The sequence below is a fragment of the Pseudophryne corroboree genome, chromosome 3 (genome assembly GCF_028390025.1).
Source record: "Pseudophryne corroboree isolate aPseCor3 chromosome 3, aPseCor3.hap2, whole genome shotgun sequence".
Classification (NCBI taxonomy): Eukaryota; Metazoa; Chordata; class Amphibia; order Anura; family Myobatrachidae; genus Pseudophryne; species Pseudophryne corroboree.
This window is the reverse complement of record NC_086446.1, coordinates 489,649,382-489,793,560: the sequence shown is the minus strand read 5'-3', so window position 1 is coordinate 489,793,560 and position 144,179 is coordinate 489,649,382. Positions and strand designations below refer to the sequence as shown.

At 46.1% G+C, this 144,179-nt stretch overlaps 2 protein-coding genes across 2 annotated transcripts; one reads left to right on the top strand and one right to left on the bottom strand.

The window, feature by feature from the left end:
* Positions 1–24,481: 24,481 nt before the first annotated feature.
* Positions 24,482–30,113, top strand: LOC135056136 (nuclear factor 7, ovary-like). Its single transcript, XM_063960939.1, has one exon. The coding sequence runs from the start codon at positions 24,716–24,718 to the stop codon at positions 26,297–26,299; it is 1,584 nt and encodes a 527-aa protein (XP_063817009.1). The 5' UTR covers positions 24,482–24,715; the 3' UTR covers positions 26,300–30,113.
* A 30,457-nt stretch (positions 30,114–60,570) lies between these two features.
* LOC135056135 (manganese-dependent ADP-ribose/CDP-alcohol diphosphatase-like) lies at positions 60,571–105,684 on the bottom strand. The gene is made up of 4 exons (XM_063960938.1): positions 105,590–105,684; positions 95,214–95,837; positions 74,490–74,606; positions 60,571–62,957 (listed from the first exon to the last, which is right to left on the bottom strand). The coding sequence occupies exons 2-4, from the start codon at positions 95,782–95,784 to the stop codon at positions 62,602–62,604; spliced, it is 1,044 nt and encodes a 347-aa protein (XP_063817008.1). The 5' UTR covers positions 95,785–95,837; positions 105,590–105,684; the 3' UTR covers positions 60,571–62,601.
* Positions 105,685–144,179: the final 38,495 nt, after the last annotated feature.

The window sequence follows — 144,179 nt, the reverse complement described above, 5'->3', positions numbered from 1 at the left end:
ATAGACTGGATGATAATGAGATAAAATTAAAATATATATATATATATCACACTAGTACTGCAGCCGGACAGGTATATATTATGTAATGACGGACCTGCTGGACACTGTCAGCACTGCAGACTCCTAAAGTAAGCTACTAGTATCAAGAAGATAGAAAAATAAAATAAACCACGGGTAGGTGGTATACAATTATGGATGGACGAGCGACTGCCGAGTCCCGACACAGAGGTAGCTACAGCCGTGGACTACCGTACTGTGTCTGCTGCTAATATAGACTGGATGATAATGAGATAAAATTAAAATATATATATATATATATATATATCACACTAATACTGCAGCCGGACAGGTATATATTATGTAATGACGGACCTGCTGGACACTGTCTGTCAGCACTGCAGACTCCTAAAGTAAGCTACTAGTATCAAGAAGATAGAAAAAATAAATAAACCACGGGTAGGTGGTATACAATTATGGATGGACGAGCGACTGCCGACACAGAGGTAGCTACAGCCGTGGACTACCATACTGTGTCTGCTGCTAATATAGACTGGATGATAATGAGATAAAATTAAAATATATATATATATATATATCACACTAGTACTGCAGCCGGACAGGTATATATTATGTAATGACGGACCTGCTGGACACTGTCTGTCAGCACTGCAGACTCCTAAAGTAAGCTACTAGTATCAAGAAGATAGAAAAAATAAATAAACCACGGGTAGGTGGTATACAATTATGGATGGACGAGCGACTGCCGACACAGAGGTAGCTACAGCCGTGGACTACCGTACTGTGTCTGCTGCTAATATAGACTGGATGATAATGAGATAAAATTAAAATATATATATATATATATCACACTAGTACTGCAGCCGGACAGGTATATATTATGTAATGACGGACCTGCTGGACACTGTCTGTCAGCACTGCACACTCCTAAAGTAAGCTACTAGTATCAATAAGATAGAAAAAAAAAATAAACCACGGGTAGGTGGTATACAATTATGGATGGACGAGCGACTGCCGAGTCCCGACACAGAGGTAGCTACAGCCGTGGACTACCGTACTGTGTCTGCTGCTAATATAGACTGGATGATAATGAGATAAAATTAAAATATATATATATATATATCACACTAGTACTGCAGCCGTACAGGTATATATTATGTAATGACGGACCTGCTGGACACTGTCTGTCAGCACTGCAGACTCCTAAAGTAAGCTACTAGTATCAAGAAGATAGAAAAAAAAAAATAAACCACGGGTAGGTGGTATACAATTATGGATGCACGAGCGACTGCCGACACAGAGGTAGCTACAGCCGTGGACTACCGTACTGTGTCTGCTGCTAATATAGACTGGATGATAATGAGATAAAATTAAAATATATATATATATATCACACTAGTACTGCAGCCGGACAGGTATATATTATGTAATGACGGACCTGCTGGACACTGTCTGTCAGCACTGCAGACTCCTAAAGTAAGCTACTAGTATCAAGAAGATAGAAAAAATAAATAAACCACGGGTAGGTGGTATACAATTATGGATGGACGAGCGACTGCCGACACAGAGGTAGCTACAGCCGTGGACTACCGTACTGTGTCTGCTGCTAATATAGACTGGATGATAATGAGATAAAATTAAAATATATATATATATATATATATCACACTAGTACTGCAGCCGGACAGGTATATATTATGTAATGACGGACCTGCTGGACACTGTCTGTCAGCACTGCAGACTCCTAAAGTAAGCTACTAGTATCAAGAAGATCAGAAAAAAAAATAAACCACGGGTAGGTGGTATACAATTATGGATGGACGAGCGACTGCCGAGTCCCGACACAGAGGTAGCTACAGCCGTGGACTACCGTACTGTGTCTGCTGCTAATATAGACTGGATGATAATGAGATAAAATTAAAATATATATATATATATATATATATCACACTAGTACTGCAGCCGGACAGGTATATATTATGTAATGACGGACCTGCTGGACACTGTCTGTCAGCACTGCAGACTCCTAAAGTAAGCTACTAGTATCAAGAAGATAGAAAAAAAAAATAAACCACGGGTAGGTGGTATACAATTATGGATGGACGAGCGACTGCCGACACAGAGGTAGCTACAGCCGTGGACTACCGTACTGTGTCTGCTGCTAATATAGACTGGATGATAATGAGATAAAATTAAAATATATATATATATCACACTAGTACTGCAGCCGGACAGGTATATATTATGTAATGACGGACCTGCTGGACACTGTCTGCAGAATGCATTTATAAAAACACCACACGACGAGTGTTTAACTTTTTTCAGGCAGACAATCACAATATACTGGTGGTCAGCAGACAATCACAATACTGGTGGTCAGTGGTCACTGGTCAGTCACACTGGCAGTGGCACTCTGGCAGCAAAAGTGTGCACTGTACTTAAAATATGTACTCCTGCTATAACTGCTCCCCAGTCTCCCCCACAATTAAGCTGTGTGAGCACTGCAGTGAGCACTCAGCAGTCAGATAATGATATACAGTATATGATGCAGCACACTGGGCTGAGCACAGATATGGTATGTGTGACTGTGTCACACTGTGTATCGTTTTTTTTCAGGCAGAGAACGGATTCATTAAACTGGTGGCACTGGTCACTGCCACTGGTCACACTATCAGCAGCAAGTAGTACTCCTCCTATATTATGCTCCCCAAAATTTGTGTCTCTCTCTCTCTAGTACTATTAGTCACTCTAAACGGAGAGGACACCAGCCACGTCCTCTCCCTATCAATCTCAATGCACGTGTGAAAAATGGCGGCGACGCGCGGCTCCTTATATAGAATCCGAGTCTCGCGATAGAATCCGAGCCTCGCGAGAATCCGACAGCGGGATGATGACGTTCGGGCGCGCTCGGGTTAACCGAGCAAGGCGGGAGGATCCGAGCCTGCTCGGCCCCGTGTAAAAAAAGCTGAAGTTCGGCGGGTTCGGATTCAGAGAAACCGAACCCGCTCATCTCTAATGACAATTGCTAATACTTAACATGTGACTGACTGCTAGTGTGATTGCTGACTTTTATATGTTTGTCGGTATTGTTTCTGAACCTTAATTCGAGTGCTCGGGTTGTGGTCAGATTGATATCACTTTTATATTTATATAAGTGATCTCAGTCATACAGAGTGTAGTATATTGTATAAACAGATTATTTACCATGTCTATGAGCGGCAAAAATGACGAGGAAACTTTATCAGGAACTCCTACACCTTTAACATGTCTATCTTGTAAAGTAGGGGTGTTAGCCCAGTATCTAACTTATGACGGGTTATGTGCAAACTGTTGTGCGTATCAGCAAAATAAAAGACAGGTTCAGCAACCAGTAGACCCACCATGGGGTGTGTTTGCACAGACTTTGTCTACAATAGCTGACAGATTAGCACCTGTGGTGCCACACCCAGGAGTAGGATACACTATTAACCCTTACATGCAGCTCCCTTCTTGTGAGTTAATCCCAGCAGCTTCAACAAGCAGGGTAGTGATGCCAGGGTAGATACATCTATGTTACAGACTACACAAGACGATACAACAGATGAGGATACTGTGTATTCAAATTCCCCATATGACGACCAGTCGGAGGGTTTCAGCTCAGAGGATATAGCTGAGCTTATTGATGCCATGAAGGCTGTTCTGTCTCTGGAAGAATCAGCCAAAGCAATAACAAAATCTAAAGCACCTGTGTTTAAACGTCCAAAAGCAGTTAGGATTGAGTTTCCAGGGTCAGAAGATCTGACGGAAATCATGGAAGAACCTTGGGCTACACCCAATAAGAATTATAGAATTCCGAAAAAGTGGGATTCTTACTATCCTTTTCCGGCCGAGAACTGTTCTAAAAGAGAACTTCCTCCTAAAGTAGATGCACATGTCGTGCGACTTGTGCGAAAATCTATTTTACCATTGCCATCTACCTCATTGAATGATGTCACAGACAGAAGAGTAGATGGTTTCTTGAAAAACATTTTTTCTCTGTCAGGGGCTGTTGTAAGGCCAGCTATGGCTTCAGCCTGGATGGCAAAAGCAATGGTAGAATGGGCGGAAGAACTAGAGAGTGGCCTCTCCGCACCTACCAGGGAACAGGAGTCTCATCTAGGCCATATAAAACAAGCTGCGCAATATTTGGAAGAAGCAGCAATTGATATGGGTACGATTGCTTCTAATGCATCAGCCTCAATGGTAGCCACTCGTAGAGCAATTTGGCTACGTACTTGGAAAGCGGATGCAGAATCCAAGAAGGCTCTGGAAGCATTGCCTTTCACTGGTAATATTCTGTTCGGAATGCAATTGACAGATATTCTGGAATCGGAAGCTAAATCCAAAAAGGTCAGGTTTCCTGCTAGTTATAACCCTAAACCGAGGGGTTCGAAATTTCGGCCGTTTCGATGGCAAGGTAGAGCAAAAGGAAAGGATGATTCTAACCAACCCCAGTACAATAAATCAGCTAGGGATAGGAAGCAATGGGCCAATAGACGGCCAGCTTCCAAACAAGAGCAGAAGCCATCAGTTTGAGGGTGCGGGCCTCCGCCTGGAGGATTCCAGGGTTGGGGGCCGACTCCTTCATTTTGCACACATATGTCAGCAGTCGACGACAGATGCTTGGGTGCAGAAGGTGGTATCTCTCGGTTATGGTTTCCCTTTCAAGAAGCAACCTCCTCAAAGTTTTTTTTGCACCAGCCCGTCTTGTATAGAGTCGTAGGCCAGAGCTCTGCAGGAAGCAGTTCAGAAATTGCTTCAGTCTGGGGTAATTATCCCAGTACCCCTGACACAAAGGGGATGGGGGTTTTACTCCAACTATTTTTGATTCAGAAGCCAAATGGATCATTCCGACCAATTCTCAATCTCAAGAAGTTAAACGAATACGTTTGGGTTCCGAAGTTTCACATGGAGACATTATGCTCCATAGTTTTGGCCATGGAAACACGAGATTACATGGTATCTCTGTATGTACAGGATGCTTACCTGCACGTGCCCATAGCACGGTCCTATCAGTGTTACCTCAGGTTTGCCATCCTCCAGCAACATTTTTAGTTCCAGGCTTTGCCCTTTGGGCTAGCAACAGCCCCCAGGGTGTTTACCAAAATTATGGTGGTTAGGGCAGCTTATCTCCGCAAGCAGGGGATAAGATTTTTTCATACCTCGATGATCTTTTAATCCTGGCAAAGTCCCAGGAATTACTCTTGGGCCATCTCCAACAGACAATAGCTTGTCTACAAAGACACGGATGGCTCATAAATTGGGAAAAGTCGTCTCTGAGTCCATCACAACAGATGGTTCACTTGGGGGCCATATTGGATTAAAGTCTACAAAGGATAATCTTACCTGGGAAAAAGATATCCAAGGTACAGTTAATGATTCAGGAATTGTTGCACAGTCAGACAGTATCAGTCCATGCAGCAGTGCGAGTGATGGGTATGATGGTGTCAACATTCGACATGGTGGAATATGCACAATTCCACTCCAGACCCCTACAGCACCTCATCCTAACCAGATGGAATGGAAAACATCAGACAATAAAAAGACAGATGATAAAGCTTCCAGTAAACATAAAAAGGTTGCTAGCCTGGTGGCTACAGACGGACCTTCTAGACAAGGGGAGACCCCTTTGGATAGCAGATTGGCAAGTACTGACAACGGATGCCAGTCTTCAAGGCTGGGGAGCAGTGTTCGAAAATTTCTGGTTCCAGGGAAAATGGACCACAAGGGAAAGTTGCCTGCCAATAGATCTGTTGGAAATAAGGGCCATATATATGGCTCTGGTTCTGGCAAAGGACATTCTGCAAGGAAGACCAGTCCAGATCCGTTCAGACAATGCAACAGCAGTAGCGTACCTCAACCATCAGGGAGGAACTCACAGCAAAAGATTGATGGAGGAAGTAACTCACATACTAAGATGGGCAGAACTCCATCTTCCGGCATTGTCCGCGGTGTTTGTGCTAGGAGTGCTGAACTGGGAAGCGGACTTTCTCAGTCGACACACCATTCAGGAGACCGAATGGGCGTTACACCCGGAAGTATTTAAAACTCTAGTAAACAGATGGGGTCTGCCAGAAACAGATCTCATGGCGTCCCATATGAACAACAAAGTTCCGGCATACGGGTCAAGAACAAAGGATCCTGGGGCGATCCTTGTAGATGCACTATCAGTGTAACGGGAATTTCATCTGGCATATCTGTTTCTTCCAATCTCCCTGTTACCCAGGGTGGTGAGGAAAATAAAGCAAGCAAAGGGAGCCATAATTCTAATAGCTCCAGATTGGCCCAGAAGGCATTGGTACATAGATCTACTAAGGATGTCCGTGGAAGCTCCAATTCTGCTTCCTCAACGTCCAGATCTACTAATGCAGGCAGGGCCGTAACTAGGTGTGTGCTAGCGGTGCCTGGCACACAGTGCATTTGCACTGTGGGCGCAGGACCGCCGGCAACACCCGCATGGCCGATATTACCATTTAAGGCAGCTTTAACACCACTGCCGCTGGCTACAGCGCTGCCCGAAGTGAGGTGCACCCAGCTCAATCCTGCACCTCACATAGTTATTGACTACATTACATCAGGCAGCGCTGCAGCTGCCCGTCTGCAGGCTCCGCCCCCCCTTGGTCCCCCTCTCCTGCCGCCGCTCTGTTTGTCCCAGTGAGTGGGCAGCCGAAGCCCCACCCACTCACTTCCTTATGCCCCGCATCTAGCGTCTGCAGGCTCTGTCCCCTTCCTGGTCCCTCTCACTGGCCGCTGCTCCGCTTGTCACAGTGAGTGTGCAGACGAAGCCCCACCCACTCATTCACTAATGCCCTGCCTCCATGCCTGCATTATGGAGTGTCCGCAGGCTCCCCTGCCTCTCTGGTCCCCATATCCAGCCGTACCTCCACTGAGTGGGCGGCCGAAGCCCCACCCACTTACTCCCCCATGCCCCGCATCCATGCCTGAAGCTGCAGCATTGAGAGAGTGCACTACCGACCCCCCTCCCCTGCGCCTCCAGTACTGTGTGGAGAGGGACAGTACCGAGGAACAGGCTGGCAGCTGAGTGTCAGTGAAGATGTGATATGAGTAGTGTGGTGTAATATGAGTAACATGCGTTACTGTGCGGTGTAATGTGACTAACGTGCCCTACTGTGTGGTGTAATGTGACTAACGTGCCCTACTGTGCTGTGTAATGTGAGTAACGTGCACTACTGTGCTGTGTAATGTGACTAACGTGTCCTACTGTGCGGTGTAATGTGACGAATGTGCACTACTGTGTGGTGTAATGTGACTAACAAGCCCTACTGTGCGGTGTAATGTGACTAACTTGCACTACTGTGCAGTGTAATGTGACTAACGTGCCCTACTGTGTGGTGTAATGTGACTAACGTGCCCTACTGTGCAGTGTAATGTGACTAACGTGCACTACTTTGAGAGGCAGAAACCGCCCATGGACAGATGATTTTTTTTTACAACGGCCATGGCCCGTTATCGGAACCCTGTTTCTGCAGATAGCCAGGTGGGTCTGCAGATGGCAGGGCCGTAACTAGGTGTGTGCCGATGGTGCCTTGCCCACAGCACAAATGCAGTGAAGGCGCACCATCGGCAACACTCTCCCCCCCTCCCCCGCACGGGCATTTTTGCCAGGCAGTCACTCACTACGACTTGAAGTCCTGCCGCCACCACTGCTTGTGTCCCACCTCCAAAAGGAGTGGGAGCGCTGTTGTAGGCACCATCTGGCAGTACACCTTCCCCCTGTACCACTGCCGCCATCTCTAAGTCCCGCTGTGTCTGCAAGGGACAGGGCAGTGTGCCGCAGCCGCCATGCCCCCACTCCGTGGCTGAGTCCCGCTGGCGCTGGCGGCTGTCTCCCGCTCCCGCTGGCAAGGGCTGCGGAGCGTCGCCGCTTTCCCCCCACTCCCTGAGCCCTGCTTGTGCCGGCTGTCTTCTGCTGAGGACTCTGTATTGTGGCTGCAGCTGCCGGACCCGAGGAGCATTCTGTGGATGCTGGATCATGGATCGTGGCCTCCCCCCAGGCAAGTAGACACACACACACACACACACACACACACACAATCATCTCTGCCTGCTTAATGTGTAAAAAGGAGGACTCTGTTACTGTAATGTGTAAAAAAGGGGACTATGTTATTGTAACGTGTAAAAAGGGGACGCTGTCTTCTGTAATGTGTAAAAAGGGGATGCTGTCTGCCATAATGCGTATAAAGGGGACGCTGTCTGCCGTAATGTGTAAAAAGGGGAAGCTGTCTGCCGTAATGCGTAAAAAGGGGGATGCTGTCTTCCGTAATGTGTAAAAAGGGGACGCTGTCTGCCGTAATGTGTAAAAAGGGGATGCTATCTGCCGTAATGTGTAAAAAGGGGACACGGTCTGCCGTAATGTGTAAAAAGGGGACGCTGTCTGCAGTAATGTGTAAAGAGGGGACGCTGTCTGCCGTAATGTGTAAAAAAGGGACGCTGTCTGCCGTAATGTGTAAAAAGGGGACGCTGTCTGCCGTAATGTGTAAAAAGGGGATGCTGTCTGCCATAATGTGTAAAAAGGGGACGCGGTCTGCCGTAATGTGTAAAAAGGGGACGCTGTGTTCCGTAATGTGTAAAAAGGGGACGCTGTCTGCCATAATGTGTAAAAAGGGGGACGCTGCCTTCCGTAATGTGTAAAAAGGGGACGCTGTCTGCCGTAATGTGTAAAAGGAGATGCTGTCTGCCATAATGTGTAAAAAGGGGTCGCTGTCTGTCATAATGTGTAAAAGGGGCTCTACCTGGTGTAGTGGCACTACTGTAATTTGAATAATGGAGACTACTGTGCACCGTAGTATGAATTGGTATTATTTTGTGGCCACACCCCTTCCCTATGAAGCCACGCCCCTAATTTTTGGGGTGGGGGCGCCAATGCCATTTCTTGCACACAGCGCTAAAATGCCTAGTTACGGCACTGAATGCAGGGGCCTTGTTATCACAGCCACCTGGAACGGCTGTCTTTGACGGCGTGGCTGTTGAAACCTCTATCCTAAAATCAAGAGTATTTTCACAACAGGTGATTCAAACCATGCTTAGAGCAAGAAAGCCTTCTTCAGCTCGTATTTATCATCGAATATGGCAGGCCTATATTTATTGGTGTAGCGAAAGAGGTACGGATCCAAGATCTTTTAAAGCATCCAGGATTTGGGATTTCCTCCAAGCAGGAATGGATAAGGGTTTAAAAGTGGTTTCCTTGAGAGTTCAGGTATCAGGCAGCATTAACTGTATGGTTTCAGAAGAAGATTGCTAACCTACAGGATGTTCGTACTTTTTTTCAGGGAATGTTGCACATTCAACCACCGTTTGTTCCTCCTGAGATTTAAATCTAGGATTAAATCTGGAATCCTAGGATTTAAATCTGGTTCTTAAAATCATTCAGGGGTCTCCGTTTGAACCACTTAAGAGAGCAGATCTTAAATGGTTGATGGCTAAAGTTCTCTTTTTACTGACGATGGCGTCAGGTAGAAGAGTGTCAGATTTAGGAGCACTGTCGTGTAAGTCTCCTTTTCTGATCTTTCATCCAGATAAAGCAGTTCTCAGAACTAAATCTGGTTATCTTCCGAAGGTGGTTTAAAAGTGTCACCTGAACGAAGAAATTGTATTCCCGGCTTTTCAGGTATCGGGACTTTCTGCGGGAGAAGCGTCGCTGGACGTAGTCCGTACATTAAGAATTTATGTAGATCATACTAGTGCCATCAGAAAGACAGATTCTCTCTTCATTCTCTACGCGGATTTCACAAAAGAGGATGGCCTGCTACTAAACAGACTCTAGCAAGATGGCTTCGAATGACAATTTCAGAAGCATATTCTCGTGCTGATCTCCCTGCTCCGGCTAATGTCTCTGCGCACTCTACACGTTGGGTAGGTCCTTCATGGGCAGCACAACATGGTGCTTCAGCAGAACAGATTTGTAAGGCAGCCACATGGTCTTCCATTAACACATTCATTAGACATTATGCCTTGGATACTTTTGCCTCTCATGACGCGGAATTCGGGCGAAAGGTTCTCCAGGAGTGTCCCCACCACTAATAATGGCTTTGGGAATCCCAATGTTATCCTGTGGATAACCTGTGGACCCAGCCGGAGAAATATACTGTTATGGTAAGAACTTACCGTTGATAACGGAATTTATCCTATGTCCACAGGTATCCACAGGGATCCCTCCCTGACGCACCTGATTTGAGGATCTTTACAATCACTAAACCTCTTCCCTCTTGTATGGAAGGGTGTGCATGTGTGTTCTTATCGCCTGAATAGGGTTCTACATGATGCTCCTGCCTAATTGCTGTGAAAACAACTGATTTGACTGAGTCGGTGGGCGGGATTATATGGAGGAGCCCGATGCATCCTGGGAGGCCAGAGAGCGCGTGACTATTTGGTGCCATTTCCGCTGTAGCTCCGGCATATCCCAATGTTATCCGTGGATACCTGTGGACATAGGAGAAATTCCGTTATCAATGGTAAGTTCTTACCATAACGGTATATATTATTATTATTATTATTATTATTCTTGCACCACCACATTGCCTGTTCTGTTAGCAGCACCATCTCAGGATCGCATCGACAATTTAAAACAGTTTTTTGTAAAAAAATATATTTTAATACTTAAAGACTTTTTTGAGATTTTTTTCAATAATTTGAAATATATATTTTTTTGACTATTTAAAAATGTATTTTTATTTTTAAATTAAAAAGTAAAACTGAGAGCCCAACCCGGCTCATGCATGAATGAACATCTGCAAAGCATTAATTTAAAGCTTACCGCCCTGGTGCAGTATTGCCATTGTAGCTATTTATTTTTTATTTTTTTAAAGTAGCAGCTAAGGAGTTCATTTTAAAATTTACTGCAGTGGCTAGAAATGTGGGATGAACATTTAAATAAATATGGCAATATCAGGGAACAATTTTGGATTTTTTTATTTATTTAAACTATTTTAGCACTCAAGAAAAGGCAGACAGTACAGTTTTCACACTTACAAACACACACACACACACACACACACACACACACACACACACACACACACACACACACACACACACACACACCGTTATTCTTGTTAAAGCTACACTATAAAATGGTTGAAGGTAGGAACCAGGGTGGTCATTCTGAGTTGTTCGCTCGCAAGCTGCTTTTAGCAGCTTTGCACACGCTAAGCCGCCGTCTACTGGGAGTGAATCTTAGCTTATCAAAATTGCGAACGAAAGATTCGCAATATTGCGATAAGACATCTCTGTGCAGTTTCTGAGTAACTCGAGACTTACTCGGCATCTGCGATCAGTTCAGTGCTTGTCGTTCCTGGTTTGACGTCATAAACACACCCAGCGTTCGCCCAGACACTCCTCCGTTTCTCCAGCCACTCCCGCGTTTTTCCCAGAAACGGTAGCGTTTTTTCACACACTCCCATAAAACGGCCAGTTTCCGCCCAGAAACACCCACTCCTATCAATCACATTACGATCACCAGAACGAAGAAAAAACCGTGAGTAAAATTCCTAACTGCATAGCAAATTTACTTGGCGCAGTCGCAGTGCGAACATTGCGCATGCGCACTAAGCGGAAAATCGCTGCGATGCGAAGAAATTTACCGAGCTAACAACTCGGAATGACCCCCCATATATGCTTTCCATAGAGATAGCCACATCCACAGCACAGGCCATACCCTCTACAAAGACCACACCCCCACAGCACTGGACACACACCCACATTAGTCACTCTGCTTGTCACACACCCTGCAGCGGCACACAATAGGCCCTTCATAAATTTCAGCTCCTGGCCCATGTGGGCATTAAAAGAAGGCACTCAAAATGGACTTTAAAATAAAAGTTATCTAATGGAAAATACATTTTGGCCCAGGACAGGTTCGGGAACCCAGTTCCTGATTATGTCATACTTAATGAGAGGTGCGTTAAAGAGTTCAGATCCTGGGAGAGGCAAGTATTTTTGTTGTGCAGCTGCACAGAAAGCCCAAGTGATTGTGAAGTCTGGGTGTATAAAGCCTTGCACCCACACTCCCAGCTCTCCTTGTGAAAACCTCATTGTTACTACATAGTTGGCCACACGTGGACAAAGTGTAGCTCTGACACTGCTGGTGGTGTCTTGCTTTGGACCAGCGGGAAAATAGTCTATAGCTGTGTTCGTGCTGGTTCATTACGTGCAGAGTGCATAAGCCATTGTGTCATACTTACCGACTTTATGGCTGCTCTCTCCGGGAGAGAGCAGCCAGGTCGGCTCAGCAGGTAGCGGGGCAAGGTAGTGATGAGCAGAGGGGGCGGGGTAGAGGCAGAATGGGGGTGGGTTGGGGCCGTGGCTGTTGCATCGTGTCATTTAAGCCATGCCCCCCGCTGTGTAATGCCGCCATGGCATGATGACGCGATTCAACTTTACTCACTAAGTGGGCGGTCGGGCAGGGGGGACCACAGAAATTGGGAGACTTGCCTGCTTTTCCGGGGGATGGGAGGGTCCCCCGATTTTTGTGAGCCTCCCGCCCATTCTGGGAGAGTAGGCAAATATGCATTGTGTGCACGTGCTATTCAGTGCATGAGTAGGCCGCGCATTGCATACAATACAGCCATTACAGGAAGTCCCAAATTTCCTGGTCTAACCATGCCCCCTGTGATGACATCAACACAGGGCAGCACCTCAGGAGCTCTCATTCCTTCACAGGGCCACTAACTATTGACACAGCATACAATTCTCCCACAAGGGTTTTACCTGCCTGAAGGTTTAGTGAGCTTGTGCTGCGATGATGCAAATCACGTCAAGGCACACCTACCTGCATAAGCAGGGATATGATGGTGAATGATATGGCAGTTAGCATATTGTCAAATTGCCCAACCCACTTGATAAAATAGATGACCTCATCAAGCCACACCCACATCATTTTTTTACACTCCCTCTGCATGTCCCAAGGAAGGTATGAAAAGTAGACAAGCATGGCTACCAGGGCTGCATTAAGTGCCATATGGGCCTGGGGCTAAAAATGATCAGGGGCCTTTTAGGAGAAATGGAGGAGGTGTGACTAGTGCTGTGTGGGTGTGGCCAGTATAATGTTGGTGAGTACACTTTCAGCCTCAATGGGCGGTATTCCATTCTTTGCACCCCCTTCCACACCCGTTCTGTTTCTGCTGATGGGCGTGGTATCATCATTTCAGCTCGCTACCCCTGGGGTAGCGAGCGCCCAACCCTTTATGCAGCTAAACCTGATTACTATGGGCGCGATATGCGCAATAACGGGGGATCACTTTAGAAAGGAAATTGGGCAGGATATATCTCATTTGACTACCATCCAATGTCTCCCTAAATACTTAACCAATTCGCTGCGGAGGATGAGTGGGGCTTGTCATCCACATATATTGTACCTTCAAACTGCAGGTGATGAGACTCATCCCTACACTTCCGAAAAATCATGAAGTCCAGGGATGGGAGAAGGTCTCCCCTCAACCTGACAGCCATGTAATTACAGCCCCGTTTTATAAAGGTGGGGTGGGGGTATTCACTTTCACATTATGGGGCCCCTTAGTACTTATTGGCCCTCATTCTGAGTTGTTCGCTCGCAAGCTGCTTTTAGCAGCTTTACACACGCTAAGCCGCCGCCTACTGGGAGTGAATCTTAGCTTCTTAAAATAAGAATTTACTTACCGATAATTCTATTTCTCGTAGTCCGTAGTGGATGCTGGGGACTCCGTCAGGACCATGGGGAACAGCGGGCTCCGCAGGAGACAGGGCACATCTAAAAAGCTTTTTAGGTCACATGGTGTGTACTGGCTCCTCCCCCCATGACCCTCCTCCAAGCCTCAGTTAGGTACTGTGCCCGGACGAGCGTACACAATAAGGAAGGATCTTGAATCCCGGGTAAGACTCATACCAGCCACACCAATCACACCGTACAACTTGTGATCTGAACCCAGTTAACAGTATGATAACAAAACGAAGTAGCCTCCGAAAAAATGGCTCACAACAAGCATTGCAGACAATCCGCACTTGGGATGGGCGCCCAGCATCCACTACGGACTACGAGAAATAGAATTATCGGTAAGTAAATTCTTATTTTCTCTAACGTCCTAGTGGATGCTGGGGACTCCGTCAGGACCATGGGGATTATACCAAAGCTCCCAAACGGGCGGGAGAGTGCGGATGACTCTGCAGCACCGAATGAGAGAACTCCAGGTCCTCCTTAGCCAGAGTATCAAAATTTGTAAAATTTTACAAACGTGTTCTCCCCTGACCACGTAGCTGCTCGGCAAAGTTGTAATGCCGAGACTCCTCGGGCAGCCGCCCAGGATGAGCCCACCTTCCTTGTGGAATGGGCATCTACATATTTCGTCTGTGGCAGGCCTGCCACAGAATGTGCAAGCTGAATTGTACTACAAATCCAGCGTGCAATAGACTGCTTAGAAGCATGAGCACCCAGCTTGTTGGGTGTATACAGTATAAACAGCAAGTCAGACTTTCTGACTCCAGCCGTCCTAACTATATATATATATATATATATTTTTTTAGGGCCCTGACCACGTCTAGTAACTTGGAGTCCTCCAAGTCCCTAGTAGCCGCAGGCACCACAAGAGGTTGTTTCAGGTGAAAACGCTGACACCCCTTTATGAAGAAACTGGAGACGAGTCCCAGTTCTGTCCTGTTCAAATGGAAAATTTTAATATGGGCTTTTGTAAGACAAAGCCGCCCATTCTGACAATCGCCTGGCCGAGGCCAGGGCTAACAACATGGTCACTTCCCATGTGAGATATTTGTCAACAGCATGGTCACTTTCCATGTGAGATATTTCAAATCCACAGATTTGAGCGGTTCAAACCAATATGATTTTAAGAAATCCCAACACTATGTTGAGATCTCACGGTGCCCCTAGGGGCACAAAAAAGCTGTATATGCAATACATCCTTTACAATCTGGACTTCAGGAACTGAAGTCAATTCTTTCTGGAAGAAAATCTACAGGGCCGAAATTTAAATGTTAATGAACCCCAATTTGAGGTCCAAAACACTCCTGTTTTCAGGAAGTGTAGAAATCGACCTAGTTGAATTTCCGTCGTGGAGCCTTCCTGGCCTCACCCACGCAACATATTTTCACCACATGTGGTGATGACGTTGTGCGGTCACCTCCTTCCTGGCTTTGACCAGGGTAGGTATGACCTCTTATGGAATGCCTTTTCCCCTCAGGATCCGGCATTCAACCGCCATGCCGTCAAACGCAGCCGCGGTAAGTCTTGGAATAGACATGGTACTTGCTGAATCAAGTCCCTTCTTAGCTCCCCAGGCCCTTAGTCCTCTGTGAGCATTTCTTGAAGTTCCGGGTACCAAGTCCCTCTTGGCCAATCCGGAGCCACTAGTATAGTTCATACTCCTCTATGTCTTATAATTCTCAATACCCTGGTTATGAGAAACAGAGGAGGGAACACATACACAGACTGGTACACCCACGGTGTTACCAGAACATCCACAGCTATCGCCTGAAGGTCTCATGACCTGGCGGAATACCTGTCCCGTTTTTTGTTCGGGCGGGACGCCATCATGTCCACCTTTGGTCTTTGCCAACGGTCCACAATCATGTTGAAAAACTTCCCTATGAAGTTTCCACTCTCCCGGGTGGAGGTCATGCCTGCTGAGGAAGTCTGCTTCCCAGTCGTCCACTCCCGGAAAGAACACTGCTGACAGTGCTATCACATGATTTTCCGCCTAGCGAAAAATCCTTGCAGTTTTCACTGCCCTCCTGCTTCTTGTGCCGCCCTTCTGTTTACGTGGGCGACTGCCGTGATGTTATCCCACTGGATCAATACCGGCTGACCTTGAAGCAGAGGTCTAGCTAAGTTTAGAGCATTATAAATTTGCTCTAAGCTTATTTATGCGGAGAGAATTCTCCAGACTTAATCACACTTCCCTGGAAATTTTTTCCCTGTGTGACTGTTCCCCAGCCTCTCAGGCTGGCCTCCGTGGTCACCGGCATCCAATCCTGAATGCCGAATCTGCGGCCCTCTAGAAGATGAGCACTCTGTAATCACCACAGGAGAGACACCCTTTTCCTTGGATATAGGGTTATCCGCTGATGCATCTGAGGATGCGATCCGGACCATTTGTCCAGCAGATCCCACTGAAGAGTTCTTGCGGGAAATCTGCCGAATGGAATTGCTTCGTAATAAGCCACCATTTTTACCAGGACTCTTGTGCAATGATGCACTGACACTTTTCCTGGTTTTAGGAGGATCCCGATTAGCTCGGATAACTCCCTGGTTTTCTCCACTGGGAGAAACACGTTTTTCTGGACTGTGTCCAGAATCTTCCCTAGGAACAGTAGACGTGTCGTCGGAAAAAGCTGCGATTTTGGAATATTTAGAATCCACTCGTGCTGTCGTAGAACTACTTAAGATAGTGCTACTCCGACCTCCAACTGTTCTCTGGACCTTGCCCTTATCAGGAAAGCGTCCATGTTTCTTTTAAGAAAAATCCTCATTCCGGCCATTACCTTGGTAAAGACCCGGGGCGCCGTGGACAATCCAAACGGCAGCGTCTGAACTGATAGTGACAGTTCTGTACCAGGAACCTGAAGTACCCTTGGTGAGAAGGGCAAATTTGGACCTGTAGGTAAACGTCCCTGATATCCAGTGACATCATATCGTCCCCTTCTTCCTGGTTCGCTATCACTGCTCCGAGTGACTCCATCTTGATTTGAACGCTTGTATGTAAGTGTTCAAATATTTCAGATCTCACCGAGCCGGTTGGCTTCAGTACCACAATATAGTGTGGAATACTACCCCCTTCCTTGTTGTAAGAAGGGTACTTTGATTATCACCTGCTGGGAATACAGCCTGTGAATTGTGTGAGGGGGAGACGTCTCGAATTTCCAATGTACACCTGGGATATTACATGTAGGATCCCGGAGTTCCCTTGCGAGTGTTGCTGAAACTCTTGAGATGACCCCCTACCGCACCTGAGTCCGCTTGTACGGCCCCAGCGTTATGCTGCGGACTTGGCAGAAGCCGTGAGGAGCTTCTGTTCCTGGGAATGAGCTGCTTGCTGCAGTCTTCTTCCCTTTCCTCTCCCCCTGGGCAGATATGACTGGCCTTCGCCCGCCTGCCCGTATGGGGACGAAAGGACTGAGACTGAAAAGACTGTGTCCTTTTCTGCCAATATGTGACTCGGGGTAACAAAAGGTGGATTTTTCAGCTGTTGCCATGGCCACCAGGTCCAATGGACCGCCCCTTTATACGGCAATACTTCCATATGCCGTCTGGAATCTGCCTCACCTGACCACTGTCGTGTCTTCGTCTGGCAGATATGTACATCACATTTACTCTTGATGCCAGAATGCAAATATGCCTCTGCGCATCACACATATATAGAAATGCATCCTTAAAATGCTCTATAGACAATAAAATCCTGTCCCTGTCAAGGGTATCAAAATTTTCAGTCAGGAAATCCGACCAAGCCCCCTCAGCGCTGCACATCCAGGCTGAGGCGATTGCTGGTCGTAGTATAACACCAGTATGTGTGTATATACTGTTATGATATTTTCCAGCTTCCTATCAGCTGGCTCCTTGAGGGCGGCCGTATCTGGAAACGGTAACGCCATGTTTTTTATAAGCGTGTGAGCGCCTTGTCCACCCTAAGGTGTGTTTTCCAACTCGCCCTTACTACTGGCGGGAAAAAGGGTATACCGCCCATAACTTTCTGTCGGAGGAACCCCACGTATCATCACACACTTCATTTAATTTATCTGATTCAGGCAAAACTACAAGTAGTTTATTCCCACCCTACAAAATACCCTTATTTGTGGTACTTGTGGTATCAGAAATACGTAACACCTCCTTCATTGCCCTTAACATGTAACTTGTGGCCCTAAAGGAAAAATACGTTTGTTTCTTCACCGTCGACACTGGGGTCAGTGTCCGTGTCAGTGTCTGTCGACCGACTGAGGTAAATGGGCATTTTTACAAGCCCCTGACGGTGTCTGAGACGCCTGGACCGATACTAATTTGTCCGCCGGCTGTCTCATGTCGTCAACCGGCTTGCAGCGTGTTGACATCATCACGTAATTCCATAAGTAAGCCATCCATTCTGGTGTCGACTCCCTAGAGAGTGACATCACCATTACAGGCAATTTTCTCCGTCTCCTCACCAACATTTTCCTCATACATGTCGACACACACGTACCGACCTACAGCACACACATACAGGGAATGCTCTGATAGAGGACAGGACCCACTAGCCCTTTGGGGAGACAGAGGGAGAGTTTGCCAGCACACACCAAAAGCGCCATAATGTATATAACAACCCTAGAAGGTGTTGTTTCTATATATGGGCTCTTAATATATATTTATATCGCCAATTTATGCCCCCCTTCTCGTTAACCCTGTTTCTGTAGTGCAGGGGAGAGTGGGAGCCTTCCTCACCAGCGGAGCTGGTCAGGAAAATGGCGCTGAGTGCTGAGGAGAATAAGCTCCGCCCCTTTCACGGCGGGCTTTTCTCCCGGTTATTAGGAAAACTGGCCTGGGTTAAATACATACATATAGCCTTAATGGCTATATGTGATGTATTTATTTGCCAAATAGGTATTTATATTGCTGCCCAGGGCGCCCCCAGCAGCGCCCTGCACCCTCCGTGACCGTGTCAGTGAGCCGTGTAGCAACAATGGCGCACAGCTGCAGTGCTGTGCGCTACCTCTCTGAAGACTGTGAAGTCTTCTGCCGCCTGTTTCCGGACCTCCGTTCCGCCGTCTTTCTTCAGCGTCTGTAAGGGGGATCGGCGGCGCGGCTCCGGGACGAACCCCAGGCTGACCTGTGTTCCGACTCCCTCTGGAGCTCAGTGTCCAGTAGCCTAAAACTTCAATCCTCCTGCACGCAGGTGAGTTGCAAGTCTCTCCCCTAAGTCCCTCGTTGCAGTGATCCTGTCGCCAGCAGGAATCACTGATTAGAAACCTAAAAAAAAACTTTACTAAACAGCTCCTTAAGAGAGCCATCCAGTTTGCACCCTTCTCGGACGGGCACAAAAACCTAACTGAGGCTTGGAGGAGGGTTATGGGGGGAGGAGCCAGTACACACCATGTGACCTAAAAAGCTTTTTAGATGTGCCCTGTCTCCTGCGGAGCCCGCTGTTCCCCATGGTCCTGACGGAGTCCCCAGCATCCACTAGGACGTTAGAGAAAATTGCGAACGAAAGATTCGCAATATTGCGAAAAGACATCTCTGTGCAGTTTCTGAGTAGCTCGAGACTTACTCTGCCAGTGCGATCAGTTCAGTGCTTGTCGTTCCTGGTTTGACGTCACAAACACACCCAGCGTTCGCCCAGACACTCCTCCGTTTCTCCAGCCACTCCCGCGTTTTTCCCTGAAACTGCAGCGTTTTTTCACACACTCCCATAAAACGGCCAGTTTCCGCCCAGAAACACCCACTTCCTGTCAATCACATTACGATCACCAGAACGAAGAAAAAAACGTGAGTAAAATACCTAACTGCATAGCAAATTTACTTGGCGCAGTCGCACTGCGGACATTGCGCATGCGCACTAAGCGGAAAATCGCTGTGATGCGAAAAAAATTACGGAGCGAACAACTCGGAATGACCACCATTGTTTGGTGATCACCTTGCAATGTTACACTGTGCTATGTATGTTGTTATTATTATTATTATTATTATTATTATTATCTTTTATTTATATGGCGCCACAAGGGAACCGCAGCGCCCATTGGGGGTAATTCCAAGTTGATCGCAGCAGGAATTTTTTTTAGCAGTTGGGCAAAACCAAACCAAACCAAAAACACTGCAGGTGTGGCAGATATAACATTTGCAGAGAGAGTTAGATTTGCGTGGGTTATTTTATTTCTGTGCAGGGTAAATACTGTCTGCTTTATTTTTACACTGCAATTTAGATTTCAGATTGAATTTACCACACCCAAATCTAATTCTCTGTGCACATGTTATATCTTCCCTGCCCTGCAGTGCACATGGGTGGTCATTCCGAGTTGTTCGCTCGCTAAATTTCATCGCATCGCAGCGATTTTCCGCTTAGTGCGCATGCGCAATGTTCGCACTGCGACTGCGCCAAGTAAATCTGCTATGAAGTTAGGAATTTTACTCACGGCTTTTTCTTCGTTCAGACTATCGTAATGTGATTGACAGGAAGTGGGTGTTTCTGGGCGGAAACTGGCCGTTTTATGGGCGTGTGGGAAAAAACGCTACCGTTTCTGGGAAAAACGCGGGAGTGGCTGGAGAAACGGATGAGTGTCTGGGCGAACGCTGGGTGTGTTTGTGACGTCAAACCAGGAACGACAAGCTCTGAACTGATCGCAGATGCCGAGTAAGTCTGGAGCTACTCAGAAACTGCACAGAGATGTCTTTTCGCAATATTGCAAATCTTTCGTTCGCAATTTTAAGAAGCTAAGATTCACTCCCAGTAGGCGTAGGCTTAGCGTGTACAAAGCTGCTAAAAGCGGCTTGCGAGCGAACAACTCGGAATGAGGGCCATGGCTTTGCCTAACTGCTAACAAAGATCCTGCTGCTATCAACTCAGAATTACCCCCTACACAGTACATAATCAAATGAGCAAACAAGAAAACAGCCCTTACAGTTACAGACAATATAGGACAGGTGCAGAAAACCTGGGGTTAGGTGCCATCAAGGGGAGTAAGGAGTATAAGATAGTGTAAGTAAGAAAAGGAAAGGCACATGAGGAAATTCTCATTATGACATCAACAACTTTATGAGCACCAATATTTGAAAGAGGGGAGTGCACCCTATCATATTATGGCCCTCATTCCGAGTTGTTCGCTCGTTCTTTTTCATCGCATCGCAGCGATTTTCCGCAAACTGCGCATGCGCAATGTTCGCACTGCGACTGCGCCAAGTAAATTTGCTATGCAGTTAGGTATTTTACTCACGGCATTACGAGGTTTTTTCTTCGTTCTGGTGATCGTTGTGTGATTGACAGGAAGTGGGTGTTTCTGGGCGGAAACTGGCCATTTTATGGGAGTGTGTGAAAAAACGCTGCCGTTTCTGGGAAAAACGCGGGAGTGGCTGGAGAAACGGGGGAGTGTCTGGGCGAACGCTGGGTGTGTTTGTGACGTCAAACCAGGAACGAAACTGACTGAACTGATCGCAGTGGCAGAGTAAGTCTCGAGCTACTCAGAAACTGCTTAAAAATTTCTATTCGCAATTTTGAGAATCTTTCGTTCGCAATTTTGCTAAGCTAAGATTCACTCCCAGTAGGCGGCGGCTTAGCGTGTGCAATGCTGCTAAAAGCAGCTTGCGAGCGAACAACTCGAAATGAGGGCCTATGTGGCCCAAGAGTAACTGTTGTCTGGTGAGCACCTGTGAAAAATGGATGTTTTCAGTTTATGGGTAGAGGGCAATATGGGGGTCATTCCGAGTTGATCGCTCGCTGATGATTTTTGCAGCGTAGCGATCAGGTGAAAAAACAGCATTTTTGCACATGCGTATGCCCCGCAATGCGCACGAGCGACGTACGGGTACAAAGCTCTTTGTGGTTGTGCTCAGGTTCTAGCAAAGTTTTCCTTCGCACTGGCGGACGCAAGAAGATTGACAGGAAGGGGGTGTTACTGGGTGTCAACTGACCGTTTTCAGGGAGTGTTTGCAAAAACGCAGGCATGTCTGAATAAACGCAGGCATGGCTGGGCATTCGCTGGGCGGATGTATGACGTCAAATCCGGACACGAATAGGCTGAAGTGATCGCAAGCGCTGAGTAGTTTCAGAGCTACTCTGAAACTGCACAAACTGTTTTTGTAGAGCTCGGCTGCACATGCGTTCGCACATTTGCTAAGCTAAAATACACTCCCCAGTGTGCGGCGGCATAGCGTTTGCACGGCTGCTAAAACTAGCTAGCGAGCTATCAACTCGGAATGACCCCCTATGTGTCCGATCACGCCCATAATGACACGTTTCAAATGATCTGATTCCTTAGCAGCTATTGTCTGGTGACGGCCGGTGCTAGGGTGTTCGGCGCCCCCCTGCAAACTATAAATTTGCACCCTCCCATATTCCTTTGGCGCGTGCCGGGAAAAGGGGTGTGGTCTCACAAGTAAGGGGCATGGCCACACAATAGTACCCCTATTTAAAATTACGCCACAATGTAGCACAATCTTATTCATCTTATACGTAATGCCCCACACATAGTAGTAGCGTCCTTATATGTAATGCACCCCGTAGTAGCATCCTTATACATAATGCCCCCCCATTAGTAGTAGCATCCTTATACATAATGCCCCCCCAGTAGTAGTAGCATCCTTATACATAATGCCCCCCAGTAGTAGTAGTATCTTTATACATAATGCACCCACAGTAGTAGTAGCGTCCTTATACGTAATGCCCCCCCCCCAGTAGTAGTAGCGTCCTTATACGTAGTGCACCCCCAGTAGTAGTAGCGTCCTTATACGTAGTGCGCCCCCAGTAGTAGAAGCGTCCTTATACGTAGTGCCCCCCCAGTAGTAGTAGCGTCCTTATACATAGTGCACCCTCAGTAGTAGTAGCGTCCTTATACGTAGTGCACCCTCAGTAGTAGAAGCGTCCTTATACGTAGTGCACCCTCAGTAGTAGAAGCGTCCTTATACGTAATTCCCCCCTAGTAGTAGTATAGTCCTTATATGTAATGCGCCCCCAGTAGTAGTACAATCCTTATACATAATGGCCCCACCAGGAGTAGCATCCTTATACGTAATGTCCTCCCCCCAGTAGTAGTAGCATTGTTATACGTAATGCCCCCCCCCCAGTAATAGTAGCGTCCTTATACGTAATGGCCCCCCTAGTAGTAGTGTCGTTATACGAAATGCCCCCCCAGTAGTAGCGTCCATAAAGCGCGCGCACACAGACATACCTCACACACACACAATTCACACATATATATACACACACATACACACACACACAATTCACACAAATATATACACACACACACTTCTCTCTCACCCTCCACTTACCTAAGCCAGTCTCCCTCAGTACAGCAGCCTGGTCCGTGTAGCCCCGCCCCTTCCATTCAGTGTAGCTCCGCCCCCTTCAGTCCCGTACACAGCGCTTTCACACAGGTGAGGGGAAGGAGGAGGCTTTTCATGTTGCAGGCGCCGCTGCCAATGCCTGTCATACAGTGACAGGCACAGCAGCAGCAGGGGGGACAGGACGGCAACAGGGAAGGGATGCAGAGCAGGGAGAGCGCTTATCCATCCCAGCGCCTCCCTGCACTGCATCCCTTCGCTGAGCGGGTAGCGCCGGGCCTGTCTGGTGATCACACAAAAATAAAATTTTCCACGGATGGGGGATCTATTCTAAGCCCATTCTTGTGCCAAATAACAAAAAGTGCCCCCTCATGTAATGTGGTAGTTTGTCTAGTTTTTAAACTGGTAAGTCTTGTTGGGCTACCGTATTTTTCCTACACATAATAAGCAATTACATCCAGACAGCAAAAATTTGAAGAAAAAAAATACATTTCAATTAAAGTGCAGGGTTGTTGTTTTTTTGGCAGAACCTACACATAGGGGGGAATTCAATTGTTTTCTCGTGCCTGATCTCCTGTCTAAAGTGACAGGATATTCAATTGATCCCCCTTATTGCGCTGATCGCACCCATATCAGTTGGGTTTAGCTGCGTAAAGTGACAAAACCCAACTAAACAAAAGGGCACGACGTGAAAAGTCCTGTTTGGGTGCCCAAACATGTGACTTTTCACGCATTTCAGCTCGCCACCCCCCGGGGGTAGCGAGCTGAAATGAAGTTCTCGTGCCTGTCAGCAGAAACATTAGAAATAGCTGCCAGTGGACGTGCGCGGGTGTGAGGATCAGCAATCACAATTGAATTCCACCCCTTAGAATCCTGCTATTTACTATTTTGAAAAGGTGGATTATTGATGAAACAAGTACCACAAAGACTTATTTCTTTGTGGTACTTATAAGTGTGAGCACCGCACAAACACCCCCCCCCCCCCCACCCCACCCCCAGTAATATTGATGTTGGAATGTGACGAGCGCTAACGTCAGTAAACGGCCTCAGCACAAGGGTGAGAAAGGACTCAGCAGTGAAGGGGTTAAGAGTAGATACACTGCATAAGGAAGCAAATAGAAATAGAAATGCATTTGTGACACTTATGATTTATGGCCGACCGTGAGGACAGCTGGTCAAAATCACAGTATCCTGCTGTCATTATGATGGGCCTGTTTTTATGTGGATGTTTAGGGCTGCAGCCTAATACACCCCATTCTGGCCCCAGATGGCTACTCGAATAAACATGAAAAAATCTGTCCTGAGCTGAGAGATTCTATAAAGTACATTCACAATGAATATCTTGCAGATGCCTCTTGTAAATTTGTTTGGCTTTTCTCATTTATTTCCTCCTCAATCATGCCAATGCCTGGATACATGGTTGCTGCGCAGCAAATCTCTACTCCTATTTCTCAATCTCTGTAATTACAGGCCAGACCTTATCTGGTCACATCACTGCGTCAGCAAAGGGAGGATCGCACTATGCTGCTGCAGCTCGGTACATCTGCTACTGTTAATAACGGCACCACAACTATATAGTGTTGTTAACAGCTTGGAAGTCTGAATATAAATGACAAAATCTACACTCCCTCTATAGTTCTTTGAGGAACAGATACGGAGAACTGTCTTTTTGTAAAGGACAGACTTTCTTATTTTACTGTCTTCTTCCTGAGACTGGTGATGGCGACTACAGATCCGAGGGATGGGCTGATGTGCTCCATCTGCCTGGGCATTTCTACAGATCCTGTAAAACTGGGATGTGGACATAACTTCTGCCAAGTCTGTGTTGATCGTGTTCTGGATACACAGGAGGGATCTGGACTTTATGCTTGTCCTGAGTGCAGACCAGAGTTTCAGAAGCACCCTGCATGGTACAGAAATAAAATTCTATGTAACATACCAGAGTATATCCTGTGTACTAACCCAGAGCTGGAGGAGACTGGGATCTTCTGTACTTATTGTATTAACTCTTCTGTATATGCTGATAAATTCTGTCTGATGTGCGAAGCTTTTCTGTGTGAGAGTCACCTGAGAGTACACAGCAAGTCAGAGGAACACATCTTATCTGATCCCAGAACTACCTTGGAGAACAGGCAGTGCTCCATCCACAAAAAGGCTCTTAGATATTATTGTACTGATGATGATGCATATATCTGTGTTTACTGCACATCCACACAACATAGTGGGCACCAGGTGGAGTCACTGATTGATGCTTCGGTGAAGAAGAAGGAGAAGCTAAGACATATTCACAAGGAACTGGCCTCAAATAAATCAGAGGTTGACGAAAGAGTCCAAAGTCTGCAGAAACAAAATATAGTACTTCAAGAAAAAGCAGGTTGCCTTACTGAGAGAGTTAATTCCCTGTTTACAGACATTAGGAAACAAGTGGATGGTCTTGAGGAGAGAGTACGGAGTGAGATCTCCAGACAGGTAGACCAGGCTTCACTACCACTGCGTGATCTAATCCAGCAGCTGGAAATAAAGAAGGATGAGCTGTCTAGTAAGTTGCATCACATTGAGGAGCTGTGTGACTTAACTGATCCACTAACTGTCTTACGAGAAGAAGTATCAGAGAGAGACAATTGTTTTTACAGTGAATGCCAAGAGATAAATCATAAATGTTCAGCAGCTGTGTGTAACCTGGATGAGGAGCTAATATCACATACTTTACAAACAGGTTTATCTGAAATTGTGATTGCTGCTTATAAAGGAATCCTCCTAAAGGAGAGGTCAGAAATATTACTGGATGAGAACACCGCTGGGAATAATTTAGTTGTCTTAACTGATTTAAAATCAGTCTACTGGACAGAAATACACCAGCATCGCCCCAAAACACCACAACGATTCAAAGATCATCAAGTCTTAAGCAGCACTAGTTTTTCTACAGGCCGACACTTCTGGGTGGTAGAGACCAGTAAGTCAGGAAACTGGAGGCTAGGAATGTCATATCCCAGTATAGCCAGAAAAGGATTTCGGTCATACATTGGATGTAATAGGAAGTCCTGGGGTTTCTGCAAATGGAACAGTCAATACTCAGTGATGCATGGCTGTAAAGAAATCAAGTTGTCTAACAAGTTTTCCTGTAACCGATTTGGCGTATATCTGGACTATGAGGCTGGGCAGCTGTACTTTTATGAGCTGTGTGACCCAATCAGACACTTACACACCTTCACCACCACCTTCACTGAGCCCCTTCATGCTGTCTTTAGAGTCTGGCTGGATTCCTATGGTGGAGCTTGGATAATATTGAGGAGTAATGATTAGTGATCACTAGCAACTCTCTGTTTTAGATAACATTCTGGGGGGAATTTATCAAACTGCGGTTTTGTGGGAGGTTCTAAACCCACCACACATTGCATTTACTTTCTAGCTGGGCGATTCTCTGTGATACACAAATTCAAGCGACATACTTCTCCAAAATACCAAGATTTTAGTGGGTCTTAAGTTATAGGGTAAGGCATTGCTACTAAGCAATTAAGAGTTCATATAACAACAATATCTCAACAGACCAGTTTAAAAGACAAATAAATTAAAAGCGTGTGATGCATGGGACTTTATGTTCACTTTCTGGAGACTCACCCAGCTGCACACCCTAAGGTTTCTTACCTTGCAGATGGAGGCTGAAACCTGAACTGCGGGGGGGAAATATTTTTTTTTGTGAATGGCAAGATAGCTGAAACTACATTCAAATCATAAGAGGGGGCACAATAGAAATATCAATAAGAAGGCCAATCATAATTTAGTGACTATTAATGTCTACTGGACAACTTTTATGTTCTGAATAGCGCAACAGCTTAAACCCCATGCACGTTGAGCTATCTTACCTACCAGAAGCAGTTCTAAAGTATAACCTGCTTTTTTTTTTGGTGTACCTTTGCCTATGATGGGTGAAATGTTACAGTTTTTTTTAAAAACGTCAATAATTTAAAATGCAAAACAAATCTGGTTTTGCCTTTTAAATTATTGACATTTTAATAAATTGAGCAGACTCACTGGAATTGCACATTACCTGTATTACCTCTCTGTGGGGGCAGGTTAATACATAGGGGTCTATTCATGAAGCAGCGAAAACAGTTGAGAAACAGACCAGTGGAGAAGTTGCCCAATCAGCATCTCTCTTACATTTCATAAAATGTGTTTGAGAAAGACTACATTCAAAGCTGATTGGTTGTCATAGGCAACTTCTCCACTGGTGATTTTCGCCACTCTTTTCACTGCTTCATGAATAGACCCCATAATCCTTATACTACCTTGGGACGCAGCACTCGGCTTAAATTCTCCTCCCTGTATAAGCATGTCCCCAACCTCCCATTGGCTTTTAAGACTGGAGTCTGGGAGCGGACTTATACAGGAAGGAGATTTGTAGCTGAGTTCTGAATCCTGAGTACTGCAACTATGATCCACAGCGCTGCTTATACCCGGGGACAGGCAGCCATCACATGTTTTAAAAAGACATTTAAAGTACTTAAAGCTTATGTAAGGCAGCCGAAGACCAACAGTGGAAACCTGATGGCCAGAATCCGGATGGATCCCAGTATGTATTCTCACCGTACCCCTAACCCTAACTCTCTCCTCCCACAGCCTAACCATAACCCTCCCCCTAGTGCTTACCACAAACCTGCCGTACTTGCCCCCGGTATCTTTAGGGGATTCTATCGATATCCCACGGTCGATCCTCTGACTTTGTCCCGACTGCTGGGATTTTTACTGCATCCCCTTGAAACTATACAAATGATTTTTAGATTATACTCATGTATCATGCTCAATATCTGTAGTACCAATGAAGGTATTGCAGCTTCTGTGGTTAGCATAAGGTAAGTCCGGACCAGTATAATTGGGAAACGTATGATTTATAATGCAGTATCTTTACGGCAGTTTATATATGTATTAATATCACTTGTATAATATATATTGATTATATTCAACTGAATTTTTACTTTATTTAGGTGGTGCTTTGATTAATTGTATTACTGTGTAGTTATTGTAAGTATACTAATAATATACATGACATGTCTAAAAGTATGTGGACACTTGAACATCATAGCCATATGTGCTTGTTGAACATCTCATGCCAAAACCATGGAGATTAATACGAAATTTGTCTCTGCAATTCTGTTACACCGACCTCCACTATTCTGTGAGCTTCCCACTAGATTTTGGATCATGGCTATGGTGATTTGCATCCATTACATTGCTAGCAGTTGGGATCCCTGTGGTCAGGATACTGATGCTGGAATCCTGACCACTGACAATGCCGCCAGCCGGAATCCCAGCTAAGAGTGGCTATTCCCACTCGTGGATGTTCACGACACCCATAGAGTGGGGAATAGAACCTGTGGCGAGAGCAGCGAGCCACCGAGCCCGCAAGGGGCTTCGTTGCGCTCGCCCCCTGCCAGCATTCTAGCAGCCGGGATCCTTGCATCAGTATGCTGACCGCTGGGATCCCAGCCGCCGGCATCCCATACCCAACGCGGTAGGAAAACCCAAGAAAACCAGCAACATACCATTATTCCTCCATCACAGTAACACCATTTACAGTTGGACGGAAGCTTTAGCAGGAAAGGAATTGACAAATTGACCGTTGGAAAGGTGACATTCTATAACCGGTGCCATGGAGAATAGCACCACTCTCTAAATCTACTGCTAATGTGTGTCTATAGAGAACTGCTTGGCTGTATGCTTGAGTTTATGCATCCACGTACTTTTAGTCAGCACATGAAAATTGTATCTACAAAATATGTTATGATTACTATGCTTCAGTGCCGTAACTAGGCATTTTAGTGCTGTGTGCAAGAAATGGCATTAACCCCCCCCCCCCCACCACCACCACCTTATGTGAAACATGGGCATGTGCGCGCCAAAAAATAGGGTCGTGGCTTCATGGGAAAAGGGTGTGGACACAAAAATAATACCAATTCATACTACAGTGCACAGTAGTCTCCATTATTCAAATTACACCACACAGTAGCGCCACTACACCGGGTAGACCCCCTTTTACACATTACGGCAGTCAGCGTCCCCTTTTTACCACATTACGGCAGTCAGCGTCCCCTTTTTACACATTACGGCAGACAGCGTCCCCTTTTTTACACATTACGGCAGACAGCGTCCCCCTTTTCACACATTACGGCAGAGTCCCCCCCCCCAGTAAATCCTGCGTTTGCCCCTGCATTTACTAACCAGACAGGCAGCATAGGCTCTTCCAAGTTCCAAATTTGCGGAAGGGGGGCCGGGCTGCCGCTGGGCCAGAGAGAGCAGCATCCCTGTCACACAGATGCCGCTCATCCGCAGCAGCAGCTGGTTCAGTGGGACACAGGCGGGCGAGCGGCAGCGGCGACTTCAGAGGAAGTTGGGCGGGCGGGCGAGCGGGCGGGCGGCGGCTTCAGAGGAAGTCAGGTGAGCGCTCGGCCGGCACCTTCAGAGGAAGTTGGGGCAGGTGGGCGGCACTGCTATGCTTATATATTGAGCATACATACTGTATGGAAAAATATGTAGTCAATTTATTAATCGAATGTGTGGCTTTATGTTAGCTGAATATTAACCATAATACTAGTAAGTGGTGGATGGTGGATGGGGGAAACCACAAATCCTATAGAAGGTAAAAGGCATTATGGGGGAGATTCAAATGTTTTGAATAGTCAGTTGGGAGTCTGTTTTTTTTCATATCTAAAAGACAGGAAAAAACAGGACACCCAACCGATGTTTCAAACATTTGAATTCCACCCTATGGGGGAGATTCAAATGTTTGAAAAGTCGGTTGGGTGTCTGTTTTTTCCTGTCTATTAGATAGGAAAAACAGACTCCCAACTGGCTTTTCAAACATTTGAATCTCCCCCTATGAATGTTATATGCATATATATTGATTATATTCAAATTACTTTATCCTTACATAGTTATATTGAGATTATAGAATTACTCTCTGATAATTGCACGTATATAATTCATATAAAGTAACACCTGAAACTACTGTATACAGAAGTGGTTCCCAAACGTTTTTTGAATTAAGGCGCCCTAGAGTATCAGAATTATTTTCACGACACCCTTAGAGCAAAAGTTTTTTTTTATTGCAAAAGTTATAAAGAAAAAAGTTATAAAGAAATATTCAATTAAGTAAATTGTGTTTGTGTCACCCTTAGGTTCAATTGTGTGGTGAGGGACAAGATTTGCTTTGTTTATCCACATATTTTATGACTGACAGCCAACAGCACTGGTTTTGCCTATTACATAGACCATAAATAAATTTAGTTGGTCCTGGACCACCAACTCAGGGCACCCCTGCAAGTGTCACAGCACACAGTTTGAGAACCCCTGGTATACAGTGTTACCATAGCCATTGACATCTTTACTCGAATGACTATATTGTTTAAAAAAAATAAAATTTTGTTCATTTACTACATTTAATGCCATAGGCATAGGCAAACTAGGCAATTGCCTAGGGCATTTGATATGCCTAGGGGCATCAGCAGCTTCTGCTGATTAAAATGATATGCAGCAAGCCTATATTCTGTGTGTAGCATTTCATATGCAGATACAGCCACAGTCTCACACAGTATACTGTATAGGCATGCTGCATATCCTTTTAATCAGCAGAAGCTGATTGTGCATCCTAGCCACATAGCAATGCAAATAAGATGCATTTTCATTAAAAAATGTGCCCGACGTCCGACGTTAGCATTGAGACAAGATTTATGAGGACACTTCTGTACGCAAGCAGTGGCAGAGGTCACGGTGTTAGTGGCAGTGTGAGTGATGTGTGCATGTGAGTGGGTTGGTTGTGCAGTAGTGTTCAGAATATGTGTAAGTAGCATTATGTGTGTCATGTAAAAATGCATTAATAATGTGCAACATATGTGTAAGGGGCACTATGTGTGTCATTATGTGTATAAGGGCATTAATAATGTGCGGCATATGTGTAACAGGGTACTACTGTATGTGTATCATCATTATGTGTGTATAGGTGCACTAATAATGTGCAGCAAATCTGTAGAAGGCACTATGTGTGTCATGTGTATATAAGCATTAATAATGTGCGGCATATGTGTAAGGGACATTATGTGTAAAACGGCATTAATAAAGGTTGTCATTATGTGTAAGGCCTATTATGTTTATAAGGACATTAATAATGTGTCTCATGTGTAAGGGGCATTACTGTGTGGCATTATGTGTATAAGGTGCTCTACTATGTGGCGTTGCGTATAGAAAGGGCACTACTGTGTCATCTAATGTGAATAAAGAGCAATAGGATGTGGTGTAATGTGAATAAGGCGCAATTCAGTGTGACGTAATGTGAATAAGGGGCTCTACTGTGAGGCGTAACGTTTATAAGGTAAAGTGATACTACTGTGGATGTAATATGAATTATGGACACTATCGCATGATCAAATGTGAATAAAGTTGCAGTACTGTGTGGCGTAATTGGATTTGGGGTTACTATTGTGTGGCCATGCCCCTTGCCAGCAAAAACACATCCCTTTTTGGGCTGTGCGCCAAATGTGCAAATTGTTCCTATTTAAAATATAGGGGGTACAAACACCAAAATAAGGACTGCTATGGATGAGGGGTGGTGGTGCTGGGAAAGAGGAGCAAGGTCAGAGGCGGAACCAGTGGTGGTGCTAGGCGGCACCAGCCAAAATCTTGCCTAGGGCATCATATTGGGTAGGGCCGGCTCTGGTTAGGTGCCATCAAGGGGAGTAAGGAGTATAAGATAGTGTAAGTAAGAAAAGGAAAGGCACATGAGGAAATTCTCATTATGACATCAACAACTTTATGGGCACCAATATTTGAAAGAGGGGAGTGCACCCTATCCTATTATGGCCCTCATTCCGAGTTGTTCGCTTGTTCTTTTTCATCACATCGCAGCGATTTTCCGCAAACTGCGCATGCGCAAAGTTCGCACTGCGACTGCGCCAAGTAAATTTGCTAAGAAGTTTGGTATTTTACTCACGGCATTACGAGGTTTTTTCTTCGTTCTGGTGATCGTTGTGTGATTGACAGGAAGTGGGTGTTTCTGGGCGGAAACTGGCCGTTTTATGGGAGTGTGTGAAAAAACACTGCAGTTTCAGGGAAAAACGCGGGAGTGGCTGGAGAAACGGGGGAGTGTCTGGGCGAACGCTGGGTGTGTTTGTGACGTATAACCAGGAACGAAACTGACTGAACTGATCGCAGTGGCAGAGTAAGTCTCGAGCTACTCAGAAACTGCTTAGAAATTTCTATTCACAATTTTGAGAATCTTTCGTTCGCAATTTTGCTAAGCTAAGATTCACTCCCAGTAGGCGGCGGCTTAGCGTGTGCAATGCTGCTAAAAGCAGCTTGCGAGCGAACAACTCGAAATGAGGGCCTATGTGGCCCAAGAGTAACTGTTGTCTGGTGAGCACCTGTGAAAAATGGATGTTTTCAGTTTATGGTTAGAGGGCACTATGGGGGTCATTCCGAGTTGATCGCTCGCTGCCGATTTTTGCAGCGTAGCGATCAGGTGAAAAAACAGCATTTTTGCACATGCGTATGCCCCGCAATGCGCATGAGCGACGTACGGGTACAAAGCTCTTTGTGGTTTTGCTCAGGTTCTAGCAAAGTTTTCCTTCGCACTGGCGGACGCAAGAAGATTGACAGGAAGGGGGTGTTACTGAGTGTCAACTGACAGTTTTCAGGGAGTGTTTGCAAAAACGCAGGCGTGTCTGAAAAAACGCAGGCATGGCTGGGCATTCGCTGGGCGGATGTATGACGTCAAATCCGGACACGAATAGGCTGAAGTGATCGCAAGCGCTGAGTAGTTTCAGAGCTACTCTGAAACTGCACAAACTGTTTTTGTAGAGCTCGGCTGCACATGCGTTCACACATTTGCTAAGCTAAAATACACTCCCCAGTGGGCGGCGGCATAGCGTTTGCACGGCTGCTAAAACTAGCTAGCGAGCTATCAACTCGGAATGACCCCCTATGTGTCCTATCACGCCCATAATGAAACCTTTCAAATGATCTGATTCCTTAGCAGCTATTGTCTGGTGACAGGGCCGGTGCTAGGGTGTTCAGCGCCCCCCCTGCAAACTATAAATTTGCACCCTCCCATATTCCTTTGGCGCGTGCCGGGAAAAGGGGTGTGGTCTCACAAGTAAGGGGCATGGCCACACAATAGTACCCCTATTTAAAATTACGCCACAATGTAGCACAATCTTATTCATCTTATACGTAATGCCCCACCCATAGTAGTAGCGTCATTATATGCAATGCACCCCGTAGTAGCATCCTTATACATAATGCCCCCCCATTAGTAGTAGCATCCTTATACATAATGCCCCCCCAGTAGTAGTAGCATCCTTATACATAATGCCCCCCCAGTAGTAGTAGCATCCTTATACATAATGCACCCACAGTAGTAGTAGCGTCCTTATACGTAATGCCCCCCCAGTAGTAGTAGCGTCCTTAAACGTAGTGCACCCCCAGTAGTAGTAGCGTCCTTATACGTAGTGCGCCCCCAGTAGTAGAAGCGTCCTTATACGTAGTGCCCCCCCAGTAGTAGTAGCGTCCTTATACATAGTGCACCCTCAGTAGTAGTAGCGTCCTTATACGTAGTGCACCTTCAGTAGTAGAAGCGTCCTTATACGTAATTCCCCCCTAGTAGTAGTATCGTCCTTATATGTAATGCGCCCCCAGTAGTAGTACAATCCTTATACATAATGGCCCCGCCAGGAGTAGCATCCTTATACGTAATGCCCTCCCCCCAGTAGTAGTAGCATTGTTATACGTAATGCCCCCCCCCCAGTAATAGTAGCGTCCTTATACGTAATGGCCACCCTAGTAGTACTGTCGTTATACGTAATGCCCCCCCAGTAGTAGCATCCATTAAGCGCGCGCACACAGACATACCTCACACACACAATTCACACATATAATTATATACACACACATACACACACACAATTCACACAAATATATACACACACACACTTCTCTCTCACCCTCCACTTACCTAAGCCAGTCTCCCTCAGTACAGCAGCCTGGTCCGTGTAGCCCTGCCCCCTTCTGTCACGTTTAGCCCCGCCCCTTCCATCCAGTGTAGCTCCGCCCCCTTCAGTCCCGTACACAGCGCTTTCACACAGGTGAGGGGAAGGAGGAGGCTTTTCATGCTGCAGGCGCCGCTGCCAATGCCTGTCATACAGTGACAGGCACAGCAGCAGCAGGGGGGACAGGACGGCAGCAGGGAAGGGATGCAGAGCAGGGAGAGTGCTTATCCATCCCAGCGCCTCCCTGCACTGCATCCCTTCGCTGAGCGGGTAGCCCCGGGCCTGTCTGGTGATCACACAAAAATAAAATTTTCCACGGATGGGGGATCTATTCTAAGCCCATTCTTGTGCCAAATAACAAAAGTGCCCCCTCATCTAATGTGGTAGTTTGTCTAGTTTTTAAACTGGTAAGCCTTGTTGGGCTACCGTATTTTTCCTACACATAATAAGCAATTACATCCAGACAGCAAAAATTAGAAGAAAAAAAATACATTTCAATTAAAGTGCAGGGTTGTTGTTTTTTTGCCAGAACCTACACATAGGGGGGAATTCAATTGTTTTCTCGTGCCTGATCTCCTGTCTAAAGTGACAGGATATTCAATTGATCCCCCTTATCGCGCTGATCGCACCCATATCAGTTGGGTTTAGCTGCGTAAAGTGACAAAACCCAACTAAACAAAAGGGCACGACGTGAAAAGTCCCGTTTGGGTGCCCAAACATGTGACTTTTCACGCATTTCAGCTCGCCACCCCCGGGGTAGCGAGCTGAAATGAAGTTCTCGTGCCTGTCAGCAGAAACATTAGAAATAGCTGCCAGTGGACGTACGCGGGTGTGAGGATCAGCAATCACAATTGAATTCCACCCCTTAGAATCCTGCTATTTACTAGAGATGAGCGCCGGAAATTTTTCGGGTTTTGTGTTTTGGTTTTGGGTTCGGTTCTGCGGCCGTGTTTTGGGTTCGACCGCGTTTTGGCAAAACCTCACCGAATTTTTTTTGTCGGATTCGGGTGTGTTTTGGATTCGGGTGTTTTTTTCAAAAAACCCTAAAAAACAGCTTAAATCATAGAATTTGGGGGTCATTTTGATCCCAAAGTATTATTAACCTCAAAAACCATAATTTACACTCATTTTCAGTCTATTCTGAATACCTCACACCTCACAATATTATTTTTAGTCCTAAAATTTGCACCGAGGTCGCTGTGTGAGTAAGATAAGCGACCCTAGTGGCCGACACAAACACCGGGCCCATCTAGGAGTGGCACTGCAGTGTCACGCAGGATGTCCCTTCCAAAAAACCCTCCCCAAACAGCACATGACGCAAAGAAAAAAAGAGGCGCAATGAGGTAGCTGACTGTGTGAGTAAGATAAGCGACCCTAGTGGCCGACACAAACACCGGGCCCATCTAGGAGTGGCACTGCAGTGTCACGCAGGATGGCCCTTCCAAAAAACCCTCCCCAAACAGCACATGACGCAAAGAAAAAAAGAGGCGCAATGAGGTAGCTGACTGTGTGAGTAAGATAAGCGACCCTAGTGGCCGACACAAACACCGGGCCCATCTAGGAGTGGCACTGCAGTGTCACGCAGGATGTCCCTTCCAAAAAACCCTCCCCAAACAGCACATGACGCAAAGAAAAAAAGAGGCGCAATGAGGTAGCTGACTGTGTGAGTAAGATAAGCGACCCTAGTGGCCGACACAAACACCGGGCCCATCTAGGAGTGGCACTGCAGTGTCACGCAGGATGTCCCTTCCAAAAAACCCTCCCCAAACAGCACATGACGCAAAGAAAAAAAGAGGCGCAATGAGGTAGCTGACTGTGTGAGTAAGATAAGCGACCCTAGTGGCCGACACAAACACCGGGCCCATCTAGGAGTGGCACTGCAGTGTCACGCAGGATGTCCCTTCCAAAAAACCCTCCCCAAACAGCACATGACGCAAAGAAAAAAAGAGGCGCAATGAGGTAGCTGACTGTGTGAGTAAGATAAGCGACCCTAGTGGCCGACACAAACACCGGGCCCATCTAGGAGTGGCACTGCAGTGTCACGCAGGATGTCCCTTCCAAAAAACCCTCCCCAAACAGCACATGACGCAAAGAAAAAAAGAGGCGCAATGAGGTAGCTGACTGTGTGAGTAAGATAAGCGACCCTAGTGGCCGACACAAACACCGGGCCCATCTAGGAGTGGCACTGCAGTGTCACGCAGGATGGCCCTTCCAAAAAACCCTCCCCAAACAGCACATGACGCAAAGAAAAATAAAAGAAAAAAGAGGTGCAAGATGGAATTGTCCTTGGGCCCTCCCACCCACCCTTATGTTGTATAAACAGGACATGCACACTTTAACCAACCCATCATTTCAGTGACAGGGTCTGCCATACGACTGTGACTGATATGACGGGTTGGTTTGGACCCCCCCAAAAAAAGAAGCAATTAATCTCTCCTTGCACAAACTGGCTCTACAGAGGCAAGATGTCCACCTCATCATCATCCTCCGATATATCACCGTGTACATCCCCCTCCTCACAGATTATCAATTCGTCCCCACTGGAATCCACCATCTCAGCTCCCTGTGTACTTTGTGGAGGCAATTGCTGCTGGTCAATGTCTCCGCGGAGGAATTGATTATAATTCATTTTAATGAACATCATCTTCTCCACATTTTCTGGATGTAACCTCGTACGCCGATTGCTGACAAGGTGAGCGGCGGCACTAAACACTCTTTCGGAGTACACACTTGTGGGAGGGCAACTTAGGTAGAATAAAGCCAGTTTGTGCAAGGGCCTCCAAATTGCCTCTTTTTCCTGCCAGTATAAGTACGGACTGTGTGACGTGCCTACTTGGATGCGGTCACTCATATAATCCTCCACCATTCTTTCAATGTTGAGAGAATCATATGCAGTGACAGTAGACGACATGTCCGTAATCGTTGTCAGGTCCTTCAGTCCGGACCAGATGTCAGCATCAGCAGTCGCTCCAGACTGCCCTGCATCACCGCCAGCGGGTGGGCTCGGAATTCTGAGCCTTTTCCTCGCACCCCCAGTTGCGGGAGAATGTGAAGGAGGAGATGTTGACAGGTCGCGTTCCGCTTGACTTGACAATTTTCTCACCAGCAGGTCTTTCAACCCCAGCAGACTTGTGTCTGCCGGAAAGAGAGATCCAAGGTAGGTTTTAAATCTAGGATCGAGCACGGTGGCCAAAATGTAGTGCTCTGATTTCAACAGATTGACCACCCGTGAATCCTTGTTAAGCGAATTAAGGGCTCCATCCACAAGTCCCACATGCCTAGCGGAATCGCTCCGTGTTAGCTCCTCCTTCAATGTCTCCAGCTTCTTCTGCAAAAGCCTGATGAGGGGAATGACCTGACTCAGGCTGGCAGTGTCTGAACTGACTTCACGTGTGGCAAGTTCAAAGGGCATCAGAACCTTGCACAACGTTGAAATCATTCTCCACTGCACTTGAGACAGGTGCATTCCACCTCCTATATCGTGCTCAATTGTATAGGCTTGAATGGCCTTTTGCTGCTCCTCCAACCTCTGAAGCATATAGAGGGTTGAATTCCACCTCGTTACCACTTCTTGCTTCAGATGATGGCAGGGCAGGTTCAGTAGTTTTTGGTGGTGCTCCAGTCTTCTGTACGTGGTGCCTGTACGCCGAAAGTGTCCCGCAATTCTTCTGGCCACCGACAGCATCTCTTGCACGCCCCTGTCGTTTTTTAAAAAATTCTGCACCACCAAATTCAAGGTATGTGCAAAACATGGGACGTGCTGGAATTTGCCCATATTTAATGCACACACAATATTGCTGGCGTTGTCCGATGCCACAAATCCACAGGAGAGTCCAATTGGGGTAAGCCATTCCGCGATGATCTTCCTCAGTTGCCGTAAGAGGTTTTCAGCTGTGTGCGTATTCTGGAAAGCGGTGATACAAAGCGTAGCCTGCCTAGGAAAGAGTTGGCGTTTGCGAGATGCTGCTACTGGTGCCGCCGCTGCTGTTCTTGCGGCGGGAGTCCATACATCTACCCAGTGGGCTGTCACAGTCATATAGTCCTGACCCTGCCCTGCTCCACTTGTCCACATGTCCGTGGTTAAGTGGACATTGGGTACAACTGCATTTTTTAGGACACTGGTGAGTCTTTTTCTGACGTCCGTGTACATTCTCGGTATCGCCTGCCTAGAGAAGTGGAACCTAGATGGTATTTGGTAACGGGGGCACACTGCCTCAATAAATTGTCTAGTTCCCTGTGAACTAACGGCGGATACCGGACGCACGTCTAACACCAACATAGTTGTCAAGGCCTCAGTTATCCGCTTTGCAGCAGGATGACTGCTGTGATATTTCATCTTCCTCGCAAAGGACTGTTGGACAGTCAATTGCTTACTGGAAGTAGTACAAGTGGGCTTACGACTTCCCCTCTGGGATGACCATCGACTCCCAGCAGCAACAACAGCAGCGCCAGCAGCAGTAGGCGTTACACGCAAGGATGCATCGGAGGAATCCCAGGCAGGAGAGGACTCGTCAGAATTGCCAGTGACATTGCCTGCAGGACTATTGGCATTCCTGGGGAAGGAGGAAATTGACACTGAGGGAGTTGGTGGGGTGGTTTGCGTGAGCTTGGTTACAAGAGGAAGGGATTTACTGGTCAGTGGACTGCTTCCGCTGTCGGCCAAAGTTTTTGAACTTGTCACTGACTTATTATGAATGCGCTGCAGGTGACGTATAAGGGAGGATGTTCCGAGGTGGTTAACGTCCTTACCCCTACTTATTACAGCTTGACAAAGGGAACACACGGCTTGACAAATGTTGTCCGCATTTCTGGTGAAATACTTCCACACCGAAGAGCTGATTTTTTTGGTATTTTCACCAGGCATGTCAACGGCCATATTCCTCCCACGGACAACAGGTGTCTCCCCGGGTGCCTGACTTAAACAAACCACCTCACCATCAGAATCCTCCTGGTCAATTTCCTCCCCAGCGCCAGCAACACCCATATCCTCCTCATCCTGGTGTACTTCAACACTGACATCTTCAATCTGACTATCAGGAACTGGACTGCGGGTGCTCCTTCCAGCACTTGCAGGGGGCGTGCAAATGGTGGAAGGCGCATGCTCTTCACGTCCAGTGTTGGGAAGGTCAGGCATCGCAACCGACACAATTGGACTCTCCTTGTGGATTTGGGATTTCGAAGAACGCACAGTTCTTTGCGGTGCTACTGCTTTTGCCAGCTTGAGTCTTTTCATTTTTCTAGCGAGAGGCTGAGTGCCTCCATCCTCATGTGAAGCTGAACCACTAGCCATGAACATAGGCCAGGGCCTCAGCCGTTCCTTGCCACTCCGTGTGGTAAATGGCATATTGGCAAGTTTACGCTTCTCCTCCGACAATTTTATTTTAGGTTTTGGGGTCCTTTTTTTACTGATATTTGGTGTTTTGGATTTGACATGCTCTGTACTATGCCATTGGGCATCGGCCTTGGCAGACGACGTTGCTGGCATTTCATCGTCTCGGCCATGACTAGTGGCAGCAGCTTCAGCACGAGGTGGAAGTGGATCTTGATCTTTCCCTAATTTTGGAACCTCAACATTTTTGTTCTCCATATTTTAATAGGCACAACTAAAAGGCACCTCAGGTAAACAATGGAGATGGATGGATACTAGTATACAATTATGGATGGACTGCCGAGTGCCGACACAGAGGTAGCTACAGCCGTGGACTACCGTACTGTACTGTGTCTGCTGCTAATATAGACTGGATGATAATGAGATGTAGTATGTATAAAGAAGAAAGAAAAAAAAACCACGGGTAGGTGGTATACAATTATGGATGGACTGCCGAGTGCCGACACAGAGGTAGCTACAGCCGTGGACTACCGTACTGTGTCTGCTGCTAATATAGACTGGTTGATAAAGAGATGTAGTATGTATGTATAAAGAAGAAAGAAAAAAAAAACACGGGTAGGTGGTATACAATTATGGATGGACTGCCGAGTGCCGACACAGAGGTAGCTACAGCCGTGGACTACCGTACTGTACTGTGTCTGCTGCTAATATAGACTGGATGATAATGAGATGTAGTATGTATAAAGAAGAAAGAAAAAAAAACCACGGGTAGGTGGTATACAATTATGGATGGACTGCCGAGTGCCGACACAGAGGTAGCTACAGCCGTGGACTACCGTACTGTACTGTGTCTGCTGCTAATATAGACTGGATGATAATGAGATGTAGTATGTATAAAGAAGAAAGAAAAAAAAAACCACGGGTAGGTGGTATACAATTATGGATGGACTGCCGAGTGCCGACACAGAGGTAGCTACAGCCGTGGACTACCGTACTGTGTCTGCTGCTAATATAGACTGGTTGATAAAGAGATGTAGTATGTATGTATAAAGAAGAAAGAAAAAAAAACCACGGGTAGGTGGTATACAATTATGGATGGACTGCCGAGTGCCGACACAGAGGTAGCTACAGCCGTGGACTACCGTACTGTACTGTGTCTGCTGCTAATATAGACTGGATGATAATGAGATGTAGTATGTATAAAGAAGAAAGGAAAAAAAAACCACGGGTAGGTAGTATACAATTATGGATGGACTGCCGAGTGCCGACACAGAGGTAGCTACAGCCATGGACTACCGTACTGTGTCTGCTGCTAATATAGACTGGTTGATAAAGAGATGTAGTATGTATGTATAAAGAAGAAAGAAAAAAAAACCACGGGTAGGTGGTATACAATTATGGACGGACTGCCGAGTGCCGACACAGAGGTAGCTACAGCCGTGGACTACCGTACTGTGTCTGCTGCTAATATAGACTGGTTGATAAAGAGATGTAGTATGTATGTATAAAGAAGAAAGAAAAAAAAACCACGGGTAGGTGGTATACAATTATGGATGGACTGCCGAGTGCCGACACAGAGGTAGCTACAGCCGTGGACTACCGTACTGTGTCTGCTGCTAATATAGACTGGTTGATAAAGAGATGTAGTATGTATGTATAAAGAAGAAAGAAAAAAAAACCACGGGTAGGTGGTATACAATTATGGATGGACTGCCGAGTGCCGACACAGAGGTAGCTACAGCCGTGGACTACCGTACTGTACTGTGTCTGCTGCTAATATAGACTGGATGATAATGAGATGTAGTATGTATAAAGAAGAAAGAAAAAAAAACCACGGGTAGGTGGTATACAATTATGGATGGACTGCCGAGTGCCGACACAGAGGTAGCTACAGCCGTGGACTACCGTACTGTGTCTGCTGCTAATATAGACTGGTTGATAATGAGATGTAGTATGTATAAAGAAGAAAGAAAGAAAAAACCACGGGTAGGTGGTATACAATTATGGACGGACTGCCGAGTGCCGACACAGAGGTAGCTACAGCCGTGGACTACCGTACTGTACTGTGTCTGCTGCTAATATAGACTGGATGATAATGAGATGTAGTATGTATAAAGAAGAAAGAAAAAAAAAACCACGGGTAGGTGGTATACAATTATGGATGGACTGCCGAGTGCCGACACAGAGGTAGCTACAGCCGTGAACTACCGTACTGTGTCTGCTGCGACTGGATGATAAATAATGATATAAAAAATATATATATATCACTACTGCAGCCGGACAGGTATATATTATATAATGACGGACCTGCTGGACACTGTCTGTCAGCAGAATGAGTTTTTTATTTTATAGAATAAAAAAACACCACACAAGTCACACGACGTGTGTTTAACTTTTACAGGCAGACATTCACAATACAATATAGTATACTATATACTGGTGGTCAGGTCACTGGTCAGTCACACTGGCAGTGGCAGTCCTGCAGAAAAAAAGTGTGCACTGTTTAATTTTAATATGTACTCCTGGCTCCTGCTATAACCTAACTGCTCCCCAGTCTCCCCCACAATTAAGCTGTGTGAGCACAGTCAGATATTATACATAGATGATGCAGCAGCACACTGGGCTGAGCACAGATATGGTATGTGACTGAGTCACTGTGTATCGTTTTTTCAGGCAGAGAACGGATTATATTAAATAATATAAAACTGCACTGGTGGTCACTGGTCAGTCACTAGTATAACTAACTAATACTATCAGCAAAATTCTGCACTCTCTGTCTGAGTACTCCTCCTAAGCTCCAGTAAATGAAGTGTCACTGTCTCACTCTGTCACTAGTATAACTAACTAATACTATCAGCAAAATTCTGCACTCTCTGTCTGAGTACTCCTCCTAAGCTCCAGTAAATGAAGTGTCACTGTCTCACTCTCACTCTCCTATCTATTTCTTCTCTAAACGGAGAGGACGCCAGCCACTTCCTCTCACTATCAATCTCAATGCACGTGTAAAATGGCGGCGACGCGCGGCTCCTTATATAGAATCCGAGTCTCGCGATAGAATCCGAGCCTCGCGAGAATCCGACAGCGTCATGATGACGTTCGGGCGCGCTCGGGTTAACCGAGCAAGGCGGGAAGATCCGAGTCGCTCGGATCCGTGTAAAAAAAGCTGAAGTTCGGGCGGGTTCGGATTCCGAGGAACCGAACCCGCTCATCACTACTATTTACTATTTTGAAAAGGTGGATTATTGATGAAACAAGTACCACAAACACTTATTTCTTTGTGGTACTTATAAGTGTGAGCACCGCACAAACACCCCCCCCCCACCCCCCCCCACCCCCCCAGTAATATTGATGTTGGAATGTGACGAGCGCTAACGTCAGTAAATGGCCTCAGCACAAGGGTGAGAAAGGGCTCAGCAGTGAAGGGGTTAAGAGTAGATAGACTGCATAAGGAGGCAAATAGAAATAGAAATGCATTTGTGACACTTATGATTTATGGCCGACCGTGAGGACAGCTGGTCAAAATCACAGTATCCTGCTGACATTATGATGGGCCTGTTTTTATGTGGATGTTTAGGGCTGCAGCCTAATACACCCCATTCTGGCCCCAGATGGCTACTCGAATAAACATGAAAAAATCTGTCCTGAGCTGAGAGATTCTATAAAGTACATGTAACCCCTCTCTCACCACCCAGGGGTACTTAATACATATGTGCCTCCACCCAAGCTATATTCTATTTGGCTTGCTTGGGTAAGCCTGATGGGTAGGCAATCTGTGTCCTATGTATAGGCATGTGAGATTACAATTGTACTAGTTTAAACAATAACATGACATTTACACCTGAAATTGTTGCTGTATAAGAATACCTGTATTCTTTATCTGCTTTCACAAAGAATATTACACTAGAATGTTATGCAACAGACAAGTACATAGGTTTTAATGTTAGCACATAGGTATAATAACATTGCCAACATTAACATTTATCTAATAGTTGCACCGTATGTAGTTGTAGAACACATAGATATGCCCTATTAAATACAAATAACAAAACAAAACAAAAATCATAACTATAAACCCGGGTTCAAATTTGTCTCACTGTGTACTGCAGTAACGTCGGTGCACTTACGTTGGGGCCCTTTAAGGAAGATCTTAAGTTTCGTTAACGGTGAGAAAGTATTTCACTAGTTCCACTGTGAAGGATTAGTCAGCACTATATGTGCTGTACTGTATGTTGTCGCTTCTCCTTGTAAGCCTAAACTGAGTTTGAAGTTATATTTCTCTGTTTAACAAACTCTTTAGTTGAATGTAGAAATGTTTTTGATAGAGATGAGCGGGTTCGGTTTCTCTGAATCCGAACCCGCACGAACTTCATGTTTTTTTTCACGGGTCCGAGCGACTCGGATCTTCCCGCCTTGCTCGGTTAACCCGAGCGCGCCCGAACGTCATCATGACGCTGTCGGATTCTCGCGAGACTCGGATTCTATATAAGGAGCCGCGCGTCGCCGCCATTTTCACACGTGCATTGAGATTGATAGGGAGAGGACGTGGCTGGCGTCCTCTCCATTTAGATTAGGAGAGAGAGAGAGAGATTGACCTGAGGCTGATACTGTAGAAGAGAGTGCAGAGTTTAGTGACTGACCACAGTGACCACCAGCAGTGCAGTTGTTTTATTTAATATATCCGTTCTCTGCCTGAAAAAAACGGTACACACAGTGACTCAGTCACATACCATATCTGTGTGCACTGCTCAGCCCAGTGTGCTGCATGCCTGCATCATCTATGTATATATTATATATCTGACTGTGCTCAGCTCACACAGCTTATAATTGTGGGGGAGACTGGGGAGCACTGCAGTGCCAGTTATAGGTTATAGCAGGAGCCAGGAGTACAAGACAGTCACATACCATATCTGTGTGCACTGCTCAGCCCAGTGTGCTGCATCATCTATGTATATATTATATATCTGACTGTGCTCAGCTCACACAGCTTATAATTGTGGGGGAGACTGGGGAGCACTGCAGTGCCAGTTATAGGTTATAGCAGGAGCCAGGAGTACATATTATATTAAAATTAAACAGTGCACACTTTTGCTGCAGGAGTGCCACTGCCAGTGTGACTGACGAGTGACCTGACCACACTGACCACCAGTATAGTTAGTAGTATACTATATTGTGATTGCCTGAAAAAGTTAAACACTCGTCGTGTGACTTCACTTGTGTGGTGTTTTTTTTTTTATTCTATAAAAAACTCATTCTGCTGACAGACAGTGTCCAGCAGGTCCGTCATTATATAATATATATACCTGTCCGGCTGCAGTAGTGATATATATATATATTTTATATCATTATTTATCATCCAGTCGCAGCAGACACAGTACGGTAGTTCACGGCTGTAGCTACCTCTGTGTCGGCACTCGGCAGTCCATCCATAATTGTATACCACCTACCCGTGTTTTTTTTTTCTTTCTTCTTTATACATACATACTACTACATCTCTTTATCAACCAGTCTATATTAGCAGCAGACACAGTACAGTACGGTAGTTCACGGCTGTGGCTACCTCTGTGTCGGCACTCGGCAGTCCGTCCATAATTGTATACCACCTAACCGTGGTTTTTTTTTCTTTCTTCTTTATACATACATACTACGACATCTCTTTATCAACCAGTCTATATTAGCAGCAGACACAGTACAGTACGGTAGTTCACGGCTGTGGCTACCTCTGTGTCGGCACTCGGCAGTCCGTCCATAATTGTATACCACCTACCCGTGGTTTTTTTTTCTTTCTTCTTCATACATACATACTACGACATCTCTTTATCAACCAGTCTATATTAGCAGCAGACACAGTACAGTACGGTAGTTCACGGCTGTGGCTACCTCTGTGTCGGCACTCGGCAGTCCGTCCATAATTGTATACCACCTAACCGTGGTTTTTTTTTCTTTCTTCTTCATACATACATACTACGACATCTCTTTATCAACCAGTCTATATTAGCAGCAGACACAGTACGGTAGTTCACGGCTGTAGCTACCTCTGTGTCGGCACTCGGCAGTCCATCCATAATTGTATACTAGTATCCATCCATCTCCATTGTTTACCTGAGGTGCCTTTTAGTTGTGCCTATTAAAATATGGAGAACAAAAATGTTGAGGTTCCAAAATTAGGGAAAGATCAAGATCCACTTCTACCTCGTGCTGAAGCTGCTGCCACTAGTCATGGCCGAGACGATGAAATGCCAGCAACGTCGTCTGCCAAGGCCGATGCCCAATGTCATAGTACAGAGCATGTCAAATCCAAAACACCAAATATCAGTAAAAAAAAGGACTCCAAAACCTAAAATAAAATTGTCGGAGGAGAAGCGTAAACTTGCCAATATGCCATTTACCACACGGAGTGGCAAGGAACGGCTGAGGCCCTGGCCTATGTTCATGGCTAGTGGTTCAGCTTCACATGAGGATGGAGGCACTCAGCCTCTCGCTAGAAAAATGAAAAGACTCAAGCTGGCAAAAGCAGTAGCACCGCAAAGAACTGTGCGTTCTTCGAAATCCCAAATCCACAAGGAGAGTCCAATTGTGTCGGTTGCGATGCCTGACCTTCCCAACACTGGACGTGAAGAGCATGCGCCTTCCACCATTTGCACGCCCCCTGCAAGTGCTGGAAGGAGCACCCGCAGTCCAGTTCCTGATAGTCAGATTGAAGATGTCAGTGTTGAAGTACACCAGGATGAGGAGGATATGGGTGTTGCTGGCGCTGGGGAGGAAATTGACCAGGAGGATTCTGATGGTGAGGTGGTTTGTTTAAGTCAGGCACCCGGGGAGACACCTGTTGTCCGTGGGAGGAATATGGCCGTTGACATGCCTGGTGAAAATACCAAAAAAATCAGCTCTTCGGTGTGGAACTATTTCAACAGAAATGCGGACAACAGGTGTCAAGCCGTGTGTTCCCTTTGTCAAGCTGTAATAAGTAGGGGTAAGGACGTTAACCACCTCGGAACATCCTCCCTTATACGTCACCTGCAGCGCATTCATAATAAGTCAGTGACAAGTTCAAAAACTTTGGGTGACAGAGGAAGCAGTCCACTGACCAGTAAATCCCTTCCTCTTGTAACCAAGCTCACGCAAACCACCCCACCAACTCCCTCAGTGTCAATTTCCTCCTTCCCCAGGAATGCCAATAGTCCTGCAGGCAATGTCACTGGCAATTCTGACGAGTCCTCTCCTGCCTGGGATTCCTCCGATGCATCCTTGCGTGTAACGCCTACTGCTGCTGGCGCTGCTGTTGTTGCTGCTGGGAGTCGATGGTCATCCCAGAGGGGAAGTCGTAAGACCACTTTTACTACTTCCACCAAGCAATTGACTGTCCAACAGTCCTTTGCGAGGAAGATGAAATATCACAGCAGTCATCCTACTGCAAAGCGGATAACTGAGGCCTTGGCATCCTGGGTGGTGAGAACCGTGGTTCCGGTATCCATCATTACTGCAGAGCCAACTAGAGACTTGTTGGAGGTACTGTGTCCCCGGTACCAAATACCATCTAGGTTCCATTTCTCTAGGCAGGCGATACCGAAAATTTACACAGACCTCAGAAAAAGAGTCACCAGTGTCCTAAAAAATGCAGCTGTACCCAATGTCCACTTAACCACGGACATGTGGACAAGTGGAGCAGGGCAGGGTCAGGACTATATGACTGTGACAGCCCACTGGGTAGATGTATGGACTCCCGCCGCAAGAACAGCAGCGGCGGCACCAGTAGCAGCATCTCGCAAACGCCAACTCTTTCCTAGGCAGGCTACGCTTTGTATCACCGGTTTCCAGAATACGCACACAGCTGAAAACCTCTTACGGCAACTGAGGAAGATCATCGCGGAATGGCTTACCCCAATTGGACTCTCCTGTGGATTTGTGGCATCGGACAACGCCAGCAATATTGTGTGTGCATTAAATATGGGCAAATTCCAGCACGTCCCATGTTTTGCACATACCTTGAATTTGGTGGTGCAGAATTATTTAAAAAACGACAGGGGCGTGCAAGAGATGCTGTCGGTGGCCAGAAAAATTGCGGGACACTTTCGGCGTACAGGCACCACGTACAGAAGACTGGAGCACCACCAAAAACTACTGAACCTGCCCTGCCATCATCTGAAGCAAGAAGTGGTAACGAGGTGGAATTCAACCCTCTATATGCTTCAGAGGTTGGAGGAGCAGCAAAAGGCCATTCAAGCCTATACAATTGAGCACGATATAGGAGGTGGAATGCACCTGTCTCAAGCGCAGTGGAGAATGATTTCAACGTTGTGCAAGGTTCTGATGCCCTTTGAACTTGCCACACGTGAAGTCAGTTCAGACACTGCCAGCCTGAGTCAGGTCATTCCCCTCATCAGGCTTTTGCAGAAGAAGCTGGAGACATTGAAGGAGGAGCTAACACGGAGCGATTCCGCTAGGCATGTGGGACTTGTGGATGGAGCCCTTAATTCGCTTAACAAGGATTCACGGGTGGTCAATCTGTTGAAATCAGAGCACTACATTTTGGCCACCGTGCTCGATCCTAGATTTAAAGCCTACCTTGGATCTCTCTTTCTGGCAGACACAAGTCTGCTGGGGTTGAAAGACCTGCTGGTGAGAAAATTGTCAAGTCAAGCGGAACGCGACCTGTCAACATCTCCTCCTTCACATTCTCCCGCAACTGGGGGTGCGAGGAAAAGGCTCAGAATTCCGAGCCCACCCGCTGGCGGTGATGCAGGGCAGTCTGGAGCGACTGCTGATGCTGACATCTGGTCCGGACTGAAGGACCTGACAACGATTACGGACATGTCGTCTACTGTCACTGCATATGATTCTCTCACCATTGAAAGAATGGTGGAGGATTATATGAGTGACCGCATCCAAGTAGGCACGTCACACAGTCCATACTTATACTGGCAGGAAAAAGAGGCAATTTGGAGGCCATTGCACAAACTGGCTTTATTCTACCTAAGTTGCCCTCCCACAAGTGTGTACTCCGAAAGAGTGTTTAGTGCCGCCGCTCACCTTGTCAGCAATCGGCGTACGAGGTTACATCCAGAAAATGTGGAGAAGATGATGTTCATTAAAATGAATTATAATCAATTCCTCCGCGGAGACATTGACCAGCAGCAATTGCCTCCACAAAGTACACAGGGAGCTGAGATGGTGGATTCCAGTGGGGACGAATTGATAATCTGTGAGGAGGGGGATGTACACGGTGATATATCGGAGGGTGATGATGAGGTGGACATCTTGCCTCTGTAGAGCCAGTTTGTGCAAGGAGAGATTAATTGCTTCTTTTTTGGGGGGGGTCCAAACCAACCCGTCATATCAGTCACAGTCGTGTGGCAGACCCTGTCACTGAAATGATGGGTTGGTTAAAGTGTGCATGTCCTGTTTTGTTTATACAACATAAGGGTGGGTGGGAGGGCCCAAGGACAATTCCATCTTGCACCTCTTTTTTCTTTTATTTTTCTTTGCGTCATGTGCTGTTTGGGGAGGGTTTTTTGGAAGGGACATCCTGCGTGACACTGCAGTGCCACTCCTAAATGGGCCCGGTGTTTGTGTCGGCCACTAGGGTCGCTAATCTTACTCACACAGTCAGCTACCTCATTGCGCCTCTTTTTTTCTTTGCGTCATGTGCTGATTGGGGAGGGTTTTTTGGAAGGGACATCCTGCGTGACACTGCAGTGCCACTCCTAAATGGGCCCGGTGTTTGTGTCGGCCACTAGGGTCGCTAATCTTACTCACACAGTCAGCTACCTCATTGCGCCTCTTTTTTTCTTTGCGTCATGTGCTGATTGGGGAGGGTTTTTTGGAAGGGACATCCTGCGTGACACTGCAGTGCCACTCCTAAATGGGCCCGGTGTTTGTGTCGGCCACTAGGGTCGCTAATCTTACTCACACAGTCAGCTACCTCATTGCGCCTCTTTTTTTCTTTGCGTCATGTGCTGATTGGGGAGGGTTTTTTGGAAGGGACATCCTGCGTGACACTGCAGTGCCACTCCTAAATGGGCCCGGTGTTTGTGTCGGCCACTAGGGTCGCTAATCTTACTCACACAGTCAGCTACCTCATTGCGCCTCTTTTTTTCTTTGCGTCATGTGCTGATTGGGGAGGGTTTTTTGGAAGGGACATCCTGCGTGACACTGCAGTGCCACTCCTAAATGGGCCCGGTGTTTGTGTCGGCCACTAGGGTCGCTAATCTTACTCACACAGTCAGCTACCTCATTGCGCCTCTTTTTTTCTTTGCGTCATGTGCTGATTGGGGAGGGTTTTTTGGAAGGGACATCCTGCGTGACACTGCAGTGCCACTCCTAAATGGGCCCGGTGTTTGTGTCGGCCACTAGGGTCGCTTATCTTACTCACACAGTCAGCTACCTCATTGCGCCTCTTTTTTTCTTTGCGTCATGTGCTGATTGGGGAGGGTTTTTTGGAAGGGACATCCTGCGTGACACTGCAGTGCCACTCCTAGATGGGCCAGGTGTTTGTGTCGGCCACTAGTGTCGCTTAGCTTAGTCATCCAGCGACCTTGGTGCAAATTTTAGGACTAAAAATAATATTGTGAGGTGTGAGGTATTCAGAATAGACTGAAAATGAGTGGAAATTATGGTTTTTGAGGTTAATAATAATATGGGATCAAAATGACCCCCAAATTCTATGATTTAAGCTGTTTTTTAGTGTTTTTTTAAAAAAACACCCGAATCCAAAACACACCCGAATCCGACAAAAAAAATTCGGTGAGGTTTTGCCAAAACGCGGTCGAACCCAAAACACGGCCGCGGAACCGAACCCAAAACCAAAACACAAAACCCGAAAAATTTCAGGCGCTCATCTCTAGTTTTTGATTCACGCAGAAAATTACAATTCACCTACTCAATATAGCTGCGTTTAATCCCCTTCAGGAAAGAGTTCAGTCATTTTATATTTAATTCACTCCTCCGTAAAACTCAACTGTAACCATCCAATAAAAATTTCCTTTCCAGTTTTTAACTTTGCTTTATATATTAGTAGCTACATTTGTTTAAAATCCAGAAAGGCAGCATATGTCTCTTCATCTGCCTCCGTTAGAACTTAGTTATGAACCTCTCATTTACTATATGGAGTCACACATGCAGCCACTCTACGGTCCTGCCACTCTTCTACTAACTTGTGTGTAGTTCTGACAGCTACTCTTCCCTCTGCAACTGTTATGGAGTTGGCGCAATAGGTAGCAATGTCACAGATGGTGCTGCTTATTATGTGAGCTGAGTAATGTAGCTACCTCTACAATGTTTATGAACCTCCGTAGATGAGATCCATTATATTTTATGCAGCTATACTGTACTTTATCTTCTTGGATTAACTGTCACTTAGCTGCTGTAATAGCTACAAAGTATTAGTCTAAGATATTTACTCCTTTGAAGTTACAAGTGCATGCAATATTAGCTGCAGTGCAGGGGCTGTCACTTTGCCTTGGTGTAGCTGGGGTGAGTATAGTATTACACTTACAAATGCCTCACTGCTGCTCAGTCTCCGCCTCCTGCCGACACTCCCCCAACTTCTCCCTTACACTTACAGCCACACAGAATGGAGCCTCTGCTGCTTCTGTGTTGTGACTGTCAGAGTCTGTGTCTGTAGTAGGTAGAGCTGTCATAACTCGGGGTACAGGAAGGAACCCTCTCTGCCTCCCTGTCACAGACGCGCCCTTCTAATACTGCTGGTTGATTTGACTAGCACTGATGCCGGGTTCTGTGAACAGTGCTGAGCCTCAATGCCGTTGACGCCACCTTTACTGCCAGGAAGCTCTGCTCTGGCTTCACACACTAAGCCCCCTCCGGCCGCCGCAATGTATACCACTCAGCTCTAATGTGGGCGACGGCCGGAGCAGCAATGAGGTGTGTGCTCTCACCAGAGGATCTGCAGTCTCCTTGTCAGCTACACTGACAGCACCTATCCACCCCTCTCTAGTAGTCACATGACCCACTCTGAGGTGATGCCCCGCCCACTGGCAATCACCCCACTAGGTGATTGACAGTTAGGAGCACAAGGACATTAACCATTTAGATGAACTGTGAAACCATAAAATAAGCTTTAATTGTATTTACCACTACATTTACATCAATGTACATACAATTACATATATGTGAACTATATTATTTACCTCAGAAAATGCATATAAAAACATTAGTTAACTTCAATATGCTTATACTTAAATTTTATTAAAATATTTGAACTACCTCAGTATAAGTGTTGTATAAACCCTTAATCAGGGTTACATACATTCACAATGAATATCTTGCAGATGCCTCTTGTAAATTTGTTTGGCTTTTCTCATTTATTTCCTCCTCAATCATGCCAATGCCTGGATACATGGTTGCTGCGCAGCAAATCTCTACTCCTATTTCTCAATCTCTGTAATTACAGGCCAGGCCTTATCTGGTCACATCACTGTGCGTCAGCAAAGGGAGGATCCCACTATGCTGCTGCAGCTCGGTACATCTGCTACTGTTAATAACGGCACCACAACTATATAGTGTTGTTAACAGCTTGGAAGTCTGAATATAAGTGACAAAATCTACACTCCCTCTATAGTTCTTTGAGGAACAGATATAGAGAACTGTCTTTTTGTAAAGGACAGACTTTCTTATTTTACTGTCTTCTGTGGCGTGTTCTTGGAGACCTGCGCATGTGCAGTAGACTCTGGCACAATGCCAGAGTCTTCTTCACCGACAGAGAGGAGGGTGCCCGATCGGACCTTGCACATTGGCCCCCTCCTCTCTCATAGCACCTCTGACACACAGTCAGGTATGTTAAAGGGTTGATTTAATAAGGAAAGCAGTGATATAAATGAAGGTAAATGTTCACTATATGGGATTTGTCCATTATATTAATGTCCAGCAAGATATATGAATCCACTGACATTCCCCGAGAGGGTTTGTGTCCAGACCCCTTATTCTATTTCTGAGGCACCATGTACTCCTTAGTGGCCCTAAAAAAACTATACCATAAAACACAAAAAGTTCAATATTATATCAAGTACAATGTTATTGCTAAGGATTGAACTACCACCCAGGACTCGAGAAGGGTTCTTTTCTAACAGAAGCAAATGTGATACCAGTCAGATATCATTTGCATCTGATTAGAAAATACAAATGACCCAGAACGAGATTATATAACAGTCAAAAAATCAGGTGCGTATAATCTTTATTATTGTCTGGAGGAGAATTGTCATGGACATAGTCACCAGTTTCTGTAATGCTTCTGATCTCTATTCTATAGGTTAAATACAAAATCTGTATGAGGAGCTGGTTAATATTGCTAAATACATTTATTAATCATGTTACTACATTCCAGAAAATGATTTGTTCCAAGAATAAAACATTTTTTTAAATGGTTCTGTTCTGGTAATGCCATTGGAGGATGATGTTACCTGGAATTAAGCCCAGTACACACTGGCAGAGATGTGTGCTGAGCGATCTATCACAGACCGCTCAGCACACATCTCTCCCCCTGCTCAGCACAGCAGGTGAAATGAGCGATGTGCTAGATTGTGGCCAATCTAGCACTGGCGATAGCGACGTGCGGGGCCACGCATTGCTATCGCTGGGGGGCATACACACGAGAGATCCGGGCTTAAATTCTAAGCAATCTAGTTAGATTGGTTAGATTTTAAGCACATATCTCTCCGTGTGTGCCCCCCTTTAAGGCCAGTACTCACTGGCCGATGCGGAAGAGATGTGTGCTGAGCGAACCCCTCAGCACACATCTCTCCCGCCGCTCAGCACAGCGCGATGTGTGCTGAGCTTGCGGGGGGAGACGGGTGGGGGCGCTCATTTCACCCAGCGGATTAAATGAACGACCCGCTAGATTGGCCTGCATTTATACATTCAAACAGAGGTGTAGCAAGGTGTCATGGTGCCTGGAGCAAGGTATGTTTCGGCGCCCCCCTGCCCTGTACTGAATTGGGGGCGTGGCCACCTGGGCTGGTTCTAGACCTTGTGGCACTCAGAGCGAAAGTTTCCTTTGGCGCCCCCCCACACACACACCCATAGCGTAGCTTCATAGGGAAGGGGCATGGCCACAGTTATGCCGCCTGTAGTTATGGACCCAGTAGTTGTACCCCCTGTAGCTGTGCCAGCTGTAGATTTGCCTCCTGTAGTTGTGCCCTCAGTAGATTTGCCACCTGTAGTTGTGCCCCCTGTAGCTGTGCCCCTGTAGATTTGCCCCCAGTAGTTGTGCCCCTGTAGCTGAGACCCCTGTAGATTTGCCCCCAGTAGTTGTGCCGCCCATTGTTGTGCCCCCAGTAGCTGTGCCCCTGTAGCTGAGACCCCAGTAGCTGGCCCCCAGTAGTTGTGCCCCTGTAGCTGAGACCCCTGTAGATTTGCCCTCAGTAGCTGTGCCCCCTGTAGCTGTACCCTCAGTAGATTTGCCCCGAGTAGTTGTGCCCCCAGTAGATTTGCCCACAGTAGTTGTGCCCCCAGTAGATTTGCCCACAGTAGTTGTGCCCCTTGTAGATTTGCCCACAGTAGTAGTGCCCCCTGTAGATTTGCCCCCAGTAGTTGTGCCCCCTGTAGATTTGCCTCCAGTAGTTGTGCCCCCTGGTTTGTGACCCCTGGTAGCGCCGCTTACACACACAAAAATAAATAAATAATACTCACCTCCTGCTGCTCCGTCTCCGCAATCCTGTGTCTGGCTGCGGCGCGTCTCCACCCGTCTGACGTCATGACGTCAGACGCCGTGCATCACGGAGCACGGAGGGGTGGAGGGGAGGGAGAGAGAGAGCTGACGCTGCTCAGGCTTGCAGCTGTTAGTGACTGACAGCTGCGAGCTCCGTGAGTCGAGCTGTGACTCCCTGTACTGTCTTGGGCGCCTGGAGCTCGAGCTCCACCGGAACCACCCTCCCTACGCCCCTGCATTCAAAGTGTTAATCTGAACAAGCCCTAAAGGTTATTGCTACACTGTACAAAAACCACAAAGTCACATAACTGTTGACATTTTGAATAAGATAAATAATATCTTTATTATGTACAAAATTGAAATAAGATATATAGAGAATCACTTAAACACAATTTAATAAATGCTCTGTGTGGTGATAAGCTAGAATTGTGTTTATTGGGGGTCATTCCGAGTTGTTCGCTCGCTGCCGATTTTCGCAACAGAGCGATTAAGCCAAAAATGCGCATGCGCATGGTACGCAGTGCGCATGCGCTAAGTATTTTAGCACAAAACTTAGTAGATTTACTCACGTCCGAATGAAGAATTTTCATCGTTGAAGTGATCGAGTGTGATTGACAGGAAGTGGGTGTTTCTGGGCAGAAACTGACCATTTTCTGAGAGTGTGCGGAAAAACGCAGGCGTGCCAGGATAAAACGCGGGAGTGTCTGGAGAAACGGGGGAGTGGCTGGCCGAACGCAGGGCGTGTTTGTGACATCAAACCAGGAACGAAACGGGCTGAGCTGATCGCAGTGCAGGAGTAAGTCTCGAGCTACTCAGAAACTGCTAAGACTTTTCTATTCGCAATTCTGCTAATCTTTCGTTCGCAATTCTGCTATGCTAAGATACACTCCCAGAGGGTGGCGGCCTAGCGTGTGCAATGCTGCTAAAAGCAGCCAGCGAGCGAACAACTTGGAATGAGGGCCATTATGTAGTAAAATGCTTATTCTATATAGCAACAAAAGACATTTAAGCAACAAAGAGTAAATTTAGCTTTATCTCACTAACTATGCTAATTAACCTGTATTAGCTGCTGTGAAACTACAAGCAGGTCCACCCGAACCATTATGCTGGGTACTCAAGAGGGCGCATCCACTCCACCGCCCAACATCCTCTGTCACAGTGAGTCACTTTCACTCACTGTGCACAGGAGCAGCTCAAGGATATATTGACGTGTCAGCGGCACAAAAACACCAACATCCCTGGCAGGTCATACCCTTTTCAGACCGGCCGCTTTTAACACGGGTTATTGCTAGTGATGTGCACCAGAAATTTTTCGGGTTTTGTGTTTTGGTTTTGGATTCGGTTCCGCGGCCGTGTTTTGGATTCGGACGCGTTTTGCCAAAACCTCCCTGAAATTTTTTTGTCGGATTCGGGTGTGTTTTGGATTCGGGTGTTTTTTTACAAAAAACCCTCAAAAACAGCTTAAATCATAGAATTTGGGGGTCATTTTGATCCCATAGTATTATTAACCTCAATAACCATAATTTCCACTCATTTTCAGTCTATTCTGAACACCTCACACCTCACAATGGGGGTAATTCCAAGTTGATCGCAGCAGGACAATTTTTAGCAACTGGGCAAAACCATGTGCACTGCAGTTGGAGGCAGATTTAACATGTGCAGAGAGAGTTAGATTTGGGTGTGGTGTGTTCAATCTGCAATCTAATTTGCAGTGTAAAAATAAAGCAGCCAGTATTTACCCTGAACAGAAACAAAATAACCCACCCAAATCTAACTCTCTCTGCACATGTTATATCTGCCTCCCCTGCAGTGCACATGGTTTTGCCCAACTGCTAAAAAATTTCCTGCTGCGATCAACTTGGAATTACCCCCAATATTATTTTTAGTCCTAAAATGTGCACCGAGGTCGCTGGATGGCTAAGCTAAGCGACACAAGTGGCCGACACAAACACCTGGCCCATCTAGGAGTGGCACTGCAATGTCAGACAGGATGGCACTTCAAAAAAATTGTCCCCAAACAGCACATGATGCAAAGAAAAAAAGAGGCGCACCAAGGTCGCTGTGTGACTAAGCTAAGCGACACAAGTGGCCGACACAAAAACCTGGCCCATCTAGGAGTGGCACTGCAGTGTCAGACAGGATGGCACTTCAAAAAAATTGTCCCCAAACAGCACATGATGCAAAGAAAAAAAGAGGCGCACCAAGGTCGCTGTGTGACTAAGCTAAGCGACACAAGTGGCCGACACAAACACCTGGCCCATCTAGGAGTGGCACTGCAGTTTTCTAGCGAGAGGATGAGTGCTTCCATCCTCATGTGAAGCTGAACCACTAGCCATGAACATAGGCCAGGGCCTCAGCCGTTCCTTGCCACTCCGTGTCGTAAATGGCATATTGGTAAGTTTACGCTTCTCCTCAGACGCTTTTAATTTTGATTTTTGGGTCATTTTACTGAACTTTTGTTTTTTGGATTTTACATGCTCTCTACTATGACATTGGGCATCGGCCTTGGCAGACGACGTTGATGGCATTTCATCGTCTCGGCCATGACTAGTGGCAGCAGCTTCAGCACGAGTGGATCTTGATCTTTCCCTATTTTACCCTCCACATTTTTGTTCTCCATTTTTTAATGTGTGGAATTATATGCCAGTATCAATAGCAATGGCCTACTACTATATATACTGCGCACAACTGAAATGCACCACAGGTATGGATGGATAGTATACTTGACGACACAGAGGTAGGTAGAGCAGTGGCCTTCCGTACCGTACTGCTATATATACTGGTGGTCACTGTCAGCAAACTGCAAAACTAAAATGCACCACAGGTATAGAATCTAGATGGATAGTATACTTGACGACACAGAGGTAGGTAGAGCAGTGGCCTTCCGTACCGTACTGCTATATATACTGGTGGTCACTGTCAGCAAACTGCAAAACTAAAATGCACCACAGGTATAGAATCTAGATGGATAGTATACTTGACGACACAGAGGTAGGTAGAGCAGTGGCCTTCCGTACCGTACTGCTATATATACTGGTGGTCACTGTCAGCAAACTGCAAAACTAAAATGCACCACAGGTATAGAATCTAGATGGATAGTATACTTGACGACACAGAGGTAGGTAGAGCAGTGGCCTTCCGTACCGTACTGCTATATATACTGGTGGTCACTGTCAGCAAACTGCAAAACTAAAATGCACCACAGGTATAGAATCTAGATGGATAGTATACTTGACGACACAGAGGTAGGTAGAGCAGTGGCCTTCCGTACCGTACTGCTATATATACTGGTGGTGACTGTCAGCAAACTGCACAACTAAAATGCACCACAGGTATAGAATCTAGATGGATAGTATACTTGACGACACAGAGGTAGGTAGAGCAGTGGCCTTCCGTACCGTACTGCTATATATACTGGTGGTCACTGTCAGCAAACTGCAAAACTAAAATGCACCACAGGTATAGAATCTAGATGGATAGTATACTTGACGACACAGAGGTAGGTAGAGCAGTGGCCTTCCGTACCGTACTGCTATATATACTGGTGGTCACTGGTCAGCAAAACTCTGCACTGTACTCCTCCTATATAATATACTGGTGGTCCCCAGTACCCACAATAAAGCAGTGTGAGCACAGATATATGCAGCACACTGAGCACAGATATGGAGCGTTTTTCAGGCAGACAACGTATACTGGTGGTCACTGGTCAGCAAAACTCTGCACTGTACTCCTCCTATATAATATACTGGTGGTCCCCAGTCCCCACAATAAAGCAGCACACTGAGCACAGATATGGAGCGTTTTTCAGGCAGACAACGTATACTGGTGGTCACTGGTCAGCAAAACTCTGCACTGTACTCCTCCTATATAATACTGCTGGTCCCCAGTCCCCACAATAAAGCAGTGTGAGCACAGATATATGCAGCACACTGAGCACAGATATGGAGCGTTTTTCAGGCAGAGAACGGATTAAACTGGTGGTCACTGATCAGCAAAACTCTGCACTATACTCCTCCTATATAATACAGCTGCTCCCCACTCCCCACAATTAAGCAATAAGCACAAACGGAGAGGACGGCAGCCACGTCCTCTCCCTAACATTTCCAATGCACGAGTGAAAATGGCGGCGACGCGCGGCTCCTTATATAGAATCCGAATCTCGCGAGAATCCGACAGCGGGATGATGATGTTCGGGCGCGCTCGGATTAATCGAGCCATACGGAAGAATCCGAGTATGCCTCGGACCCGTGTAAAATGGGTGAAGTTAAGGGGGGGGTTCGGTTTCCGAGGAACCGAACCCGCTCATCACTAGTTATTACACATGAGCGTGCATAACCCGTGTTGCTGTACGGTCTGAAAGAGCCCATTTGGAATAATCTGGGTCGAGCGACCCGGTATTCCAGCTCAGGTAGCGAGCAGGGTTGTACACGTGTTCAACCCGGTTCACTGTGCTATGTGAACGGGAAGCCGGGTCAATGCGACCCGTTTCCTGTTCACTTTGTGTGGACGGTCGGCGCCTGGAGAGGACTGACGGGGGTTGCACGTGGGAAGCACCCATGTCAGGCTCCCAGTTGCGACCAGCCTCAGGCAGTGTGAAAGGGGTATAAGTTGCGGGAACTGGCAGGGAGGAGAGAGGGATTCTGTGAGGGGAGAGGTATGCTGTGCTAAGAGGGGTACTGTGTTGTGAGGGTGCTGTGAGGGGAGAGGAATGCTGTACTGTACGGGGTACAGTGAGAGGAGAGGGGTGCTGAGCTGTGAAGAGTGCTGTACTGAGAGGGGTGCTGTGGAGTAAGGGGAAAGGGCCATAGTGCTGTGCTGTGAGGGTAAAGTGGTGCTGTGCTGTGAGGGGAGCTTTACTGTTAGGAGAGAGCGGTGCGCTGCTGTAAAGGGTGCTGTGCTGAGACAGGTAGTGAAGGGGACAGAATGTGGTGCTGTGAGGTGGACAGTGAAGGGGAAAGTATGGTACTGCTAGGAGGGCAGTAAGTGGTGCTGTGGGTAGGGTCAGTGAGTGCTCTGACCTGGACATTAACTGGGTCAGTGTGCGTGCTGTGAGGAGCTCCGTGTGCTGTGGGGAAGGAGTAGCAATGCATTAGATGAGATGGATGTCCACTAAGGAGCACTAAAATCCAGAGGCAGATTGGCCATAGGGTTTACAGTGAAGATTCCCGGTGGGCCGACGCACCGGTGGGGCCTGTTTTGTTTGAGGACATGTGGTCCTTTTTATAGACATAATAAATAAGATGCCAAACAATTTGCATATATGAAAATGACTTTGCCACTTAGCCTGTGATTGCAGATGATCTAGTGTTTGCTCTGCCTGCTTGGCTGACATATAAGATTGAGTGAATAGTGATTGGGATACGGTTGGAGTAATAAGCAAGAAAATATATCTTTCTAAAGAATTATATAGTTTCCTAAATTCTGAAGGTGTATCATATAATGTGCTCATAATATTTAATTTTATTTCTTTTTAACTTCCCCCTTGATGCAGGACATCCCCACTATCTGGAAAGTCATGGGGAGAGGGTGCTGCTGCCATGGCCCATGGCTAGACCTTACACCTCTGGTGCTGCCCATGTGGGGCCACTAGTACTAATTTTTCCAGGGCCGCATTTTGTTCCCAATCCGCCCATGCTAAATCTATATACGCTTACCCAAAAAATTAGACTTGGGCCGGCCCTGACTACAAGTCCCACCGTGACCAGTCAGATAGTTACTTGCAGAGCATGAGACTTGTAGTTCCACAACAGCTGCACAGTCACATGTTGTCTAAGCCTTGACCACAGGGTACGTTTTTGGCAGAACCAAGGTGATACAGTCAGTTTCATAAGGGACAATACATGAAATTCTTGACAGAGGAGTGTAATCTTTCACATAAAATTGCAGGCATATTTCTATCTTCTCTCTTGACTAAAGCTGGGTACACACTGTCTAATAATTGTGCCACACAGCCTACTCATGATCGTTTGGCCCAAGAATATGACAGTGTGTATGGAGCACCCCATCTAATCTGGGCTGCATGGAGGACATTTTCCAAAACAGTAAGATGTTTCTATAGCAATAAATTATGTGTTATCCTATGATCATTCCAGGTACAGTAATTGAACAATCCAACTGATCGTTGGTGCATCACTGAGGTGTACTTAGCTTAAGGCCCAAATCCGGATGTAGTATGTTATGTCGGCGGCCGGGCTCCCTGGGCCAGCATACCGGCACCGGAATCCCAACCACCGGCATACAGACAGCTGGGCGAGCGCAAATGAGCCCCTTGCCACGCTATCTATTCTCCCTCCAGGGGAGTTGTGGACGCTCAAGAGGGAGAAAAGCTGTCGGTATGCCGTCGGTCGTCAGGAGCCTATCTCCCGGCAAACTGAAGACCACCCCCCAAATTGGTTTCTAAGCAGTACAGAAAATGTGTAGTTCTACCAATGTGATTTCTTATCTGTGACCATTTCCTGTTTCACTTACTGGATAGTGACCAGGCGATCTTCCACCACCATTCTCCTTTGTTATAATAATCTACTGTGACAAGGATCACACACACGGGGACTCCGATGAACACTTTCGATGTTTATTTTGCACAGCAGGTCACCACATAGCAAGTTGATTCCATACAGTCAGTATTACAGGCAGTAGCATACAGGTACTCATAGCATAGCAGACTCTTGATAAGCTCCAGTGGTCCCTAGTCTAACCCACACAATCCGGCCTATCACTTGGGTAGCTATTCCACCATCAAGAGCAAGGTGATTCTGTCCTGGAAACCCTTATATCAGGAAATCCCAGGTGCTGCTGATCACACACCTGGGAGTCTGCTACTGCTTCTAAAACCTGGTCTGGATCCTCCACATTACTTTCACATGGAAAATTGCTGTCTCTGCCACACTACATTTAAGTAATATTTAGAGTAGTTGTTGATAATATATACAGGAACGCTTTAGAGCCATAATTTGTAGTATATCAGGAGGAAAAACACTAGACTTTGGTTTTAATAAACATATTTACCCATGCATATTTACCTTAAGTACCTCAAGAATATAACGTTTTTATGGGTGTTGTTAATACTGTTGTTGTTGTTGTTGTTGTTGTTGTTGTTGTTGTTGTTATTATTATTTTCAACATTTAGTAATATAGCACCAGAATATTCCACTGAAATACAGTGATAAACAAAATTGGGGGGTATTTATCAAAGCTTGGAGAGAGATAAAGTAACAACCAATCAGCTCCTGTCATTTTTTGAACACTGCCTGTAAAGAAGTGGATTAGTTAATACTTTATCTCTCTCCACTTTATCTCTCCAAACTTTGATAAATACCTCCCTGGGTATTAACAATCAAACAAAGAGGTAAGCTTACAATCCTACAAGAGTATATAAATCTAAAGACATATGCTATAAATAATGACTATACAGCAGGGCTGGCCAAACCGGTCCTCGAGATCTACCAACAGTTCATGTTTTCCAGGCCTCCTGGAGACCTGTAGAATTGTCAGTTAGGAATGAATGCAGCACATTAATTATTAATGACTACACCTGTGCACCAGCTAGGTGGGCTGGAAAATGTGAACTGTTGGTAGATCTCGAGGACTGGTTTGGCCAGCTCTGCTATACAGTATGTAATTGTTGTTATTGTGGAATATCATATACAAGACAAAGCATGATGAAAAGATGCATATTGTGTCTGTGGTGATACATACAGTAGATGAAAGGTCTTTTACTGTTTAATATGCTATGTACTGTTTTGGTTACTATTTTGCAATGCATTAGTTGTTACATCTTACCTTTACAGATTATGTAGATACTTTTGGAATACTAACATAAGTGACTTTACAACAATGTATAATGAATAATCACTGATGTCACCACTTATAATGGCTGGGTATGTCCAGGAATAGCCGGTAGAGTTTTGCGGCAGAACAGGCCATACCACAGATTACTATCAGGAGAAGTACTAGTGACACAGTCTTCCATTTCAGTTTTGGTTTCACCATCACAAGGAATTTAGAACTTTGAATTTCACAGACTAGCTTTGGCGACAACGGTCATCTCATTCTACTGTGATGTGATCAGTGTAGGTCTGGGAACACTTTAGGTCACATTCAACCAGAGAAGTATGCTAAACTCTGTTACTAAATGCATACCCTCCAACTGGACCTTTTTAGCAGGTACAGTACCTTTTTTTATGGTCTGTACCGATTTTTGGCTCTCCAAACTTCCATTGAAAGTATAGGAAAAGGGCCTTTACCAGCGGGCACCCCCCATTTTCTAATTTGTACCGATTTTTATATGTAAAATGTTGGAGGGTATGTAAATGTGGAGTGAGGAAAATACTCCACGGAACAAACCAGTTGCTCATCACTACCAGCCACTCTTTTAAGGATAATTGAAATTGCTTTAAATTGGCCACATACGTTGTAATAGGTGCCTCTACCCTGGTCAAATACACTTAATAAAAATACATATCTGATCTCTCTACTGTTTACAATGATTTTCAATGTTCAACCTGCTGCAGTCACCCACAAATTGAGTAAGAGATGTGTAATTGAAACTCCAACACACCAGAACGGTAAGAGTGCAGAGCTCTTATCTTATGTCCTCTGTGGCAGAGGCGCAAGAACATTTAAAACAAGCATCCCTGTGTTTAGTGTGCGTTCTGTATGGGAGGATTCTTTCCTTCACTCTACCTCTTCCTCTAAGGACCATACCATCTTCATACACATAGACAGTTCCAAATGCATTGGTGCCAGGAGGTGACTCAATGACCCCTTCCATCGTGATATGGTGTAGCCCATAGGAGTCCAAGTAGTATCCCCCACTGTGGTCATGTCCAGCAAGATAACAAACCGCACTCTTGTGTGACCGGATTACTTTGAGAATGTCTTCATAGTTCCATGCCAAACAGTAACTGGGTTTAGCTGCCGGGTGGATAGGAACGTGTCCTGTAATGATATATTACCAACAACACCTCATTTAACTTTTATGTAAGTTTTATACATGTAATCATGTTCTGAAATAGATTTGTACTATATAACTGTATAACATGGGCAGAACAGTATAACATGGGCAAATCCTGCTGCTTCGTGCAAGTGCCAGGCCACAGGGTCAGATTCCAATTGTACTATTTGGAAGAAGTGTGCATGCAATTTCACATGCACTTAGCAGTCAAGCAGAGATGAAATAAGGGTGATGGGGTACATGGTACTAGTGCCCCCAGACCCAGGAGTGCAGTGTGGGCAAAACACTTAGAACTGACCGCTAGTTGTCCTGTTAAACTAAAAAAACATGGTATGGGAACTCACTCATTACCTTTTCGAACGCCGGCGCTTCATTTCACCTAGACACTCCTGGTCTATTCATAATGCAGTGAAAACTGTTGAGAAGTGAGTCAGTGGAGATATTGCCTATTACAACAAATCAGCATTAACGTAACATTTAAAATTAGCATAATATGAAATTATGCAGAGCAGCTGATTGGTTGCCATGGGCAACTTCTCCACTGGGTTACTTCTCCACTCTTTTCACTGCTTAATGAATGGACCCCTTTGTCTACTCAATGGCTTCACTTATATCCCTTTTCCACTAGCTCAAAAAACACGGGTAAATGCACGGGGGCGCGCATTTAACCGTGTTTTTTGCTAGTGGAAACGGCTCCCTCAGGAAAAACCCAGATCTAGTGACCCAGGAATCCTACCTGGGTAGGACACGGGAATGATCCGGGTAAGGTGTAGTGTAAACGGAAGACGTGTCGATGCGACACGGCTCCTGTTTACACTCTATGGAAGGGCGGTGCTGGGAGATCATGTGATCTCCCAGCGCCGACCCTGCCGCGTCACCAGCAGCGTCACCAACCCGGCAATATGCCGGGATGGTGACTGCTGACGGGAAAGGGGCCGATGCGGGTCACAGCCGGGTAGCACCCGTGTCAGGCTCCCGGCTGCGACCTGCATCGTGTAGATGGAAAAGGGGTATGAGACTGATCTGCCTCTGGCTGCAGCACATGCATCAACGTGCATTAGCATTTGTATCATTGCTGACTACCACTATTAAAGTTACAGCATAAGATAGACAGAAAGGATAGGAATACTCAGAGCACAGAAAAGAAACAAGCAGACGGCACAGTAAGGATCAGGTTCAAAACTAGGGTTATGCAAGCAGTGCCGTCTCCAAAGGCGCAAAGCCCTGGTAGAAGCACCGTCACTGCCCTTGTATCTGGTTAGCAGTGTGCCTAGAATGGTACTGTGCAGCCAGTATCACTGCTACAGTACTGCTGGAGCGTCCTTTAGATGCTCTAGGCACATAAATTGCAGCCTGCACAACCATCTGGAGCGTCATGAAAATGCTGCGGTGTCGCCCTGTTATGGCACTGAGCAAAATGCAAGTAAAAAAACACTGAGGAGAAAAGGAATGAGAAGTGAAACATAATGAAATTATTTAAAAAATTGTAAACTGCAAAGGAAGAGCAGGAAAGAGAGAAAGAGATACCACTAATGAAAAAAAAAACACGAATAAAGGAATTGCCAAAAAAAAAACAGGAAAAAGATATGTGAAACATGTTAAAAGTATCAGGCATGTACAAGTCAGAAGGAGCAGCACTTTCCCTGCTTCCATGCTATCCACTGCTGCTGTGGGAATGTAAGGAGCAGGGGTATATCTAAGAGTCTGAGTGCCCTTGGCACCAGTCCCAAAGTAAGGGACTGGTGCCATCCCAGTCAGTGCACCTCTACTCCATAGTTGCCTACGCTCCCTCATTCTGCAGGAGACTCCCTGAAATAGCAGCAATCTCCCACACTCCATGACTAGACCAGCAATCTCCTTCATTGCACCTTACCCCCATTATGCAGCTATTACATTCTTGGGGGGAAAAAGAAAAAAAAGAAATACATTCAAATGGGTTCATCGGCGCCATTTCCCTGCATTGGTTATAAGGCACACTGATCCCTATGGCTACATGCATTTTAACTAAGGTTTCTTGTGGCCACTTACAGTATATGGAAGCTCTTGTAATACACAATACACAAACAAATCCTGCAAAATATCAGCGTCTTTTCTTCAACAAATAGATATTACTGACTTTGGGGCTCATTTACATTTGGATGTCAGTCATTTTCATGACACGCCTCTCAGATGTAGCGGTACGCGTCCGCGCTGATAGGTGTTACTTTCACAATCTCCCTGAAATGCTTTTTCAAAAGTAGGCAAGTATGCTCTACTCTGCCCTGCTGTCTGCTGGCACCATGTGGATTCCAAAGCCCTCAATGCAGCTGCTTCACTCTGCCCTGATCCTCACCTGCAGATCCTGCCTGATGAGTCAGTGAGGAAGTGTCAGGGAGAGAGAGACACTGCATGACTACAAACAGGTCTCTGATGGGGATGGGCACTCACAACATTAGACCCCGCCCCCTAAACACCTGTACCAGCACTACTCTGGACTCTGGAGCCAGCCAAGTAGGGGTAGAGTGGGACAGGACAGGCCAGGCTGGAGCAATGTTGCCACAGCGTGGGGACCCCCAATGTGTGGGGACACCTTGGCATCCGCCCTGCCTATAATCCGTACTCACCGCAGCTACTGCTGACCCACTGCTGCTGACCCACTGCTTCCCCTCTCCAGCTTGCTAGCTCCTCATCAGCTGCCTCATCCACGGTGGCTCCGGGGACATTGGGTGATCTGCTCTTGTTGTGCACACTCTGTCTTCACCTCCCGCTGAAGTGACTGGTGCACTATTAGCTGAAGGGCATCAGTTCTCCCATGTACACCACTGTGTAAGCGCTTATTCTCTGGACTTTTGGGGCTCTGCTAGACAGCCAGGCACTACTATAAATCTATCCCATGGCCACGGGTGGTGCTCCCATCTTATTGGCTGCTGCCACTGGCAAGCTCAATCCTGGCCAAGGGATGGATACATCCTTGGTGAGGACCACAAGTAAGAACACATACAGAGAAGGATACCAATAGAGAACATATGGGAAGGGGGCACACATATAGACATAGAGGGGCACATATAGGCATATATACATACATATATATATATATATATATATATATATATATATAAAATCAAGAAAGAAGTAGGCGGCACTCCAAGACTTTTAAGTAGGTAAGTTTTAGTGCACGAAATTCAGTGCATATAATCAACGTTTCGGAGCATGACACCCCATCATCAGGATAACAAGTGTGTAAAACAGCAAACATATTTATATTTACAAGCTCCCGCCTGCACCTGCCCGCTGTCACACGCCCATCCGGGACTTAGCCGCACTTCAGGTGACGTCTGACGGAAATGACGTAGTCCTCTGGACAGTGCTGCCAACCGCCGCTGGGCCGTGCCATTCTTCCTGTCACATGTACCGGATGCGGCGTCATCCAAGGAGCAGCGCTGCTGCCAGGCTGGGAGGAGAGAACACAGGGCTAGTTACCATGGCAATCGCTATGAAGCAACATGATAGCAAAAACTGTACTGACAGTGCATAATGAACATAATATACTTAATATCACATACTATAAAGTGCATGTATACATAAACTATACTTCTACACAAAGTGAATAGTGCATAAAAGTAAAAATAAAAATAACAATACCAATAATGATAAAAGCTGCCCTGCACAAGATTCCGGATAACCAAAACAATGCTATACCATACATCATGTCATCACAATAATTTTTTAAAACTATATATTTAAGCACAGCATCCCTGAGGGTGACACTCCTTCCAGGGGACTGACATATCACTCTTATTTGAAATCTCTCAAAGAGAAAGTAAACACATCTCTTAGGTGTCTATCAACGTGGTTAATCTCTTAGTCAGCAATAGTCATTTAAAGGAAGCATGTCAGGCTAAGGGATTCATTCAAACCCTTCGGACTGACCGTGTCCAGGGTGAAGATCCACTTAGCCTCTAATTGGAGTAGTTTTTTAGATCTATTTCCTCTTCTTAAGGAGTTAGGCACTTGTGCAATCATTCTATAGTTTAACATGGCCATATTGTGTCTGGCCTGTACAAAGTGTCTAGCTACCGCTTGATCGCTGTTCCCGGATAACAGTGCAGCTCTAATGGCTGCCCAGTGTTGGGCAATGCGTTCCTTGAATTGTCTCTCTGTCTTGCCCACGTAGTGTAGACCACATGGGCAAGACAGAAGATACACAACAAACTTCGATGTACATGTCAAAGGGACTTTGATTTCGTACATTTTGCCTGTGTATGGATGTGGAAATTTGTTCCCCGTGATTAAGGCTCTGCACGTTGTATTTTTTGGCGCTGTTAGTTCACCCTATATACACAACTAGAGAAGGTTATTGAACAACACAACAAGTCTAGTTGCCCAGCCAAACTGACCATGTGTTCAAGTACAGAACAAATTCACTTTCTTGATGTCAGTATAGAAATTAGGAATGGCCAGTTTAAAACGAATCTGTACGTAAAACCCACGGATAGAAATACCATCCTCAGACATGACAGCTTTCACCCTAGGGCCACAGTGGATAGCTTACCGTACTCACAGTTTGTACGGGCATGTCGCATCACTAGTGATGCTGCAGAGAGGGAGCAACAATTGGAGGTACTAACTAGGAAATTCCTTGCAAGGGGTTACCCCAAGTCTGTGTTGCTACAAGCAAAATCTAAAGCTATGGCACTAGATAGAAAAACGCTATTAGCGGAAAAAAGCAAGGTTAAAACTGGTAAAGCCATACCGTGGGTAAATCGGTATACAGTAGCGAGTGAGACGCTAAAAAAAGACGTTAAAAGACTACGGCCAACTGTAAATTCTGATAGTGAACTCCCTTCTTTACTCAATACCAAACTCCTGCTCAGTTACACCAGAGGCCCTAACCTTAAGGATCTGTTAGTTAGGACTGATGTCACCGGGGTAGGTAATGATAGACCACAGCATTTCCTGAGCAGAAAGGGAGGTTGTTATAGGTGTACAGGCTGCACAACGTGCAGAGCCTTAATCTCGGGGAACAAATTTCCACATCCATACACAGGCAAAATGTACGAAATCAAAGTCCCTTTGACATGTACATCGAAGACTGTTGTGTATCTTCTGTCTTGCCCATGTGGTCTACACTACGTGGGCAAGACAGAGAGACAATTCAAGGAATGCATTGCCCAACACAGGGCAGCCATTAGAGCTGCACTGTTATCCGGGAACAGCGATCAAGCGGTAGCTAGACACTTTGTACAGGCCAGACACAATATGGCCATGTTAAAATATAGAATGATTGCACAAGTCCCTAACTCCTTAAGAAGAGGAAATAGATCTAAAAAACTACTCCAATTAGAGGCTAAGTGGATCTACACCCTGGACACGGTCAGTCCGAAGGGTTTGAATGAATCCCTTAGCCTGACATGCTTCCTTTAAATGACTATTGCTGACTAAGAGATTAACCACGTTGATAGACACCTAAGAGATGTGTTTACTTTCTCTTTGAGAGATTTCAAATAAGAGTGATATGTCAGTCCCCTGGAAGGAGTGTCACCCTCAGGGATGCTGTGCTTAAATATATAGTTTTAAAAAATTATTGTGATGACATGATGTATGGTATAGCATTGTTTTGGTTATCCGGAATCTTGTGCAGGGCAGCTTTTATCATTATTGGTATTGTTATTTTTATTTTTACTTTTATTCACTATTCACTTTGTGTGCATAGTTTATGTATACATGCACTTTATAGTATGTGATATTAAGTATATTATGTTATGTTAAGTATATTATGTTCATTATGCACTGTCAGTACAGTTTTTGCTATCATGTTGCTTCATGGCGACTGCCATGGTAACTAGCCCTGTGTTCTCTCCTCCCAGCCCGGCAGCAGCGCTGCTCCTTGGATGACGCCGCATCCGTTACACGTGACAAGAAGAATGGCACGGCCCGGCGGCGGTTGGCAGCACTGTCCAGAGGACTACGTCATTTCCGTCAGACGTCACCGGAAGTGCGGCGAAGTCCCGGATCGGCGTGTGGCAGCGGGCAGGTGCAGGCGGGAGCTTGTAAGTATAAATATGTTTGCTGTTTTACACACTTGTTATCCTGATGATGGGGTGTCATGCCCCGAAACGTTGATTATATGCACTGAATTTCGTGCACTAAAACTTACCTACTTAAAAGTCTTGGAGTGCCGCCTGCTTCTTTCTTGATTGTATTAGGGGTTGCTATACCCCAGGAGGGCACACAAGCAAGTTCTACAAGTGGGAGTCTTTGCTGCCCTGCAGGAGTACCAGGTTGGACATATGCTATATATATATATATATATATATATATATGAAATTTGGGGGAGGAGAAGGGGGGAGTGAAAGATCAGCCGGGAAGGGTAAGGGTATCTGCATGGGTATTGACACCGGAATTACTGACACGGGTATTGCCCAATATATTCCATATTTATTACCTACTGATGATTATTGCACAACAATACGGTATATAGAAAATGATGTCCATAGCATAAGGGAAAATACTGGTATAGAAAGTCTTATTAGGTCAAATAGTGATAGTAGTGAGGAAGGCTGTATTAAGTTTGATGGTGGAAAGGGAGGGAGGAGATTAACAGTCGGTAAGAGTAATTCTAGAAAGGCACTTGTAGATATAGATAAGATACCATTAAAACAAACCATCAAGGGAAATATTAAGCTAAAATGTATGCTTGCAAATGCAAGAAGCCTATCAGGTAAAATGGAGGAATTGCCAATATAAAGAACAATGTACAGGTGCACAACCAACAGCAGCTGGAGAGGGGATCTTTGCATACCATCATCCGGTAAACATTACTGCAATTCAGTGACTGTAGAGAATCGGAAAAATGTCCTAGCCAAGCTTTTGGACTATTCACATTTATTATCATCAGTGGACATTGTTAACGGGAATCATTTAGAGAGGTGACTATTTGCAAATTTGCACAAATATACATATATATTTTTTAACCCTATTTTTTTATATATGTATAGGTATTTTTAATTTATATAATAAATTGTATATACTATTTTAAGAAGACAAACCGTCCTGTTGTGAGTAATTTTCTTTACAGCCAGCACTGGTTTATATATATATATTGCTTCAATATGGAGGAATTGGAATGGCTTGTATCAAAGTCTCAGTACGATATTATAGATATTACGGAAAGAAGGTGGGATGACTCTCACAACTGGGTTGCGTTTTTGGAGGGATATTCTCTTTTTAGGATGGATAGGGCTACCAAAAGGGGAGGAGGGGTATGTCTCTTAGTTAAACCATTTCTTAAACCATGCTTAATAGATATTATTTACGAGGGGACTGGAGATAACGTGGAGTCACTATGGGTTGAGATCACAAGTGAGGGTACTGAAGCAAAGAAACTAGTCATTGGCACGTGCTACAAGCAACCGGATATTAGCATACATGAGGAGGAACAACTCTTACAGCAAATTGAAAAGGCAGCGGGAATGGGGGACATCCTAGTGTTAGGGGACTTTAACTATCCTGATATAAATTGGAGTAACGATTCATGTGTAAAAACTAGGAGCAGCAGGTTTTTAAATAAATTGAAGGATCAATTCTTGACTCAATTAGTCGAGGACCCAACTAGAGGTAAAACTGTTCTGGACCTAGTTATTACCAATAATGTGGACATTATATCAAACACTAAAGTTGGGGAGACCTTGGGAAACAGTGATCACTATATGATCACATTCGACATCAGTTTCAAGAAACATATCTATAAGGGAGCAACCAAAACATTTAACTTTAGAAAAGCTAACTCTAATATGCTGAGACGGGCACTAAACGATATTGACTGGGAAGTTTTGTTTCATGGCAAGGACACATCGGAAATGTGGGATGCTTTAAAAGGGTCGCTTGAAAGCAATATTCACAAATTCATTCCCATGAGCAGTAAACACAGGAGTGCTAAACACAAACCAATGTGGCTTAATAAGGAGGTCAAGGAAGCAATGGCTAATAAGAGGCATGCTTTCGTAACATTTAAATATAATGGAGGGTAGGAGTCATTCTGGTATTACAAGAAATGCAATAAAAGAAGCAAAAAAGTAATAAGAGCAGCTAAAATTGTAAACGAAAAGCAAATTTCTATAGAGAGTAAAAGCAATCCTAAAAAGTTGTATAAATATATAAACAGAATGGGGGGATATGGGTATCGGCGACTGGTGTTGTTTAAAACAAAACGAATTGATAAAAGATTAAGATTTATGAGCCAAAAAATATATAAAATCAACAAACAAGCTTTTTAATATATAAGTGGAATAAAAGACAGAACATTTCACAAGTAATGATAAAAGCATAATAATCTCTGTAAAAGGTAAGGAATTCGGACTTAGCTTTTAAAAATAGGCAAGTGGGGTCACTGCAGGGAACCCAACGCGTTTCGTCTCAATCAGACTTCTTCAAATATATAAACAGTAAAAGGTTGAAGAAGGAGAACATAGGCCCATTAAAAGATGAATTGGTAGCTATGATAAACGAGAAATTAAAAGCGAAAATATTGAACAATTTTTTTCCTCAGTAATCACCAGGGAGGATCAGACGGTGAGAGTAGTGCATAATGATAGTGAAGGTAATGACTCTTGGCTTGATGCTTGTTTAAGTGAGGAAGTAGTCCTGGAGAGACTAAGCAACGTAAAGATTAATAAATCACCAGGCCCAGATGGTTTTCATCCGAGGGTTATTATGGAACTTAGGTCACAGCTAGCAAAACCCCTATATTTGATTTTCCATAGTTCAATTAGGTCAGGCATGGTACCAAAGGATTGGCGCATAGCTGAGCCTTTATTTAAAAAGGGAACAAAAAAAAATCCTGAAAACTATATATCAGTTAGTTTAACCTCTATAGTGGGTAAAATATTGGAAGGCATTTTGAGATAGCATAAAGCACAGGGTTCTCAAACTCGGTCCTCAGGACCCCACACAGTGCATGTTTTGCAGGTAACCCAGCAGGTGCACAGGTGTATTAATTACACACCGACACTTTTTTAAAAGGTCCACAGGTAAAGCTAATTATTTCACTTGTGATTCTGTGGGGAGACCTGCAAAACATGCACTGTGTGGGGTCCTAAGGACCGAGTTTGAGAACCTGTGGCATAGAGGATCACCTACAGGCTACTAAGTTTATTAGCAAAAGTCAGCATGGGTTTGTAAGGAACAGATCATGTCAAACCAACTTAATTAGCTTCTACGAGGAAGTGAGCAAGAATCTTGACCAGGGAAAAGCAGTGGATGTGGTGTATTTAGATTTTGCAAAAGCCTTCGATACAGTGCCTCATAGGAGACTGATCAACAAATTAAGGGAACTTGGCATAGGATATACTATTTGTACATGGATAAGTAATTGGCTGGATAACAGAGTACAACGAGTAGTGGTCAATGGGATGTTCTCCAGCTGGGCACCAGTAGTCAGTGGAATACCACAAGGGTCCATTCTTGGCCCAGTGCTGTTCACTATATTTATCAATGATCTAGGAATAGGCCTGGAAAGCACAGTGTGAATCTTTGCAGATGATACTAAACTGTGTAAGGTAATTAATTCAAAAGGCGATGTGGAGTCTCTACAGAATGACTTAGTTAAACTGGAAACCTTGGCATCTAAATGGAAAATGAGGTTCAATATAGAAAAATGCAAAGTTATGCATTTTGGGATAAAAAACACACTTGCATCCTACATTCTAGATGGGGAAAATATAGGGGTAACTATGGTGGGAAAAGATTTGGGGGTCTCATAGATAATAGGCTTAATATCAGTACACAATGTCAAATTGCAGCAAAGAAGGCAAGTAAAGTGCTTGCATGCATTAAACAGGGCATTGAGACAAGGGACGAGGATGTAATCCTGCCGCTGTACAAATCATTGGTACGCCCGCACCTGGAATATTGTGTTCAGTTCTGGGCACCGTATTATAAAAAAAGATATCGGGGAACTAGAAAGAGTTAAATAAGAGCTAGTAAATTTATTAGAGGGTTAGTCGCTGGAGTACGAGGAAAGGCTTACTAGGTTAAATATGTATACACTAGAAAAGAGGCGACTAAGAGGAGACATTATTAATATCTTCAAATATGTAAAGGGTCATTACAAGGAGCTAGCAGCGGATTTGTTTATTAATAGAACTCTGTATAGGATGCGTGGAAACTCGCTGAGGCTAGAGGAGAGAAAATTCCGTACACAACATAGGAAAGGGTTCTTCACGGTAATGGCAATAAAGATTTGGAACTCCCTGCCGGAGAAGGTAATAATGTCAGACCCTGTAAATGCATTTAAAAATGGATTGGACAAATTTCTAACAGGAAAATGTATCCAGGGCTATAGCATTTAACATATTGACATTAAATTATCTGGGAGTGGTAAGAATCATAGCTGTCAATTGGTACTAAACCAATACTTCAGCAGGCGCATTATAATATGAACAGATTAACGCAGAATACAGGTTGAATCCGATGGGCATTTTGCCTCTTTTCAACCTCACTGACTATGTAACTATGTATGAGACATAGAGAGTTATATAGAGACATGGGGACACCTAGAGACATGGAAGGGTACAAAGAGACATGGAGGAGACACACAGAGACATGGAGGGGACACATAGAGACATGGAGTGGGGCAGTATGTCTAGGGATAGTGCAGAGCACAAGGAGTTGTCATATGGTGGTGGGTGCAGGAACGGGGCTTGAGGTAAGTACAGTGCTATGTCTGTGTGGCATAATGTGTAAGTGCCATTACTGTGGACATTATGTGTAAGGGACACTATTACTGTGGGCTTTACTTGTATAAGGGGCACAACTACTGTGGGCATTATGTGTAAGAGGCACTACTACTGTGGGGATTATGTGTATAATTGGCACCTGCGGGCATTGTGCAAAGCGCAATGGAATTTGATGTGCTATATAAGAAACTGTTAATAAAATAAATAATATGGGGCACAACTGTGTGGCATAACATGTATAAGGGCTAGTGTAATGTAAATAAGGGGCACTACTGTTTGTCATAACATGAATAAGGGACACTACAATGTGGTGTAATATGAACCAGGGGCACTACATGCGGTGTAATGTTCATAAGATTATGCTACTGTGTGGCTTCATTTAAATTAGGGGTACTATTGTGTGGCTATGCCCGGATCTTGTGAGATCACACCCATTTTTGCGGCACGCGGCTTTGTTGCGCTCTGTTTAATAAAGTATGGAAGGAAGGGCACAAGTTTATCATTTGCAGCGGGGGGTGCTGAAAATCCTAGCACTGGCCCTGCATCACATAGTCAATTTGCCTGGGGTGCCCGACCCAATGATACTGTATGCTACTGGTTTGATTGAATTTTTACCACCTAATTTTATAGCTCTATCTAGTGCATTATGACACAATGCTCTTAATTTTAGATCATACGAAGACCCCCATGTTGAATGCCCTCCAAAATATCAACCCAGCTCTGGCAGGCAGGCGCACAAACAAAAAAGACAAGCAGTGCATTTTTTGCAGTTTGCAAATTAGTTTTAATGTAAGTACTTACCAGCGATTATTACTTTCTCGTTATTTTTGTCAGAGTATGTGAGGACATGATCCAGCCACTCCAGCTGCTTACTGCCCATTCCTCCATTAAACTCCCTCAAGTGAGGTTTCTCAGAGCCTACATGGAGCAAATAAACAGGACCTTCAATTCATTGGTATGTTCCATAGGAGTAAAAGTATTATAGTGGCCTCATTACCGAAGCAGGAAGGGATATAGCCACACGATCTTGTCTGCCGAAGCGGGATCTCGTTACTCACGTGAAATCCCCTGCGCAGTCTGGAGCCGCTGAACGATTTTTTTAATTTTTATTTATTGTGTATACTGAGGAGCTGCGCTTGCATCACGACAGCTGCAGCTCCCTCCTTACACTGACTGACAGATGGCTGCTGGCTGCTGCAGCTCCTCTCAGGCAGTATGTGAAGGTGCATGGCAGCCTGGGTGTTAGAAACAAGAGATGGGTGAGGGCAGGCAGTGGCTGGCTTACACTCCAGAAGAAATCTCAGTGACTGCAGGCAGCCAGGTGAAGGTGGGAGGTGAGGGAGGGGCCAGTAGGCTATAATAAATGATGCTGGCCAGGTGAAGCACATGGCATGTTGTCCTATGGATGGATGGGTGGTATGCTTCCTCTTAATGATGTGTGTGTATACTATGGGTGTATGGTATGTATGCATGTATATATGCTGTGTGTGTGCATGTATAGTATGTATAGTATGTATGTATGTATGTATGTATGTATGTATGTATGTATACTATCTGTGTATGTATGTATGTATGTATGTATGTATGTATGTATGAAACCCGACTTGTCGGAATGCACGTTGATCTGTGGCTTCAGCCGCCGATCAGCGTGCATTGTCGGAAGCGGGGCCAAACCCGACAGGTTTTAGTCCCGTTTCCGACAATCTCAATCCGACTTTAAAAAAAGTCAGATTGAGATAAGTGAGCCGAGAGCAGGAGACGGGGGAGAATGCCATGAGCCTCCTGTTGTTATACTGCTGCAGCCGCTGCTCCCCCGTCTCCTCCTCTCCTCCCCCTCTGCTCCGTCTCCTCCAGGCGGCAGCTGTCACCTCCTCCATGCGGGCCTCCGTCACCTCTACCCTGCTGGCTGATGTCCCCTACCCACGGGGTGCCACCGTTACCTCCCACAGGGCGGTCCGTCGTTGCATTTTCCCGGGCGGTCCGCTGTCACCTCCTTCCCTTTGGGCCACCGCCACCTCCCCCCTTTGTGCCTCCTCCTCCCGGTGGGCCACCGGCTCCTCCTCCTCCTCCCTGACAACTGGCATTACACACCCCTGAATACATAATATAGTTTTTTTCTGTAAGGTGCTGTTAGTGCTGGGACTTGCAGTGTGGTGGGGAGGACATACCACATATAACATATGTGGGACGGGATGCAGTCAATTTACCGACAATCAAAATCCAGACGTTCAAAATACCGACAGCAAATGACCGATGGTCAAAATCGCGACAAGGTCATAATCCCGGCATGGTCAAAATACTGACATTTAAAATACCGACAAGGTCAAAATACCGACATTTATGATGTCAACAGGTCAAAAAGTCGACATGAGTTTTTCTTGATTTTTTCATTGAAACCGACTCCAGTGGACCTGGAGGGGGAATATAATAGTGTGCCGAGCGCAGCGAGGCACCGTGCCCAAAGCATGGCGAGCGCAGCGGTACACTTATACTGTGTTCATGTCGACATACACACTAAAAAACAATTAAAAACTCGTGTTGGCTTTTTGACCGGCCGACATTTTAAATGTCGGTATTTTGACCTTGTCGGTATTCTAAATGTCGGTATTTTGACCTTGTCGGGATTTTGACCGTCGGTCAATTGCTGTCGGGATTTTGACCGTCGGGATTTTGATTGTAGGTATTTCATACCGATCCCATGTGGGACAATACAAAAGAACTGAATGAATAGCAGAGTGAAAGGAGAAAGTTAAAATTTAGAATAAAGAGAAAAGAAGAAAGTAAAATAATAAACAAATTAAAGAACAAAATCAAATGTTAACCCAGATGGGCATGTAATGGACGTATAATCTCCACCTCCCACCGCAAAAAAACGTATTTAAAATAAAAAAAAGCTGTAAACAATTGATTTTGCTCTTTAATATGACACCCCTGGCAACAAGCATTACCCCTGGCAACGAGCATAATACCCGTCCCCGGGCATGAAACCCGTGGCAACGAATTTCGATCCCAGAGCATGAAACCCCTGGCAACGAACATGATACCTAGCGCTTGAAACCCTTGGCAATGAGCAGGTAATTTAAAAATAATTAGAAGCTTTACTGTAGGGCATAATGTATCACGGCATTGCATTGTGTGGCATAATATGGTGCAAGGGGTATTACTGTCTGGGGCTTAATATGGTGGAATATTTCATCTTTTCCCTTTGGTGGCTGAGGCCTGTTGGTGCAGGGTCAAAAACTGGGGTGTAAGGTAGTCTTTTCCTGTGAGACCACGCCCATTTTAGGTAGACTCGTTGCCGGGAGCGCAGGCGCATTTTTGAATGTTGATGGGGGGGGGGGGGGGGGCACATTTTTAAATCTAACACTGGGAGCCAAATTGGCTAGAAACAGCCCTGCTAGTGACGTATGGGAACAAATGACAATTGCTCCCAAAAGCCTGAAAACGGACAAAAACGGTTGTTCAGATAATTACAGACAGTGTGATAATGTGTGGTTAAATATGTAATATTACAATATATTATATGCCTTATAAGTAGGCTTACCATACTATCCCTTTAAACCAGGACACTCACGAATTACACAGGTTCTGTGTAGGGAGGCCATTCCCAGGCCATTTTTTGAATCCCGGGATTCAGGATTGAAAAACGTTCAATCCCTGGATTGCAGTAGGGATCAGTGTAGGGATCAGGGAGATTAGATGTGGAGGGCAGTAAGGAATGGTGTAGGGAACAGCAAGGGAGGGTGGGTGTAGGAAGCAGGAAGGATGCAAGGAGCAGTGAGGAAGGGTGGGTGTAGGTAGCAATACTTACCATTAGGCAGGCAGCCATGGACACACACTGACCGCGCCGGCTGCATTTCAAATGTAGCGCCAGCCACCAGCCAGTCAGAACTGGCAGTCAGGCAGCCAATCAGGAGCCACTGCTGCGGCTGCTTCCATGATTGGCTGCTGGTACGCCAGCTCCGATTGACTGGTGGACGGCGCTACATTTGAAATGCCACCAGCACGGCCAGTGTGTCTCCATGGCTGACCTCCTAAGCTTTAATACTCCGCTGCCACCCGAGCCGTACAGCTGGGCAGCTCTGTGCTATAGTGATCAGCGCTGCCTGCAGTGGCGTAACTACTGCCCCCGCAGCCACTGCGGTCGCTTGGAGGCGCAGGGCTGCGGGGGCACCGCCGCTCCTGTGTGTCCCTCCTGGGTCTCCGGCGGCAGTGGCGTGTCTGTTAAATGAAGTGCCGGTTAGTGAGCTTTGATTGGCTCACAAACCGGAACTTCGTTTGACAGGCACGCCGCTGGAGACACAGGAGAGGCGCGCATTGTGCCCTCCGTGTCCTTCCCAAAACGCACAGCAGCAGGGGAGCCCGGGGACTCGGGAGGGTGTGTACCTGGCACAGGGGGCGGGGGGGCATATTTGGCACTGGGGGCGCATATTTGGCACTGGGGGGTATATGTGTACCTGGCACTGGGGTGGGGGCGTATTTGGCACTGGGGGTATATGTGTATCTGGCACTGTGGGGGAATATCTGGCACTGGGGGCATATGTGCACTGGGAGCACAGCACTAGTAACAAGCATTACCCCCTGGTTGCAAGCACAACACCCAGCTCATGAAATCACTGGCAACAAGCATTACCCACTAGCAACGAGCATGACACCCAGTGCATGAAACCCCTGGCAAGGAATATTACCCCCTGGCTACAAGCTTCAAACCCAGCACATGATACCTCTGGAAACAAGCATAACACCTACCGCATGAAACCCCTGGCAACGAGCATGACACCCTGAGCATGAAAACCCCTGGCACCGTGCATGGAACCAAGAGCATGAAACCCCTGGCAACGAGCAGGTAATTTAAAAGTAATTGGAAGCCTTACTGTAGGACTTAATGTGTAATGGGCATTGCGGTGTGTGGCATAATGTATCACGGACATTGTGGTGTGTGTCATAATGTGTCACAGGCATTACGGTGTGTGGCATACTATATCACGGGCATTGTGGTATGTGGTATAATGTGTCAGGGGCATTGCAGTGTGTGGCATAATGTATAACAGGCATTGCGGTGTGTGGCATAGGGTGTAACGGGCATTGCGGTATGTGTCACAGGCATTACGGTGTGTGGTATACTATATCACGGGCATTGTGGTATGTGGTATAATGTCTCAGGGTGTGTGGCATAATGTATCACGAACATTGCAGTGTGTGGCATAATGTATCACGGACATTGTGGTGTGTGTCATAATGTGTCACAGGCATTGTATGTGCTATAATGTATCAGGGGCATTGCGATGTGTGTCATAATGTGTCACAGGCATTACGGTGTGTGGCATAATGTGTCGGGGGCAGGGGCGGACCTTTGAAAAAGCTGCTATCTGACTGCAGCGAAACGCGTCAGCTGTACAGGGACCCACGCCAGGAATCCAATTGAAGACCGAACCATCCCCTACGGCAATCCAGAATACCATCTACATTTGGAGGACTTTGCATTTAGCAGAACCGATGAACTTTGCTCACCGCACTGCATGAGGAGCTCACTATTCAAAAATTCTGGAGCAACATACCCTCTAGCGGTAAAGTTTCAACATTGGACAATTGCATACCTCCATCTAAACTGTTTATACTGGACCTAATTATTTGGGAAAATACTTTGGAACAGACTTCCTGTATTGAAAGCTTTCTCCATATTCCTGGCGGTTTGGGTAACCCTTGTTTTATTTATTGTACTATTTGTACTTTTTAAACATTTATTATTGGTGCATGCATTTAGGGTGTATTTACCCCTATATTTTAGTGTATTAATTCATCTTAAATTCTGAACTATCAGATACATCAATATTGTTGTCCTATATAATAATTCTAGCGCAGCCTCCATTTCGTTTTGTATTTGCGGATCCAGAAGAAAATGATAGGGGGGCACCATGGAAGGGGCAAGTACATTTGCGTGCGGCTTCGGTGCATGTGAGGTGTAGGGTGCAGTGTGCAGGAGACAGCATTTGAGGGGCAGGGGGCAGCATGTGAGGGTCAAAGTGCAGGGGGCAGTGTGTGAGGTGCTGGGTACAGGGGGCAGCGTGTGAGGGGCAGGGTATAGGGGACAGTGTGTGAGAGGCAGGGTGCAGGGGACAGGGTGTGAGGGGCAGGGGGCAGGGTGTGAGGGGCAGGGGGCAGCGTGTGAGGTGCAGGAGGCAGCGTGTGAGGGACAGGGTGTGAGAGGCAGGGTGCAGTGTGTAAGTGGCAGGGGGCTGTGTGTGTCAGTGTGTGAGTGTGGGGTTGAAGAGAACTCTCATATGTGGGCTGCAGCCAGGGAAGTGAGTAGTGAATTGGTCACAGGGGCTGCCTCTCAGCAGCAAAGCTGGCCAGCCCCCCTCCTGCTTACCTAAACCTGCTTCCTGGCACCAGTGTCAAGGCTCAGCAGCTGAGGTCGGAAGCTGTTTCTCAGCCATCATACCGCACTCCGCAGCAGCTCCGGTTTTCAATGTGAGGCGCTCCGTGGTAGGTTGGACTAGTACCAGCAGGATGCCGCTCACTATGCAAATCATACTTGCCTACTCTCCCGGAATGGCCGGGAGGCTCCCGAGAATCGGGTGACCCTCCCGGCCCCCCGGAAGAGCAGGCAAGTCTCCCGATTCGCGGGGGTCCCCCCTGCCCGTCCAGCCCACTTAGTGTGTAAAGTGGGCGGTCCGGGCAGTCGATGACGCGATTCTTGCTGAATCGCGTCATCATAGCCACGCCCCCTGCAGTGTAATGCCGGTGATCGCGGCATTACAGAGTGGGGGCGTGGCTTAAAGGAGGTGTCATCGTGACCCGCCCTTGCTCCGCCCCGCCCGCCCTTGCTCCGCCTCCGGTCCACCCCCTCCTCTTCGTCACAGCCTCCCCTGCCCGCCCTGTGAGCCGACCTGGCTGCTCTCTCCCGCAGAGAGCAGCCAGAATGTCGGTAACTATGATGCAAATACTCCAGCCGCAGCAGCGCAGTGAGAGGCTGCCAGCCTGGATATGTGGGATGCCCAGCCCCTCACTGCTCTGGCTGCGGCTGGAGTACTTGCATAGTGGACGGGCGGCAGTGCTTAAAGTGGTCCTAGAGAGGTGGTGGAACTCACCCCCCTCCCCACGGCGCCCAAGTAATAAAGGTATTGCGTGGGGCGTGGTCTCCAAAAGAATGGGGCGTGCTCACACAATAGTAATAATGCCCACAGTAGTAGCACCCCGTAATACACATAATGCCCACCACAGTAGCGCTTCTTATACAATGCCCACAGTTCTAGCGCTCATTATGCAATGTCCACTGTACTGGTAGTGCCCCTTATATAGACCCCATAGTAGTGGTGCCCCTTATGCAATGCCCGTATTGCAGCCAGTAGTAATGTTGCTTGTAGTAATGCCCCCAGTCATTTAGCACCCTAGTAGTTATGCCCCCAGTGGTAATGCCCCTGCAGTTATGACCCCAGTAGTTTACCCCCCCCCCTTTAGTTTAGCCTCCCAGTGGTAATGCCCCCAGTAGTTTGCCTGCTTGCATTTTAGCCACCAGTAGTAATGCCCCCCTGTAGTTTACCCCATTGTAGTTTAGCCCCTGTAGTTATGCCCCCCTTGTAGTTTAGCTCCCAGTAGTTTGGTCCCTGTAGTTATGCCCCCAGTAGTTTGGCCCCTGTAGTTATGTCCCTAGTAGTTTGGCCCCCCTGTAGTTTAGCCCCCAAGTAGTAATGCCCCTGTAGTTACGCCGCCAGTAGTAATGCCCCTGTAGTTACGCCGCCAGTAGTAATGCCCTCCTGTAGTTTGCCCCCAGTAGTTAGCCCCTTTGTAGTTTTCTCCCTTGCAGCTTGCCCCCAGTAGTTTGCCCCCTTGTAGTTGGCCCCCAGTAGATGCCGCCCAGTAATAATGTCCCCCAGTAGTTTGCCCCAGTAGATGCCCCCCAGTAATAATGTCCTCCAGTAGTTTGCCCCCAGTAGTAATGTCCCCCAGGAGTTTGCCCCCAATAGATGACCCCCCAGTAGTAATGCCCCCAGTAGATGCCCCCAGTTGTAATACACCCAGTAGATGCCACCAGTAATAATGTCCCCCAGTAGTTTGCCCCCAATAGATGCCCCCCAGTAAAAATGTCCCCCGGTAGCTGCCTCCAATAGATGACCCCCCAGTAGTAATGACCCAAGTAGATGCCCCCCAGTAATAATGCCCCAGTAGTAATGCCCCCCCAGTAGTAATGCCCCTTATTGATGCCCCCAGTAGTAATGTCCCCCCATAGTTTGCCCCCAGTAGATGCCCCCACTGCACTAAGGAAGAAAAAAAACATCATACTTACCGAGCCCTGCCCTGCAGTCCTCCTCTCTTGGCGTCCTCTGCTCAGCACTTTGAGAGAGACGTCATGACTGACGTCTCTCACATAGCGCACGCCGCACAGTGACAGCGCCGGAAGCAGGAGCTCAGTACTGAGCTCCTGCCTTCGGCTTTCGGTGAGGAGAGATGGGCGCCCGCCGGTAACACAATCTCAGCGGGCGCACGTCATCTCCCTGTGCAGCACCGGGGGGGGGGGGGGGCGGTGGACGGAGGGAGAACTGCAACAAATGACAGGGGGGCACGGGCCCAAGTGCCCCCCCCTGGATCCGCCACTGGTCGGGGGCATTATGGTGTGTGGCATATTTTGTCATGGGCATTATTGTGTGTGGCATAATGTCTAAGGGCTATTGCAGTATGTGGTATAATGTATACTGGGCATTACTATAAGGAGGAAAAATTACAAATAATGTAAGGGGCATGAATCAGGATTATTTCTTTTCCTGTGGTGGCCAACGTCTGAGCGTGCAGGTTGCAAAACTGGGGTATAAGGTAGTCTTTTCCTGCAATGCCACACCCCTTTATGCAAAGCCACGCCCATTTCAGTAAGGCCACACCCCTTTTGTGGCGCAGATTCATCACTTTACTAGTGGCAATTGTGGGTGGGTGGGTGGCGGATGGGGTGGTGCGCCAGAGAATGTTTTGGCTTGGGGGAGAAAAATTTCTAGTTACGCCACTGGCTGCCCGGCAAAACTGTGCATGCGCAACCTATTCCCATACATCCTGGGATTGGAGGCTCCAATCCCGGGATTCAAATCCTGGCATTTCTGGATCAGAATCCCGGGATTCCACCGATCCCGGGATTGACCTCCTTCCCAGGGCCGCAACTAGGGGGGGCTAAGGGGGCATGTGCCCCGGGTGCAGAATCTGAGAGGGTGCAGAGATGGGTACTCTGCCTCCACTCCTTTCTTTCAGCCCTAAGGGGCTACCTTCTGCTGGGTCCAAGAATCCTCACTGTAGTTACCCGCTCCCCAGCACCACCAATGAAACGCCCCCCTCCCAGGCAAGTAGAACGCTAATGAATGAGGCAGGGGTGGTGACCAAGGACTCTCCAATCCCCTCTCATTTCCCAAGCGCTGGTCCATGGCCGCTCACACACTCATGTGCCTGTGTAAGTGATGTCTGCCCCAGGCCTGTTCCCCAGCGCCTCCCCCTTCCAGCAGAGGAGGATAGGGACCTAAGAAGCTACCTTCTGCTGGGTCCTAGTACCCTCGCTGCAGGTCCCTGCTCCAGTTGGAGTTCCGTCCCCTTCCCAGGGTGTGTGATACAGTGATTGCATGGCTTATATCAGGTAAATAACACCAGCCAGTCCTAGGGACTCCTCTCTGCAGCCAGGATAACCCACATTGTGTGTGTCCCCCTCCCCAGAAGATTGGTACTTCTCTTTAATTGGTTGTAGGTCCTTACTGGCATACTGGGCTTTGTAGTCCTACAGCAGTTGGACAGTCCAAAGTGTGTGTGTGTGTGTGTGTGTGTGTGTGTGTGTGTGTGTGTGTGTGTGTGTGTGTGTGCGCCAAATTACTGTCTTGCCCCGGGTGTCAAAAATCCTAGTTTCGGCCCTGTCCCTCTCTAGTTCTGTGACAGGCTGATTTTAAGCATGCACTTCGCATGCTTATAATCAGCCACAGAACCTGTGCAATCTGCAACATATAAGCAGTGGTAATTTTAGGGATGAGCTAGCAGGCCCGCCCATTCCCCACCGCCTGCCAGCTAAAGTTATTCTATGCCTATTTGCAGAGCCATAACTACATGTGTGCAAAGTGTGCCTTTGCATACAGCGCACTTGTACTCGGAGCGCATTGTGCCCCCGATTGGCTGCCCTGGAGATGACAGCAGGCAGCACTGGCTTCTAGTACTGTATGTGATCTGAGATTCGCGCGTCCTGCTGGTGTAGAGGATCACAGGTTGAGAGGTGTGTGGGCCCCGTGCAGTGCCACAGAAGAAAGCGGCAGTGGCTGGGTCCTGCTGCAGGGTGAGATTGTGGATGGCCGGGGAGAGGCGCACAGATGGAGATGTGAGTGTTCTGCAGTGCCGGGTATGAAAGTGGTGGTGGCTGGGCCCTGCTGTTGTGTAAGGACGGCGGTGGCCGGGGGAGAGGCGCAGAGGTGTGTTGCACCACTGTTACAGCACCTACTCCAAGTAGCACATGTACAGAACTTGCTGCATCTGGCTAAAAAGAGGACTCTTCTGCTGTAATGTGTAAAAAGGGGACTCTGCCTTCCGTAATGTGTAAAAAAAAGGGACTCTGCTGCTGCAATAAGTAAAAGGGGGACTCTGCTTGCCGTAATGTGTAGAAAGGGGACTCTGCCTGTCTAATGTTTAAAAAGTGGGACTCTGCTGCCATAATGTGTAAAATGGGACTCTACCTGCCATATTGTGTAAAAGGGAGCTCCACCTGCCGTACTGTGTAATAGGGGACTCTGCCTGCCGTAATGTGTAAAAGGGGACTCTGCCTGCCATAACATGTAAAAAGGGGGACTCTGCTGCTGTAATGTGTAAAAGGGCGACTCTGCCTGCCTGTCATGGGGTCCCGGGGAGGATCGTGGGACCCCATATCCTGGAGAATTTAGAGAAGGGCTTTATCTGACCTTCCACCTCACCCACTGGAGCCGGTTTTTGCTTTGTCAAGAAGAGAGTTATTCGACCATGTCAAAGGTTCCACCATCTTTTCCAAATTAGACCTATGAGGAGCCTACAATCTTATCCGAATTCGATCTGGGGATGAATGGAAGACAGCCTTCAATACTTGTGATGGGCACTACGGGTATCTGGTTATGCCCTTTGGTTTGGGTAATGCGCCCGCTGTCTTCCAAAACTTTGTGAATTATATTTTTTGTGACCTATTGAACAAATCTGCTGTTGTCTATCTGGATGACATATTAATCTTTTCTCCAGACCTGGTCTTGCATTGTAAACATGTCCAAGAGGTCCTTCAACGTCTTCCCAAGAACCGCTTATATTGGAAACTGGAAACTGGAGAAATGTCTCTTCGAAGTCTCATCCTTTCCTTTCCTGGGCTACATCATTTCAGGTTCGGATTAGAGATGAAACGAGAGAAGGTTCGAGCTGTTCTCAACTGAACTCAACCCACCACCTTGAGATCCATACAACGTTTCATCGGCTTTGCGAACTATTACCGCAGATTCATTAAAGAATTTTCGACTCTCATGGCTCCGATTACAGCCTTAACTCATAAAGGAGTAAATCCAACATCCTGGTCTACAGAAGCTCTAGCAGCCTTCCAAGCATTAAAACAGGCAATCACCTCTGCACCCATCCTTCGCCAGTCTGATCTCGACTGACCGTTTATTCTTGAGGTTGATGCATCCTCGGAAGCAGTGGGTGCAGTATTGTCCCAAGAATTTGAGAAGAGGTCTTTACACCCTGTGCTTACTTCTCCAATAAGTTTTCTCCTGCAGAGAGAAATGACACCATAGGTGAACAAGAGCTTTTAGCTGCTAAACGCGCCTTGGAGAAATGGCGCTACATATTAGAAGGAGCAAAATTTCCCATCACAGTTTTTACAGACCACAAAAATCTCTTGTGCCTAAAAAATCTACAGTATCTTAATCCAAGATTATCACGTTGGGCCTTGTTTTTCCTCTCGCTTCAATTTCTCCTTAACCTACCAACCGGTTTCTCAGAATGCCAAAGCCTATGCCCTCTCCAGATCTTTACGGGGGGAGAGGGAAAACATCTAAATCAACATAAAGACTACCCAGTTTTAAATCCAGTCGTTTTTTCCCCCGTTCAAGTCTCTGTACCTGTTGGGTACCATGTTTCTCCTTCTTTTGGACATCCAGGAATATACAAAATGATGGAAATCTTACAACGTTCCTACTGGTGGCCGTCAATGAAACTAGATGTCATCTTGTATCCTGTGTACTCAACGTAATACTAGCTGTCAACCTCCTGCTGGTCTCCTTCAACCTTTGTCTACTCCACAGCATCCCTGGACACATATTTTGATGGACTTTGTGATCTTCCACCTTCAAACGATTACAATACCATTTGGGTCGTCATTGATCATTTTTCTAAGATGGCTCATTTCTTTCCTCTCAAAGGCCTACCTTCTGCACCAAAATTAGCTCAACTCTTCATTTCCACAATCTTCAAACTACGGATTACCGACTGAAGTTGTATCTGACCGTGGGGTTCAGTTTGTGGCAAAGTTTTGGAGGTCTCTGTGTTCAGTCCTACAAGTCAAATAAAAATTTTCCACCGCCTATCAAAGTCAGCTTGGCTCTCCGTCAATTTTCTATACGGTATATGTTCTCGGCCAACAAGAAGAGAAAGTTAGTCCCTCATTTTAGCCCTTGGAGATCGTGTTTGGCTTTCAACCCAACATCTTAGACTTTGAGTACCATAGAAATTTGCACCACGGTTCATTTGTCCTTTTTCCATCTCCAGAGTCATCAATCCAGTTGCCTATCAGCTTCAATTGCCTTCCTACCTCAAAGTACCTAATTCTTTCCATATTTCACTGCTAAAACCCTTGGTTCTAAAGCGTTTTCAGAAGAATCTACCCCGATCTCCTGGAGTTCTTACTAAAAGGGGAATCGAATTCGAAGTTAAAGAAATCCTAGATTCCAGAATTCGTTACAATCGTCTGCAGTATTTACTGGATTGGAAGGGTCATGGTCCTGAAGAACGAACCTGGGTCTTCGCTTCTGATGTCCATGCTCCAGCCTTGATATGCAAGTTTCACACTGATCATCCTGAGAAATATGAAGTGTCAGGAGGCCACCCGACGGTAGGGGGGTACTGTCATGGGGTCCTGGGGGAGCATCGCGGGGAGCTGCGGCCTTACCTCTCCGGGTGCTTCGGGGCCCTCCGGGGGTGCCGCGGCTCCATGGCGCTGCGTCAGGTACTCTGCATGGCCTGCAGGGTCCTGGCAAAGTGTGTGCAGGGCTACGACGCAGAGTTCACCGGTCTGCAGTAATGTCCATGCTGGGAGCTGGGCGCGGCCATCTTGGATCAGGTCAGCTGACCAGGTTCTGACCACTCACAAGGAGCTTTTGCCTCACATGACTCTGGCAGCCAATCCGGTCCCTAGTTGGGCTTCTCCTGTCTTGCTGGATGCCTGTGAACCTGTAACCAATCAGGTGCAGGCAACTGGTATAAAGGGAGGCTCAGAAGGGAATCCAATTGCCAGTGTATCTGCTACTACAGCCAGTCTTAGTAGTAATTCTCTGTGCTCCTGGACTCTACCGATCCTGCTTCCCAGCACTCCGGTAGTATTCAGTCCTGCTTCTGTCTCTAGTATCTAGCACTCTGGTAACATCCAGACCTGTCTCTGCCTCCAGTATCCAGCCATTCCACACCGTCCACTCTGACTTGCCCTGCCTTGCAGTCCCCTAGGTAACGGTAATCCCAGTTCAGATGGTTACCTGCTCTTGTGGTCCTCCTCACTACTACCTCTTCCTGGACAAGGATCTACTTCCACTAACCACTCTTGCCACCGTGCACCTACAAGCGCAGAAACCTCATTCAGCCAGCCCGACTCCAATTTAAGGACTCTGTCCAGAAATCTGGCTCTGGTCAGCAAACGGATTCACCAACTCCGACCGGTGTGACACTGCCGTAATGTGTGAAAAGGGGACGCTGCCTGCCTAATGTGTCAAAAGGGGGACTCTGCTGCCTTAATGTGTAAAAGTGGACTCTACCTGCCGCAATTTGTAAAAGGGAGCTCTACCTGCCGTAATGTGTAAAAAGGGGCACTCTGCTGCTGTAATGTGTAAAAAAGGGACTCTGCCTGCCATAACGTGTAAAAAGGGGGACTCTGCTGCTGTAATGTGTAAAAGGGAGACTCTGCCTGCCGTAATGTGTAAAAAAGGGACTCTGCCTGCCTAATGTGTCAAAAGGGGGACTCTGCAGCCTTTATTGACTTGGAGTGCTGCTGCTTTTTTTGGAGAGAAAAAATATATATATAATATATATATATACACACTGCTCACAAAAATAAAGGGAACACTTAAATAACACAATGTAACTCCAAGTCAATCACACTTCTGTGAAATCAAACTGTCCACTTAAAAAGCAACACTGATTGACAATCAATTTCACATGCTGTTGTGCAAATGGAATAGACAACAGGTGGAAATTATAGGCAATTACCAAGACACCCCCAATAAAGGAGTTGATCTGCAGGTGGTGACCACAGACCACTTCTCAGCTCCTATGCTTTCTGTCTGATGTTTTGGTCACTTTTGAAAGCTGGCGGTGCTTTCACTCTAGTGGTAGCATGAGACGGAATCTACAACCTACACAAGTGGCTCAGGTAGTGCAGCTCATCCAGGATGGCACATCAATGCGAGCTGTGGCAAGAAGGTTTGCTGTGTCTGTCAACGTAGTGTCCAAAGCATGGAGGCGCTACCAGGAGACAGGCCAGTACATTAGGAGATGTGGAGGAGGCCGTAGGAGGGCAACAACCCAGCAGCAGTACCGCTACCTCCGCCTTTGTGCAAGGAGGAACAGGAGGAGCACTGCCAGAGCCCTGCAAAATGACCTCCAGCAAGCCACAAATGTGCATGTGTCTACTCAAACGATCAGAAACAGACTTCATGAGGGTGGTATGAGGGCCAGACGTCCACAGGTGGGGGTTGTGCTTACAGCCCAACACCGTGCAGGACGTTTGGCATTTGCCAGAGAACACCAAGATTGGCAAATTCGCCACTGGCACCCTGTGCTCTTCACAGATGAAAGCAGGTTCTCACTGAGAACATGTGACAGACGTGACAGAGTCTGGAGACGCCAAGGAGAACGTTCTGCTGCCTGCAACATCCTCCAGCATGACCGGTTTGGCAGTGGGTCAGTAATGGTGTGGGGTGGCATTTCTTTGGGGGGCCGCACAGCCCTCCATGTGCTCGCCAGAGGTAGCCTGACTGCCATTAGGTACCGAGATGAGATCCTCAGACCCCTTGTGAGATCATATGCTGGTGCGGTTGGCCCTGGGTTCCTTCTAATGCAAGACAATGCTAGACCTCATGTGGCTGGAGTGTGTCAGCAGTTCCTGCAAGACGAAGGCATTGATGCTATGGACTGGCCCTCCCGTTCCCCAAACCTGAATCCAATTGAGCACATCTAGGACATCATGTCTCGCTCCATCCACCAACACCACGTTGCACCACAGACTGTCCAGGAGTTGGCGGATGCTTTAGTCCAGGTCTGGGAGGACATCCCTCATGAGACCATCCGCCACCTCATCAGGAGCATGCCCAGGCGTTGTAGGGAGGTCATACAGGCACACTACTGAACCTCATTTTGACTTGTTTTAAGGACATTACATCAAAGTTGGATCAGCCTGTAGTGTGTTTTTCCACTTTAATTTTGAGTGTGACTCCAAATCCAGACCTCCCATTGGTTAATAAATTTGATTTCCATTGATAATTTTTGTGTCATTTTGTTGTTAGCACATTCAACTATGTAAAGAACAAAGTATTTAATAAGAATATTTTATTCATTCAGATCTAGGATGTGTTGTTTAAGTGTTCCCTTTATTTTTTTTGAGCAGTGTAAATTATATATATATATATATATATATATATATATATATATAGCTTTTCCCTTGATGAGAAAGTTTCTCGTTCAGCCCCAGGTTGAATTGTGTTAAGGCTAAAGATCCACTAGGCCTCCAATTGAAGCAGTTGGCCGGACCTGTCTCCTCCCCATATCGACACCGGGACATGATCAATTATCATGTGCTCTAGGTCCAGAAGGGTATGTGTCCCGCTTCTCTAAAGTGGTCTGCAAGGATCCTGACAGAGCCACTGTGATAGCAGACCTGCGTAAGACCATGCGTTCCCTTACATTTCTGGTGGTCTTTCCCATATAATATTGGTTACATGGGCATCTTATCAAGTAAATAACGTGATCTGATGTACATGTCAAAACATACTTTCTGGCCAAGGATTTGTCTTGATGTGGATGTTTAAGAAACGGTGTCGATGCAGGGAGGAGACTGGTCTGGCTGACTGCTTCAATTGAAAGCGAAGTGGATCTTTACCTTGAACAGGATTCAACCTTTGGGTCTGAACAAGAAACTTTCTTGGAGTGTGTTTGGATGACCACGTCAGTCGATGGCATCCCTGTGATATATACTACATGGACTAATCATATATAGTGCCAGACCATTAGACATTCTTTCTATATAGGCACAGTTTAGCTTATAATATTTAGCCATGGCCGCACTCTAAGGTGCTTCCCTGTAAGTCTTCCACAATCTCATTTCAGCACTACTTTGTACTTTAACATCTGTTTTGCTTCAGTCACAGCCTGGTGTTACATACAGTACACTGTTTCTACCACAAGGGGTTATCCCTGGTGGATGTACTATTTCTACCATTTTCTTTCCTCTTTTCTTCACAGCTGTGGGGTTGTTCAGTCGAGCCCCGGGTGAGTGTCCAGCGCTACTATGACAATGGACCTCACTGACAGCAAAGACGTTATCACAGCATGGGCGTGGAATCCTTTCCATTACGAGTGGCGGGTTTTGTCGCTATAGAGGTAAGTGGATGGTCATTTGTTGTGTCACTCACCTTGACAAAGGGGCTCGAGTGGTCCCCGAAACATTGGTGTCACGCTTGTGTGCTTAATACACATTTAACCAGTGTTGAACAGACACTGAGTGCTGCCTCTTCATTCTTTTAATATATACAGTGCAGCCGGAAAGTATTCACAGCACTTAACTTTTTCCACATTTTGTTATGTTACAGCCTTATTCCAAAATGGAATAAATACATTTTTTCCCACATAATTCTACACACAATACCCCATAATGTCAACGTGAAAAAGTTTGAGATTTTTGCAAATATATTAAAAATAAAAAACTAAGAAATCACATGTACATAAGTATTCAGAGCCTTTGCTCAATACTTTGTTGATGCACCTTTGGCAGCAATTACAGCCTCAAATCTTTTTGAATATGATGCACCTATCTTTGAGCAGTTTTGCCCATTCCTCTTTGCAACACCTCTCAAGCTCCATCAGGTTGGATGAGAAGCTTCGGAGCACAGCCATTTTCATATCTTGGCTGTGTTCTTGGGGTCGTTTTCCTGCTAAAAGATGAACCGTCGATCCAGTCTGAGGTCAAGAGCGCTCTGGAGCAGGTTTCATCCAGGATGTCTCTGTACATTGCTGCATTCATCTTTCCCTCTATACTGAATAGTCTCCAAGTTCCTGCCGCTGAAAAACATTCCCACAGCATGATGCTGCCACCACCATGCGTCACTGTAGGGATGGTATTGGCCTGGTGATGCTGTAGCTCTGACAGAGTGACCATCAGGTTCTTGGACACCTCCCTGAAGTAGGGCCCTCCTCCCCTGATCGCTCAGTTTAGTTGGCCGGCCAGCTGTAGGAAGAGTACCGGTGGTTCCGAACTTCTTCTATTTATGGATGATGGAGTCCACTGTGCTCATTGGGACCTTCAAAGCAGCAGATATTTTTCTGTACCCTTCCCCAGATTTGTGCCTTGAGACAATCCTGACTCGGAGGTCTACAGACAATACCTTTGACTTCATGCTTGGTTTGTGCTCAGACATGCCGTGTGAAGTGTGGGATCTTACATAGACATGTGTATGCCTATCCAAATAATATCCAATCAACTGAATTTACCACAGGTGGACTCCAATTAAGCTGTAGGAACAACTCAAGGATGATCAGTGGAAACCGGATGCACCTGAGCTAAATTTTGAGCTTCATGGCAAAGGCTGTGAATACTTATGTACATGTGATTTCTTAGATTTCTATTTTTAATAAATTAGCAAAAATCTAAAAAACAAAATTTTCACGTTGTCATTATGGGGTATTCTGTGTAGAATTTTGAGGGAAAAAATTAATTCCATTTTGAGATAAGGCTGTAACATAACAAAATGTGGAAAAAGTGAAGCGCAGCAAATACTTTCCATATATATATATATATATATATATATATATATATATATATATATATATATATATATATATATATATATATGTGTGGATTGGCGGCACTCAAAGACTGTCGTTGATACTGCAAAAAGTGCTTTAATTCAAAGCACTTTTTGCAGTATCAACTATCAACGACAGTCTTTGAGTGCCGCCAATCCACACACATATATATATATATATATATATATATATATATATATATATATATATATATATATATATAGAAAGTATGTGTGGATTGGCGGCACTCAAAGACTGTCGTTGATACTGCAAAAAGTGCTTTAATTCAAAGCACTTTTTGCAGTATCAACTATCAACGACAGTCTTTGAGTGCCGCCAATCCGCACCTATACATGGGGACGTAGTCCCCTTGGAGGGCACCGAAGCATTACACCAGATTTCATCTCTACTAGTGCCGTATATTTGCTACTATATATATATATATATATATATATATATATGTATATGTATATGTATAGTATGTACTGAGAGTCTGCAACCTGTTCTGCTTGTCTGTTGCAGTATAGCCAAATCCAGTTATGCATCTAGTTATTTTACACACAGAAATAGCTTCTGCCTGCGGAATAATACCTTCTAAGAACTAACATTGTCAAGTATTGAAATTCACCTTCAATAACTTTCTGTATTGCTGAATGTGGATGTACACTTTTAAGATTGTGATGTTTTAACTATGAATACATTTATGTTTAACTTTTAAGATGTTACTGGTATCTTAAATGGGCAACAAATAAAATTTAGGTGGAAAAACTATTTTATATTAGACTGGTAAGAACTAATGCAGTTTTAAACTACAGGAGTGACTCTATTAGCGCCCCGCTGTTATTGTACAGTACTGCTATTGTTGTACCCCTAATAACGGGGGCAGGGGTTAAAGTGAGCTGGAACGGGGCGGAACTGCGTTCCGTCAGTTCCATTTGGGGACGGTCCGGCTCACCTAACCTGATGTGTGCCCGGCGCTGCAGGGAGATGCTGGGCACCCGCTGAGACTGTGTTACCAGTTGGCGCCCGGATCCCTTTCCACAGCAGAAGCCGGAGGAAGGAGCTCACTACTGAGCTCCGGCTTCCGGCTCTGTCAGTGTGCGCTATGGGAGAAACGTCATGATGTCTCTCCCATAGTGCCAAGGAGCGGACACCGGGAGGACCACAGTGGTCGGACGTGGTAGCGGGGCCTGGGTATTGTGTTTATTTTTTTTTATATGTTTGAGTGTAAGCGGTGCTTCTACTGGGGGTAAACTACATAGGCGCTAACTACTAGGGGGGAAACTACATGGGGGCAAACTACATGGGGGCAAACTACAGGGGGGCTAAACTACTGGGGGCATAACTACAGTGGCTAAACTACTGGGGGCATTACCACTGGGGGGCTAAACTATGGGGGGGGGGCTAAACTATGGGGAGGGGCTAAACTACAGGGGACATAGCTACAGGGGCTATAACTACAGGGGCTAAACTACAGGGACATTACCACTGGGGGCTAAACTACAGGGGGGCTAAACTACTGGAGGCATTACCACTGGGGGCATAACTACAGGGGGCATTACTACAGGTGACTAAATAACTGGGGGCATTCCTACAGGCGGCATTACTACTAGGGGCAATATTACACAGAGGCATTACCTCTAAGGGCATTACTACTGGGGGCACTACTAATGAGGACATTGTATAGGGGGCACTTCATAAGGGGCATCACTTCTGGGGACATAGGGGGCACTGCTACTGGGGGCATTGCATAGAGGGCACCACTACTATGGACTCTACATAAAGGGCACTACCACTACAGTGGACATTGCATAAGGGGCACTACTAATGTGGGCATTGTATAAGGGGCGCTACTGCTGTGGGCATAATGTGTATTAGGGGTGCTACTGCTGTGGGCATAATGTGTATTAGGGGTGCTACTACTGTGGGCATTATGTGTATTAGGAGTGCTACTACTGTGGGCATTATGTGTATTAGGGGTGCTACTACTGTGGGCTTTGTGTATAAGGGGCACTAATGTGTGTTATAACATGAATAAGGGACACTATTATGTGGTGTAATGTGAATAAGATTGTGCTACTGTGTGGCATAATTTTAATTGGGGATACTATTGTGTGACTTTAACTTTCTGGTGAGTAGTTGATGCACCTAAGACGCAGAGGTCGTGCTCACTGCCTGACCACATGCTACTGCGTCTATTTCCAGTCTTAACCAAACACCCGCCCTTCCCACGGCACCCCAGCACCCACACTTTCCCCACCAGCGGCACCCCCGTACCTGACCCTCCCCCACCCGTGGTACCCCCGCATCCCCGCCCCCTCCCACGGCACCCCCGCAACTGCCCCTCCTGGACCAGTGGCACCCCCGTGCCTTCCCGTCCCCCACCCATGGCACCCCCGCTCCTCCCCCACCCACGGCACCCCAGCACCTGCCCCTCCCCCACCCGCTGCGCCTCCCAACCCTCTACCCCACTCGCAGCACCCCTGCACCCGCCCCTTCCCCACCCACAGTGCCTCTGTAACCTCTCCTCCATCTGAAACAGCCCAGCACCTGCCCCTTCCCCACCCACGGCACCCCCTCCCCTCCACCACCAGCAGCGCCTCCGGAACCCATCCCCCATCCATGGCCCCCACTTCTCCGCCCCTCCCCCACCCACAGCACACCCTCTGCACCCACCCCTCCCCCACCTGCAGCACCTCTGGACCCGCCCCTTCCCCACCCGCAGCACCTCTGGACACCATCCCCCATCCACGCCCCCTCTGCGCGTGCGAGAGAGAGAGTATGTACTGAGAGCCTGCAACCTGTACTGCAGTGTAGCCAAGTCTAGTTATTCATTTTCTCAGTACAAGCAGACCCATAGAGCCTGGACCAGTGGAGGGTGCAAATAAGCTCTGTGCTGCGTCTTTGGTCTCAAGGGTACTGAGAAGACATGCAAATGCTACTGGAGCCATCTTTTGTAAACAGATGCCCACTTTGCGCTTCTCCGAACCGCTGCCTGCATCCAAAGACACAACATCGGGCAAACATCACAACCACTGTGAGGACCAACAGACATCTGCACAAAAAAACAAGCTGCGGAGGCCAGCATGCAGTGGCTGGCTTCAGCTCACCCAAAAACACCTCCATTTTGAAAAACACGCCCGTCACCACCCTTAAATGTCTGCAGCCAAGCTGCAGTTTACATCACACTGCGAGCAGAACCACAACAGCATTGTGACACGTGCACTGAGGCTCCGATGTATGCACACAACAGAAAACATGGGTCATTTGTGTACATACCATTGCTGCTCAAGAGGTAACTGTTGTCTAGGAAGTCTTCAGATTTTTGGTGGCTAGGGCTGTCCACTGATCTGCCATGAACACTTAAATCATAGGTGTCGATTAGAATGAAGCGGAATTTAGTATGAGGACTGAAGTGATAAGCATAATAGTCACAGGTGTCTGGGTTTCCTTCATGACTCACATTATGTTGCTTGTCCTGCATCCAAGTTGTATTTAGTTTTGTGTCTTTTAAGTAATCCCGATTAAAGTTGTAGAGCTCATGATTTCCCCAGATGTGGTGGAAAGGCATCTTTGCATTCTCAATCTCTTTTAGTACTGTGTCAAGTGATTTTTCTGATGTTAATAATTTTCTGTTGGAACCATCAATGATATCTCCAAGTTGCAACACAAACTTGGGGACAGTATCCTCCATGTTCCAGTGTTCAATGGCACTTCTCAGGTGGATGCAACTGTGCCTGTAGTATCTCATGGAGCACCAGCCACTGAGTCCATCATTCCGATCAGCATATTGAACATCCGCTATGACTCCAAAGCTAAAATATGGTTGTTGGTCTGTGTAGGAGCTCATGTTCTTACTATTCCTCTGTCCTACAAAGCACGATTGCTGTAAATGCTAAGCCCCTATAAAAAAAATCATAATAAATATAATACATTTAAAATCTCATTATGTAAATGTTATCACGTCCTGTGAAATAATAGGACTGACAAACACTAGCTATCTACAGCCCCAACATGTTGGACAACATGATTTATTAATCCCAAACAGTTTTTTTGTTGGAACTTGCAATCTGTGAACTCCATACATTGCAGATTTATTTATACAATCATCTGCAAAATGGCGAACACTGCCCCGATTGATGGCTGATGTTGGGGGCCTTTAGATGTTTGACATTACTCTTGTATTTACTAGAGATGAGCGGGTTCGGTTTCTCTGAATCCGAACCCGCCAGAACTTCATGTTTTTTTTCACGGGTCCGAGCGACTCGGATCTTCCCGCCTTGCTCGGTTAACCCGAGCGCGCCTGAACGTCATCATGACGCTGTCGGATTCTCGCGAGGCTCGGATTCTATCGCGAGACTCGGATTCTATATAAGGAGCCGCGCGTCGCCGCCATTTTCACACGTGCATTGAGATTGATAGGGAGAGGACGTGGCTGGCGTCCTCTCCGTTTAGACACTTGATTTACTAATTTTGGGGAGCATTAGGAGTACTCAGTAGTGTACAGTGCAGAGTTTTGCTGATAGTGACCAGTGACTGACCACCACTTTTATTTATAATCCGTTCTCTGCCTGAAAAAAGCGATACACAGCACACAGTGACTCAGTCACATACCATATCTGTGTGCACTGCTCAGGCTCAGGCCAGTGTGCTGCATCATCTATTATCTATATATAATATTATATATCTGTCTGACTGCTCAGCTCACACAGCTTATAATTGTGGGGGAGACTGGGGAGCACTACTGCAGTGCCAGTTATAGGTTATAGCAGGAGCCAGGAGTACATAATATATTATATAGTGAGTGACCACCAGACACACAGTGCAGTTTATTTAATATATCCGTTCTCTGCCTGAAAAAAGCGATACACACAGTGACTCAGTCAGTCACATACCATATCTGTGTGCACTGCTCAGGCTCAGGCCAGTGTGCTGCATCATCTATATATATTATATATCTGTCTGACTGCTCAGCTCACACAGCTTATAATTGTGGGGGAGACTGGGGAGCACTACTGCAGTGCCAGTTATAGGTTATAGCAGGAGCCAGGAGTACATAATATTATATTAAAATTAAACAGTGCACACTTTTGCTGCAGGAGTGCCACTGCCAGTGTGACTAGTGACCAGTGACCTGACCACCAGTATATATAATATTAGTAGTATACTATCTCTTTATCAACCAGTCTATATTAGCAGCAGACACAGTACAGTGCGGTAGTTCACGGCTGTGGCTACCTCTGTGTCGGCACTCGGCAGCCCGTCCATAATTGTATATACCACCTAACCGTGGTTTTTTTTTCTTTCTTTATACATACATACTACTTACGAGTATACTATCTCTTTATCAACCAGTCTATATATTAGCAGCAGACACAGTACAGTGCGGTAGTTCACGGCTGTGGCTACCTCTGTGTCGGCACTCGGCAGCCCGTCCATAATTGTATATACCACCTAACCGTGGTTTTTTTTTCTTTCTTTATACATACATACTAGTTACGAGTATACTATCTCTTTATCAACCAGTCTATATATTAGCAGCAGACACAGTACAGTGCGGTAGTTCACGGCTGTGGCTACCTCTGTGTCGGCACTCGGCAGCCCGTCCATAATTGTATATACCACCTAACCGTGGTTTTTTTTTTTTTCTTTATACATACATACTAGTTACGAGTATACTATCTCTTTATCAACCAGTCTATATATTAGCAGCAGACACAGTACAGTGCGGTAGTTCACGGCTGTGGCTACCTCTGTGTCGGCACTCGGCAGCCCGTCCATAATTGTATATACCACCTAACCGTGGTTTTTTTTTCTTTCTTTATACATACATACTAGTTACGAGTATACTATCTCTTTATCAACCAGTCTATATATTAGCAGCAGACACAGTACAGTGCGGTAGTTCACGGCTGTGGCTACCTCTGTGTCGGCACTCGGCAGCCCGTCCATAATTGTATATACCACCTAACCGTGGTTTTTTTTTCTTTCTTTATACATACATACTAGTTACGAGTATACTATCTCTTTATCAACCAGTCTATATATTAGCAGCAGACACAGTACAGTGCGGTAGTTCACGGCTGTGGCTACCTCTGTGTCGGCACTCGGCAGCCCGTCCATAATTGTATATACCACCTAACCGTGGTTTTTTTTTCTTTCTTTATACATACATACTAGTTACGAGTATACTATCTCTTTATCAACCAGTCTATATATTAGCAGCAGACACAGTACAGTGCGGTAGTTCACGGCTGTGGCTACCTCTGTGTCGGCACTCGGCAGCCCGTCCATAATTGTATATACCACCTAACCGTGGTTTTTTTTTCTTTCTTTATACATACATACTAGTTACGAGTATACTATCTCTTTATCAACCAGTCTATATATTAGCAGCAGACACAGTACAGTGCGGTAGTTCACGGCTGTGGCTACCTCTGTGTCGGCACTCGGCAGCCCGTCCATAATTGTATATACCACCTAACCGTGGTTTTTTTTTCTTTCTTTATACATACATACTAGTTACGAGTATACTATCTCTTTATCAACCAGTCTATATATTAGCAGCAGACACAGTACAGTGCGGTAGTTCACGGCTGTGGCTACCTCTGTGTCGGCACTCGGCAGCCCGTCCATAATTGTATACTAGTATCCAATCCATCCATCTCCATTGTTTACCTGAGGTGCCTTTTAGTTGTGCCTATTAAAATATGGAGAACAAAAATGTTGAGGTTCCAAAATTAGGGAAAGATCAAGATCCACTTCCACCTCGTGCTGAAGCTGCTGCCACTAGTCATGGCCGAGACGATGAAATGCCAGCAACGTCGTCTGCCAAGGCCGATGCCCAATGGCATAGTACAGAGCATGTCAAAACCAAAACACCAAATATCAGTAAAAAAAGGACTCCAAAACCTAAAATAAAATTGTCGGAGGAGAAGCGTAAACTTGCCAATATGCCATTTACCACACGGAGTGGCAAGGAACGGCTGAGGCCCTGGCCTATGTTCATGGCTAGTGGTTCAGCTTCACATGAGGATGGAAGCACTCAGCCTCTCGCTAGAAAACTGAAAAGACTCAAGCTGGCAAAAGCACCGCAAAGAACTGTGCGTTCTTTGAAATCCCAAATCCACAAGGAGAGTCCAATTGTGTCGGTTGCGATGCCTGACCTTCCCAACACTGGACGTGAAGAGCATGCGCCTTCCACCATTTGCACGCCCCCTGCAAGTGCTGGAAGGAGCACCCGCAGTCCAGTTCCTGATAGTCAGATTGAAGATGTCAGTGTTGAAGTACACCAGGATGAGAAGGATATGGGTGTTGCTGGCGCTGGGGAGGAAATTGACCAGGAGGATTCTGATGGTGAGGTGGTTTGTTTAAGTCAGGCACCCGGGGAGACACCTGTTGTCCGTGGGAGGAATATGGCCGTTGACATGCCAGGTGAAAATACCAAAAAAATCAGCTCTTCGGTGTGGAGGTATTTCACCAGAAATGCGGACAACAGGTGTCAAGCCGTGTGTTCCCTTTGTCAAGCTGTAATAAGTAGGGGTAAGGACGTTAACCACCTCGGAACATCCTCCCTTATACGTCACCTGCAGCGCATTCATAATAAGTCAGTGACAAGTTCAAAAACTTTGGGTGACAGCGGAAGCAGTCCACTGACCAGTAAATCCCTTCCTCTTGTAACCAAGCTCACGCAAACCACCCCACCAACTCCCTCAGTGTCAATTTCCTCCTTCCCCAGGAATGCCAATAGTCCTGCAGGCCATGTCACTGGCAAGTCTGACGAGTCCTCTCCTGCCTGGGATTCCTCCGATGCATCCTTGCGTGTAACGCCTACTGCTGCTGGCGCTGCTGTTGTTGCCGCTGGGAGTCGATGGTCATCCCAGAGGGGAAGTCGTAAGCCCACTTGTACTACTTCCAGTAAGCAATTGACTGTTCAACAGTCCTTTGCGAGGAAGATGAAATATCACAGCAGTCATCCTACTGCAAAGCAGATAACTGAGTCCTTGACAACTATGTTGGTGTTAGACGTGCGTCCGGTATCCGCCGTTAGTTCACAGGGAACTAGACAATTTATTGAGGCAGTGTGCCCCCGTTACCAAATACCATCTAGGTTCCACTTCTGTAGGCAGGCGATACCGAGAATGTACACGGACGTCAGAAAAAGACTCACCAGTGTCCTAAAAAATGCAGTTGTACCCAATGTCCACTTAACCACGGACATGTGGACAAGTGGAGCAGGGCAGGGTCAGGACTATATGACTGTGACAGCCCACTGGGTAGATGTATGGACTCCCGCCGCAAGAACAGCAGCGGCGGCACCAGTAGCAGCATCTCGCAAACGCCAACTCTTTCCTAGGCAGGCTACGCTTTGTATCACCGCTTTCCAGAATACGCACACAGCTGAAAACCTCTTACGGCAACTGAGGAAGATCATCGCGGAATGGCTTACCCCAATTGGACTCTCCTGTGGATTTGTGGCATCGGACAACGCCAGCAATATTGTGTGTGCATTAAATATGGGCAAATTCCAGCACGTCCCATGTTTTGCACATACCTTGAATTTGGTGGTGCAGAATTTTTAAAAAAACGACAGGGGCGTGCAAGAGATGCTGTCGGTGGCCAGAAAAATTGCGGGACACTTTCGGCGTACAGGCACCACGTACAGAAGACTGGAGCACCACCAAAAACTACTGAACCTGCCCTGCCATCATCTGAAGCAAGAAGTGGTAACGAGGTGGAATTCAACCCTCTATATGCTTCAGAGGTTGGAGGAGCAGCAAAAGGCCATTCAAGCCTATACAATTGAGCACGATATAGGAGATGGAATGCACCTGTCTCAAGCGCAGTGGAGAATGATTTCAACGTTGTGCAAGGTTCTGATGCCCTTTGAACTTGCCACACGTGAAGTCAGTTCAGACACTGCCAGCCTGAGTCAGGTCATTCCCCTCATCAGGCTTTTGCAGAAGAAGCTGGAGGCATTGAAGAAGGAGCTAAAAGGGAGCGATTCCGCTAGGCATGTGGGACTTGTGGATGCAGCCCTTAATTCGCTTAACAAGGATTCACGGGTGGTCAATCTGTTGAAATCAGAGCACTACATTTTGGCCACCGTGCTCGATCCTAGATTTAAAGCCTACCTTGGATCTCTCTTTCCGGCAGACACAGGTCTGCTGGGGTTGAAAGACCTGCTGGTGACAAAATTGTCAAGTCAAGCGGAACGCGACCTGTCAACATCTCCTCCTTCACATTCTCCCGCAACTGGGGGTGCGAGGAAAAGGCTCAGAATTCCGAGCCCACCCGCTGGCGGTGATGCAGGGCAGTCTGGAGCGACTGCTGATGCTGACATCTGGTCCGGACTGAAGGACCTGACAACGATTACGGACATGTCGTCTACTGTCACTGCATATGATTCTCTCAACATTGATAGAATGGTGGAGGATTATATGAGTGACCGCATCCAAGTAGGCACGTCACACAGTCCGTACTTATACTGGCAGGAAAAAGAGGCAATTTGGAGGCCCTTGCACAAACTGGCTTTATTCTACCTAAGTTGCCCTCCCACAAGTGTGTACTCCGAAAGAGTGTTTAGTGCCGCCGCTCACCTTGTCAGCAATCGGCGTACGAGGTTACATCCAGAAAATGTGGAGAAGATGATGTTCATTAAAATGAATTATAATCAATTCCTCCGCGGAGACATTGACCAGCAGCAATTGCCTCCACAAAGTACACAGGGAGCTGAGATGGTGGATTCCAGTGGGGACGAATTGATAATCTGTGAGGAGGGGGATGTACACGGTGATATATCGGAGGGTGAAGATGAGGTGGACATCTTGCCTCTGTAGAGCCAGTTTGTGCAAGGAGAGATTGCTTCTTTTTTGGGGGGGGTCCAAACCAACCCGTCATATCAGTCACAGTCGTGTGGCAGACCCTGTCACTGAAATGATGGGTTGGTAAAAGTGTGCATGTCCTGTTTTGTTTATACAACATAAGGGTGGGTGGGAGGGCCCAAGGACAATTCCATCTTGCACCTCTTTTTTCTTTTCTTTTTCTTTGCATCATGTGCTGATTGGGGAGGGTTTTTTTGGAAGGGACATCCTGCGTGACACTGCAGTGCCACTCCTAGATGGGCCCGGTGTTTGTGTCGGCCACTAGGGTCGCTAATCTTACTCACACAGTCAGCTACCTCATTGCGCCTCTTTTTTTCTTTGCGTCATGTGCTGTTTGGGGAGGGTTTTTTGGAAGGGCCATCCTGCGTGACACTGCAGTGCCACTCCTAGATGGGCCCGGTGTTTGTGTCGGCCACTAGGGTCGCTAATCTTACTCACACAGCTACCTCATTGCGCCTCTTTTTTTCTTTGCGTCATGTGCTGTTTGGGGAGGGTTTTTTGGAAGGGACATCCTGCGTGACACTGCAGTGCCACTCCTAGATGGGCCCGGTGTTTGTGTCGGCCACTAGGGTCGCTTATCTTACTCACACAGCGACCTCGGTGCAAATTTTAGGACTAAAAATAATATTGTGAGGTGTGAGGTATTCAGAATAGACTGAAAATGAGTGTAAATTATGGTTTTTGAGGTTAATAATACTTTGGGATCAAAATGACCCCCAAATTCTATGATTTAAGCTGTTTTTTAGTGTTTTTTGAAAAAAACACCCGAATCCAAAACACACCCGAATCCGACAAAAAAAATTCGGTGAGGTTTTGCCAAAACGCGTTCGAACCCAAAACACGGCCGCGGAACCGAACCCAAAACCAAAACACAAAACCCGAAAAATTTCAGGCGCTCATCTCTAGTATTTACTACACAGGTGAGTGCAAAAAAAGTTTGTAATGTTAAACCTTCCACTCTTACAAGCAGAAAACTTACAGAACATGTACCAGATGTCATGGGCATATCTACTCCTTGGTCAGGATGGCACTTGCCAAGGGTGCCGGCTGCGAGGAGGTGGTGGGGGTGGGCGCTGCCTGGCAGTGCCAACTGCAGCCAAGGGGTAGAAACACGTCATAGTTCACTAGTATCACCTTTGGCTGAACAGCTGAGTGTAGTGGGCACTGAACAGACTGAGTTGCGGGAGCAGCAGCAGCGATGCCCTCAGGGATTTGGGGCAAGTAAGATCAATCAGCTCCCATCAGCACAGGTAACAGCTGCTGTGCTCATCATAAATCATGCCAGGCGACCAGGAAGCTATAACAGCTGCCCCGCTGCTACCGGTCTCCAGGAATACCTGATATAATCGCCGCACGCCACATCATACCGAAGCCAGCAGAGCCATGTCAGGTAAGGGAAGAGTGAGAGAGAAATCCAGTCATCATACCAGTATTTCTGGTGCTGTGACTGGATGTTCTAGTCATGTGACATTGGGGGATTATCAGGTTTGTTAGCCAAACAAAGAAAAAGCAATTGGGCAACACCATGTCGCATTGCAGGTAGGGCAGATGTGCAGAGAGATTTAGATTTGGGTGGATTATATTGTTTCTGTGCATGGTAAATACTTGCTGTTTAACTTAGATTCCAGTTTGAACACACCCCACCCAAAATCTAAATCTCTCTGCACATGTTACATCTGCCCCACCTGCAGTGCAACATGGTTTTGCCCAATTGGTTACCTTTTGGTTTGCTAACAAACCTGAACAAGGGCCATTGGAGGTTATTTGGAGATGGACGCAGATCGCTGCATACGCAGCAAGATCTGCTTCCATCTCCTCACATGCTGGGAGCCATCCAGCACAGGGCAAGACTGACCAGCATGTGTGTGGTGCTGCCTCACGATGTATCTGCAATGTTATTGCGGATTCATCAAATTAAGGTTGATCCCTGTGAGTGCAGCCTTGCTACTCTGTCAGGCAGTCTGCCGCCATTTTTTTAATGGGAGCACCCTGAAAATGCTCCCGACACGCCCCTGTTTGGCCCATCACACCCGCAAAATGCTGCATCACCGCCCACCCAATGCCCGCTGCTGTCAATCATGTTGCAGACGCATCCTTTAGGGATGCGCCCACAATGTGAATGTCTGCGCAGGCGCGATGTGCACGCTGTATGCGTGCAGTTTGCCGATGTAAGGCAAACTGCGATAGTAGCCAGCTCTGAATTAGACCCATTGTTCTTCAGTGGCAGAGCCGCAGAGGAGTCACTGTTGCTGCATCCATAATGAGCATGAGTGTGGAAATTGTGGGTCTGTTCCCTGTCATTGCTACTGGCATCCTCCCAGGTCATTGGTTGTCTCTATTACCCATGGCACCTATCTGAGGGCGGGGATGTGCTTCCTATGCAGCTGGATTGCACACATAGAGGGCTGGGGAGGACACAATTGTAGCCTATGTAACATAGGCTACAATTGTCCTCCCCGAGGTGGGGGGGGGGGGGGGGTTGTTACTTTTAAATGGGGGCATCTGGACACTAAGGGGGAGGGGGGGGGGACACCTTATACAAATATACAAATAGTTGAGGTACTTTTTAGGGGTGCAACCAGGCAGAGGATGGGGTGCAGCCACACAGAGCACAGGATACCTGGGGCGGAACTGGCCACCACTGCAATCTATTTGCCGAATGCCCATAATGATGGATGTCACTTATAGTGCACCTGGCTCCTCTATGCAGTTGCCAGGTGCCAGCCTTGACAGACAGGTCCCTGGGCTATCTCTATGTAAAGTTTTTAATGTGTGGTAGTGGAAAAAACATAGAGAGGTGAGATATGAAGGAGGGGAGGGGGGCATTTAGGATCTGACTGGCTGGTACTTTATCTCCCACCACTTTATCTCCATCCACGGCTTAGTAAATAGAACCCTATATTCCCTACCACATGTACACGTATTCACACTAGGACTAATTTTGCTGGGAGTCAATTAAACTACCAGTATATTTTTGGATTGTGGGAGGAAACCGGAGTACCCTGAGGAAACCCACACAAGCACAGGTAGAATATACAAGCTCCACACAGTTAGGGCTATGGTGGGAATTGAACCCATGACCTCAGTGCTGTGAGGCAGTAATGCTAACCATTACACTGTCTATAAATAAACTTTCAATTAAAGGGACTAACTTCAATGTTATTTGCTACTGTATATCATATATCCCGGATATATGACATGACAAATAACATTTTTGAAGTTGCAGTCTCTTTGAAATTGTTTTATTTGAAAACATTATTTTAATTAATAAACAATATATTGGAAAATATCTGGGTGAGAGTGGGGCACATTATTACTCTTCGCCCTGGGAGCCGTATCATCTAGAAAGTGCACTGACTGACGCATTTGGATATATTTGTCAGAAACACTGGCTGTCACAGCTATCCTGAGGAGAGTGTGTGTGTGTGTGTGTGTGTGTGTGTGTGTGTGTGTGTGTGTGTGTGTGTGTGTGTGTGGTGTGTGTGTGTGTGTGTGTGTGTGTGTGTGTGTGTGTGTGTAAGTCAGGGAGGGAGAGCTGCATTGTATATGTTACCTTAGAATCTAGTTTAATACATCAAATAGTCCATGCCCCATGTAATCTACGACTCTAATACAGAAACTTAAACCTAGTGTCACATGCAGAATCTTAATTATACAGCAGTGAAATGATATATGAATTAACAGTTTTCAGACTGTATTTCATTTATATTAACTTGATTTGTGTCTATATTGCTTTACACTAATCCAGATAGAGAGAATGTCATTACGTACCTCTTACATACAATCTCAGAATGGTACTAACGTCTGTGCTCTCACACCATGACTACAGGCTGCGTCAGTAACTCACTAAACTTCCTGCTTTTCTACAAGACATGGCACACCCATGCAGCACTGAGGACATTTTTAAAGTGGTAGCACCATTACATGACAAGACGGTTAAAGATTGAATAACACACACACAATTTTGAATTCAATATATCTGTTTATTGATGGCAATTGTTACAGTTAATGTTACTGTTTTTGTTTGTTTTTTGTAATGTTTGTATGTCGCAAAACTCAATAAAAAACTACTTGATTAAAAGACTGAATAACAGTTAAGCAACAGTGTGTCACATTACACATACAGTATATTCTATTGTGTTACAAGTGTTCCGTAAAGAAACAGACTAGGCAAGGATTACAAAAGTAAAATGTTAACTTTACTTTAACTGAATAGATTTGCAGTTCAACTAATGTCACTTTAAACTTAAAAGCCCACCGACATTTGTTTTTGTTTATTAATATAATTCCCAACTGAATTGAGTTAAGTTGGGTACACAGTAGGCGATATATCGGCTGTTCAATCATACAGCCGATATATCATGAGCCTGTCGACGGGTGTGTACCCGCAATACGTCTGTGAACAACCTGGATTGCATGTTCGGTCAACGCAACGACAGGTGTCGGTCAGGTGTGTACCCTGCCTTAGCCATTTTCTGCTTCTTCTGTAGCATGCTGAGGGCTACCCAGTGCAGGGCAAGGCCACCCAGCATGCTAACTCCCACCCTGCGGCTGCGATCCCAATCCGACTGCGATGTAATTTCAATTTTTATTGTGGTCACAGCATTTGTGGATGACCCCCTGCAGCCGCAGCTAGGCTGCGTATGCAGGCAGACAGTCTCCATTTTTTCCATCTGAGCAGCTGCGTGTGATGTCACGCAGCCACCCTGAAAACACTGCCGACCCGCCTCCGTGTACCCGGCGCTGGACCCGCAATGCTCCATTGCCAGCCCCGCCCACCCCACAAACGCCTCTACGTGTCAATCAAGTAGAGGCATTTGCAGCATACTTACCTACTCTCCCAAAATGGCCGGGAGGCTCCCAAAAATCGGGTGGCGCTCCCGTCCCCCCGGAAGAGAGGGCAAGTCTCCCGACCAACAGCACCTGCCTGTACTTCCGCCGCAGCCGCACACAAACTCCCGCAGACAGGGGGAAACGATGACGTGATTTTATGTGGCCCCGCCCTCTGCCTCACAATGCCTGTATTGTCAGCATTGTGTAGTGGGGGCGGGTCCACGATGATGCAATTTTACCGTCACCTCCCCTGCTCCACCCTACCCAGCATCACCCCTCCTCCTTAACCCCCCCAGTATGCAAAGCCATGCCCACGACATGACGAGCTGGCTGCCTCCTCCCAGAGGAGGCAGCCTGAATATCGACAAGTATGATTTGCAGCCAATGCAATGTGATTGGCCGGGCCGCACACATGCAGGTCGGGTCCTGTGCGTGCACATTGGCGTCAAAACCAGGGATATTGCGGTTGTTTGCAATGCGAACTGAATAACCCCCTAATATTACATGCAGACTTTACTTGCTACTGTATGTCTTACCATTGTGCCCAGTTGTAAAGCGCAACGGAATTTGCTGCACTATATAAGAAACTGTTAATAAATAAATAAAATAAATAAATTGGAAACCAGCAAGCAATTCTATTAAAAAGCATATATATTATATAGCCTGTCAAATTTTGCATTGTGTGAAGGAAATTTCTAATAGTAGTTTGAGTCATAAGAGATCCTACAAACAATTGTATTGGGGGGAAAACATTTTGTAAGTTCTGAAAACTGTTCCGAAGACCTTTCTGCTGAACAGTGAGGTGGTGTTGAGATAGGTCCTGGGGACGGAAATGTCAACCTTCAGTATGACAATATGCTGATCTACTTGTGGTACCAGGGATGGAATGGACATAGGGCTCACAGGGGAGATCCCTAGGGGGCCAATGTGCATGTGGGGCCTGTTTTGTTTTTTGACATGTGAGGGGTGGTGCTGCTGCCATGGTTACATGGTATACCTTAGGTGCTGCCCATTTCTACAAATTTTTCCAGGGTCCTTTCAGTACCCCATCTGCCAATGCACGACTTGAACGAAAGTGCAATGGAATACAGTATGCTAGTGCTACATAAATGCTAATAAATAAATATCTAGATGTTACAGCCAAGAATTATAAAACCTCTTGGACTTTCAAACAGCAGTGGAAATTTTAAACAAATTGTAATGCCAAAAGCTATGTTGTATTATTTTTTTCTCCTGTGGGGGCCAATGTGATTAATTGTTTTCTGTGGGTGACAATGTGTGTGTTTTTCCTGTGGGGCCGATATGTTTTATTTTTTTCTTGTGCAATGTTTTTCATCTGCACTTGCGCCTGAGTTGCACATTCCTGTGTGGTTACAGGGGGTTGGTTAATCAGACGCAGGTGTAACATAGTGTGGGTGTGTTGCTGATAGTGGTTGCATATAGAGACGTTGAATTGCTCACATTGGAGGCCATACTCAAATGGATGGTTTGCATCTAGCATAGGGCTGGTGAAAGTTTCAATGGTGCAGCTGATGGTGGCATATAAAGATGCACAAAGCTTGACTGTAGCATCTGTAGACACTGAAAGTGGGAGTCCCAGTCCTTGCACATTCAGACGCATGGATGTACCTAGGTAACTGCTTTGTAGCATCATTAGCATAAAGTCACAGTCGCAACTGCAGAAAAAGACGCAAGGAAGGCCACAACTGCATCCAACTCAGAAACAGGCCTTATGATGATGAATCCTGCCCCCTCAATAGACCCCTCCTCCACAACAGACCTCACTCCCATTAGGGCTGCAACCATAAATTTCCCCGGGCTGGTTTTCCACCCCAATCCGCCCCTGTCAATGGGATTTGCCACAGGGCTCACCAGGAAGATTCCTGGTAGGCTGACATAGCTACACGTTATGTTATACCTCTTGTGCTGCTCATGTCTGGCCACTTCTACAAATTTTTACAGGGCCACCGTTAGCTCCCAATCCACTCCTTGTATCAGACACAACTGCAACAAAAGACATAAGGAAGGCTACAACTGTGTACAATAAGGCCCTATGAGGAGCGTTCCCACCCCCCTCAACAGACCCCACCTCCTCATCAGACCGCACCGCCATTAGGGCTACTTCCATAAATTTCCCAGGCTAGTTTTCCATCCCAATCCACCCCTGGTCATGCTAAACAATGGATGCAAATGTACTTCCTGTATAACAAGAGGATAGTTGTGCAACTTCTACTACCCACACAGAGCATACATCTATACCTTTGCTCATAGAAGCCAATTATGTTTTAGGTGTCATTTTCTAGTGTAGTTTACATTAGTGGTTCTCAACCGCGGTCCTCAAGTACCCCCAACAGTTCATGTTTTCCAGGTCTCCTCACAGAATTGCAAGTGAAATAATTTGCTCCACCTGTGGTTCTTTAAAATGTGTCAGTGAGTAATGAATACACCTGTTCAACTGCTAGGTGACCTGGAAAACATGAACTGTTGGGGGTGCTTGAGGACCAAGGTTGAGAACCACTGGTATACCTAATGAATAAAAGCATAGAAAATAACATTTAATGATGCAATTAAAAAGAAATGTTGAAAAAGATTACAGCATATCTTAATAATAGAACCTCAGATTTGTGACCTGTGGTACCATTTACAAAATCCCTCACATAGCTCCCGCTCACTTGTGGACTTTCAGCCCTTCTGTTCTGACCGCCTTTGTGTGCTTGTGGGAACTCTCTTAAATTTATAATAGTACCGTATATAATCTCCCTTTTTTTTCCTTTTACAAACTTGCCCCTCCTACTATAGGGTATATGCAATTGCGGTCGAATTGACGCGAAAGTCGAAAAACGGGACATTTTCGACAAAAAAAACATGTCGAATTGGATTCGTCAATGCAATACAGTACTTTTCGCCAAAATATCTTCCTTTTCAGATTCGATTTTTTGCAAATCGACATTTTCAAAATTCGACATGTCTGCAATGGTCAAAATGCGGCTTTTCGACAAAAGTATATTCAATTGAAGAATGACGATTCGACAACAGTGCTTTTCGACAGCAAATTCGTCATTTTCAGTCCGCCTCAGTTTGCTGGCGGGATCTAATAAAAAATAAAAATAAAAATTATTATTTTTTGCTATTTGGATTGCTAATAGCATATCTATTTATATTTGAAGGGATTATCTACTTGGTTTGTCTTTTTTTGACTCACAAGTATTATTTAATTGATTTTTTAAAAGAATATTTTTTTCTTCACTCTGCTGAGGGAAATGTACCCATGATTCCATGAAGAGACACGACATTTCCCCTGATGTTCCATGGGCGACCTACTTGTGATGTGGACCCGAACCTCTGCCATGTAGCAGACAACCCCCCTCAGGTGAGATGTATTGCCCAAAACTCCCTCTTGTCCAAAGTCACCCCAGCATGTCCAAAGTGCAGCCCTCCGGCATTTGCAAAACTGCACATCCAATCATGCCCTGACAGCAATGCTTATGCTAGGTCAGGGAATGTTTGGATGTGTAGTTACGCAAGTGCCGGAGGGTTGCATTTGGGCCCACTGTAACCTGCTTGTGTCGTGTTGCTTGTACCTTGTCTTTTCCTAGAAGGGTGACACTATTACCAATACCTGGAACCTCATACTATTCTCTTCCACAGGTTTTGCGGAGTATCCTTCCCAAGTGGATTGAATCCTCATGGATGAAAAGGGACACGACAGTTCCCCTGCTGTACCATGGGCGACCTAACACAATACCACTGCATCTCATATTTAACATTGTATTTACTAATAATTTAAATAAAAACCACAGAAAACTTCTCATTTTAAAAATGTATTGAAGAAATATATAAAATTGTATTTTATTTTTGAAATAAAAAATGAAATGTAATAAAACAAAAAAGTAGTTTGTTCTTCTTTACATTCTTTTCTTGTGTAGATATCTGTGGGGGGGGGGGGGGAACATATAAGTAAAGACACTAATGATGTCATGTTCATTCCTTTCCCAAGAACATTTGTGGAACCACACAGCCCAGCATGACCCATTGTTGGGCTGTGTGGTTCCACAAAGGCAGGCGGTTCAAAGTGGAATAGTGGTGTCAGTGGTCAGCACTTTGACACGCCTGCACTTGTGGAACCACACAGCCCAGCATGACCTATTGCTGGGCTGTGTGGTTCCACAAAGGCAGGCGGTCCAAAGTGGAATAGTGGTGTCAGTGGTCAGCACTTTGACACGCCTGCACTTGTGGAACCACACAGCTCAGCATGACCCATTGCTGGGCTGTGTGGTTCCACAAAGGCAGGCGGCCCAAAGTGGAATAGTGGTGTCAGTGGTCAGCACTTTGACACGCCTGCACTTGTGGAACCACACAGCCCAGCATGACCCATTGCTGGGCTGTGTTGTTCCACAAGGGCAGGCGGTCCAAAGTTTCTTGAATATATACATTGAAACATGGATTTACTCACCTTGGTACGCACAACACGAACTATGCCGTCCACTTCAATTTTCCACCCAATCCTATGAATAAGCCAAAAACAAACACTAGTGAATAGTATTTTCTACACAACAGTGAAAGCCTATTGTACACCAATCCAAAAAGGATTTTTTTGGTAAAAAAAAAAAGTGGTATCAGAATAGCTCTTTGGCCCATCATACATGTAGCCACAAGGAGCTTTCATCCGTTACCACACGCGCCCGCATACATGCCCGCGCATGTATGCCTAGACATAAAGCTCCTTGGTAGTACCCGGTCACGGGTGGGGGAGCCCAACACATATAAAACAATAGTAAGAAAAAAAAAAACTAATGGGAGGGGGAGAAAGGGATACATGAAAAACATAACAGTAAATAAAACAATACGACCGGGCTTATGGTGGTTGTCCGTCCGGATCCTCGTCTTCCTCCTGATGGGGCTTCGATGCCCTGGGCGGCTGGGGAGTGTATTGACTTGGCCTCGGTGCCCGTGCAGGTGTAGATGTTGCGGCCGGTGTTGGTGGTGGAGGCATCTGGTGGGTGGGGTACATCCCTGTATATCCTTGGTACAGCTGTGACCGTCTATACCAGGATTGTGGTGGAGGAAGGGAAGGAGGCGTCCATGTGGCTTGTGATGGCGGAAGTGGTGGATCACCAGCGTGTTGATGAGCTGGCTCTGGGAGCTTATCGTACATCATCTGCAGTGTGGTTGCGATGATCTGTTGGCTGGATGCCGAATGTCGATGGCTCTCCGACATGTTGTCAACACTGTGTGCCAGGCATGATGTGTTGTCCACCAGCTTGGTCATGGATGTGGCCAGAACGTGAAGGATGTCCATAGTCTCCCTGTGATCTTCTCGTCTGGTCTTTTGAATTTCGGCCGTGCTGTCGGCATGAGCCTTCTGCATTTCAACCAGACCGTTTGCCATCTTCTCCATTGTCCTCTCAATGGAGTCTAGTCTGGTTCCAACGACATTCGTGTAAGTATCCTGGCGGGAAGTAATCTCGGATGCCAGAGTGTGTACCCTCTGAACATTTGAGGGATCCTGCCCTTCCTGTACGTCTGCCACCAATTGCATTTGTGCAGCTTAAAAGAAAATTAGAAATTATTATACACATTCATACATTTGTTTGAAGGCTCACAATTCGATATGTACTTACACAGGGATGTAGAAACAGCAGGCTGCTGCACTTCCACCTCGTCATCCTCTGACGAATCCTGTAGGAGATCCGGCCTGTAGAAGGGACCAATCCCCGACGCAAGTCCTCTGCTGATCCGTGGCACCTCTGTTTGCAATAGAAAAAAAATTAAAGTTAATAAACTATACAAAACTGGTGCACCCCCCCCCCCACCCCCAAAAAAAGTAAATACAAACCTTCTCCATCCTGAGGTGCCGCTGCTCCAGGAGCTTCGCTTGTCCTCAATTCTGGAGACTGTTCAAGGGTCCGGCTGGATACTTCTGCACGGCTGTCTTCAAACCCAAGAAAAGTCTCATCCGTTAACCCTGTAGACTCAAACAGTTCGGGTGATGGGTCCACAAGGGTAGTGTCTTGTTGAGGCTCTTCGGTCACAGTCCCAGAGCTCCTGGAGAGATGACGATCTGGTGATGGCCTGCGCGCAGGAGATGTAGTTTGGCGCCCATCTGGTGGTGTGGTCGCCGACGGTGTCTGGCGCACAGGTGACGTTCTGCGCGCTGATGTCTGGCGCCCAGATGATGGTCTGCGCGCTGACGACGTCTGGCGCGCAGGTGACTTTCTGCGCGATGACGATGTGTGGCACGCAGGTGATGATCTGCGCGCTCCTGATGCTTGCTGCGCAGGTGATGGTCCACGCGCTGCTGTCGATGCCTGCTGCGCAGGTGATGGTCCGCACGCTGGCGATGTCCTGTGCGCAGGTAATGTCCTCTGGGCAGGCGTGTCTGTGGGAAAAAAAACACATTAGCAAATACAAAAAAAAAAAAAAAGATTTAGTACAGCTCATCTGAATGTATTCTTACCATCAGGCCTCCTTTTGGACTGCTTGTCTCCCACCGTCTTCCGTCTTCTGGGCGGTTCTTCCTCCTCGGGAAAGCCAGCAGGACGGCTAGAGTCCACACCTCTGCGAACTCCTTCGACCATGGCAGGGTTCATGCGCCTTCTAATAACGTTCTTCCAGGGTAGCCACTTCAGATTGAGAGCCGGACCACCTCCCGTAGCTGTCTCATGTCGGCGCTGAATCCCCATCTTCTTCTTGGTCTGTCTGCGGCAATCACTGTACCGCTTCATGCAGTTTCTGGTGCTCCGGCGGTTTCCAGATACTGCAGTGACTTGTCTCGCGATGGCATCCCAGATGTTTCGCTTGGTCTTAGCTGCTGTGGTCTGTGCCCTTGGTCCATACAGAACGTCGTAGGACCTGTCGACGCCATCCACTAGGGCACAGTTTTCCGCCTCAGTGTATCTGGGTCCACGCGGCTTCTTCGGTCCTGCATCTTCACCAGAGGCTTCCTCCTCCGACTGCTCCTCTGGCTGGCTTCTTGCCTTTAGGGATTAAAAAAACAAAAACATGCATTTACTAAGATCGGTATGTACCTGTGAGTGTCAGTATCCCTGGCAGTGCGCAAAGATACCTGTAGGTGTTCATGGCAGTGCGCAAACTAGAGTGTGTCAAGTTGGATGCTATTGTGTCTGCAGGTGTTGTCAGTATTTACCTTTCTAGGCTTTTTCTTTTTCTTTGACTTCTCCATTTGGTCCCTTGACGACCGCGGCTGGTCACTGCATGCCTGGTCGGTCGTATCCTTCTCCTGGGTCGGCTCCCACTCCTCGTTGCTATGCAGGGACAGTTCTTCTGAGGGGTGGGGGGAAGGGGGGGATCGGGCCCGCTTGTCCCTGGACATCTCTGTTGTAAAAAGAAAAAATATATATTTTTACAAATTTAACACACATTACAAAATTACATGCAACCACACGTCATGCTGCTGGGACCCTATTTCTCAAGCAGGACCTAACACACATAAAAAAAAAAAAAAAAAAAAAAAAAAGAATAGAAAAAAAAAAACCAGCCAAATAAGCCAAAACCCCCGTACAAGCATCCCTGCACATACTGGAGGTCAACAATGGCTGACACACAAAATGGCTGACACACACAAAATGGCTGACACACACAGTCACCCCAAACAAGCCAAAAAGCATCCCTGCACATGCTGGAGGTACACCAGTGCTAAAATAGGAGCAAAAAAACATGTTTGGCAAACAAACGACATGACATGTCGACCACATGTCCGACACAAACTTGCTCCAAGTCACCCCAAACAAGCCAAAAAAACATCCCTTCACATGCTGGAGGTACACCAGTGCTAAAATAGGAGCAAAAAAACATGTTTGGCAAACTATCGACATGACATGTCGACCCGCATGTCCGACACAAACTTGCTCCAAGTCACCCCAAACAAGCCAAAAAGCATCCCTGCATATGCTGGAGGTACACCAGTGCTAAAATAGGAGCAAAAAAATATGTTTGGCAAACAAACGACATGACATGTCGACCGCATGTCCGACACAAACTTGCTCCAAGTCACCCCAAACAAGCCAAACAGCATTCCTGCACATGCTGGAGGTACACCAGTGCTAAAATAGGAGCAAAAAAACATGTTTGGCAAACAAACGACATGACATGTCGACCGCATGTCCGACACAAACTTGCTCCAAGTCACCCCAAACAAGCCAAAAAGCATCCCTGCACATGGTGGAGGTACCCCAGTGCTAAAATAGGAGCAAAAAAACATGTTTGGCAAACAAACGACATGACATGTCGACCGCATGTCCGACACAAACTTGCTCCAAGTCACCCCAAACAAGCCTAAAAGCATCCCTGCACATGCTGGAGGTACACCAGTGCTAAAATAGGAGCAAACAAACCTGTTTTAGCAAACAAACGACATCACATGTCGACCACATTGATACCGACACGCACTAAAATCACCCCAAACAAGACAAAAAACATCCCTGCACATGCTGGAGGTACACCAATGCAAAAGCATGACCCAAAAAGTCATTTTAAGAAAAGAAAAAAACAACGTGAAAAACTACCCCAAAACACAAAACTCCCCCAAAAAATGCAGCAATACAAGCAGGAGCTATACACATACCTGCACACATATATACATACCCCAAATACCCCAAAGACATACCTCAAACACCCCATGTACACCTCATGGCAACCCCCACTACACAAACACATACATGCAACACCAGACCCACATGTGGGCCCTCATTCCGAGTTGATCGGTCGCAAGGCGATTTTAGCAGAGTTACACACGCTAAGCCGCCGCCTACTGGGAGTGAATCTTAGCTTCTTAAAATTGCGACCGATGTATTCGCAATATTGCGATTACTAACTACTTAGCAGTTTCAGAGTAGCTCCAGACTTACTCTGCCTGTGCGATCATTTCAGTGCTTGTCGTTCCTGGTTGACGTCACAAACACACCCAGCGTTCGCCCAGGCACTCCCACCGTTTTCCCGGCCACTCCTGCGTTTTTTCCGGAAACGGTAGCGTTTTCAGCCACACGCCCCTGAAACGCCGTGTTTCCGCCCAGTAACACCCATTTCCTGTCAATCACATTACGATCGCCGGAGCGAAGAAAAAGCCGTGAGTAAAAATACTTTCATCATAGTAAAGTTACTTGGCGCAGTCGCAGTGCGAACATTGCGCATGCGTACTAAGCGGATTTTCACTGCGATGCGATGAAAAATACCGAGCGAACAACTCGGAATGAGGGCCGTGGTACTTACCTAAAAATGTAGAAATAACTCCAAAAACGACTCTCCTCTGGGGTAACAGGTATCCTCCTGTCTGTCCTGGATTAAAGCCTGCTGGGTGTCCAAACAATACCACAGCAAACAATACCAATTTGCTAGCTCTGCAGCACCTCCACTCCACTCTGCAGGTTCACAAAATGGCTGCTGAGCACGCAGCAAACAAGCCCTAATAAAGGGCTGCAAACGGCGGGAAGTCGAATTCAGGACGCCCACTACTCGACGATTGGTCCGTTATTCGACAAGGGGAGTGTCGAATCCGTTTTGTATTGCATATGGTGAATTCATGGTCCCGGCGGGAGGGCTGCGGCTGTCGAGTACAGTCGAATTTTAAAACTGACGAAAAAAAGGCGCAATTCGTTCGGAATTGCATATACCCCGTTACTATATTTCAGGGGTCCATGTAAAGTCCCGTCCTCTCTATAACGCTATACCAGCGCACTCCCCCTCCCCTCTCTTCATTTCTTCTCTTAATATCTCTTCCCCTACTTTCTTTTTACAGTAGCTATTTTTAACCAGTTATTTGTAATGTACAGTATTATTATACTGCTATGATCAACTACCGCATACCTCCAACGGTCATGATTTTCGCGGGACAGTCCCGTTTTTTTGGGACTGTCTCGCTATCTCACCAGTGGGCAGTTAGGAGGTCCCTACCACTAGCAGCTCTGCGGTGAATAGACGCTATGCGAGTTCTATTCATGGGAGACAGGAGGGGGAACTGAGGGCATGGCCAGCAGCTCATATAGCGATGGGGATTCCCCCACAGTGATGCAAAGTGTAGGCGTGGCTCGCGATTGCGGCATTGCTGCAAAGCCACGTCCCCTTTTGTGTAGGCCATTCCCCCTTTTCAGTAGCGCTTGCATTCGGTTCCAGTTTTTTCAATGTTAGGAGTATGCTCCCGTTGTTGTTTTTGGCACTACCACTAATATATACTCCAGATGTACATCTGATTCTATAATGTTTCTTCACTCTCATCTCATGTTTATGTCATTGTCTTTTGTACTTTAAAATTTTAAATCATAAATAAGCCATAAAAAAAAAATGTTGGCATAGAACTGAAAATAAAATGAAAAATATTACTTAGAAATTAAGATATCAATCTACAGTGCATCCGGAAAGTATTCACAGCGCTTCACTTTTTCCACATTTTGTTATGTTACAGCCTTATTCCACAATGGAATAAAGTCATCTTTTTCCTCAAAATTCTACACACAACACCCCATAATGACAATGTGAAAAAAGTTTTTTTGAGATTTTTGCAAATTTATTAAAAATAAAAAACTAAGAAATCACATGTACATAAGTATTCACAGCCTTTGCCATGAAGCTCAAAATTTAGCTCAGGTGCATCCTGTTTCCACTGATCATTCTTGAGATGTTCCTACAGCTTAAGGAGTCCACCTGTGGAAAATTCAGTTGATTGGACATGTGTCAGAAATCCGCATTCTCCATTGCATCACTTCCAGTGAACAGGCGTCTCCTGGCTTCAGACCTCTTTTTTCAGAGTATTCCCTGTGAATTGGACCTGTGGAACTACAGGTCCCAGCAGTTCCAGTCTTCAGTCTCCTGCAGCCCACAGCTCACTGTGCTCCACCTAACCAGTTCTATCTTTTGGTAACCACTGGTTTCAGCCAGCAGCCTGGAGTACACAGTGCTTTTAGTTAAACAGCGTTAACTCCCGGTGCACTACTGATCCCAGCCAGCAACCAGCAGTGCATTGCATTAACTGTCTACAGAATTATTCTCCCGGTTAATCACCAGCTCCAGTTAACTCTCAGCTTATCTGGGCACCCAATCCTGGAGGGTGTGTTCTCACAGAGATCATCCAATCATCACAGAGCAAGGGGTATAAACTCCAGTTCCTGGCTCATTCTCATCGCCTTGGACAATGAGTCACATTTGGTGTGTCAAGTCTCCAGTGGTTCCCCGTGTTCCAGTCTCCAGTGGTTCAAGGCCCATGGACCCGGATGGTGGTCAGAGTGTGGGGTCAGGGTCACTCCAGAGTTTTGTGTCACGACTCAATGGCTACGAGGCTGCACAACAGCAAGTGATCCTGTGTCTACAGGGAATTTCTACCTGCTTGGATACCTTGCAGCAATCCCTTCCAAGTTCTGTTGTTCCTCCGGTTCCTGTTCAAGTCATTCCTGCTCCAGTCATTCCAATTTCCCCTGCACAATCCGTTCCTGTGGATGGACCTTGCTCAAGTCAGTCCTATGTCACTCCCTTCACAACTAATTCTCCTGAGAGAGCGACTTCCTCTTTTGAGAGTTTCAGGACTCCTCTGTTGTCTGCTGTGAAATCTGAACTTCAAAGTCTCCTGACAAAAATCATTCCAATAATGCCAGAAGTCCTGTGTGGTGCTTTAAACACAGTGAAGAGTCCTGCTCAATGTATTGAGACTACTGCGACCTCCGTGTCAAGCTTCCTTAAAACTAAAGTCTCTCCTCCTGTGCAAAGAGAGGGAAGATTCCAGAGCTACCCGCGCTCCAAACTCACGGAAGCTGAACGCCGGCATCGCAAGTAGCTTAACCTCTGCTTTTACTGTGGGAGTTCTAGTCATCTTATTAAGGACTGTTCCTTCTGCAACTCAAAAGTTGGTGACAGATCCCAACATCAGAGACTGGTTCCCCGTGTTCCAGTCTCCAGTGGTTCCTCTCATCATTTCATTCCATACATCATTCTGCATTTCTCCTGCTTGCTCCAGACTCCAGCCACAGTTCATCAGCAGTAAGAGACTCTCCTCAGGTGTTATTCATTGCCTAATCTATGCACCTTGTTACCAGTATTCCATTCTGTGTATTGCATCCAGCACTTAACAAACATGCTGAGTAAGGGCTGTAACACACACTCCGGTTTTTCCCGGATGGCAAAAAGCCGGACAAACTTTGTCCGGCTTTTTGCCATCCGGGAGAAACCGGCAGAGTCGCTCACACAGGACGGCTTTGAGCCGTGTGTGATGCTGTGCGCATGCGCAGCATCAGACACGGCTTCAGAAAAAAACGTTGTGTGTGAAAGCTCCCCTTCACACACATGGTTTACTGGCTCCAAAGACGGCCCGGCGGCCGCCCGGCCGCCGGACCTTCCAGTGGTGAGACCCGGCTGCAACCCGGCAGCCGGGCCGGGGCCGTGCAGTGTGAAGGGACCCTAGCCCTCACACTGTTAACTACAATGCCAGCACGGGAAAAAGCCGTCCGGCTTTTTCCCGGCCGGCAAAAGCCGGGTAGTGTGTTTCAGCACTTAGGACTGTCTCCTGCCTGGGCCTTGCTTGGCTAAAAGAACTTTTATGTTACAGAGACTGTGTGCTTCTTACAAATACCGAAGTTCTGTTTGCATTAATCACCGTTACCAGTGACCTTATATGTTTCAAACCCGTTTGCATTCAGTAATCAGGTTATCTTCATTCCTCATTTGTGTTATCAGAGACTTTATTTTGCTTTAAACCATTTGCATCCAGTTACCAAATTATTCTACGTTTGTTACCAGAGACTTTGTTTTGCTTGAAACCATTTGCATTCAGTCATCAAGTTATCTTCTATATTTGTGTTGCCAGAGACTTTTGATTATTACCTTGGATTCAGTTACTGCTTATTATTTCATCTGTTACTGCCGGTTCTAAGTTATCATCCACTGCTATATCATTTCTCTGTGACCTTTATGTTTAATAAACATCAGCGCATGTGCGCAGGACTCTTTATGAAACCTCCACGTCTCATACGTCATTCCAACACTGACCCACTAGTGCCCCCTCCGGGGACAGACAAAATCAGAAACCTGACAACATGATTTAGAAGGCACACACCTGTCTATACAAGGTCCTACACTTGACAGTGCATGTCTGAGCACAAACCAAGCATGAAGTCAAAGGAATTGTCAGTAGACCTCTGAGACAGGATTGTCTAGAGGCACAAATCTGGGGAAAGGTACAGAAAATATCTGCTGCTTTGAAGGTCCCAATGAGCACAGAGGTAATTCATAAGTAGAAGAAGTTCGGATCCAATAGGACTCTTCCTAGAGCTGGTCGGCCGTCTAAACTGAGTTATCGGGGGAGAAGGGAGCTAGTTAGGGAGTTGACCAAGAACCCAATGGTCACTCTGTCAGAACTACAGCATTCCTCTGGGCAGAGGAGAGAACCTTCCAGAAGGACAACCATCTCTGCAGCAATCCACCAATCAGGTCTGTATGGTAGAGTGGTCAGACGAAAGCCATGCCTTAGTAAAAAGCACATTGGTTTGTAACCCACCTGGAGTTTGCCAAAATGCACCTGAAAGACTCTCAGACCATGAGAAACAAAATTCTCTGGTCTGATGAAACATGGTCATCATGTTTGGATGAAACCAGGCACCACTCATCACCAGGCCAATACCATCCCTACAGTGAAGCATGGTGCTGGCTGTGGATGTTTTTCAGTGGCAGGAACTGGGAGACTAGTCAGGATAGAGAGAAAGATGAATGCAGCAATATACAGAGTCATCCTGGATGAAAACCTGCTCCAGATCACTCTTGACCTCAGACTGGGGAGACGGTTCATCTTTCAGCAGGACAACGACCCTAAGCACACAGCCAAGATATCAAAGGAGTGGCATCATGCCAGTTGTGGTGACAGCACTCATGGGCAAGAATTTCATGAAATTAGCTGTGTTACGTGGCTTCTCTCTTCATGCTGCAGTCATGGCACACCCAGCACTCCTGCCCAGGCCCTACTTAATGCAGATCACTATGTGATAAGTGCAGCCTCAGGGCTTGTCACCCCAAATATTTCAATTAGCTCCTGGAACTTTAGACAAGAGCTAATTCTCTCAAAACACTTGAATCACCCCCCTACAGTATGTTGTTTGGATGTCTGAAAAATGTTCACAGTATGATATGGCAGTCTAGTAGATGCACGCAGTATTGCAGGGGTATTCGCCGGCCACTGAAGTGTGCAGCTCAATCTATTAAACAAAAAATGAAGGATGTCTCATCCTTCTTTTGCATTGTGCCACTGCCAGTCTAGCAGTAACCGTGGGTCTAACCAGCCACGGCCGCCACTATCAGTCACCTCGGCGCCAGCACTTCACTGGTCACTGCTAGCGCTTGATCTAATCTCGCTGCAACTTGGGGCATGTGGTGGTAAACTAGAGTGACATGAGAGAGATGGAGTGACATCATACAATCAGACTTTCTGGTCTCTAATTATAGATGTAGCCATGCTCATCGTTGCCACAATGCATATGTATGCACATACACATCGCGGCAAGCTGCAGTGTACGCCATGCTGCAACTAGTCCCAGTCGGCAATTGCACCATTGAAGTCTATGGTGTGCATGCCATAGACGCGGGCACTCTAGTCACGCCATCTATGTCGTAATGATGACCGTGGATACAGTGGTGGAACTAGCGAGCGGTGGGCCCAGGTGCGACAAAATGCTTTGGGCCTGCCCCCCCCCCCCTCATCCCATCCAAGTCCACCCCCTCACCTCTGGAGAGGATCTGGTGAGGGGGACCTGCTCAGGGCCAGGGAAATGGATACCTAGCAACAGTGCCGTCACTAGACATTTTAGTGCTGTGTGCAAGAAACGGCATTGGAGCCCTCCCCCTCTATGTAAAACAGGAACAGTGAGCGCCGAAGGGGCGCACGCAAAAAATACAGGGACGTGGCTTCGTAGGGAAGGGGTGTGGCCACAAAATAATGATACCAATTCATATAACTGTGCACAGTAGTCTCCATTATTCAAATTACGCCGCACAGTAGCACCACTACACCAGGTAGAGCCCTATTTACACATTACGGCAGACAGCGTCCTATTTACACATTACGGCAGACATGGTCCCCTTTTTACACATTACGGCAGACAGCGTCCCCCCTTTTACACATTACAGCAGACAGCGTCCCCCCTTTTACACATTACAGCAGACAGCGTCCCCTTTTTTACACATAACGGCAGACAGCGTCCCCTTTTTACACATTGCAGCAGACAGCGTCCCCCTTTTTACACACAACAGCAGACAGCGTCCCCTTTTTTACACATTATTGCAGACAGCATCCCCTTTTTTTACACATTATGGCAGACAGCGATCCCTTTTTACATATTACGGCAGACAGTCCCTTTTTTACACATTACGCCAGACAGCGTCCCCTTTTTACACATTACGGCAGACAGCGTCCCCTTTTTACACATTACGGCAGACAGCGTCCCCTTTTTACACATTACGGCAGACAGCGTCCCCTTTTTACACATTACGGCAGACAGCGTCCCCTTTTTACACAGTACGGCAGACAGCGTCCCCCTTTTTACACATTACGGCAGACAGCGTCCCCCTTTTTACACATAATGGCAGACAGCGTCCCCTTTTTACACATTACGGCAGACAGCATCCCCATTTCTACACATTATGGCAGAGAGCGTCCCTTTTTTACACATTATGGCAGACAGCGTCCCCTTTTTACACATTATGGCAGACAGCGTCCCCCTTTTTACACATTACGGCAAACAGCGTCCCAATTTTTACACATTATGGCAGAGAGCGTCCCCTTTTTTACACATTACGGCAGACAGCGTCCCCTTTTTCTTTTTACACATTACGGTAGACAGAGTCCCTTTTTGACACATTACAGCAGACAGCGTCCCCTTTTTACACATAACTGCAGACAGCATCCCCTTTTTACACATAACGGTAGCCAGCGTACCCCTTTATACACATTATGGCAGACAGCGTCCCCCTTTATACACATTACGGCAGACAGCGTCCCCTTTTTACACCATTAAGGCACACAGACAGAATAGATAGCCTCGGTGGGCGGCTGTGTGCTGCGGGCGGCCCGCAGCACACAGCGGCATGTAATGAGTCAGTTTAACTCATTACATGCCGCAATGGGTTTGGGCCCCTTGACAGTGGCGGGCCCCAGTGCAAGGCCCAGCTTGTACTGGCAGTAGTTCCGCCACTGTGTGGCTACATCTATACATAAGGTAGCCAAAAAATAGTATGCATCCGGATTTTTTGGGTGTGGGAATTTAGGGGCAGATGCATTAAGCATGGAGAAGTGATAAAGAAGTGAAAAGTGGAATGTGATAACGCATCAGCCAATCAGCACCTAACTGTAATTTTTGAAACCCATAATGATTGGCTTGTGCTTCATCACCTTCCACTTATCATTGCTTTATCACTTCTCCAGGCTTAATACATCTGCCCCTTAGTGTGGATCTGGCCTTTTCAATGTATTTCATGTGGACCTTGTTGTTTTCAATGCAATTCATAAGATTCAGATTTTTTCAGTGTATTTCATGTAGATCTGGCCTCCTCCAATGTATTTCATGTGATTCTGACTTTTTCAATGCATTTCACGTGAACCCAGCCCCAGCCCACACTAACAACTACAGTATAGGGTGACAAACAAAAAATGAAAAGAAAAAAAAAACACACTGACACTTTGGGGTCTATTTACAACATTATATTTACTAAAATAATGTGAAAAGGGTGTTTTCACATCCTTTTCACATTATTTTAGTATCACCTGACTGTATTAAAGGGCATTTGGAGAAGTTTTCATGAAATACTGCTCTAAACCCTTTAATTCACTTTTTTTTGTAACCCACATCGCATTCCCCATACTCTTAATGGGAAATGTGATGTGGCCAATATTTACTAAAGGTAAATGTGAATAAATACTGCAGTGTGCCCTGTGATAATCTCGCTAGCTCAGGCTGGCGAGTTCACAGGGCAGCACTGCGATAATGTGGCATTTGCCCAGCTTTCTCTGCCCCTGGCAGTGGGGACCCAGCAGAGTGATCAGCTATGTGTGTCCGATGGATCACAGTGTAAAAAGTACAAAAAAAAGTAAAAAACAAAACAAAAACCATACTGACCTGTCCAGAGAGCCGGTGTCCGCTGCTCCGGTGAGCGCTGCCGGGCGCCGGGTCCCGCATGTGCTGCAATGTGACCCCGGTGCAGTAAAGTGGTGCTGCAAAGCACCGGGGCTCACTGCAGCACACAGGATCTGGTGCCCGGCAGCCCAGCAGAAGCAGCGCAGACCGGCTCCCTGGACTGGTGAGTATATTGATCTTCTTGGGGGAAGGGGAGACCGCGGCACGCAGAGGTAGTTGCAATGGGGGGGTCGACCGGGCGGTGGCGATGTCGGCGGGGCCGGCGCATGCGCAGCAGGACATCAGGCTATTTTTTTTATTTAAATACCCCGATGATGCTGCGGAGTATCATCACAGGGACAAAGCTTGACCGCAAGCTCTGTCCATGCACGCGATAATTGATACATCCCTGCGATGTAGTCAATTATTGCAGTGCGAGTTTGAGCGATTTTATCACCTGTCATCCGCATCCTGGATGCAGATGGTGATAAATAGGCCCCTTTATCTTTGACAAAAATTTTAAAAGTTAAATGTGTATCTGAGTGCCTGTGTAGAGAGTATTGGGGGAGTCAGTATTGTGTGACTTTACCCAGGGCACCTAAAACTTTGCACTGGCCCCAGGTATTCAACATGCAGCCTTCCAGTTGCTGTGGAACTACCCTACCACAATTTTAACTTGTCCTAATAGCAAAATATTGGCAGGACATTTTGGGATCTGTAGTTCCACAGCAGCTGGAGAGCGCATGTCAAATACCCCTGCTGTATTCTATGTCAGTATCAAACATTTACATATACTTAAGTTTGTATGGCAGTGTCTCAAAGGCACTCTGTTTTTTTGTGGTGGTCACACGGGTTGTCTTCAGGATGCCGGCGGCCGGGCTCCCGGCGACCACCATACCGGCGCCGGAATCCCGACCGCCGGCATACCGTCATCTTTACTCCCTCTTGGGGGTCCAAGACCCCCCAGGAGGGAGAATAGATAGTGTGGCACGCTCGCCCAGCTGTCGGTATGCCGGTGTTCGGGATTCCCGCGCCGGTATGCTGGTCGCCTGGGACCCCGACCGCCGGCAAACCATACTACACCGGTCACACAACTGAGCTCTGTATTGCTTGGCAGTCTAAACAATTCTAACTCTGTATTATATGGTGGTCCTAGTAGTGCATTTTGCATTGTATGGTGGTCTCAAACGTGTTTTTTTTTTTTTTTTTTTTGTGGTCTCACAACTGCACTCATATTATTCAGTGGTTTCCAAAATTTACTCTGTATGTTATCGCAAGTGTACTTTGTATTGTATAGCAGTCTTAAAAATGCACTTTGTATTGTAAAGTATAGTGCTCTCACAACTGCTTTCTATATTGTATATTATCCCTTTGTACAAGATGCATGCCCAGTAGCGTATACCTCTGAATTCAGGGTCGGTTCTAGACCTTGTGCCACCCAGGGTTCTAGATCTTGTGGCACCCCTCCACCCCCACCCCCGACAGGTAAAACAGAGTTAGTGGGCGCCAAAGGCGTGTGCCCAAAATTAGGGGTGTAGCTAAGGGGTGTAGCCCCTAAAATTAGGGGCGTGTCCACAGCTATGGCCCCCAGTAGCTGTGCCCCCAGTAGCTGTGCCCCCAGTAGATTTTCGCCCAGTAGCTGTGCCCCCTGTAGTTTTGCCCCAGTAGCGCCGCTTACAAACAATAAAAATAAACAAAAAAAACACACAATACTTACCAGCCCCGATCATGCTTCCCGACCGCTGCTGCGCTGCCCTCCGTCTCTGGCCACCTGCTCCTTTTTATGGGACAGACGTCATGACATCTCTCCCATAACAGCGCCGTACAGACACTAGAGGTCAATTATGACCTCTAGAGTCTGACAGTGGCGCCTGCAGCAGGTACCCACACAGCCCACGGCGCCTGCTGCAGCCAGGGAGCGGGATGCAGGGTACGGGTGGGCGGCGGGCGTCTGTGGGGTGACTGTGGTCATTCCCCGCGGGCCGCAGCGCCCCCGGGCGCCTGCCCTGCTTGCCCGTGCCTAGCTCCACTCCTGTCTGAATTAGCCCTATAGAGTAAACTGACATTTCGGGGTCTATTTACTAAGGTGCAGGTTTTTAGAAGTGGAGATGTTGCCCATAGCAACCAATCAGATACTATTATATTCTAATGGAACAAAGATTTTTTTCGGGGGTGTCCCAGGACAGGCGCCAAGCAGCTTATGGTATAACAGATCTCAGGAGATGTCACCACATCTCAAACACAACTCACAATACCAGAAATTTGAGATCTGTATTTATACCAACAGCGCTCTAATGAAACAATTGTAATAAAAATATCAATATCAATATCACCATTACATCCCTTATTGTCAGTTTCCTGTGGTGAATCCTTCAATAGATATTGGCTGGTGTAATTTCTCCAGGATATGGCAACATGTAGGGAAATATGGAAACAAAAGAACCAATGTGTAGTAAATTCCTTATATATGTCAAAAGAATCTTTTTCAAGAGAACTAGTGGTGGTTCTAAGCGTACCCCACTCACACTTTAATCAGATATTTCTAAGCCCATCAAGGTTTCTTTTTCAATACCGAGGCCTGATTCACTTGAACTGCGCCTGGCAAATAGATGTGGTCTATAGTATATTGGTGGAGCGTACCCCAAAACTCACACTCGCGAGATGGGTGGTAAACACATCAAGGTATCTTTAAAGACTTGCAATGTCTAGATGGAGCGTACCCAAAAACTCACACTCATGAAGACGATAATAAACACATCAAGGTATCTTTAGAGTAACAGGAAAATCTGTGGGTCAAATTGTGCGTACCCAAACTCACAGTTCTTAATATCGTCGTACTCCCATCAAGGTATCTTTTAGGTTCAACTCCCCGTCCAATGTCCTTAATGGTAACAGTCTTGCCTCCCCAAAAGAAGGAACTCACTCTCCTCAGATGGATATAGGGGGGTACAAAAATTTATTGGGAGTCACAGATACAGACAAACTGTATTGGATCCATAAAAACACAGTATACAAAAATAAAACAATTCCTAGGCAGAGCCGGCAAGGAAAAAATGAGGGGGGTCCCAAGAGCACAGGATATCCCCTTTTTAGTAAAGCATAAAAAATCGAATAAAAGTCTAATGAATAAAAGTCCGGAAAAAGTTGTCACTACTCACACTCCTGCTTGTCTAGACAAGCAGGAGTGTGAGTAGTGACAACTTTTTCTATCTTGGGACCCCCCTCATTTTTTCCTTGCCGGCTCTGTCTAGGAATTGTTTTATTTTTGTATACTGTGTTTTTATGGATCCAATACAGTTTGTCTGTATCTGTGACTCCCAATAAATTTTTGTACCCCCCTATATCCATCTGAGGAGAGTGAGTTCCTTCTTTTGGGGAGGCAAGACTGTTACCATTAAGGACATTGGACGGGGAGTTGAACCTAAAAGATACCTTGATGGGAGTACGACGATATTAAGAACTGTGAGTTTGGGTACGCACAATTTGACCCACAGATTTTCCTGTTACTCTAAAGATACCTTGATGTGTTTATTATCGTCTTCATGAGTGTGAGTTTTTGGGTACGCTCCATCTAGACATTACAAGTCTTTAAAGATACCTTGATGTGTTTACCACCCATCTCGCGAGTGTGAGTTTTGGGGTACGCTCCACCAATATACTATAGACCACATCTATTTGCCAGGCGCAGTTCAAGTGAATCAGGCCTCGGTATTGAAAAAGAAACCTTGATGGGCTTAGAAATATCTGATTAAAGTGTGAGTGGGGTACGCTTAGAACCACCACTAGTTCTCTTGAAAAAGATTCTTTTGACATATATAAGGAATTTACTATTATATTCTAGAATCTAGAAGGTGTTAGATAAATGATAAGTAGAATCTGATTGGTTGCAACATATCCACTTCTAAAAACTCACACTTTAGTAAATATACCCCTAAGGCCTTGATTCAGAGGTGAAGACACTTCCGATGTCGGACGTAGTGGAGCAATTTTTAACTACTGCACATATTTCTAAGCCGCACAACGCATGCGTCCCTATTGTGTTTGTGCAGTTGCAAATCTAATTTCAGGCATAGACAGGGAGAAGTGTATTGAAAATGTAGTGGTTGTTCTTGGGTGATGACAGGGAGTAGTCTTATTGCATGCACGGAGATGGTCCCCTTATGGTCGTTTTATGGGAAGTGTCAGTGAAAGTGGTTGTGCACACTTGAACGCTCTCATAGGAGGCCATACTCGGGATGGAGAAATTGCACCTCCATAGGACTGTAGAAAGGTTTGATGGTGCGACTGATGGTGTAATACAGCATGTACAGACAGTGACAGAGGGCATATCAGACATTGGGGGTAATTCCAAGTTGATCGCAGCAGGATTTTTGTTAGCAATTGGGCAAAACCATGTGCACTGCAGGGGGGGCAGATATAACATGTGTAGAGAGAGTTAGATTTGGGTGGGGTGTGTTCAATCTACAATCTAATTTGCAGTGTAAAAATAAAGCAGCCAGTATTTACCCTGCACAGAAACAAAATAACCCATCCAAATCTAACTCTCTCTGCACATGTTATATCTGCCTCCCCTGCAGTGCACATGGGGGGTCATTCAGAGTTGTTCGCTCGTTATTTTTTTCTCGCAACGGAGCGTTTAGTCGCTAATGCGCATGCGCAATGTCCGCAGTGCGACTGCGCCAAGTAAATTTGCTATGCAGTTAGGTATGTTACTCACGGCATTACAAGGTTTTTTCTTCATTCTGGTGATCGTAATGTGATTGACAGGAAGTGGGTGTTTCTGGGCGGAAACAGGCCGTTTTATGGGAGTGTGTGAAAAAACGCTACCGTTTCTGGGAAAAACGCAGGAGTGGCTGGAGAAACGGAGGAGTGTCTGGACGAACGCTGGGTGTGTTTGTGACGTCAAACCAGGAACGACAAGCACTGAACTGATCGCACTGGCAGAGTAAGTCTCAAGCTACTCAGAAACTGCACAGAGAAGTCTTTTCGCAATATTGCAAATCTTTCGTTCGCTATTTTGATAAGCTAAGATTCACTCCCAGTAGGCGGCGGCTTAGCGTGTGCAAAGCTGCTAAAAGCAGCTTGCGAGCGAACAACTCGGAATGAGGGCCATGGTTTTGCCCAATTGCTAACAAAAATCCTGCTGCGATCAACTTGGAATTACCCCCTTTGCTCATTCAGACGAATGGATATACACAATGGAAGGACTTTATAGCAACATTAGCATAAAGTTGCACACAGGCGACCGCCAATAGCCATTTCTGCGAGGGTTTCTACATCTACCTCAGAATCAGTCCATAATTATGTATTTTTATCCTGATGATGTATTATATTTGATTAAACTAAAACTTCTGCGAAATAAGTTTCCTCTAAAGATAGACATAATTTTTTTTTTATATTTCTTTATTGAGTCATCATGAGGAAGCAAGTAATAACATATCAATAACAATTGCCATTTGTTTTGAATAAACTTCGCAATATACATCATAACATGAGTCAACAGAATTAAAACAGTAACAGCACTTGATTATGGTGTGTTAATTATGTCTATTAGTTTCGCAAAAATCTACATCAAACTACAAAAGGTAATACATTAGCCTCGAAGGGAGCCGCCAACAAACCTCCAGCATCAGTACAGGGAAACAGGTGGATCCTGTGATGCCAACCTCGTTAAATACCATGTGGTGTTTTTCAGGCTATGATGTATTTGTTGCCGTGTGGTAAGAGGAAGAGCGGAAATATATGATTTGCATATTGTAAAAAAATGATCCACCTGTTTACCCTTGTCCACTATTGCCTCCACCCAATCCATCCGGAACAAATAATATAGTTTAGATAAAAATAAAGGTATCTGTGGAGGAGCAGTGTCCAGCCATCCCTGAAGAATCGTCTTTTTCCCTGCAGCACTAAGAGCTATAAGCAATTTTTTGCATTCTAATGGCATCCTACAGTGGCGCACCCAGGGGGGGGTTTCCGAGCACCCAGAAACCCCCCTCCACTAAAAAAAAAAAAAAAAGACTTTTTTTTTTTTTTTTAAGCTGCATGGGTATTATTAATGGCTGTCTAGCGTCCTCTGCAGCCTGCTGTCTTCCTGGTGGCACTTGTAAGTGCAATAAAAGTTTACTTTATATTAATTATAGTACATATATATCCATGTGCATACATATATACATCAGAGTTGCCTACCCTCCCTCATTCTGCAGGAGACTCCCTAAAATAGCAGCAATCTCCCTCACTCCCTGAATAGACCAGCAATCTCCCTGATTTTACCTTACCCCCATTATATAGCTGTTACATTCTTGGGAAAACGATAAATTAGAGATATATACATGCAAATGGGATCATCAGCGCCATTTCCCTGTATTGGTTATAAGGCACAATGATCACTATGGCTACATTCATTTTAAATAAGGTTTCTCATGGCCAGTTACAGTATATGTGTATACAGTATACTAACTTTGGGGCTCATTTACGTTTTGAAGTAAGTCATTTTCATAACACACCTCTCAGATGCAGCAGTACATGTCCGCGCTTATAGGTGTTAATTTCACAATCTCCCTGAAATACTTTTTCAAAAGTAGGCAAGTATGATATACACATGTATATACATACATATAAACACACACACATGATATATATATATATATATATGCATGTTTAATATGCTATGTATATGTGTATGTGTGTGTATATATGTGTATATATACACACTAGTTTTACGGACCCAGCATATACTGGGTCACCTCAGTCCCCACCCCCGTGATTGGCTCCGCCCAGTTCTGGAAACCCCCCCATGCAAATCCTGCGTTTGCCACTGTCCTAAGAGTCGGATCAATAATGCCCAATATTGCCCATTCTGGCGTGAAAGGAACGTAAATTATTAATTTGGCTTCCGCATATCGCCTAACGAGATGGCAGAAGTATTGAATGATTGGGCAAGCCCATAAACAGTGATAAGTATCAGCTTCAGATTGATGGCATTTCGGGCAAGAATGAGATTCCGAGGTTCCCATGTGGAAACGTCGCAGAGGGGATAAATACGTATTGTGATATATATTTAAAAACAATTCTGTATACATGCTAGCAGGCAAAACCTTGCGTGAGAACAGTAGGGCTTTTTCCATTATAGGTATCGTTAACCCAGGGAAATGACTTAACCACTTAGACATGCCACCTGTAACTTTCTCATGGTCCAAGATTTTCCTCAAAAAAGTATAATGGGAGGAGATAGCTTTACGTTGTGGGAGTGGGTAAGATAAAAGACTGTCTAGAGAGTTATTCCAATCCGCTATTGTAAAGTGTTTAAGAACATGAGTTACATAAAATCGCAGTTGTACAAATACTAAAGGGTATGGGCTGATTGTGGCAAACATCGAGGACACCTCAGAGAAGGTTAGCACCCTCCGATCCTCTGTGGAGACCAAGGATCGAATAGAATGCAGCCCAGCCAATCTCCACATATTGAAGGGGTGAGCAGCCATGCCGTCCAGAAATTCAGGGTTTTGAAGCAAGGGTAGGTGTAGGGAGTGGTAATGATTCAGTTTAGCATGATGGCGCAGAATGTGCCATAGTTTTCTGGTGGTCCACAGGAGTGGGTTGGATTTAATATAATCTGGAACCTCCTGGTCATGTTGGTGAAGGAAACATGTCAGATCAGTGCCCTGTAAGAAATTTAGTTCCAATGATGTGTTTGTATAGACTGAACTTTTTTGTATCCAATCTCTCAGGTGTCTTAAGAGAGCAGCGTGATTGTATACTTCAATATCAGGGAAATTGATCCCTCCATTTGATTTAGGCTGAGCCAATTTCCGCATCGCTATCCTTGCTCTGCCACCCCTCCAAACAAATCCCCTAATGAGTGTGTTGATTGACTGAATATCTGTTTTTGTAAGCAGGACCGGAAGCGTTTGCAGTGGATAGAGTAAACGGGGGATGGCTACCATTTTTAGTAAATTGGCCCTGCCCAAATAAGATAACGGAAGACGGTCCCATCCCTTTATATCGGTTGATAAGGTAGATATAGCTTTACTAACATTTAATCTATATAAAGCATCTATGTTTTTTGGTATCAATATTCCCAAGTATGGAATATACGTAGAGGCCCAATGTACAGGATATTGAGCAGTCCATCGGGTGCTAGTGGAAGTGCCGCATAATAACAACGCCCTGGATTTGTCAATGTTTATGCTAAAACCTGATATAGAACCAAACATTCAAATTTTGTCGAGTATCTGTTGGAGGACCCGTTCAGGATTGCTGATATAAAGGAGTAAATCATCGGCAAAAGCAGATAGTTTAATTTCCTGTGTACCTATTTTTATTCCCTTAAATGCTGTCCAGTCTTGGAGTATACGCAATAAAGGATCCAGTGCCAGATTAAACAGGAGAGGGGATAAAGGACAGCCCTGGCGGGTGCCCCTTTCTAGATAAAATCGCGGGCCTCTAACTCCATTTATGAGGAGAGAAGCAGAAGGTTTATTGTATATATACCGTATATAATCAAGAAAGTTCGTTTCGAAGCCCCTGTTTTCTAGAACTGTATATAAATGTGGCCATAACATCATGTCAAATGCTTTGTTAGCATCATGACTCAAAAGCATCTTCGAGTCAGCGCAGGAATGTTGGGATGACACTACTGCCGCTAAAGCTGTGCGGATAGCCTTGACTGCATGACGGCCTTGTACAAATCCCATTTGAGTAACAGTGAGAATATCGGGGAGAATAACTTGGAGCCTCGTTGCCATAATTTTTGCCAAGATCTTATAATCGACGTTCAGGAGACTAATGGGCCTAAATGAAGAAAGTAGCGTCGTGTCCCTGTCCGGCTTCGGTAAAAGGGTTATATATACTTCATTAAAAAAGGGAGATGGACAATTTCTCTCATGTATAGCTTGGAACAGTTCTAATAATGAGGGGGCAATATGTGGTTGTAGGATGCGATAATAATAGTCTGAAAGGCCGTCTGGGCCCGGGGACTTGCCATGAGGGAGATGTGAGATGGTGTGATTGATTTCCTCCATAGTAATTTTGCCTGCCAAGGCTTCCCGTTGTTCAGGGGTCAGAGGAGGTAGTACAGAGCTTGTAAGTAACTGATTTTGAATATCCTGATCAACATGTGAGGAATTGAATAAAGTCGTAAAGTAATCTTGAAACTGAGATACAATTTCCTTGGAGTTGGTTACCATAGTACCATTTATAGGGTGTTTCAATGCGGTTATTGTATGACGTTTCCTAGGGGGTCGAGACATGACAGCAAGCGATCTACCCGCCTTGTTCCCCCACCTATAGAATTTGTTTTTTGGTTAATCAATAGAATGTTTTGCTTGTGTCGCTAGATAAGTTTCCAGTAATTGTCGTGCTTGTTTGTATGTAGTTAGTGTGTTTTCCGATGGGGTGGAAACGTGAGCCTTGAAGGTGTTTGACATTACTGATTTTAATGAAATATATTTTGCCTTAGCCTCCTTTTTTTTTTTGGCCACATAACTTATGATATGTCCCCTCATCACTGCCTTAGAGGCATTCCAAAAGATTTCAGGCTTGTCCCAATAGTCTAGGTTCTCATCAACAAAATTCGTCCAGTGGTAAGTGAGATACAATTTAAAGTCTTCTGAGTTAGCTAGATAACGTGGGAAGTGCCATAGGCGATCTGTCGGATGCATTGAGGAGTGGGTAAGAGCTAATGAGACAGGGGCGTGATCCGATATTAAGATATCATGTATGTCCACTTGACAGACATGAGATACCAATTCATCAGCTATAAGAATTTTGTCTATACGGGATAATGAATTATGGGCCAGTGATAAATGAGTGTGCATTCTATCCCCGGGATTAAGTAACCTCCACGGATCCGAAAGGTCCAAGGAGTGCCTAAAAGAGGACAAAGACCTGCTGTGGAAATCAGTGTTTCTGGGCATGGCTGGCGACCTGTCAATCATAGGATCTTCCACCATATTAAAATCGCCCCCTACAATTAGAGGGTAGTTTGTCCTACCCTGTAGAGTATGCCTGAGATCCTGAATGAACAGATGCGTGTTAACATTAGGGGCATAGATGTTAACCAATGTATATTTAGTGTGAAAGATTTCAGTGTCAAGAATTATAAACCTTCCGTTAGGATCAATTATTTCATCCAAGATAGTTATTGGAAGATCTTTACGAAATAGAATGGCCACTCCCCTAGTTTTCCTGTGGAAGGGAGCAGATAGACAGGAGCCAATCCAGGCAGCCTTTAGGGTGTTATTCTCACTTGTTATCCAGTGAGTCTCCTGTAGGAATACCAAATCTGGATGTAGGCGTTTGAGGTGTGTGGTGACACGCCGTCTTTTGACAGGCGCATTCAAACCACCAACGTTCCAGGAAACTATCTGGAGGGGTTTCGGGGGCAGGACATCAGAGGGATTATTCACAGAAGACGGCATGGCCACTCACCCCTCCCGGTGGCAGATGTGCTGCATGAAAACTGGCCAAATAACTTGTTTCGTGTCGGCAGCTCCCTCCCTCCCAAAGATGTACGCCAAGACAGATTGTACATGTTGTTAACAGAAAAGTGAACAAAACATAAGACAATTTCGAAGATCCATAACGACTCACAACTCCATTTTCAAATATTTTTCAACCAATAATAACTATGGTGGGCACCATCTAGGCCTAGTGGTGCGCACACTGAATACTGCTAAATACAGTAATAAAATCCTACCATGCAGGAATGCCACCCCAAAAAGGGACAAAAGGAATAAGAACAAAAAATACAAGCAAAACAAAAACAATCGGTACCACCCGAGACGATGAAGTCTCGGTGATTCAAAGGTTGTATGATGCTAAAACAACATTCTATCTACGTGGTGATCGCTGCGATCGCCTATCCGTCAAAAAATGTGATTTCGCCACCACTGGATCATTGAAAAAAGTTTGACTGCCATTTTCCAGCACTCGCAGTTTCGCGGGGTACAGCAAGGCAAATCTGATATTTTTGTCGTGTAAAAAAGAGCAAACCTCAGAGAATTCTTTTCTCTTTTGGGCAACTGCGGAAGAAAAATCTTGAAAAATCAAAATTTTATGTCCTCCGACCACTAGGCCCTTAACTTTACGATAAGCGAGTAAGATTTGTTCCTTAGCTCTATAATTGAGATAGCGGGCAATAACTGGGTGGGATCGCTGTGACGCCTCCTCTCTCAAGGCCCCTAATCTGTGAGCTCTCTCAATATGAGGTATCTCAATATCAGCTAGGATCCCCAATGACGTGGGCAGGTCCGTACCAAGAAAAGATGTGAGGGCTGACCCTGTAATAGATTCGGGTATGCCCACAAACCGGAGGTTGTTTCTGCAGGACCTGTTTTCTAAGTCCTCCAGTTTCTCCTGCAACTGTTGTGTAAGACGGTGGTGGGTAGATACCTCATCCTGACTGGAGTGAACACTATCCTCCATATCGCTTACTCTAGATTCTAGTGCCATGATGCGGGCCGCGTGTGAATCAATACGTGCCAGCCCGGCATCCAAGCGGGTTTGAAGGTCATTAAATCTTTTGTCCATTAGGGGCATCATAAAGTCGGCAATTTCTTTAGCCGTCAAGGAGGAATTTCTGTCCCCATGGGTCTCAGCTGTATCTATCTCTGAGTTAACAGGTGAGGAGGGGCCTGATTTTTGGGTCACTTCTTTCCCCTTCCCAGCTTTGTTTGTGAGGTTTGATTGTTTTGGAGGCATATTCTTATCGAGATATTTATCCATACCCCAGGGGAATTAGAGAGGAGTAAACAATACTACAAACCTAAAAATATGGTAATCACCGAAGATACTGTAGTTAGAGGTAAAACGTCTCGGGTGGTAGAAAACCGCTACACTATTGTGTTAAAAAAAACATGGCTCACAAGGCGGGCATCCCAACAAAAGCAAAGGAACATAACATTGTGCAGTCACATAATCAAAGCACGTAGTATTCGAATATTCAGATATAGAATTATACCGAGAAATGTAAAATAGAGACATTTTCCGAAGATAAAAATCAAAAACAGTATATACAATTGTCAAATAGTATTTCTGATGTACTGAGAAACAGGAAATAGAGAAATATTGAGGAGATAAAATAAAAAATGTTACATATAATTAACAGTCAGCACGTCTAGGATTTTAAGAATGACTGCGTGAAAGGAGAATCGAACCTAAAACTTTAAGCCAGTAGGTGGCAATGTTTGCTTTAGTTAAACAGACAGAAACATTTTGTTATTCAAGTATCAGCAGCAGAAAGTGATAAATCGGACTGAAACCAAGCATGTAATGGTGAAGAATATTCCAAGATACCTGTCCCTGTGGAACAAAATATATAGCTGGTATAAAGACACTGTGGATTATACAAAATAAAATAAAGTTACCAGCCTAAGCAAAAACTAAGAGAAGAGCACTTAACAGCCTTCTAACTGTATGAACACTGTGCAGTCCACTTCAGATAATTGGATGTGACACAGTTATAATGGAAGTCCCAAAGTAGAGATGGGAGAACGTCCTGAGACAATGCAGGGGGAGGTCAAATAGTGTCTCGAGGCACTTCACTTATTCGTCCCTCTGAAGCACCGATATGGAAGACAGTGTTTTGTCCTGCTTATTCCTTTGGTCTTTTTCAGATAGAAAGTAATAGAAAGGGGGTACCAAGAGGGATCACTGAGCGGGCAAGGGAAAGAAGCAGGGGGGGGGGGGTATGGGCAACACACAAGGGGGGAATGGTTCAGAGCTGAGGGATAATGTAGGGGTGTAGAGGATGTTAATAGAAAATATAGAAGGGTACACAGACAATGTTAATACCTGAGGGAAGGGCGAGTCCAGGTGCCCAAATTGATGAATGGAAGTCTTGAGATGCTGTGAAACAAGCAGCTAAGAATCTTTTAATAGAAAAGCCCAGGTACTCTGCAGTCGCTGCTACCGTTATAGAACACCAAGCCAGGATCAGGTGTATATGAGCAGGGGTTACTGCCCGCCGTCATCATCAATCAAAGCAGCCATAGAGCGTTTCCAGGGCAGCGGCAGGTGGGGTCTCCCAGCAAAGGAATGTGTGGCACGGTCACTGGCCACTGCACCCCACGGAGAAGCAATCAAAGCAGAGGAGTAGCGTCAGCAGAAAAGCGGCACCCTGCAGCTCCGGCACAGTATCACTATCTCAGCAGGTCCCCGCCAAGAGAAGGATCCAGGACCCGGCCGCGGCGGGTCTCAGTAGCGACAGCGCTATAGCTCGCAGCGCCTCGCGGCCACACACGCCTCGTCACCATCAGCTCCCCGGCAGTCCCGGAGCGGGGAGGATATCCACGCCGAGTCCCAACAGCAGCAAGGAGAGGTAAGCGATGCGGCAGCTCTTCCTATAGGAGCACTGTTCCTCCCGATAAAGGCGTCACAGCACGCCACAGATCGTCCGGGAAGCCCAAAACACTGCAGGCCAGACTCCGATGGAAATATGTCTCCAAAGTTCCAGATTTTTGGCTACGAGGATAGAAATTAGTCTCCTCCACGCAGAGAAGGATGCGAGGCCATATAATCAGCAAAATTGCCCAAAGATGCAAGCAGATTGTGGAGAGGGGAGACGGAGCCAGTTTAAAACGCGGCCACCATGATGCACCGCCCACCGGAAGTCAGATAGACATAATTTATTTCATACAAATAAAAATTAATTTATCTCCTCGGCTCTGATATCACCACCCACTTTTTCAGTTTTGTGTACGAGAAAAAAGTAACTAATTTGCAATGAGCGCTTGTAAAAGGAAAAATTGTCTGGGGGCGCAGAATAAGAAAGCCAAGCAGCTGAGAGAGGAAGAAAATAGAAAACAGTCAAATGCTTTTAAAGTCTTTATGTATAACTTTAAAGATTCCAAAAATATGTTTGAAACACGGAACATCAGCTGTATTTCACCAATACCTTATTCTAGGTATACAAAATACAAGATACAAAAAACACAGTGGTAATAGGTTTTCATAGATAGATCCCCACCGTGATTCTGCAGTTTTGGTAGCCAGTTTATAGCGTCTGCTTCTCCTTATAAATATTATAATCAGATACCGGAATCTCCACATCTTATCTGGGGTGCCAAATGTTGAGGAATCTTATACAGGTTGAGTATCCCTTATCCAAAATGCTTGGGACCAGATGTATTTTGGATATCGGATTTTTCCGTATTTTGGAATAATTGCATACCATAATGACATATCATGGCGATGGGACCTAAGTCTAAGCACAGAATGCATTTATGTTACATATACACCTTATACACACAGCCTGAAAGTCATTTTAGCCAATATTTTTAATAACTTTGTGCATTAAACAAAGTGTGTCTACATTCACACAATTAATTTATGTTTCATATACACCTTATACACACAGCCTAAAGGTCATTTAATACAATATTTTTAATAACTTTGTGTTTTAAACAAAGTTTGAGTACACTGAGCCACAGAAAACAAAGATTTCACTATGTCACTCTCAATCAAAAAAGTCCGTATTTCGGAATATTCCGTATTTCGGAATATTTGGATATGGGATACTCAACCTGTATTATATAATATTTTTATATTAATGTCTGGGGTGCCAATTATTGAAAAGTGGACTCTTCAATAATAATATATGTATATTTTATAATATACGTTTACCATATTTATCTGCAAATGTCAGTCTTAGAAACTAGGTAGCTGATACATATATGCAGTTCTCATACATATGAATTATTAAATTATGATTCCAAAGTGAGTTCAAACATGGAATTCACAGCTCTTATCATATGATTTTTAATTTCCAGGCAAAATCAAATCATACAGAATATGATATACACAGTAGTGATAGATTATATATATATATATATATATATATATATAAATATTTATGCTTCCTTTATTATAGAACAAACATAACACAGTTTCACAAACGTAGACAATCAGTGGCGGAACTACCGCCAGTGCAAGCAGTGCCTTGTACTGGAGCTCACCGCTGTCAAGGGGCCCAAAGCATAGGCGCTGATTCCAGCCGCTGCAGCCTCCGCAGTGAGTGAATTGAGATGCGCTGGGGGCTGCGGCATCGCTTCCGTACTTTGCAATTAAAAAACCCAAGGCGGAGACAGATGCTAGAAGTCACATTTGACCTCTAGCGCGTGTCTCCCCGGCGGCGGGCATTTTAAGTTTTTTTTTCCACACAGCTATGTATGGAAGCCCTGCTCTCAATCCACTGCAGGGGTTAGTGGCGGATCCAGCGGGGGTGATTGGAGCATTCTCCCCCCTAGCACACAGTCCGCCTGACTCCTTTATCACATCTCTCCACTGAAAGTGGCTGTACAGATAAGGGAAAGGGCAGTGATCCTGTACTGAACAGGTTAAAAGATCTGCCCTTTCCCTTATCTGTACAGCCCCATTCAGCCGTGCTTGATGAGGCTGCCACTGCATTGTGTTCAGAGGTCGGGGGTCAGGTGCCTGGCAGCAATGAAGTATTCGGCATGTGGACAGCAGGCAGCGCTCCTGCACAAAGGCCAGGTACAGAGTGCGGGAGGGGGCTGAAAGTTACATTCACGGAGCTCAGCTGCAGTTAGTGTAGATGGACATGTTGTAGCTACTGTAGTTCTCTCTCCCTCTCTAATCACTGCCACATAAATGCATTCTAATATTAAATTACACATGACTACTGCTGACCTAGTATTGAATTGTCCAGCGTGTGTACTGCTGTCCCTCTCCTGCAGAACAACACTCATAGTTTGGAAGTAATGTACCGTGGTTTTCATTTAGTCTCTAGTCACTAGCACTGTGGGGGCATGTGTATTTGGCAATTTGGGGGCATATCTGGCAACGTGGCGGAATATGTGTATCTGGCACAGTGGGGGCATATCTAGCATTGTTGGGGCATGTGTATTTGGCAATGTCGGGACATATCTGGCACTGCGGGGGCACATGTGTATCAGGCACCGTGGGGCATATCTAGCACCGTGGGGGCATATCTGGCACTGTGGGGGCATATGTGTATCTGGCACTGTGGGGGGCATATCTAGCACCGTGGGTGCATATCTGGCACTGTGGGGGCATATGTGTATCTGGCACTGCACTATTTTCAATGGCCACACTCATTTTTTGCACAACTAATAATTTTTTTTTACTTGCACCACTGTGTACATGTGTGCAGGTGTGTGTGTGTGTGTGTGTGTGTGTGTGTGTGTGTGTGTGTGTGTGTGTGTGTGTGTGTGTGTATATATATTTTTTTTTTTTTATTATTATTTTTTTTTTTACAGGAGCATGGAAAAAATCTCTAATTTGGAGTTGGGGGGAGGGGAGTGGACTTGAACGGGATGAGAGGGGGCCCAAAGCATTTTGTTGCACCTGGGCCCACCGCTCGCTAGTTCCGCCACTGTAGACAATTACTAACATAAAGTTTATGCTTGCAAGTATATAGTTACCATCCTAGGAACATCCCTCATTCCTCCTCCTGCACTTAGCTTCTTCTTAACTCCTGCATCTTCTCTCCTCCCTCCAACTCCTTCTGACTTCTACCTCCACTAACTTACTGACTGAATTCATGTACATTTATACCTAACTTAACCATTTCAAACTGACATATATTCATACTTGACAACTTTTGAAAACGAGATTTACGGTAAGAACTTACTTTTGTTAAATCTCTTTCTGCGAGGTACACTGGGCTCCACAAGGATAGACATTGGGGTGTAGAGTAGGATCTTGATCCGAGCACCAACAGGCTCAAAAGCTTTGACCTTCTTCCCAAGATGCATAGCGCCGCCTCCTATATCACCCCGCCTCCGTGCACAGGAGCTCAGTTATGTTAACCAGCCCAATGCAGTAGCAAGGAAAAGAGACGACAACTGCAAGTTGCCACAAACACCACACTCTCCCGACAGGAGAAAGTGTCAGCGGCTACAGCCACACCAACCCAAAGAAGCTAAGTGCGTCAGGGTGGGCGCCTTGTGGAGCCCAGTGTACCTCGCAGAAAGAGATTTAACAAAGGTAAGTTCTTACCATAAGTCTCGTTTTCTGCTGCGGGGTACACTGGGCTCCACAAGGATAAACATTTGCGATGTCCTAAAGCAGTGCCTTATGGGAGGGGACGCACTGTAGCGGGCACAAGAACCACGCGTCCAAAGGAGTCATCCTGGGAAGCGGCAATATTGAAGGCATAGAACCTTATAAACGTGGTCCGAGGACCATGTTGCCGCCCTGCACAATTGTTCAAGGGTTGCAACACGGCGGGCCGCCCAAGAAGGTCCTACAGACGGAGTAGAATGGGCCGTAATGTGAGCAGGAGCTGATAGACCAGCCTTCACATAAGCATGTGCAATCACCATTCTAATCCATCTGGCCAAAGTTTGCTTGTGAGCAGGCCAGCCACGTTTGTGAAAACCAAACAGAACAAAGAGAGAATCAGATTTCCTAATAGAAGCAGTTCTCTTCACATAGATACGGAGAGCCCGTACCAAATCCAAAGACCGCTCTTTGGGAGACAAGTCAGGAGAGACAAGGGCCGGAACCACAATCTCCTGATTAAGGTGGAACGAAGAAACCACCTTAGGTAAATAACCGGGACAGGTCCTAAGAACCGCCCGGTCACGGTGAAATATCAGATATGGGGAACTACAAGACAAGGCACCCAAATCCGACACTCTTCTAGCAGAGGCAATAGCCAGCAGAAACACCACCTTAAGGGAAAGCCACTTAAGATCAGCTGAATCAAAAGGTTCACACGGAGACTCTTGTAACGCCTCCAAAACCACCGACAAGTCCCAAGGAGACACAGGCGGGACATAGGAAGGTTGGATATGCAACATGCCCTGAGTAAAGGTATGAACATCAGGTAAGGTCGCAATTTTTCTCTGAAACCACACCGACAAGGCAGAAATATGAACCTTGAGGGAGGCCAGACGCAGGCCTAAGTCTAGGCCCTGCTGAAGAAAAGCCAAAAGCTTGGTTGTACTAAACTTGGAAGCGTCGTAATTGTTAGATGTGCACCAAACAAAGTAAGAATGCCAGACCCTATGGTAAATCCGAGCAGAAGCCGGTTTCCGGGCCCGCAACATAGTTTGAATGACCGCCACAGAAAAACCCTTTAGCCCTCAAGATGGAAGCTTCAAGAGCCACGCCATCAAAGACCGCCGGGCCAGGTCCTGGTAGACACAGGGTCCCTGAACGAGGAGGTCTGGGTGTTGTGGAAGTAGAATTGGATGCTCTGACGAGAAGCCCTGAAGGTCTGAGAACCAGTACCGTCTGGGCCACGCTGGAACTATGAAAAGCAGGATTCCTCCTTCCTGCTTGAACTTCCGAATTACCCTGGGCAGGAGTGACACCGGAGGGAACACGTACGGCAGCCGAAATTTCCATGGCACTGCCAGCGCATCCACAAATGCTGCTTGAGGATCCCTAGTCCTTGCTCCGAAGACCGGAACCTTGTGGTTGTGTCGAGACGCCATCAGATCCACGTCTGGAAGGCCCCACCTTTCCACTAGGAGTTGAAACACTTCTGGATGGAGGCCCCACTCTCCGGCGTGTACGTCCTGATGACTGAGAAAGTCCACTTCCCAATTCAGGACTCCCAGAATGAATATTGCCGATATGGCCGGTAGATGGCGTTCCGCCCATTGAAGAATCCGTGAGACTTCCTTCATTGCCAAGCGGCTTCGAGCGCCGCCTTGATGATATGTGTAAGCCACTGAGGTGGCGTTGTCTGACTGTACTTGAACAGGACGGTTCTGTATTAAATGCTGGGCCAGGTTCAATGAATTGAAGACCACCCGCAATTCCAGAATGTTGATCAGGAGGAGAGACTCCTCCTTGGTCCACCGACCCTGAAGGGAGTGTTGCTCCAGCACCGCACCCCAACCCCTTAGGCTGGCATCCGTCGTCAAGAGGACCCAGTCGGGTATCCAGAAGGGACGACCCCTACACAATCGCTGGTCCTGGAGCCACCAGTACAGCGACAGACGGACCTCCGGAGTCAATGAGATCATGTGAGACCTGATCCGGGGAGGCAGGCCGTCCCACTTGGCCAGAATCAGCCTCTGGAGAGGGCGAGAATGAAATTGAGCATACTCCACCATGTCGAATGCTGACACCATGAGGCCCAGCACCTGCATCGCCGAATGTATCGACACTTGCAGACGAGATAGGAAGCAAAGAATCCTGTCCTGAAGCTTTAGGACCTTCTCCTGAGACAAGAACAACCGCTGGTTGTGAGTGTCCAATAGCGCTCCCAGGTGCACCATGCTCTGAGCAGGGACCAGGGAAGATTTCTTCCAGTTGATGAGCCACCCGTGGGCTTGCATAAACCGGACAGTCAGATCTAGGTGACGTAGGAGAATTTCTGGGGAATTTGCAAGGATCAACAAGTTGTCCAGTGTCAAAGTCAGAAAAATATCCCTATACACGCTGCCATATTTGCACCTCGCACTGGTCCGCGCTGCGCATGCGTGCGCTTTCCCGTGATAGCGCATACCCGCTGATGCGTGCACCCGCTCGCATCGGTATGCGTATCTACGGTAAAGAGTATGTAGTCGTAGCGTGCGACTCAATCGTTACATATTTCCACAATTAACGTAGTTTATAGATCATGGTCCTTTTGATAGATTCTGAAAGTTTGGTTAATATAGAATGTCCCTGAACGAAGGAATCCCTCTTTGTATTGTAGGAAGGGTCTAACAGGAGTCATACAGCAGTGTTTGGTACCCATCGGAAGAGTATTTAAATAGCAATATTCCGGTGTTGGTTTGGAGCGTATTAATCGCTCGTGCGAATAGTTATGGACATAAGAAGTTTATGTCCATTACTATTATTTACTCTTACTCAGGTATGCGGCGGGAAACCCAGCGTCCCACCCACCTGAGCTGTTTGAAATCGTCACAGCCCACCTGTATGAATCAACCTATGACCTCTTGTTGTAATGCGAAGCCGAATTCCTGTGTCCAATGGACGATAAGATTGTAGGGACCATTGGATTGCATTGTGTGTGGAGCATAAAAGACGGGCCTGTGGCATCCAGCTTGCACTTCTCATCAAACGGTTCTCATTGCTGATAATCGGGAAGCTGGATGTCCAGAAGCGCTTGCGATCGTTACCCTTGTGCGTAAGTTTTTCTCCGTGATCATATTGTCTTACTGTGAGCCATTTCTCTCATCTCTCTCTCTCTCTCTCTCTACTCTTTCTCTCATATTTTCCTTAAAGTATCTTGAATTGTATTGTATTTATAGTGTAGTTATTTGGTTAGGAAGTCTCTGTTATATTGTAGTGTATCATTTGTACTGTGATTCCTTTTTACAAGTATATTAGTTATAATACATTTAATAGGCTTTGGACCCTAAACAAGTATCTGTGTATTTTCTCATAGTGTTAAGTGTTCACAGAGCGTCGGTGACGCTCAAGCAGCTTTGTAGTTAATCAGGTTACACCAGGTTGCACTTACACTTTGTCTCTACATAAAGGTA

Bases quoted from the DNA above. Each gene is read 5' to 3' on its own strand.
- LOC135056136 (XM_063960939.1), top strand. From the start codon at position 24,716: ATGGCGACTACAGATCCGAGGGATGGGCTGATGTGCTCCATCTGCCTG.
- LOC135056135 (XM_063960938.1), bottom strand. From the start codon at position 95,784: ATGAGCTCCTACACAGACCAACAACCATATTTTAGCTTTGGAGTCATA. The intron at 74,607-95,213 runs GTATGTACACAA...TGCTCCATGTAG, and splicing joins TTACCTCTTGAGCAGCAATG to GCTCTGAGAAACCTCACTTG. The intron at 62,958-74,489 runs GTAAGTACTTAC...ATATCATTACAG, and splicing joins CGAGAAAGTAATAATCGCTG to GACACGTTCCTATCCACCCG.